A 144179-nucleotide genomic window follows, 5' to 3' on the forward strand; every position below is an offset into this window, starting at 1 on the left:
ACAGTCAGTCCATATGTCTTCATGCCGGACAAGATCTCCCACAACAAAAGGGAGAGAACCAAGGCCAGTGGGGGTGGGCACTGTCCCCCTATGAGAAACAAACCGCAGAGCTGGCTGGAGAGGATAGGGATTGTTCTTGCATGAAAGGTGAGATCAGCCTATCCCAATAATCCAGTGAGGGTGTATCCAGTATACACCAGCCACTTGTGGACAATGACTAGAAGTGACCTACAATATAGGAGCCTGCCTAATTAATCTCTAATTATGTCCTTTCTCTATTCCAACTACTAGTGAGAAAAGGTGCACCACATCTTGCAGCAAGTGCCTCAGCCCCAGCCCCAGCCCCAGACCAGCTCAGGTGAGGAGACAGAACAACACTCCGATGAAGAACTGTCACTGTGTTCACCTGCACCCTCCACCAACACAGATACAAGCACCTCAGTGGGATCTAGTTCTAGAGTAGGCTTGGGTTTACAATCTGGTGATCACCTCACAGACACAGGTCCACAGCAGGTGGATGCAATGACAGCAAAGGTCCTCGACACTTGAAGGTCCCGGTGAATCCAAATACAAGTCTCTGGAATCGGCCCTGAGAGAAATTTTGGAGATGCAGAGACAGGCAGGGGAACATCAGGCAGAATTATTAGAAGCCATCAGCAGACTGGAACGAAGGATGGAAGAGTCCATTCATGTTCTGTGTGATTTCATGGCTCTGCCATGTGAGTGCATCGAAGTCTCTGTGGGTAAGGTGGCTGCCGCCTAGGAGATCCAGGTCCAGCAGTTTCTGCTGGATTTGCACACAGACTTGCACACCATCGCTCTAGCTGTGAGTGCATTCTAGCAGTGGCTAGGTGAGGAGGGGTGCGGGGCACCTCAATCTCTCTCGAGGTGCCTCTTCTCCTCAAGGAGCCAGGAAGGGGACCATGGGCACACAAAGGGTGGAGGAACGTCAGCCAGACACCATGGGAACACCCACCCAGGATATTCCAAGGGTATCCTGCTGCTCCAAATCCCCTCTGCCAGTGACCCCATTCACTCCAGCAGGTGAGGCTGAGAATGAAACAGGGGACCCTTAGCAGGCTGGGGCTCTCCAGGCCTCAAGCCACCAGAGGAAATCCACCAGAGTCATCTCAGACAACAGGGCAAAGCAGTCAGCTGGCTGCATCGACCTCTGCTGCGGATGTCAGGGCTGCACCTAGACATAACGGTAGGGTAAGAAAAATTAAGATATTTTGAATGCACAATGATGGCACAGGTGTTCAATCACTGTATGTACCCTTCACTATTGTAAATATATTTTACATTTATCTGTCTCCAAGCATCAGGTTTTCAGTGGCTAATCGATGTGATTCAAGGTCCTGCATTCATTCAAGGGTCAAAAGTGAATCCCCCTGCCTCCCAATGAGTTCCTATCTGGATCTTCATTTGCATTAGTTCCCACACAATCTCACCACAGTGAGTCGCCTTTATGTCCACATCTGCTGCATCAACAAAGGCACATCATATGTGACAATGATGGCTGGACAATAAACCTGTATATTTAGATCTCAGGCAGGCATTATTTGGCCTCAGGAGAATTGCGCATCAAGGTTAATGATTATCCTGATGATGTTGCCAAGAATTTGTTGTGACGAACATTATAATCGTTTCCCCAAAATGTACTTTATTTATTTATTTTATGACGGTGAGTTTTTGGGAAAAGTAGCATTTATCATCAAGCACTATGGGCTTTTATGCCTCCATACAGCTTGTTATCATTTCCATGTTTACAGCTGAAAGTCATTCCATTCTTAATTCACACTCTCCACATGCATAATGCTGAATGATGGAAGTTGGTTCTGCTCGGTGACATTAGAAATATCTACAAGAGGGGAATGAGTATGTGATGTCAGAGAGCGTGCTCATTCTGATGAAGATGTCTCTTTACTTGTCTTGATCTTCCTTTACTCCTGAATGGCTGCATGGTAATGCTTTACATGGTCAAGGAACATTACGCAACTCGATATGAAATTCATTGCATGATAGCGCATTCATTGACCAATAGAACAGATTGGCCTTTTTGAGCTGGACAATATTGATGACTGTCATGCTATCAAATCAATGCTCCAGCACATCTCCTGAGTGCTCAGCAGGATCTATGAAGGAAAGAAGTTGTCATCGACTGCTGTATCAATACTGGCTGGCCCATGTCTCTCCCAAATGCCAAGGCAATTCAGGATGTAGACTTGGCAGGCATCTAAAGATTGCAGGTTCATGAGTGTTTGTAAATATTTGAGCAATGGTCCTGCTGAGCCACGCTTTGGGTGCATGCTGTTGAGTAACAAATCACTGCATCCTGATGTCCAAAGGCATATTGCAGCTCAGCAACAAGTTGAAACCTCTGTATTATCCATTCATGAGAGCTGGTGATTGGAGGGATGGTGCAACCCAGATGCTGCTCCCTCTTGAGACAATCGTTTTTTTTTTCCTGTTCACGCCGCCTTGCTAAGCCACTGTCATGCAGACATAGTACATCCATGTGTGCAATGGTATTTCAGCCGCTAGAAAGCTGCCATGCCCAAGGACGCTATGGTTGCAAGGACTGCCCTACGTATAGTAGCTTAAGGACCTCTGCTAATGGAGTGCTAATCACATTCCACAGCAGCCACATGTTCCCAAGGCTACTGTGCCTTCCAAGGATGGCCCCATCAGTAGGGCATAAGGTGACTTATGCTGTTTCCATGATCATTGTGAGATTGATGACCTTCACTGATATGTTGACATTGAGAATGAAGGTTTTGTTGTGTCCCCTGAATCGAAGTCTGAAGAGAATGGATTCTGAAAACTTGTCTTCACTTTATTCCTCATGAAATCTTGCAGCTATGAGGTTGCCACGATCATGTTTGTTGTGTCGCGCCCATGTAATGGCATCCTCATGTGGCTCGTTTGAATCCTCACCCTCCCCAGGTTCACCCCTTCCAAGTCCTCCCCATCCAAGCAGACATCCACCTCCTCAATGTCTCCCTCTGGCAACACATTCCCCCTTTGCAGCATAATGTTGTGCAGAGTACAGCAAACAATGATAATGCTGGACTGTCTCTGTGATGAGTATTGGAGAGCCCCACCTGACCTGTCCAAACATCAGAAATGCATCTTTAAGAAGCCAAGAGTTTGTTCTATTATGGACCTTTAGCAAAATGTATAGCATTGTATCCTTCCTCAGATGCACTCTGTGGACGAAAGGCATCGTTAGCCATGTCTTCTGAGGTTACCTGTTATCATCAAGGAGCCAAACCTCTAAACATTGAACTCCCTCAAATATCTCTAGCACCTGGGGGTGACTCGAAATGTACAAGTCATGTGAGCTCCCTGGGTACTTAACACAAACATGCTGGATTTGCTTTCTGTGATCACAAATGAGCTGGACATTCAGAGAATGAAATCGTTTTCTATTAGTGAATCTCAGAGGCTACTGACAGGGAGCTCTCAAGACCACATGTGTGCAGTCGATGGCACGCTGCACTTGCCAAAAACCTGAGGTTGCTGCAAATCCCACAAACCTGGCATCCTGTCTTTATCCATGTGGAACTGCACATGATGTTGATCTTCACTGAAAAGGGTATCTGTCACCTCCCTTATGTATTTGTGTGTCATCAATTGTGAGACTCCGCAAAGGTCCCCAGTAGAGGCCTGGAAGGATAAACTGAAAAAAATTTCAGAGCAAAGATCACCTTCAGAACAACCAGCATTGAATGCCCTCCAAGTCTGTGCAGCATGAGTTCCTTGTGGAGAATGTGGCAAATATGAGCTACCACATCCCTGGACAAGTGAAGGCGCCTGAAGCACTGTCTTTCGCTCATCTCCATGTATGAGCTGCACGTTCTGTAGACCCTTGATCGCGCCAAACATCTTTGCAGATTTGGCCCCACCTCAGCAGCATCTGGGACCTCCTGGGGGCCCTATTGGCTCTTGTTCCTCAGCACAATGATATCCTCTGAGCTTTGCTACTTGGCAATGGGCTCGTTTTCTCCTTGTCTGAATCGTAGCTATCAACAAGGCAGCATTGCCTACAGCCTTCATTCCCCACTCCTTCTTTTACCTGTGAGCGGATACAATTGGCAATCAATGGTAGATCCCCTTGAATGGCCTCCCTCCATATTCAAGGCTAACCCTTGACTTGCCCTCAGTCTGTATATACCATTCCAAGATCAGCCATTACAGAATGCTATCATCCTGGAGGGCAACAGGTGGCTGAGCATTCCCTTCAGATGTGACTGCACATCCATAACGAGGTTCTTATTTAACTCAAAAGACCCATGTCCTATAACCCACAGTCACTCTTCTGGTGGATATCCTCCCATGGCCTTGACTGTAACTATTGATACCCAATCCTTGCACTTATGTCATGACTGCAAGCGTGGTGTCTTGAATGCCATGACCAGTACATTGGGACCATTGAGTCTTGTTGGGTCCATGTTGCTTCTGCACATCAGCTGTGGCCCTTGATTGTTTGACCCTATATCCATTCTCACTCAGCTCTGTAAGGATCAGATGCCAATTAAGACCAAATGCACCACAGCACCTAGATTTAATGAATCTTTGCCTGAATGTGTGCCATTTGTAAAGGAGCCAAGCTCGTTCAATGTGCGTTAGACCCTTGAGTCCAGCACTCAGCTGAGCCATTCTCTCCATGGTTAAAATAGGAAATTTATAAGGTTCCTCTTCAATTGGTCAAAAATAGTTGCATGAAACTCCTCCCATATGCCCTGAGACCCTTGCCTGATTTATTCTTTTCTAGCTTGTTTTTCAAACTGTGTCATTCTTAGGTGATTGTGAAAATGATGCTGTTTACTTTTGTGAGTGAGACCAGCTTCCAACCTTCCCCCATCACCCAGCAACTTCCTCCCATCCTCCTCTATATTCACCACTTCCTAATTCCCCTTCCTCCTATCACTATCCAGCCTCCACCTGTTACCCTTGATCCCATCATTGTTCATGTGGATATTCCTGTTCTCCCTCCTAAACCCATTAATGTTGATATCCTCATGCCATTTGTCCACTTGAACCCTCCCCTTCTTGAAGCCACTTGCACCCTTACTTTTCGGGAAACGCCAACCCACACCTCGCTACCCTGAGACCATCCAATACCACTACCACCCCTACAGTGACTTCAGCTACTGACATACAGGATCCAGATGCCTCCCATGAACATTACTGTGACCTCTGCCTCACAATACCAGGACCAAATGCCTTAGGTGACTGACTCCACCTTGCACAGCATTCTGTGCACAACCTTCACTGCCCAAGGACGCCTTCCCCCGCCCAAGAACGGGACCAAGACATGATGTGCCATGCAGATTGCTCTAACATGGCCCATACAGCTCCAGGACAGCCTTTTCAATATGCCCCCAACAATGTGGCCTCAGCCCAGGACAATCTCTGACTCTCCCATGGACAATCTTATAACTGTTGTCCTTGGACAGTCTTTCAGTACTCCACCCTGTTACTTGTCCACCTGCTGATCCTGTCACAATCTCACCCGTCCCTCCTCATGCTCTCCCCCCTCAGGCCTTCCTCTGCACACCCAGCCCCTCTCATGTTTCCCCCCCAGTCCTGCCTCTGTCTCCCCTCCCCATCGTGTTAACCCCCCAGCCCTCCCTCTGTCTGCACCCTCTGCCTCGTGTTTCCCCCACCACAGTCCTGCCCCTGTCTCCCCCTCCCCTCTTGTGTGCACCCCCAGTGCTCCCTGTCTCCCCCTTCCCTCTCTTGTTCCCCACCAGTCCTGTCTCTGTCTCCCCACCCCGTCTTGTGTCCCCCACCAAGAACTGCCTCTGTCTTCCCCTCCCTCTCGTGTTTCCTGCCCCACTTCCCCAGGCCCCACCTCCATCTCACCCTGCCCCATTGGTCTTGCCTCCTGTGCCCAGCCTTAACACAGCTTGTGCTACAGGCACCCAATGTTTTGTGGCTATGGTGTTAAAGGAAAGTGAAAGCAGCATCTACTGACCTCCAAGTCATGGATGAAATAAAGCTTGCCAGGTGTGCGCCACTTACATAGAGTCATAAAACATACCATTCTAATTGCCTACCTGGGGGCACTTAATTTGGAGGGGGAATGTAATTCCAGCAAGTTGCCTTTTAATGAGAATTCATGAAACATAGAAAATAGAAGCAGGAGTAGGTCATTCAGCCCTTCGAATGCTCCACCATTCAATATGAGCATGGCTGATTCTCCATCTCAACACCATACTCCCGCTCTCTCCCCACTTGCAAATCAATGCAAATATTGTTCCCGACGTTGATCAGCAGGAAAATCAACCTACCTTTAACCTGCCATCAAAGTCCGGAGAACAAAATTCCAAACGAATTTTCCCCTGACTGCGAACAGACTTCTTCAATCACATCAAATTTAGTGACCCCCACCCTGCATGATTTCTGCCGCCGGCGGGAGTGTAAAATTACGCCCTTAGAGTTTATGTTGGATTTAAATCCAAATCCTAATGTTGTTCTACCCAGTATGAATCACACAGGTTTATATTTTCCTCCTTTTACCAACTTTAACAAGAAATAGAAGTGAAAAATATGTGTTGTAATGTTGATAAAAATTAACATGCATCTTGTTTATGTTTAGCATCAGAAATCCCTTCCCTCTAAAAGCAGATGAGTGAACAAGGTGAAAAGATTTAATTTCCAAGTTCTTGTCAAGGTCATTAATGAGAAATTCTTCTGCAGAGCCAAATTTAAAAATATATATATTTAATTTAATCTCCTCATGATATAGCTTAATATAGAAATATTATCATAGAAATTACAGGAGTGATTAGTACTGGCCAGTGTAGGAGGGTGTTTAACATGATTTGAATGAAACCCTGAACAGGCAAGACTTTGGATTCCAAAAGCCAGCAGTTATCAGTGCTAGCTCAGTTTCTACATGTTTGAGTTTGCACAACAATATCTTATTGTGACACCATCTATTGTCTGCTTCAGTACTTAGCGCATTTTAAGAAGTTTGCATAGAAACCAATGTACAATTCTGGAAAATAACTGTTAGGTTGGTTTGATGATTCAGTAAAAAAAAATCCAGAACATGTGCACAATGCAAATTTCAATTCAAGTATTGTTCTCTGTTTTCCAGTTCCACCCTCAGTAACTTTCAGTATTGAAAACAGATTAAATGACACAATGGCCTTATGCACCGCCTCAAATGGGAAACCAGCTGCAGAAATTACTTGGCACCCGGATAATTTAGGAAACTTCTCAATCAATATAACCCATCACAGCAACAAGACCGTGACTGTACAAAGCCACTATATCATTAGCAACCATCACCTTTTCAGTGAGGAGGTAATCTGCATTGTAAGCCACCCAACATTTGATGAGGCACAAAACTATACCATTTCAATGCATGGTCCACATGGTAAGCATATCCAAAATGTATGTCTTAAAGTTCATGAATGAAGAGGATTCATGGTGCTGGTGTTTATAGTAAAGCACAATCAGCTTCAGCAATACAAGTAAGATACCTGAATTTGAACTCTGTAAACTGAGGATTTTAGGGGAGATTTAGCTGAAGCATTTAAGAATGAAGGATTCATGGAGGTGAAATTGTTAGTGCCTGGACAATGCATTCTTTGGCAATAAATTATTTGTCTTTCTTAATGTACTGTGACGAATGCACAACTTTATGCGGTTTTTGAAAGTTTGGGCATGTTCATGTGCACCAAGGTTAATTCATAACTGAGTAGCCAATTTGAAAACATCTGAAAGGATCCTACTTAATTATCTAAACAGCCACTTAAGTGGTAAAATAGGAATTTAGAGTAATTCAGCCACAGAACATGCTTCTCCTGGGCCACATAAGGTGACTGTATAGATGGGCATTACAAAGTGTTCTCTACAATGCAAGAGGGAAATGCACCATTAATTAGACAGCACAGCAAGATTTATCAAACCTTAAATGTGGAGTCATGCACCCACTAAATTTGGAGGGATAGTCACAAATTACATTCAACCTAAAGCTGTTTTTGTTTATCAATTTCAAAGTATAAATTCCCAGATTTCACTGGTGAGTTGTGTCAGCCCAATCATAAGTGTAGGTTGCTGAACATATGTTCATGGGGCTGAATCTGTAAAATGGGCTGCACCTCTTGTTAGCCTAAATTGCACTCCTCAGTACCTCTTCCTGAACACTGATACCAGAATTTGGCAAAGCAGTGAGAATTACACCTCAGTTTTTGGTAGTGAAACAAAATATCAAGGGAATAGAATGGGAGAAAACAACTGACAAACTAGCATAACTAAATGTTGTTAAAATCACAAGTCTGAATGGTATGCATCCAGGTTAGCAAAATTGAAGCTCTTAGGATAAAAAGGGCAACAGCAGCATGGCAACTAAATTGATGAGGGGATAAAACGTGGAGTTGCAGTGAATGTTTTTCAGAATGAAGGGACTATACAGCAGAGTTCACTAAGGTTCAGTACTGGAGATTACTGCTGTTTTTAAAACACATTGATAATTTGGACTTAGGGGTACAGAGCACAATGTTAAAATTGGCAGATGATCCAAAACTTGCCAGTGTAGAAATCAGTGAGAAAAATATTAAGAGACTTCAAAAACACATAGGTAGGCTGGTAGAATGGGGAGACACATGGCTGATGAAATTCACACAGGAAGTACGTGGTAGTACATTTTGGGATGAAGAATGGGGAGAGACAGTACAAGTAAGCTAAACGGTACAATTTTAAAGGGATACAAGAGATAAAATTTTGAGTGTTTGGACACAAATCATTGAAGGTGACAAGAGAGATTAACAAAGCAGTTAACAAAGCATATGAGATCCTGGGCTTTATAAATAGTATCTTGGGTAAAATTTTTAGCTCGGCAGGTGGGCGCATCCCAGCGTCAACACGCAATTGCAAGATATTTCATTCAGGGGGCGCATGCCAAAGTCGGCAGCACACCCACCGACAATTAAAACACCTGTTAAGGTCATTAAATTATCAATTAACTTGAACTTTTCGCTGCCTGTCCAACCTTATGGTTGGCGGGCAGGCGAACAGGTGACACGGCCTTTGCACTTTTTAGGAAACCTCATCACACAGGTGGGATGACGTTTCCTAAAGCAAATAAAAATGTTAAAACTTAGTTAATAACATCTCCCCTCTCAAGGGATGTGTTTCATTACATGTTTGTTTTCTTCATTTTTTTTATAACACTTCACCTCCCTGAGGTAGCTCTGTGCCTCAGGGAGATTATGAAGCATGTACTTGTGCGCATGCGTGAAGGTCGTGCTCACTCAGCTCGCATTCCACGCACCCCCACCCCCGCCCACACAGGCAGCGCTGCCTCTCGCGTTTCACACCTTTATTGGCCAACCAGCATGAAATCGCTCTCCGGCCCCAATCACGGGCGGCAGTCAGCTTCCCGACTGCCCCTGCCAAGCCCGCTCGACATCGGTGAAATTCTGCCCATAGAGTACAAAAACATAGAATAGGCACATAGAATGGTTACAGCACAGGAGGCCATTCAGCCTCTTGTGTCCATGCCAGCTCGCTGCAAATCAGCTGGTTCCACTTCCCAACCCTTTCCTTCTAGCCCAGCATTTTTTTTTGTCTTCAGGCATTTATCTAGTTCCCTTTTGAAAGCCCTGGTTGTATCTGCCTCCACCACACTCTCAGGTAGTGCATTCCAGCTTTGAATCACTTGATGCTTAAGAAAGTTTTTCCTCATGTCAGTATTGGTACTTTACCCAATGAGCTTATGTTGGTCTACTTTGATTCTTGATCCTTCCATCATGTGAACAGTTTCTCTCTATCTCCCCTGTCTAGAGCCCTCCTGATTTTGAACACTTCTATCAAATCTCCTCTCAACCTTCTCTTCTCTAAGGAGAACATACCCCAGCTTCTGCAGTCTCTCATCCCTGCAATCATTCTCAAAAAACTTTTCTGCACCCTCTCTACAGCCTTCCGAAGGTGTGGTATCCATGAATTTTACACAATACTCCAATTGAGGCTGAACCAAAGTTTTATAAAGATTTATCATAGCTTCCTTGCTTTTGTACTCTGTGCCTCTATTTATAAAGCCCAGGATCTTGTATGCTTTTTTAAACCACTTTCTCAACCTGCCCTTTCACCTTCAATGATTTGTGCACATATACCCCTAGGTCCCTGTACCTCTTTTAGAATTTATCCTTTAATTTATATTGCATCTCCTTGTTCTTCCTCCCAAAAAATACTATTTCATACATCTTAGCGTTAAATTTCATCTGCCATATGTCCACCCATTCTGCCAGGCTGTCTATGTCCTCTTGAAGTCTACCATTATCCTCCTCACTGTTCACAATGAGATTTGTGTCATCTGCAAATTTTGAAATTGTGTCATGCACAGCCAAGTTTAGGTTATTAATATATATCAAGAAAAGCAGCAGTTCTGATGGCAATCCCTGGGGAATCCCAAGTATACATTCTTCCAGGCTGAAAAACAAATGTTCACCAAACTCTCTGTTTCCTGTAAATGAATTTTGGCACCAGCCCTCTACCTAAAGAGGATTGGAAGATTATAGACAGTAACTTTACAATTTCCACCCCTACTTCCCATAGCATCCTCCCTGGTAACTTATCAGCTTTAACTAGAGCCAGCTATTCTAATAACTTTTCTTTATCAATTTCTAGGCCATCCAGTCTCTCAACTACCTCCTCTTTCACTATGACTTCTTCTTTTGTAAAGACAGATGTAAAATACTAATTAAGTGCCTTGACCATGCTCTCTCTTACCATCTGTAGACCCCCTTTTTGGTCCCTATATGCACACCCCTATCTCACTACCCTTTTACTATTTATATACTTATAGAAGACTGTTAGACTCCTTTTTATATTAGCTGACAGTCTTCGCTCATACTGCCTCTTTGGCTCCTTTATTTCTTTTTTCACTTCTCCTTTGAACTCTCTATATTTGGTCCAGTTCTCTCTTGTATTATCAGCCTGAGCTCAGTCAAATGCCTCCTTTTTCAGCTTCATTTTACTCCATACTTCTCTTGTCATCCAAGGAGCTCTGGATTTGTTTGTCCTATCTTTCCCCCATGTGATAATGTATCTCAACTGCACCTGAACCACCTCCTCTCTAAATTCAGCCTACACAGATGACTTAGATGAATGACCTATTTCAGTGTGCTACATTCTATGTAATTCTATTTAACATAGTTACTTAAAAGGAAAAAGGAACAATGCTTGTTGTTTTGCAAATATATTTCTGCCTCATGAAATTTTCCAATGAATCTACAAGATTTTACAAATCTTTGAGAAAGGATATACAACATTTTAGCATTTTATTCAGTGCTTAAATTATACAGGTTATGGTGTGAGTAAATGAAGTAATGAATCCTGTACTCAAAATGATTCTGTTGTATTTCCTTTCCTATTAGAAGTCTTGGGTTTCAGACCCAAAGATTTTAAAGAAACATTCCCAACAACTAACTTCCAGTAAAATAATTAATTAGTGCTTATGTTTTTGCAGATTCACAATCGACTCCAAAGAAATTATTCCATTTATATCTCATTGCTGGCGTCCTAGCTGCTTGCTTGTGTCTCCTTGCAGTATCACTTTTTATACTTAGGTACTTCAACCTCCAAAATGAAACTGCATTCAGGTGAGCTTGCCAATTGTATGAAGTATCTTTATGATCATGTCAAGGGGAAATGGAAATAATTCTTTCCAGCAATTGAAATTCTGACTTTACTCTTCTAATTAATGTAGACTTTTAGAATATTGTCCCATTGCTGGTAGTGCTTGTCCAGTCTGCCGTTACTTCACTGTTTGACAGTCAATAGTCTCAGCCATATGCTATTATCACATTCACTATTATATACAATTTTTTTTCTATTTAACTTATGTCAAAGATATCATGAAGTCAAATAGAAATAAAAACCGAGAGAGTAAAGCTGGCTGCTGTTTCACTGTAGCCTGTTATTGCACAAAATTACCCCCTCATTTCTGAACTGATTTTATCTTCTTTTTTGTTTTTATTCCTGACAACATCTTCACCATCCACCTTTGTGCCTTCTGCTGTGGGGCTGCTATCCTCTCCCCACAAGCTCATTCTAAAGAGAAAACTACATGTTTCCCACTAGGAATGTCTTGGTATTTACTTTTTGGAGAAAGAAAAAGAGTAATAATGCCGGGAATATATTCTGGCTAGAAACAGAGAGGGCACATTGCACCCACTTGAGAAAATACAAACCAAGATGCTCCCAGCTCCAGCTGATTCAGGAGCAGTGTGTGCCAAGGCTGCACTTCACAGGAGAAGTGGTCAACATGTTATTCCACTTGCCAACCTAATTGGACTGGCATCATAGGAACCACAATAGTTGCAACAGTCATTGCCTTTCTGAACTTTTCGGCTATAGAGTTATCCCAGGCCCCCACTAGCCATAACAGTAACATCAGTTAACCAGCTGCACACGCATGCATTAAGTACATCTGGCAAAAGCAAACTCATCCACCGCTGTCTGGACAATCATCAGTAGCATGACAATTCTGAAAACTAGCTAGATTCCCAATGTTGTAAGAGGCAAAAAACATACACAATCTCTTGATCAATCCCATAAATCTAGAGTGCTCTATAATATAGTCTGGCTATGTTCTCAAATTGTGCAAAATGTTTCCTTCTAATGCGGCCTCATCCTGGAGGTTCAGAGGAAGAAGGCACCCAAGAGCAGCAGGTGATTAACAATCAGAGAGGCAGTAATCTAAAGAAGATGTGGTAATTTGTTACTGGTGTCAAATGATGCAAATAGCTTCTCAGTAATACCACATCTAACCATTGAAGAGACGTTTTATTTCTTTATCCCTCCAATCTACCACAAAGATATCATTACATTCAGGTCCTCCTTTCTGTGCATTGACTACACAGTGCCCATTTATCAAAGCTATCTTCAATTCTAATCAAAAACAAATTCACACAGATATAGAGTACAGTGGTGGGCTTGTCAGTGGCAACATCACTTTAGCCATCTCCAGGAGGCCCATCAGGATCAAATCCTAATCAGGCAGTTTACTGGCATTAAGATAAAAAGCAAAATACTGCAGATGCTGGAAATCTGAAATAAAAACAGAAAATGCTGGAAAAACTCAGCAGGCCTGACAGCATCTGTGGAGAGAAACAGAGTTAATGTTTTGAGTCTGTTGACCCTTCTCCAGAACAACACCTGTGGAGAGAGAAACAGAGTTAATGTTTTGAGTCTGTGTGATCCTTCTTCAGAACAGCATCTGTGGAGAGAGAAACATAGTTGATGTTTCGAGTCTGCATGACCCTTCATCAGAGATGCTTCTTCAGAGATGCTCTGAAGAAGGGTCATACAGACTTGAAATGTTAACTTTCTTTCTCTCTCCACAGGTGCTGTCAGACCTGCTGAGTTTTCCCCACATTTTCAGTTTTTATGTCAGTTTACTGGAATTACTTTGTTGGAAGTGCAGTGAAAACTTTGTTTATGCACGTAAGCAAAATTCCTGTCACACTTCTGATAAAGTGATGCCTGTGGTGCAGCAAAAAGGAATTTCCCAACTCTAATCTAGTGCTCCTTCCAAGTCTTTTCTATTAGTTAGTCCCTCGGGGTCAAGAATGACTTGCCTCCACTCTGGTTCAATGGGTTCTGGGAAGGCTGATAAGTCCATTGCATGATCTGCAGACTCTGCCACATGTGGGACAGTTGATGCTTGAAGGTCTGGGTAGATGGGTTGTTGGAGGTTTGTGCTTTCCCACTGATGCGTTGACTACACCTCTACATGTCCCCGATGAAGCCTCTCAATGTGTTCGCTGCCTTCCTGAATGACCCTTAGTGGCTGGCAACATGTGGCACTGTCTGTGCTACAAACCTGCCTGCTTAAGCTATTACAGGGCATTTCAATCCTGCAGTCATGTGCCATTCCCCATTCCCAAAACAGATGCATTGACATCCCTAGGAGCTTGAGATCATGTGTAACTCAGCCCAGAAACTTTAGTGGCTTCAGCGCTGAGTCAGTTTGATGAGCAGAAGTTCTGCCCTTCCACACTTCTAATAGTGATTATGCCAAAGAAAAAAACCCAGGCTCAAGTCTGAAATGCTGTCTCCATAAAAAGTGGTTGGCAAATGTGAAGTTGCTCATTGCTCTCCAGTATCTACAAGTCAGAGATTCTGTTTACACCCTTCAATTCTGTGATACAAGAATGAAACAGCTTAACAGTATTTGAAGAATATGATGGTAGTGATGGAAATGATTGCAAGTAAGCCACTGCATTTCTTACCACACGCATTTTTCTGCAGTAGTTTCTTTAGTCATTTGCAATGATGGAAACAATTGCAAGTAAGCCACTGCATTTCTTACCACACGCATTTTTGTGCAGTAATTTCTTTAGTCATTTGCAAACTTTCTTGTAAAAGTGGAAACATGAAAGAACAGAATGATTCAATGCAAAACTGAAGAAGTCCAATGCTGCCAAAAAGACTGTATCATAACAGAAGAAATGAAACTATGAAAAATCTGAAGCTTTCAGGAAAAAATTGCTGAAAAAGAGAAACCAAGCCAAAAATGCTAAAAATAAAAATGATTTTATGCAAATAGTTAAATAATCCAGTGAAAATATTTTTTGGGGAAAATATTCTATGGGCATATCTATTTGCATATTTTTGCCAATGGTGAACTATTCATTCTTATTCTTACCCACATGAGCATGCGTGTTGTGCTATCTTTTTATGTTGAAGTTTTATAATGCTGAAATCCTCTCTCAATGCATTTACACTTCATAATGGAAAAAAAAACATAAATTGCCTTTGTGCTGCTCCTGCTCCAGGACCATAACTTTGTCGAAATGCAGCTAAAAACCTACAGGTGCCTGTAAGTGGGATTTCAGCCTCACTTATGGCCAAGTTATAATAGCAGATCAGGTACAGCTCCAGGGAAATTTGTGGCCTAAGTCAGCATTTCTATAATGGGAAAAGCCTATCTACCTGTTACATTGTACTTCTCGGCTTATCACCATTGGCAGTGCTGTGGGAAAAAAATTGCCCAAGACCATCTATCGTTTTGGTTATTACCCAATTTTTGAATAATGATTGTTTTTTTACTCATGAACCAGGCACCCAGCATCACTCTACCTGCTATTAGCTTCTTTCTTACTCACATATGCAATGTGTCCACACAATATTGGGTTTTCTGGCATGGCTTATCAGCGCTGCCCACCCTGTTTCTTTTCTGACTGCTAGTTTTTAGATTTGGTCTACCCATTCTCCCTTTATTTTTCTTGTTGGTTCGAGCTTACCACTTGGGGCCACGTGCCACCCAAACGTGTGAACTATGATTTCTGACCATGTGACCCTTGGAACTCCATGATACCCCTGGTCTATGATAGCTTCTCTCTGTCCCAAACCCTGACCGCCGTGACTTTTGTGCCCCATTCCCTACCTCCAATATCTCCTTATTTACTTTCTCCATGGAAGCTTTTGTTTGTGACTGAATTTCTAAACAACAGGAACCCTTTCCTATCATATAAATAGCAATAAACTATATAAATATATAATATTAATGAATTCAATGCTTCAGCAAGCTAAAAGCCACTTTTTAGCCAAATATTAGAAGCTTTTAGTTTTTTAAAATTTAATTTTATAGTCAACAGATATCCTATAATGACAATAAACACTTTGAAAAGTAAACAAACACAAAAAAGTCTAAAATCTTAAAATATATATTTCCCACTTTAATTTACAATTATGTCTTTCACCACAGAAATTGCTGTGTCTCCAGGCCCAGTCAGGTAAGAGTCTGTTCCAGCAGTTTTGCAGTTTAAAAATATTTAGCAATAATGATCATTTTCTTCCATTTTACTCCTGTATTCTCATATTTTGATAGAAGTTTGTGAATGGCTTTTTAAGACATGGTGAGGGATCCTTATTTTCAATGCTCATCGCCAATTCAGTTCAAGTTAAACTTTTTAAGAGAAGCCAAGGAGGATATCAAAGTTAAATTAGTTTCCGCAGCACAAGGAAGATAGGAGGCAAGTAGGAACCCTAAACATCTTGCTGAGGTAGAAGACATAGTTGATGTACGAAATGAGCACTTTGATTTAGTGTTCACTAAAGATGATGGCAATGTCACTGTAAAGGGAGAGGCAGTAGAGAAATTAGATTGAATTAAAATAAATAAAGAGGAGGCATTAAAAGGGTTAGCAGCACTCAAAGCAGAAATGTCACCTGATCTGGAAGGAATGCATCCTAAATTACTGACTAAGTGTGGAAATAGTGGAGGTTCTGGTCAAAATCTTACAATTCTCCTTTGATTTGGGTGTAGTAACAGAAGATTAGAGTATTGGACATGTTACATACTGCTTCAAAAAGGGAAGAGGGATACCACCTGCAACTACAGGTCATTCAGCCTAACATTGGTGGTGGGGAATTGTCTGCAATAATCTGGGACAAAATGAATTAGCACTTGAAAAGATAAAGGGCTGAATCTTTGGCTCAGCCAGCAGGGGCAGGGCCCCGTCGCTGAGGCGTAAAATGGCAGGTGGTGATGTCGAGTGTGCGTCCCAATATCACGGCGTGTCATTCAGACTTTCAGTTTGACGGGCGCGCACCCGAGTTGGCTGTGCGCCCGCTGAACTGTCAAAGGCCTATTAAGGCCATTTAACCCTCAATTAAAATAATTAATGGAGCTGCCCGCCAACCTTAATGTTAATAGGTGAAGAGCCCAGGCGGCCTTTGCATTTTGCATGGAACCTCATCCATGGGCGGGATGAGGTTTCATGAATGATTTTAAATTTTGACAAAAATTTTTATTCAATTTAATGAACATGTCCCAGCTCATGTGACAGTTTCAAATGAGGGGACAAGTCATAAAAATTTTCTCGCCACTTTATTAAACTTTTTGGACCTAAAACTAATCTCCCTTAGGCACAGAGGTGCCTCAGGGAGAATTCTGCGCTCTTTAGTGCACATGCGCCAAATAGCACACTCTTGCCTCAGGCAATCCCCACTGCCCGCACAGGGAGCGCACAGCACTTCTGGGTGCATATAATTCTGGGCGGGCCTTAATTGGCCTACCCACGTAAAATGGCAGCGCGGATCCTATCGGGGGCGCTGATCGAGTCCACACCTGCCTGCACCCACTCCTGTTCCCGCCCGCCTGACAAGCAGAAAATTCTGCCCATAGGAAAATAAATGAACATCAACATGGATTTGTTAAAGGCAAATTGTGTTTGACCAATTTGATTGAGCTCTTTGATGAAGTACAGATCCGATGTCAAAAATCTGGCACTCAGAACTGAAACCATGCCGGATTTCAGATTTTCATGATTTTGGATTTGCTAGCAGTGGAACAGACAGCTTTGTGTCCGAAGAATAGGGAGGGCTGGGGGGAGGCAGATCTTAAGGCACTGCAATAGACTCAGGTCTTGTGTGTGCACAACACTCACTAATTCTGTCCTCTGGGATCAGCCTGAGAATAGCTTCTTTGTTCCCACACTTTCTCTGTTCTGGGACCAGTGCCTGGATTCCCAAAGAGAAATGTACGGTTTTTGGACAACTCCAGTTTTCAGATAGCTGGATTTTGAATAATGTACCTTTAGTGGAGAAAATAAAAGAGGTAGGGAGGTTGATGGTGTGTACATGTTGTTTGGTAACATAGCACATAACAGACTTGTTAGCAAAATTGAAACTTGAAGGTCAGGATTTTCCGTGCCCACTGGCATCGAGAATGTTCGGTGGCATGAGTGAACAATATAGTGAACGGCATGAAACCAGTTTGTGATCGTCCACTCAGCCCATGAATGGTGGGCCACATTCCCCACCATCGGACATCAGGAACCTCATTGTAATACATCAGCATATTATAAGGCCAGCCCGCCAGACTCAGCCCCCCCACTGGATCATCCGCCCACATCAGCAGGAAAACATGCCAACATGTCTCACAGCAACATACATAAGGCATGCACTTGGTGGGCTGGATTTTGCCAAGACTTCCAAGTTTGTTTGCCTACCTTGCTTCAGTTTGCACTTGCAGTCATCAGTGCCAGGCTTCACAGGCAAAACCACATCACTTTTAGGGGGGCTCACAGGAAGGTGTCTACTACCAGGTCAGCTTCTTTGGGTGGCTTTTCAATGGCTGCAGGGCCAGGGCTTGCTTGGGGAAGGGGGAGAAGTGGCCTCAGGCAACAGAAGAGGTTGCAGGACAAGAGCTGTACTCGGGAAGGCTGGTATCTCAGGGTGTGTTTGGAGCACATGTTGATCTGTGCAAGTGGCCTCAAGATGCTGAGGGCTGAGGAGGCAGTCTCCAGAGGAGATGAGGCCAGTTGGAGATGTGAGGGTGTGTGTGTGAGAATGGGTGGTGATGTCCATTGAGCTGGCAGAGAGCGAGATGCCAGTGAGTGTGTGATGGGCTCGAGTGTGTGAGTTTAGAGTGATGAGATGTTTGCCTTACCTTGGCTGCATGGATGAAATCATTCATCCTCGATCTGCATGGGATGGCCGACCTCTTCTGTGTAGCATTGACACTGATCACCACTACTATCGCCTACCAAGCCAGAGTGGTAATGTTGCTGCTCCTCCTGTGGCCAGAGTGAGGGTAGAGGACATCACAGTGGGTCTCCACAGTGTCCAAAAGGCGCTCAAGGACTGCAGTCTTCTTGCCTTTTGGGGCCATGTCTTCTTGCTGCCGTCCTGGGCTGGAAGCACTGAGCGCGGCTGTACTTTAAACGTGATGTCTGGAGTGATGAAGTGACGATGTGGTGGCTTGGCGGGTGAACGAGAGCCCGCCTGCCATCGAAATGGTGTATATCCCAGGAATGCATAATTAATATAGCAGGTTTCAACGATATGGTGTGAATAGTCGCCATTGCGGCCGGCAGGAAAAATGCCATTTTTCCCACCTGCTACCACTTAGTGCAATTCTGGGATGATTCCACCCATACAGTTCAAGGGGCATTGACTGCATGGATATGAAATTGAAGAAATCAAGAAAATTGAGGGTGTCCAAAGTAACTAGTGACATGGGCCAGAATTTTTTGCTCGTCGGGCAGGCACACACCCAACCCAAACAAACGCAGAATGACGCGCAATGACATCAGGCGCACGTCCCGACGTCATCACGCACTCGCACGATATTTTGCTTCGTGGGCACGCACAGGTGTTGACGGTGCGGCCACCAACAATTAAAAGGCCTGTTAAGGCCATTAAAGTAATTATTAAGTTCAATTTTTTGCTCCCGTCCAACTATCAAGCAGCCTTTGGATTTTTCAGGAAACCTTATCCACAGGCCGGTTGAGGTTTCCAACAGTAAATAAAAATTTTAACATTTAATTAATAACATGCCCCTGCTCATGTGACAGAGTCACATGAGGGGACATACTTTTTTAACATTTTAAAATTCTTTATTTTCGATTTTTTAAATCTTCATCTCTCTGGGGCAGCTCTGTGCTTCAGGGAGCTTTTACTGTGCACCCGTGTGCATGCGCGAATCTCCCTGCTTGCCCTCCCCCACCCCATACGCAGGCAGTGCTGAGCACTGCAGAGCACATTTCATGCTGGGAGGGCCTTAATTGGCCCACCAGCGTGAAATCGCGGTCGGCTTCCCAGCCGCTCCCGCTTGCCCCCGCCAAGCCCACCCGACGGGGCAAAACCCTGGCCATTGGTGTGGAATTAACAATATTATTTTCATAAGTGATTAGTAATAAATTCATCCTGAACAAATGTGAGCATTTCTTTCATTTGTTCATGGAATGTGAGCATCGTTAGCAAAGCCCATCACTAATTGTAGGATGATGTGTGACTTGGAGGGGAACTTATAGGTGGGTAGTGTTCACATATATCCATTGTCCTTGTCCTTCTAGATGGTAGAGGGTGCATATTCCAATGAATGATAGCTGGTACTTTAAAAATACCTGTTTATATCAGGTTTATATTGAACTAAATATTTTCCATAAATCGGAGTTGCATTCTATGCAAGTAAAATGTCTGTTCAACATCAGACATTAAAAAGAATTTCCAGCTGTATAGATTGGAATCACATCCTCAAGCAAACAATGGATTACTTTTGAAGTGGGATCTCTGTTGCTATCCAAATAGATTTTTCTTTTGTTCATTCATGGAATATGGGTGTTGCTGGCAAGAGCAGCATTTATTGTCAATCTCTAATTGCCCTTGAGAGGGTGTTTTCTTGAGCCTATGAAGTCCACGTGATGTAGGTACAGCCACAGTGCTGTTAGGGAGGGAGTTGCAAGATTTTGACCCAATGACAGTGAAGGAACAGTGATATAATTCCAAATCTGGGTGTTGTGTAACTTGGGGGTAACTTGCAGGTGGTGGTGTTCCCATGTATCTGTTGCCCTTGTCCTTCTAGGTGGTAGAGGTCAAGGGTTTGGATGGTGCTGTCGAAGGAGCCTCAGTGAGTTGCTGCAGTGCATCTCCTAGATGGTACACACTGCTGCCACTATGCATCAGAGGTGGATGTTATGCTAATCAAGCGGACTGCTTTGTCCTGGATGGTGTTGAACTTCTTGTGTGTTGTTGGAGCTGCAATCATGCAGGCAAATGGAGAGTATTCCCTCACACTCCTGACTTGTGCCTTACAGGTGGTGGATAGGCTTTGGGGAAAATGCCGTTGAATATCAAGTGCAGATAGATGGTCAAGTTTTCCCTTACTGGAATTAGTCATTGCATGGCAATTGTGTGGCACTTATGTTACTTGCCACTTACCAGCCCAAGTCTGAATTTTGTCCAGGTCTTGCTGTACACAGTCACAACAATGTCTTCATTATCTGAGGGATTACGAATGGTATTGAACACTGTGCTATCATCTGTGAATATCCCCACTTCTTATGATGCGCAGCTGAAAATGATTGGGCTTCACACACAGTTCTGAGGCACTCCTGTAGTGATGTCTTGGGACTGAAATGATTGGCCCCCCAACAACCACAACCATCTTCCCTTGTGCTGGGTTGACTCCATCCATTGGAACGTTCACCCCAATTCCCATTTGTAAGTTTTTGGGGTTTTGAGGTATAAAACCCTTTCACTTGAAATATCTAAGTTTCGAATTCTTAGTTTCTAACAATGGCTCCTCAGTTGTGCCTGACCTAACAATTAGTATTTATGAATCAAGAATAATATATTAAGCATGATGTTACAAATACTTAACAAAATTAGTGAAGACAACATGGATGGTTCTTATACCTCAAGGCCCTAGGATTCCTCACGTACTGCCAGTACAGGCAATGCCTTTCTTCTGCTGCCTCAGAAGTGGTATTATGTTGAACTATGGCTCAGAATAATCATACCACATAAGCCATGATAAAACTGTGCCAACAAGGACTCTGATTTTCCAATGTTTATCCCTGATTCTCATTGTCCCGCTTCCTTATTTGGAAAGAGTCCAAATTAGCCTCTTTCGTTAGCTTAGGGTGAGGGTCATCTGGTGTCACCCCACCTCTGTAACCAGAGCCATGTAGACTGATGACAAATGTCCTTATTCCCTAGGCCCCTGGAGCTACATTCCATTGTGAACAAATGACACACCCTTGTAAATAAAAAGCAGTTGTACAAAAATTGCCACATCCTCTTTTCAATAATAAAACCTGTTGTAAACATTCACATCAACATATTTAACCCATTCCCATGGATACTAAATTCATTAAGAACAAACGTTAATAATAATTCCTACCACATTTTCAGGAAAAGAATGCTTTTCTTATAATAGTTATTCTGCCCTACAGAAATGGTGAATCAATTAAGGTATTTAGTAAACCAAAACCTAATAAAACACATGGCTCTTGTTAAAGACAAGATGTCATACTAAGATCAAACTGCTGAGCTCAAATCTTTTGTTTCTTCCTTTAAGTCTGACAAAGAAGCCCTCAATTACAGTGTAATTAAAACAAATACAATTCCTTGAACCCAGACTTTTCAGTACATTTCAAGTAGTTATGTCATCAATACCAGTTCCTCACAAACAGCTGTTCAATGAAGAGTGCAGGAGGGTGTGCAAGGAGCAGCACCAGGCATACCTAAAAATGAGGTGTCAAACTGGTGAAGCTACACACAGGACTACTTGCATACCAAACAGCATAAGCAGCAAGTGATAGACAGAGCAAAGCAATTCCACAACCAACGGATCAGATCTAAGCTCTGCAGTCCTGCCTCATTTAGTCATGAACGGTGGTGGACAATTAAACACTGGAGGAGGAGGCTCCACAAATATCCCCATCCTCAATGATGGGGAAGCCCAGCACATCAGTGCAAAAGATAAAGCTAAAGCATTCACAACAACCTTCAGCCAGAAGTGCCGAGTGGAAGACCCATCTTGGCCTCCACTGAAAGCCCTCAGCATCACAGATGCCAGTCTTCTGTCAATTCAATTCACTCCTCCTGATATCAAGAAATGACTGAAGGCACTGGCGGCTGCAAAAGCTGTAGGCCCTGACAACATTCCAGCAATAGTACTGGAGGCTTGTGCTCCAGTCTTTGTCACTAGCCAAGCTGTTCCAGTACAGCTACAACACTGGCATCTACCCAGCAATGTGGAAAATTACCCAGGTCTGTCCTGAACACAAAAAGTAGGACAATTCCAACCTGGCCAATTACCGCACCATCAGTCTACTTTTGGTCATCAGTAAAGTGATGGAAGGAGTCATCAACAGTGCTATCAAGCGGCACCTGCTTAGCAATGACCTGCTCAATGACGCTCAGTTTGGGTCCCAACAGGGTCACTCAGCTCCTGGCCTCATTACAGCCTTGGCTCAAACATGGACAAAAGAGCTGAACTCCTGAGGTGAGGTGAGAGTGACTGTCCCTGACATTAAGACAGCATTTGACCGAATATGGCATCAAGGAGCCCTAGCAAAACTGGAGTCAATGAGAATCAGAGGAAAACTCTCTGCTGGTTGGAGTCATACCTAGCACAAAAGAAAATAGTTGTAGTTGCTGTAGGTCAATCATCTCAGCTCCAGGACATCACCACAGGAGTTCCTCAGGGTAGTGCCCTAGGCCCAACCATCTTCTGCTGTTTCATTATTGATCTTCCTTTCATCATAAGGTCAGAAGTGGGGATGTTCACTGATGATTGCACAATGTTCAGCACTATTCGCGACTCCTCAGATACTGAAGCAGTCCATGTCCAAATGCAGCAAGACCTGGACAATATCCAGGCTGGGGCTGACAAGTGGAAAGTAACATTCATGCCACACAAGTGCCAGGCAATGAATACCTCCAACAATATCTCTAACCAATGCCCCTTGACATTCAATGGCATTACCATCGCTGATCAACTATCAACATCCTGTGGGTTACCATTAACCAGAAACTGAACTGGACTAGCCATATAAATATTGTTGTTACAAGAGCAGGTCAGAGGCTAGGAATCTTGCAGTGAGTAACTCACCTCCTGACTCCCCAACGCCTGTCCACCATCTACAAAACACAAGAGCGTGATGGAATGCTCTCCACTTGCCTTGGATGAGTGCTTGACACCGTCCAGAACAAAGCAGCCTGCTTGAGTGGCACCCCATCCATAAACATTCACTCCCTCCACCACAAATGCACAGTAGTAGCAGTGTGTACCATCTACAAGATGCACTGCAAGAGCTCACCATGCTTCCTTTGACAGCACCTTCCAAAACCATGACCACCACCATCTAGAAGGACAAGGGCAGCAGACACATGGAAACACCACCACCACCTGAAAGTTCCCCTCCAAGCCACTCACCATCCTGACTTGGAAATATATTGCTGTTCCTTCACTGTCGCTGTGTCAAAATCCCAGAACTCCCTCGCTTACAACACTATGAGTGTACCTATACCACATGGTTCAAGAAAGCAGCTCACCACCACCTTCTCAAGGGCAATTAGGGATGGGCATTAAATGCTGGCCTAGCCAGCGATGCCCACATCCCATGAATGAAGGAATAAAAAAAAGGCCTGTCCCTAGCTTGCCTTAACTGTTAATTGTCCCACTAACAGAAATTCAGTCTGAAATGTTCAAAATGTGGTCAAGATAAAATCCATAGATATTACTTAAAACCAACATAGAACCCTAAAAATTAGTTATATTGTCAAAATATTACACATTGACTTCAATTATACTTGATTCCACACTCAGTAAAGGGCAGCTAATCTTATTTCACCTCTGGAGTTCAGCTCTTTTGTCCATGTTTGGACCAAGGCTGTAATGAGGTCAGGAGTTGAATGGTCTTGGTGGAATCCAAACTAACCATCAGTGAGCAGATTCTTGTTGATTAAGTGCCACTTGATAGCACTGTCAACTGCAACTTCCATCATTTTGCTTATTGTGGTTGATGGAGCAGTAATTGGTCAGATTAGATTAGTCCTGCCTTTTGTGGGCAGGATATACCCAGGGAATTTTCCACATTGTTGGTTAGATGCCAGTATCGTAGCAGTATTGGAACAATAATGCACAGTTAGGGACGGAGGAGAAGTATTCAGCACTACAGCTGGCAAGTTGTTTGGATCCGTAACCTTTGCCATATCCAGTGCATGTAGCCATTTCTTGATATCATGTGGAGTGAATCGGATTGACTGAAGACTGGTTTCTATCGTGGTGCTGCCTCAGGAGAAATCCGAAATGGAACATCCACTCAGCACATCTGGTTGAAGATGTTTGCATAACCTTCTACCTTGTCTTTGTCAATCGCATGCTGAGTTCTGCTAGCATCGAGGATGGGGACATTCATGGAGCAGCCTCCTCCCATTAGTTATTTAATTGTCTACCATCATTCTTGACTGAATGTGACAGGACTGCAGAGCTTTAATCTAATCTGTTGGATGTGGAATAATTTAGCTCTGTCTGTTGCATACTGCTTCCACTATTTAGCATGCATGTAGCCCTCTGTTGGAGGTTCATTAGGTAGGCACCACATTTTTAGCTATGCCTGGTGCTATTCCTGGCATAGCTCTAGGGTTTTATTTTTATTAGTCTTGCTCAGCTATTTCAGAAGGCAGTTAAGCATCATTGCAGTTGACACACATTAACTAGGTAAAGAACTGCAGGTTTCCTTCTCTTAAGAACTTTATTGACTCAGTTGGGTTTTTACAACAATCTAGTAGTTTCCTGGTAACCATTACTGATGCTAGCTTATTTTTCCAGACATATTGAATGAATTGAACTTAAATTCCCCAGCTGCCTTGGTGTGATTTGAACTCATGTCTCTCTATTATTCATCCAGACCTCTGAATTACTATTCCAGTAACACAACCGCTTTGCTCCTGATTGGAACAACCTTTGGAATTCTATATTCCAGAGAGCTGTGTGAGCTCAGGTGTTGAGAATATTCAAAAGGAAAAAAAAAAAGACTTGCATTTTACATAACACAACCTCAGAACCTCCCAAAGAGCTTTACAATAGGAAACACGGCAGCCACCTTGCACACAGCAAGCGCTCACAAATAGCAATATGATGATGACCAAATAATCTGTTTTCTGTGTTATTTGCGAAGATACCAGGGTAAGTAACTCCCATGCCCTTCTTCAAATTAGTCACAAGGGATCGTTTATGTCCACCTGAGATGGCAGTTGGGGATTTGCTTTCACATCTCAATGTATTTAACTGCACCTCCAATTGTGCAGCACTCCCTTACTATTGCACTGGCATGTTAGCCTAGAATTTTGTGTTCAGTTCTTGGAGTGGCACCTGAACCCACAATTTTCTAACTTAGAGCTGGGAGTACTGCCAACTGACACTAACTGAGTCTCAAGGCTGCAATGACTAGATTTTTGGACACTAAGAGAATTAAGAAATATGGAGAAAGGGTCGAAAAATAGAATTGTGGTAGAAGATGAGCCATGATCTTATTAATGGTGGAGTAGGCTCAAGGGGTTGTGAGGCCTATCCCTGTCCTGATTTCTTATGTTCTTCTGGTCTTATGTTCAAACTCATAATTATTACCAAACTGGTAGGAGTAGAGAGATCAGAGGAGGCAATTCAGAAATTACAGAATGGGTTGATCAATATAATATCAGTCAGATCAATGGTACATAGAATTCATTGTGAAAAAGGAAGGAAAGATAAACAACAGATTTAAACAGTACTAAAAGATCTAAGGGTGGATTTGACAAAGATATAGGAGCCTAAGCAGATTTGGTGCTAACCATCTTCAACCAAGGCAACACAGCAATAAACAAGTTAATAAAATGTCGATTACATAATCAAACATTTGAATATAAGCTAGAAGAGATCATAATTAAACTACATGCTCCCAACATAGCCATTGACACCCTGTGTACTGTGGCCAATTCTGGTTGCTATGACACAAGGGGAAACATTCAAGCAGAGAAACCAGAAGGCTGACCTCTCAAGTGCTAGTGGTCTAAGTATGATAAAGGACAAGAAACGTGGGTGCTTAAGCCTGGGAAGGAGGCATCTGAGAGATGATTTTATAGAGATATGTTCTGGGAATACTGAAAAATCTCCAAACCACTATTTTTGCCTTCATTTCAACATGCCTGCTTAGATTCATGTCCAGGTGCACTATTCTTTTCAGTTTCAGATTCTCTTCCGGCATTACAGGATTTAATTATTGGTATCTAAAATAGAGCTTATTCATATGTTCCATCATCAAAGAAAGTGTTTTATATCTACTGTATGAGTGGGTAGGATTTGGAATAGGTTACCTGGTAGGACAAGAGGTATAAGGATTCCATAGTAGCCTTCAAAAAGGAATTGGATGAACACTTGAAGGAAAACATTTCAGAGCTGGCACAGACTCATTGGGCTGAATGGTCTCCTTTTGCCCTGAACTGTATTATTCTTTTGGTTAAGTGGAAGCTGCCTCCCTGCAGCAGCCCAAGGGGAAGGTTTTATGTAGCAAAGTGGAGGCTACATGCAGGGAAGGCAACACTGTGGCCTCAACTATATCCGCAGAGGGAATTCCCCTCCAGCACTTCTAACTTTTAAAACTTTGTTTTCTTTTTGTCCTACTTGTTGTAGGCCCATGATTTCCTGTCTGCCTCAGCAGCGGCCACTGCTCCAAGTGGTGATGCTGAGGCTGCTGAGCTTCCGGTCCTTTGATTGGCCCAGCAGGTCATGGTGTGGTATGCTGCCCTGAACAGGATGGCAGCCCGGCAGCAGCCACTTAATTGGCTGCCACCCATAGAATTCAGTTGGAAGTCCCGATGACCGCCTGTGCCATGCCAGCAACACACATTTCCTTCCGACACTGGGACCTTTGCACAAATGGTAAAATGGTCTATGATTCGATATGTACTATGGGGCTATTGTTTTTTTTTTAAATCCAGTATAAATACATTGCTATATGTTTGGTTACAGGATGTATCCCAATCAAATGGACCTTATATACAGATGGAGAATTCCATTTATGATTCATTTCAACCACAAAAAGTGAGGCAGCCATGAAAACATCCTACTCAAGCATGTTACAATGTTTTTGGCATTAGTTGACATTAAAATTATTTTGTTTTCTCATATTGTTATGGCTAATATGGTTTTGAAGCTCTTAGAGATAAAGGTGTTAAGAAAGGTTTCAGAAGTAATCAAAAATGTGCAAAAATGGCAACTCTGAGTTGTTCTATTGCATTGTGTCATATCCATCAGAGTAGCTTATATGTTTTTTAATCATTCATTCATGGGATGTAGGCGTCACCAACTAGGCCAGCATTTATTGCCCGTCCCTAATTGCCCTTGAGAAGGTGGTAGTGTGCTGCCTTCTTGAACCATTGCAGTCCATGTATCTCTACTGACAATACACAGTAGTCAAAGACTGATCAGGAAAATTATCCAACTTACCAGTATATAGCCAACCAGCTGTCACCAGCAACAAAGAAATTGACTGCCAGAAACCAAAATCACACTCACTATCGCCATTCACTATAAGCCAGCCATAGCCAGTTGCAACCAGCTACCCATAATCAGTGATAAAAACAAAAAAACTGCGGATGCTGGAAATCCAAAACAAAAACAGAATTACCTGGAAAAACGCAGCAGGTCTGGCAGCATCGGCGGAGAAGAAAAGAGTTGACGTTTCGAGTCCTCATGACCCTTCGACAGAACTTGTCACCCATAATCAGTGATCACCTGCCTACCAGCAAAAAAATCAAAACAGTCACCAGCAGAACAGCAACAAGCAGCAAATAGCTAACAAATAGTAGACGACAAATCCCATATGCAAGAAACCTGCTATGCATAGCAGCTCACAATCGTCAGCAGCCAATTCCTAGAAGCAATCAGCTAGCCAACATGAGCAAATGTCAGTGAGGCTTCTAGCTGAGCAGGTTCCAGGACCAGGTCCAGCAGGTTCATAAAGACATTCAACAAAGGAAAATTGACGGTATGTTGCGCACCTCTCCAATACCCAACCTTTGCTTCTTTCTCAGTCCTAGTGCATCTCTAGATGTAAAGTCTGCTGCCTCCATAGCAGGGGAGAAGTTGTGCCTTGTAGGTGAGTAAAGGAGCCTAAAGGTTAAGTTCTGACATTCAGAAAAACTGAAAATTTACCCTAACCATACCTCCAGAATGTATATCTTATGCACACAAAAATCATTAACTACTCTTTCAATTAATATAGCTTGCAATGACCTCTAGAATATACATAAGCTGAATATGTCAATTGCAAAAACATCAGTAGATAATGAATAAGCCCACTGTCTCTTTCAACTAGCAGAGCTTTTTATGCCATTGCTCACATTGAGTTGAGAACATGCGAAGCAGGCAGGAAAGATAGTGGACTGAGGCAGGTGATATGACAGTGACATTGGCTTGGGAGAGTGTCGGAGGTGAGTGCCTGTTCCCGCAGGTAATAATCATGTGGGGACATAGGGAAAGGGTGGTTAGGTAAGAGTCATATGTGTTGAACGTATCCTTTCTAGCTCCTAAAAGGTGAATACACTCTTGTCAACAGAAATTAAAACAGGATGTACTCCATGCACATAATCTCCGTTGCACAAGTGTTCATTACCATGCTGATGGTAAAACTGCATTTATATCAATCACTCAGTAAGTACACTCAATGCTGTTCATTACACTTCCATTTGCTGATTAACTTTCTATGAGCTTTTGCAGTGGAACCATAGTGATTAGAAATCCATTTCAGTGCAGTGCACTCAACAGAGGATTTGGGACCTGTATGGACAGGACAAACAAACTCGTATCACCATTAAAAAATCCTCACTAAGACACAGAGTCTACCTTCACGAGGTGTAAACTAGATTATTTAATTCAATTTAAAATCACATCTAGAAAGCAAAATAAAGTGAGGAAAAGAAAGATGAGATTCAGAGAGCAATGAAAGAGACAGAAAAAAATAAGTTTTTAAAATATTATTTATTTTTATTTTGTTAAATCTCCAATAATTTAAAACTGGAAGTATCAGACTACACTTTTGTAAAAGTTATTCTTCAGTGCCAGAACTTTTTGGCAGTAACTAAGATTTACCACAGCATGAAAATCCAACTGCACTACAATGTTCAAGCTGAAACTTTATCCAACAAAGTTAGTGGGTATCCAATCGATAAGTACCCTAACTTCACATGTTCCATCTGTTTTAATGGTGAGGTATTGGTGTAGCAAAGCTCCTGGGAAAGCAAAGAAATTCAGACAGCATCTTTCTAATTTCTGTGTTTAATTTCACCTATTCTCTTTGATTTACTCTTTAATAAAGGTGAGAAATGATAGCCTTATTGTTGTTTCTATTGCAAGACCAAGGCCATTGTATAGACCAGGTACATGACTTCGGGCGCTGTTTTATCAAGAAAACCGGCTATGATTTTAGGTAACATAATTCTCCAGCGTGTGCCAATTTACTGTGCTGCCCTCTGTTGTATTTTATGCATTCTGCAGGTAAGGTTGAGAAAGAACCACAATTTTTATATTGTCATTTTATTGTATTGATAAAAGAGCAAAAACAAGCAATAGGGTTGTTTTTAAACAGCTAAAATTAGTTATTACAAATATATTTCATTTCAGTTTGAAAGTGGAACTCATGATGCTGTTAAATGACAAATCAGGATTTCTACTGGATGCAAACAACTTGAGTGTTCTGTTCCATACAAACTAACTGTGATCTGACTAACTTTATGCTGGATGTTATTCAGCCTTCTTTTTTGATAGATGCTTGAAAAGGAGTATAAAGAATAGAAAATAATAGAAAAATAAAATAAAAGAATAGGAAAAGAATAGATTCTTGCAAAATAAGCAAAAACAATATGAGAAAAAAACTTCTTCACACAGCGAGTGGTTAAGACCTGGAATGCACAGCCTGAAATTGTGTGGTGGAAGCAGGTTCAATCAAGGCATTCAAAATGGAATTAGATTGTTATTTGAAAAGGAAGAATATGCAAAGTTACAGGGAGAAGGCAGGAGAATGGCACTAAGTGAATTGCTCATTTGATGGGCTGAATGGCCTCCTTCTGCACCATAGCAATTTTGTGAAAATGTAAATTAATTTTGAAAGTTTTGAATTTTTTTTAATTGCATCAAAGCCTTAAGGAGAGTGAAGGGAATGAGCAATGGTCTATGAATGTGCAGTAACTAAATTCATAGCTCATGGAAATAAACTCTTATCATTGCTTGATTACAAATTAATGATTATGATTGCACATAAGTAATAATCTTTTCATGGAAAAATCCATTGAAAAGTGCTAAGCTCCCTATTTAGTGTCATTTACTGTGTTGTCTTTTTGCTGTTCCACCATTGAATTAGCCCTCAATAAATATTGTTCATGATACTTTTGTCGAAGTATTTGTTTAAACATAACGATGCAATAAATAAAAACTACTTGCCTCTTTCATTGTATACAGTCAAAATCCGTAGCGGTGATTCCCTCTCCTTGTACACAGAGATAGTAGGGTTTTGCCCTTAATAATATTTTGTTAATACTTCTTCAAACAAGTTCTTCAAGGAAAAACTGGTATAATTTTATTCTAGTGCCAATGACAATGTTTTAACCAACAGATGTTTTGCCTGATTAATATTTAATAAAGAGACACAAATTTCCTATCTGTCTATTTGCAAGGCTGCTTTTGGTCAAGAACCAACCAATTATAGACAAAACCTAAAAGAGAGACCAGCCTTAACAATTGTGATAACCAGTGACATGGTACATGGTAAAGTTGGGAGACAATAGACAATAACTGTTGGATTTTAGGAGGTGGGCTTCCATTCAACACATTAGAAATTATGCTGCATGAACCACAAGAGGCCAGCAACCCAAGATTGGTCCTTGGCTCCCATTTTAATAATTTGTATGTGTTCTGGTGCCCATTGTGCCAACAGAAGAAGCTTGCCTATATGGTGTTCTATATTAGGGCTAGACCCTATGTGCAGATCAGCCCTAAATTTAATCTTATGCTGTGGGGATGTGAGTGGGGGTGGGGTGGGTGGGGGGCAGTGGTGAGAATGGTGGGGATGGTAGAGAATTAATGTGCAAGGAAAGTGGGAGCCTCTCAACTTACATTAAGGTAATTATTAAAAAACATACCTGTTTGGTGGTGTCCTTTAGCAATCGATTTATGAATCATTGGTTAGACCACATGTAGACCAAGTAATCCTTCACGGTGAAAACCTATGGCTACAAGGAGTTCAAATTTCCTAAATGGGACCCAAAACGTGTTAGTTCCTTCATTAACATCAGGAAAATTCACAAGAATGCCAAATGCAAAGGCAACAACATTTATACTACATGAGAAGAGAGTGCAGTTTGGCTGGCAAGTTGACCGATTAGTAGAGGCGTTGCCATGGAGAATGGTCCAGTTGATGGTGACTGACAGTTAACTGCCAAGAATTGTTTGAAATTTAGACCAGGCAGCTTAATTCTGATTAGTCAAGGCATAGCCCTGAGGAATGAACCAGGGAATGGCTGTCACTTATTTTGTTTAGCTAAAACAGGCACAATGTGTGTATATGTTCTTTCTGCCTGTAAAGAAAAGTGACCTGTGTATTAATATATGTAGCTTCCAGTACACACAAATGCACCATACTGTGAGCCTGGCTGACAATCTTAAATTGGTTGTCTGTGTAATTCTTAGCACACTGAGGATGTTTTAGCAAATATTGTCCAATCGCGGAATCAAATCTAATGTTGGACACTGTGTTTTGGTTTTTGCAAGCATGGGCTGGTTGGGTACGGAATGTACCTTGCCCATTGCAAACAGTGGAAAGGACATGCTGTTTGATACGATACACCAGTCTTTGGGACGTACAGCCTACATACCTAGCATAAATTCCTACACCACATTACTCATTCGTGTGATAGCCAGAACATCTTTTTGGCTTGACGGCAGCATCCTGTTAGTGGCGAATACCACTCGTATTTCTCCTGCATAGTAGCAGCGTGAAACAGCTAACTTCACCTGTTGCTCACATTTTTGTGATTCCTTGCTCTTCTAGGGTAATCTGAGGTAGAGTGGGCACTTTTCAGGGCCGAAAGTGACGACCTTAGGCCTGTTCATGAGTTTGCATGATATACAGCGTGAAATGATCTGATCAAGGTAGTCATTAACCTGCAGAATGCCTTTGGTGCGCTGTATTTTGGCATCAAGCTTGCATGGTGAGCAAATGGCCCGAACTCTATTTATGAGGTTATGATAAAGCCAAACTTATAGCATGTGGAACTGTAAGAAGCCCAACGCATGCATTGACCAGTGAAGGTAGGTTTGCGGTAGACCGTGGTAGAGAAGATGCTGGCAAATTTCTCAACTAGTATGTTAAGGAAAGGGACTTCATTTGACTGCTCCATTTCAAAGGTGAATTTGAGTGCAGATGGAGCCCATTAAGACATGTAAGGAAATTACTATATACAGATTCAAATATAATAAATGTATCATCCGCATATTGGAAATATGTGAGGGGTAGGGGGTTAGGTGTCATTCCATCGAAGATCTCATGTGGTATAAGTTGTAATTCTCTTCACATTTGGTATTGTTGAAAATTGTCCTGATGAATGCAAGATGAAAAGCTTCAACAAAAACCAAGTATTCTTTTCACCAATACTCAAGTTCTGCACTGCCAAACGGCAATCTTCCAGTGACTGTCACTGGTTCGCCATGCCGTTTATGTTACCCCAAGATTCCCAGGACTTCCCTTATGGAAGAGCAATTGCATGTGCTTATAATGTGCTCAGGGCAAGAATATCATTCAAATGAAATAGGAGGGGGGTATTCTTGGCCTTTCCACCTCATTTCCCTGTTCCTCAGAAGTTGGTTGCCCTTTTGAAAGCACACCTAGATGAATCAGGCCTCTCTTGTCATAGGATTAAAGATGGACAAGCAGGGTACTTGCATGCACTTTTTGATCTTTACAAGATCTTTAGACAAGGGATCAGATGGTTGCTGGTTTTGAACACCAGGCAATAGGTCCCAAAGTTTGGCAGATTTCTGGTCTGTAATAGTAGCTGATTTTCACCAATATTTCTAGGCACTAGTGAAGAGCTAGAGATCTTGTGCACAATCGTTGCAATGCAGACATCATGTTGCCAGCTAATTTAAATGACAGTAACATATAGCTCAGAGCTAAACACACTGCTGAATGTCCCAAGAATGTGTGCAAGCCTAGCATCATTTAAAGATAGCCTGCACTTCTTAAGGCCAGCTTGCATTGCTTAAAGAAATGGTGCATTCTGGGTGCAACAGGTGCTGGAACGGTTTATGGAAGAATCACTGAGCAGGTAAAAGAGTACAAATGGCACAATAGAGCAGAGAGCTTGCACTAAGGTTCTCCAATGCTGTCTTGCGGAGGCCATGGTGCAGGGGCTCAACAAAATGAGAGAGGCATTTTTCCCTCATGGGGCAGGAGATGCTCCAGACAGACATGAGATGGCAATGGGACCAGATAGCCATCATAGCTAATGCAAGCAGTGTAGCCTCAAAGACTTGAATGTAGTGTCAAAAGAGTTTAATGATCTCACACAAGTGGTCAAAGTCAGTGAATGCCTTATACACTGCTCCACACCCCTTCACTCACCTATCAACATTCTCAAACAGGCACGACTCAGACCAAACATTCATAGCCTTACCTACCGTCACAAAAGTAGCACTGCTACAAGTCTTACATGCACATCTCTCATATTGGTCACACTGCCATCTATTCAGCCACATCACCCAAACACATGGCACCACACTCACTGACACACTTCCCTCTCTCTTGCAGAACCAAGAGGCAAGTGAGTGCAGGCAGCAGCACCTAACCAGTGGCGATAGGCATGGCTGCACCTCCATGAAGGAGGTTGTGCTGGAGAAGCCATAATTGTGGTCCTGGCTAGCAGCAGGTCTGAAACCATATTAGATGATAGTATGTTCCTACTAATTCACCTTCTCACACCCCACCCCATCCTGAATTGCAAGCTACAGAAGGTGTAAGCATGTACCTTGTCATGACAGTAAATCACCAAATTACTTATGGACATATTGAACTTTTTAAGTGTGGCATGTGCTTTTTAAAAAGGTACACAAGCAAAAGCTGGCTAAGAATGTACAGTAACCATTGTCTACAAAATTCCTATGTGGATAATGCTTGACCGGCTAGTCTAGAGAGACCCTGGAATGTTGTACATAAAAAGGTGTCAAAGCGTACTTCAGGCAGAGGCACTTGAAAAGAAGTGATGCAATGCAAAAGACTGAACTTTAATCCCCTATTGTTGCAGAGTCAATGGAGACTGATTATCATGTCGCAGCAGAAACCACCTCATGTTGAGTTATCCCTCAGAATATGGAAATGGTCTGAGTTGAAAGGAGGCAGATTTTAGGCAAAAGACATGTTTGTTTTTTCCTTCCAAGAATGCACAAGGAAATGGGTTAAAGAGCCAGCTGCCAACCTGATCTGGGTGTGCTAGTTCTGGTGTTCTAGTGTGTACTGTGAAGGTCACAGCAGGACATCAGCTAGGCATCCCTTCAGCTTACAGATAAAAGTCTCTATCTCTCTTTCCCTGCAGCTTGAAGCAAGTCAGCAAAGCCACAATCAAAAAGGAAATAGGACAAACCATGCAGAACCAAGGCCAGGATTTTCCCCCTATCAGGGGTGAAGTTGAAGGGCAGGCACCCACAGGCACGCTCCTGATCGGCGCCCCCAATCGGGGGCACAGCACCATTTTACGTGGGCAGGCCAATTAAGGCCAGCCCAGCGTGACATCCACATGGAATGGGTATGTGCTTCCCGTGCAGCCGGGGCGGGGGGTGGTGGGGGAGGGGAATCCCAAAACGAGAGTGCACACAAAAGTGTGCACTCATCTCTCTGAAGCTAAGTGCAGCCTCAGGGAGATCAGCTCTAAATGTAAAAAAGCTAAAAATAGAAAAATAAAATTTCCCTAACATGTCCCCTCATGTGACAATGACACATGAGTTTGGACATGTCCATAATTTTTACAAAAAACTTTATTAAAATTTTTTAAAACCTACATAAAAGCTCATCCCGCCCGTGGATGAGGTTTCATGATTTTTCTAATTCGCGCCGGAGCTCCTGGCCTGCCCACCAATGTTAAGGATGGACAGGTAGGTCCACTAATTCATTTAATTACTCTGTCAATGGCCTCAATTGGCCATTGACAGGTCGGCAGGCGGACAGCTGATTTTGTTGCACCCCTGCCTACTGGAAAATTTAAATGGGGCACAGTGACATCGGGAGTTCCCCCCGACGTCACCACATATCATTTTACACATCGGCGAGCCGGCCCCACCCCAAGTGTCTCCAAACCAATTGTTAACTGCCAAAGTCAACTCTACCAGAATCACCCAACTTAACATTTCACCATCTACTCTCCACACATAAGCCAAAGACTGAGTCGTATATCTCTTTAACTTTTATTTTTGGACTCAACTTCTCATTTCTGATATGTATGTATGTATGTTATGTCTTTTTTCTCAGATTGGTAGTAACTGGTAAACATACCCTTTCTTTGGTTCAAGAAAACCTGGTTAAATTGGCTCCGTCTAAAACATTTGGACTGGGAAAAGGTATCCATGAGGGAAGGGATTCTTTTTGAAGTAACCTTGTTGCAACCAACTGAGGGGTTGAATAAAGAAGGGGAGCCAGTCCACGCCTCCTCACCCGGGAGCATAACAAAATTGGGGTCCGAATCGGGAAGTTAACAATTTGGAGTATCTCTCCTGGGATCTTAACAAATTGTGGGATCTCACCTGAGGGCCGGTCGTAACAACCCACGGCTTCCCCCCACCCATCCCTCTGCTTTCCTCCCTGGAGCCCTACCCTAAAATCTTTCTTCTTTCAAATATCCAAGAACTGCCAACTAGTCAAGTAATGGTGCAGGAGCAAGAAGTGCAAGAGGAGCAAGATACTGATGATGAAGAAACATGGTCACTTGATCTCACAGCTACCAGCTCAGATACTGGAGCTGTATGAATGTTAAAGATTATATAGAGGTGGGGTCTGCAAGTAATGCCGTCGCGCATTAGTTCTGCTGCAGAGGACTCAGCTGAGGGCCTTGATGAAGCAATATACAGAAAAAGCTGATGGCTATGCACAATGAAATGTTTGGTGCATTGACAGGCCTGCCAGAAAGCCTATTGCCGATGCCAATGAGCATGGAGGAGTCCAACGCAAACTTGACACAGGGCTTTGCACAGAGTTTGAGCCCATCCTTTCCAGCCTGGAAGTGGTAGCCAGTACCATGACAACACTCGCAAACTGACTTTGGTGAAGCTCCTGATGGCCAAGGCCTCAGCTCCCATTGCAGAAGTCACCCACTGTCTGACTGTCACAGCAAAGTAAAGTTATATGCTTACATCTTCTGTAGCTTCCTAATCAGGAGAGATGTGAATGTGGGGGAAGTGGGATGTGAGAAGGTGAGTAAGTGGGAACGTATTGAAATCTACTATGGCTTCAGACCTGCTTCTAGCCAGTGGGACAGTTATGGGGTGCTCTAATGGTGGCCAGCACCATCTCCTTCATGGTGGTGGGGACCCTGGATACCAATGTTTAAAGAGGTTTGCATGATCTCACAGCAATCTAACAATCTGTACTCCAATAGATTACTAGGATTGCTGATGCTTCACCCCAGGACTGGCAGAAGCTCCATGGAGCAGGAACTTTCTCAGGATGACATCATTCATGCTCCCACTACTGCCATACCATCAATGCCCTTGCTGTTATCTGTCAACCAGCCCAGTGTGCTGCACCTCAGTCTGAGATGGTGCAGTCAGAAGCTGGGCTTTCAAGGACCAGAACTACTCAAAGGCATCCTGCAAGGTCATCTGCAGTCCATCCCAGTGAATGTAGCCTTTTATCTGCCATGCTGCAGTCACTGGAATAGCACCACATAGGAGTTCCAAGGCACGCAAAAGCACCCTCAAGACAGGCACTGAGGGAATGTACAAGTTGACTGTATGGAATGCAAGATGGCTTGCTAGGTAAAGTTGGTCTGGAATGTTTGTTTTGTGGCAGTTTTTATTTCAGCATTGTGACCCTGATGGTCAGTGTCTGAGGGATGTTAAGCTGTTTAATTCCTGTAGACCGAGGATTTTGGATGGTTCTCAATGGAACCATAGTCAGATGAGGCAGTCATGGTAGCCAACTAGAAGTGGGGTGTATTGGTTGCTTGCTTCCTTCCGTATCCACCTCCTATTCTCCTTCTCCTCCTCAGCTGCTCGCCATATTCCTAGTGGCAAGGTAGTGCAAGACATATCAGAAAACAATGAATCAGGACACACTGTCTAGTGAGTATTGCAGGGCTCACCCAGAGAGAGCCAGGCAGTTGAACTATTGTCTGAGCACCTCAGAAACCCTTTACAGTTGCATCTCTGCATCTCTAGGTTTAGATACAGCACCCAAAAAGCCATGTGTGTGCACCCTATACCATAGCTGTCCTGGCAAGATCACCTGCACGCTCCACCTGCTTCTCTCTGGTCAAAGTTTAAACAGAAGGGGACAGTGAACTGGGAGATGTTACAGACATTGCCCATTCAAATCTGGAAGGAACCTGACATGAAGAAATTCTGGGCTACTGTCACCATCACTGACAGCACCATCCTCACCCTGCCCTGAGGCTGCAAGTCTGCCTACAAGATGTAGCAGACTTATGTGAGCAGCTCCTTCAGAAAATGGAGACAATGCACACACTGCCCTTGGCTTAGGTTGAGGTTAGAGAAATATTCCCAGAAGACCCTGGGTATTAAGACCTTGTGCTGAAAGCACTGCTTCCCCTGCTTCCCTCCGTGAGCAGCTTATCCCCTTCCATGCTGCCTCAGCCCTATCCCCCTTTCAAGTGTCGGGGGATGGTAGCTATTGCACCCATGACTGGGAGGAAGTGGTCTGGCCTGAACCCTAAGAAATAGGAAATAGGAACAAGATTTGACCATTCAGACCCTTGAGCCTGCTCCACCATTCAATAAGGTCGTGGCTGATCTTCTTGTGTTTCGATTTTCAAGTTCCCATCTAACCCCGATAACCTTTGATTCCCTTGCCTAACAAGAATCTACCTCAACAACAGAAGCAAAAATACCTGGAAAAACTCAGCAGGTCTCACAGCATCTGCGGAGAGAGATACAGTGGACGTTTCGAGTCCCTATGACCCTTCATCAGAACTATGACATATAGAAATGAGATGAAATATAAGCTGGTAGAAGGGGGTGGGACAGGAGAGCTCAATAGGGGGCCAGTGATAGGTGGAGGCCAAGAAGAGGCTGCCAAAGATGTCATAGACAAAAGGACAAAGGGGTGTTGAGCTTCACTGTAACATTGCAGAGGCCAAGGATGAACATGTGGGCATGGGAGCAGGGAGGTGTGTTGAAATGGCAAGTGACAGGGAGGTCTGGGTCATGCTTGCGGACAGACCAAAGGTGTTCCCCAAAGAGGTCACCCAGTCTGAGTTTGGTCTCTCCAATGTAGAGGAGACCGCATTGGGAGCAGTGAATGCAGTAGACTAAATTGAGGAAAGTGCAAGTGAAGCGCTGCTTCACTTGAAAGGAGTGTTTGGGCCCTTGGACGGTGAGGAGGGGGGAAGTAAAGGGGCAGGTGTTTTTTACATTTTTACATTTCTAGCTAGCTTCCTCTTATACTCCAATTTCTTTCACCTGATTAACATTTTAGCCATTCTCCGCAATTCTTAATATTCTGTCCAATCATTTGTCCTGTCATTCATCTTTGCAGAGTTGCATGTTTTTCCTTAAGTTTGATACTTTCCTTAACTTCTTTAGTAAACCATGGATTTTGGGTCCTCCCCTTAGAATTTTTCTTAATGGTAGGAATGTACTTATTCTGAATACTTTGAAATATCCCCTTAAATGTCTGCCACTGCTTCTCTATTGATTTATCCTCTAGCCTAATTTCCAAGTACACTTCACCCAACTCAGTTTTCATCCCTAAATAGTTGCCCTTATTCAAATTTAAGATATTAGTCTTAGATCCACTCTTCTCCCTTTCAAATTAGATGTAAAATTCAATCATATTGTGGCCACTGCTACCTAGTGCTGCCTTTACTCTGAGGTCATTAATTAATCCTGTCACGTTACACAATACCAAGTCTAATACAACCTGCTCTCTGGTTAGTTCCAGAATAAGCTGCTCTAAGAAACTATGCCAATAGCATTCTAAGAACTCCTCATCCAGTTTACTACTGCCAATCTAATTTTTGCAGTTTATGTGTAGATTATAATCACCCTTGATTATTGCCGTCCCTTTATCACAATCACACAGTATTTTCTCTTCAATACTTGTCCTACATTGTGGCTACTGTTAGGGGGCCTGTAGACCACTCCCACTAATGACTCTTATCCCCTACTATTCCTCATCTCCACCCAAACTGATTCCACCCCCTGATCTCCTGAATCAAGTTCATCTCTAACTATTGCACCAATGCCTCTTTGATTAACAGTGCTGCCCCTCCACCTTTACCTAGCTTCCTATTCTTCTTGAATGTCATGTACCCCTCAATATTAAGGACCCAATCTTTGTGGCTTTGCAGCCACATCTCCATAATTGCTATCAGATCACATTTATTTACTTCACTGTGGGCCATCAATTCATTTACTTTGTTATAAATGCTACATGCATTCAGATGGAGAGTTTGTCTTTTTGTTACCTTTGTGACATCTAGTCTTGGCTGTTGATATATTCTTAGGTTTTTTTCTCTCTGTCCCTCTCTGCCATTCTTTGATCCTCATTTCTTATATCACTATTTTGCTTTCCTGTCTTGGCCCTAAACTTTGAATTATTAGCTCTACCCAAGCTTGACCCCTAACCCCTCTTGTTTAGTTTAAAGCTGTCTCTACTTCCCTAATTATGTGATTAGTGATGACACTCGCTCCAGCACGGTTCAGGTGTAAACCGTGCCAACAGTACAGCCCCCACTTTCCCCAGTCCTGACGCCAGTTCCCCACAAACTGGAACCCACTTCTCCCACACCAGCCTTTGACCCACACATTTGTCTCTCTAATCTTATTTGTCCTGTGCCAATTTGTATGTGACTCAGGTAATAATCCAGAGATTATTACCTTTGAGGTTCTGCTTCTAAATTTGGTACCTAGCTCGTCATACTGATTTTCCAAAACCTCTTTCCTAGTTCTACCTATGTCATTGGTACCTACATGGACCACAATAGCTGGATCCTCATCCTCCCACTACAAGTTCCTCTCCAGCCCTGAGCAGATGTCCCAAATCATAACACTGGGCATGCAACATAGCTGTCTGGTCTCTTGCTCTTTGCTGCAGAGAACAGTGTCAATCCCCTTCACTATACTATCCCCTACAACCACTACATCCCTTTTTGCTCCCCCACTCAAGTGGCTTCCTGTACCACAGTGCCATGGCCAGCCAACTCATCCACCTTGCAGACTTCACTTTCATCCACACAGGTTGTGAGCACCTCAAACCTGTTTGACAATTGCAAACCCTAAGGCTCCTCCCCTACTGTCTGCCCGGTCCCATTATCTGCCTCACTGACAATCATATCCTCCTGTCCCTCACTGCCGACCAAAACAGATTACCCTCTTCTAAGGGGTGTGACTGTCTTCTAGAACAAAGTATCTAGGTATTTCTCCCCCTCCCTTATGTTGTGCAGTGTCTGCACATCAATAATCCTGATCTGGAATTCTTCAAGCTGCTTCCACTTCCTGCATACGTGTTTCTCATGGATCACCTTGGCATCCAAAAGCCCCCACATACCATGCGGCAACATAGCACCTGTCCTAACTTACATTTAGTTAATTTACTTTAATTACTTTCTTCCTATGTATGCTACAATTTACTGTATTTATTGAATGCTAGTACCACTGACAACCAAAGGCTATATGCTTCTTAACTACAATGTATGTGTTTTAGATGTTTGTTTAAATTGCTTTATTTTTATTACTTTTTTATCTTTATTGCTTGACTTTAATTTTAAAGTTTTCAAATTTTGGCTTCTTATTTTAAAGTTTTAGTGAGCAAGTGTGTGATACTGTTCCGGCACACAGGGGCCACTTAGTCCTTAATGTTAGAGGGAAACCTAAACCTATCCCCACCCACCCCCCCCACCCCCCCAACCCCCCACCACTCCCCATCCCTGCATCCCCACCCCCCCCCACCCCCATGCCCCCCGTCCCCCCACCCCCCTGCCCCCGAGTCCTCCTGAAGGCCAAAGCACTGATTAGTGGGGTAGGAGGAGGATCTCCATGAGGTCTACCTATTATTTGACCTTGTTTCAGGCTCTGTTACAGTAGGAATTTTCCTTAAGCTACCAGTAGCAGGAACTGATTTCTTCCTTGGGAATGAGGTGCCTGACAGCCAGGTGCTAGCCAGCGAAAGAAAAGAGACCAAGAGCAAGCAGCAGAAATCTGCAGATGGGTAAAAAACTGGAGAAGGCCAAGGGGCCCAAAAGGATGGGATAGACCTCAAGCAAGAGCTCTCCAAGATAGCAAGGCCAGTAAAATTCAACAGGGTCCAGAGAAGGTCCCTAGAATCTAAAAGAGATCCCCAACTATTCCTAAATTTAATAAGGACCAGGGAAGTTCTAAAGCAGGGAAAGCAATAATGAGGGCAATGCCCAATGTAGTCGAAAAGTTGACCATTCCCCAGAGGGCAGTGGAGTCCCAAAAGATACAACCCATCATGCAACTTACCAGCAGAGAGACCCCAAACAGATTGGACCTCATGCTCACCCAACATCATGCAGAACTGCAGGAGGAACGGACGGACTCACTTTAAAATTATACATAACCACCACACCAGCACCCCCCGCACCCCCCCCCCACCCCCCACCCCCCACCCCACCCCCCCACCACCAGGCTATAGCCCTGTAGCCATATCTGATATGGATGCGGGAGAGGCCCCTGCCAGAAGGTCACCTTCCTGTCATCTTGGCCCAGAAAGGTTGGTCCAAGTTCAAGGGGCAACTGTCCACCTGTTGCTGTGCCAACCAAAAGCACATAGCTCCAGAAGCTGGTACTCTCCAGTAGTGTTAGCATCTGAGCCGGAATCCCCTAAAAAGGCCAAGGTCTTTTTAAAACACCTCACTCTACTGACCCTCAGCTGAACCGCTGTCTCTAGGTCCAAACGCCTGGGCCCACAAGTTATCAAAACGGGCAGGCAGGATCTAGGCTGGACAAGAGTAGCTCAGCCTTATGATCCCAGGCCTGGCACCCATAGAGTGAGATGTCCAGCACTTCCCAATGGATCACCCAGAGCAGCTTGACCACCACTCACCCCCTGAGTGCTAACAACCCTGTAAACCCTCAAACCCTTTTGAAGATAATTAATCAAGAGGTTGGAATGCCTGACCCCCCAATAGAGGGAAGTCAGAATTCTAGCACTGACAGACTTCCCCAAACAGATGAATTTCAAATCCTCCCAAGTCACCTAAACATTCCCAATTTCCAGGAGTGGACCATGTTCTTGTGGACACCTTGTCCCAGGTTTAAACCACTAATCAAAAATGTAGCAGAGCATCACTATTTCCTTGCTAGCTGTGTGTCTGATGTGCCAGTATGAATGAGAGAGTGCCTGTATACTTCCTCACTTCCTATCCTTCCTTCCCTAAGGCCACATCAAGCAAAAGGAAGTGCAATGGAATTCAAGCGTGTCCTGGCCAGAAGGCAGGAAGGAATGATTATATATATACATATAAATATTATATATATGTGTATAACTCTATCAACCTGGCTACTCTATAAAATTATTATTTTTATTTAAAAAATGGACCAGGCTTTATCCTGACTAGCCATGATTCATTAGAGGAATTTCTAACCTTCAGAAACCAGCAGGGACTTTGTTACCTTTAAAGAGGTGCTAATGCCCTCTGTGACTCCCGATAATCAAATTCCAAAGGAATGAACCAACGCCCTTTGCATTACCAAGGCAGAGCTCTGGCCAGCAAAGACACTGTTTCTGCAAAGGTCAAAATGGACTCTGACTCCCCTATTAAACATCTCAAGATTTCAGACCTGAGAAAATATATCATTTGTCTAACACCGAGGAGAAAAAGTGGGAGGTGTGTCACATGTCCTTTCCCATGCTGCTAGAACCAGTGATAGTTCCGTGTAGAACTGAACCCAGACAATCTACCATTTTATCATCTGAGAGGCAGTAGCAGAAAGAGCTCTGTCCAGGTGAAGTGCTTGGCCCTCATCTACGCTGTGAACTACTGGAACATTGGCACTTCTGTATCTGTGCCTTCAAGACTAATTCATCTCTAAATGCCTTCTCCCATCATGGCTGTCCTTGCATACAAAAAGTCAGACTATCCTGCAGCAGCTTCAGTCTGCTAACCTCTGAAGGAATACGCTACTGGACTTTTGATTCTGGACTCTGCACTCACGTGAAACCATAACTCTTATTTTTATCATGGTCTTGCCCTGTACCCCTTTCTTTCCTTTATCCCTCTTTTATTGTATGGGTGCAAAAAGGAGCGGACATTGCAAAACACCTTTCCTGTGTGTTGTGTGTGTAAAATAACTATCTCTCTTATTTCAGCTTATCTTGAATTTGCTGTGGGGTTATTAATAAAGGATTGGATAACTCCAAAAACTGAAGGGTTGGGGAAAATACACCACCGCTTATAAAGGGGGAAATCAAAAATCAAAAGTACCTTTCTGTTTACGGACGGCTAGTGAGAGAAGAAATTAGGGCTGTTTAAATTGACCCCCTCTGGTCTGTAACACTAGTGACTACAGGCAAGATGTTCTAACATGAGATCACTGCAGCTAAGCCCAATCATGAACTTTCTAGCTAGTTCCATTAAAATGTGCTTAGAATCAGGAATTTAATGATCACCATTGCTGGGTTATAAATTTGGAACTCTCTACTAACACCATCATGAGAGCACCATGAACACAAGGATCACAGCAGCTCAAGGCCCATCACTTTCTCAGGCAAATAGAAATGAGCAATAAATGAGGATTTGTCAGCATCGGCCATGTCCTGAGAACAAATATATAAAACAATCAATAACTTTGTGCCACTGAAGTCAATTGTTGTACTCCTACCAGTCTAGCTGAGATAAGCAGAACATGAAGTACACAGAACATGAATTAAACTTAGCCATTATAGCCAAGTACCGCACTACACGGCACATGTATTCAATGAGCTTTCAGCTAAGTCTGACAAGTATAATATCAGCTTCATTAAAACTTATTTAGCTAACGGGTATCTGCCTGAGTATTAGTAAACCATATTCAAAAGCCTTTCCAGAAGCATATTATCTATGTCTTATCATGTTTGTGTTTTAGGTGAATTTTTTGGTGATCCAGGCTCAAAAACAGCATTGGTCAGGAATTGCAGCTATTTGGTTGCACTCCAATCCCTGCTGGAAGGGCAGAATGGGTGAATTTAATCTGTAGCATCTGCTGCCCTGTTGAATGCGCAGGCATATTTGCTGTAATAGATGGAGCTCTTCAGCCCAAGATGATCCATTCCTCACACCTGATTGTACATGAAATCTACTGGTTACTGATGTAAATTTAAAGCAATACAGAACAATTTGAAAGCCTGCTCTGGACAAATAGGGCACTTTTTAAAGGCATTTCCTTTGTCTGGTTTTCAAAACAAGAGTCAGATTTATCAGCAGTCAAATTGTCCACCCAGACAGGGAGATTATTTTGGATATCTAACTACATGGCTTAATCAAATTCCTTCTATTCCAATTGTTGCCTGCACAACAGTTACTTTTAATTTTCATTTAATGACTTATTATTGCCCCTCATCTGTCCATAAGTAAATACTCCTTACATGGTAAGCAATTAATCATACCTACCTCTGAAGATTAAAAAGAATGGTTTTCAAGTACTGCCTGCCCATTTTGTGCCTTTTCATTTTGTGAAAAACTGATGAGTGGCAGGGGGAGGGACTTTGACTGCCCCTTAGACTCCCAAGGCACACTTAGTGCAATTTTCAGATGGTCTCATAAATAGGAGGACAACACGTCCACTTAAAGCAGGAGGTTGCTTATACATAAATCAGAGTCCTACTCTCATTGGAACCTGTCTATAATGTTAAGGCACAAATGGATAGAGTGGGCACTACGCAGGCTCTAGCCATTTATGCAAGGCAACAGGCAGTCTAACTAGAGGTCCAGAAAAGCCATGAAACTTTTCCAGAGGAATTTTTCTGGGGGCCAGGAATGCTCATTTCTGTTGTCCGTTGTCAGCTGCTGGGCATCCCTAATGCAACCTTTAATTCGCTTATGAAGTCACTAGATTTTTGGTCTCCGAGTGTGCCTTGAATGAAGTGTGCAGGGAATGGAAAATGTAGTTTGTTGTCACATATATGAAAGAACACCACGGTAGATAGGTTGCATTGGTATTATCCATTTGCTTCAAAATACAAATATTATTTCAGATATTGGAACACAAGAAGTCTAGGATTTAAAATAACATAAATCTTCATATTTTCAATTTTTACTCAACCGCACACAAAATGCAGAAAAACTGTTACTAGTTTACAAAATAGTTTTGTTAACAGCCTCGCTTCTGTGTGAAGAGACCAGACTATCACTAGGAATCTGTGCTACAATCATTTTAGAAAACCGTCCATATTTTTTAAAATTCAAATTTGAATGAAGGGTAACAGATGCTTTCTTCCTTAAAATACACACTCAAATCCCAATAAATCTATAGAAGGTAAAATCAACCTTGGGTAGTGGGCGATAGCAAACCATCGGCTCGCTTTTAAAACTTGCTTCAATAACTGAAATGGAAAAGAAAATCAGCCGGGTGTATAATGGACTGCATTTTGTCATTGCCCATTTTGTTCTACTCCCTAAGGACAATTTCATTTCCATAATTCCCTTGCTAAGAACTAATATGCTTGGGCGTGGATTTCTATAAACTACAGGCAAAAGAGAAAACACTTTACAAATCATGTCTTATCCCATTTGAACCAAAACAAAAATAGAAAATATTGAGGTGCAAAAAGGTTTCACTCTAAATTACACTAGTGTCTCTAGGTGAAATGCAGGCAGGGTTGACTGCATTGAGCACATTGAGCATTAAAAAAGCAGATGATTAAATACATTTTATACTTGAGACAGGAATTATATACAAAGTGAATGAATAGAAAGTGAATACGTCACCAAATCTATCAGTGAATCACTTGCGTATCCATCTGAAGGACACTGTAAAAATTAAGTTAGTTTTCACGATCTTAGATTCCTCTGTAGTTTGGTCCAATTACATATCATCTGGAATCAAATAGCATCTCATTGTAGAGGGCTAATTGGCCTGGGTTATGCGGTTGTAATGATGGCAAAACTATCAGCCATCATTGCAACTGTGAAATTCACAGCAACTTTTGGTGTCTGTGCATGCGCAGTTCAACGTGAAAAATCAGAAGTTGCTGTCAGTGATTCCTTGCTCCTCCATTGGGTGAGCTGTTTATAGATGGCAATCTTTAAAAGTCACTTTATCAAACCAAACTTCCCCTTTTACGCTGTAAGATTGCTGTTTAAAAACCCAAAAAGTTATGCCCAGTTAGTACAATGCAACTGGGTTTTAAATCATGTATTAAGCCACAATTATCGCTGAAGAACTTTACTGTCCCTGGAAAACTAATTTTATATTGTGTAATGTCAATTTTTTCCATTATGATACAAATTCAATATATATTTTTTTAAAGTTAATGATATTTCAGCTTTGAAGTCCCACGCTTTTGGCAAAATTTTTCTCTTGTTGGGCGGGCGCACACCCGGCCCGAGGGAACGTAAAATGACGTTGGGCAACATCATCGCGCACTCGAGCAATATATCGGTAGGCAGGCGCCTGCGGGAGTCGGCAGTCTGCCCACTGTCAATTAAGAGGCCTACTAAGGGCTTTAATCAATCACTCAATTGACTCAATTTTTTCGCTGTCTGTCCAAATGTCCTGTTGGCAGGTGAGCAAAAAGGGCTGGTGGCCTTTGCATTTTTGGCGAGACCTCATCCACGGATAGAGAGGTTTCGACCAGTGACTGAAAAAAAACATTTAAAACATTTAACACTCACATTTAACATGTCCTTGCTCATGTGACAGAGTCACATGAGGGGACATGTTTTCATTATTTTTAATATCTTTATTTTTATTGTTAAAAATCTTCAGCTCCCTGAGGCAGCTCTGTGCCTTTATTGCACGCACCCCCACACATGCATGCACTTCCGTGCTCGGCCTTCTCCTGCTCCCACCCTGACGACGCTGAACGCTGCAGTGCATGATTCACATTGGCTGGCCGGTAATTGGCCAGTCAGCGTGAAATCGTAGTTGGAGCCCGATTGTGGGCAGCGGTCGGCTTTGTGACCACTCCCAGGCACGCCCGCCAGACCCACTTGACAAGGGCAAAATTCTGCCTTTTATTTTGCTCCATGTGAAATTTATAACGAGTGAAGGATAATCAGTGCATTTTACTGCCAGGTTTGTAGTCTGTGAGAATTCCCTTGACATGGCTCTAGGGTCAAACTAACCTCAGGAAAGGGGAAATCAGTTTACAGGAATCACTAGATCTTTGTCGGTAGCTCTCTTCAAGGTCAACAGTGATTGTTGTTGCATTGCAACTGACCCCAAAACCTGGGCTATTGTGTTAATTGATGTCTGGTTGTCAGCAGGAATGAAAGATAAAGATGAGGCAGGAGAATGGGGAGATCTACTCCTTCCCTAAAAAACATTACAGTCCAATCCCACAAAGAAAACATAAAAACAATTCTCATTTTTAACTCGTCCTCTGCCAAAACAACTTAGCAATGAAATAATTCTCTGGCCTCAGTGATAAAGTCACTAAACAGCATTTGTTGCTTCTATAATCACCAGCAAAGCTGAGCAAACTGCACTATTACAATGCAGCTGATAAACTGTATCCATATGAAACTGTTTTTCTTTTACAATCCATTAGTTGGGTATCACTTCCTCATACTCTTGAGTGTCTTGTTCTGAAGTGATGGTTTCTTGCTTACAATTGTAGTTAATCACTGCATATTCACAAGTGTTGTCACTCCTTGCATTCTGTTCATTAGAAGCACTTGGGTTACTGTGTTCTATTGTGGCATACAAGATTTCTTCATTTTTCTGCAATATGAAATAAACAAAAATGTATACTGTATGCAGTACACCATAACATGAAAGCTGGTAATCATGCAGTGAACATAAGAACATAAGGGCATAAGAAATAGGAGCAGGAGTGACGGTATGGCCCCTCATGCCTGGCCCGCTATTCAATAAAAAATGGCTGATCTTCGGCCTAAACTCTACTTTCCTGCCCTCTTCCCATATCCCTTGATTCCCTGAGAGAACAAAAATCTGTCGATCCCAAACTTAAATATATCTAATGATGGAACATCCATAACTCTCTGGGGTAGGAAATTCCAAAGATTCACAAACCTTTGAGTAAAGAAATTTCTCCACACATCACCGCACCCGATTTAAATTTTCAGGTAGGCGTGGGCTCAGCAAAATCAGCTGCGCACTCGCCGACCTGTCAATGGCCAACTGAGGATCTTCCTGAGGCTGCACTTAGCCTCAGGGAGATGAGTGCACTCTTTCGTGCACATGCACGAAAGAGCGTACTCTCAACTGTGGGGTTCCACCCCTCCCGTCTGCACAGGGAATGTATAGTGCATCTGTGCAGACGCCATGCTGGGCAGGCCTTAATTGGCCTGCTCACATAAAATGGTGGCACGCCTCTGATCGGGGGCACCAATCGGAAGCGCACCCATAAGCGTCCACCCATCAACCTCCCCCCTGACGGGGGGAGAATTCAGCCCATAATGTGCAAGAAATGCAATGGCATGTTATGATGGAGCATACTTCATTAAATCAAACAATCACCAGCAAATGAAAGGGTACATCCCAGCACTTTCATAAAGATATCATCCCTTTAATTACAGCAATTGCTTAAAAGAGAGAAGGGCAAAATAATTGAATATTGTAAATATCATTTAACAAAAACTTTATAAATCTGCGAAAACGTACAATAATATGCTGATACTTACTGTTGCTTTGGTATCCTTCTGTTCATCTAGAATTGAAAATATATTTTATTAAACCATGAACATTCAGTTGCTTAGATTAAAAAAAATTCAAAAATACTGTACTGATAAAAATCAAAAACTTGCAGGCTGATAAAACACAAAGCCAATGCATGAAAGCTACAATATTTCATCAAAATCACACTACCTCTATTTAAGTAAAAATCGTGTTTATAAACAAAAGAAATATACCATGCTACATAGAATTAGAATAATTTTTATACTTTAAAGAGATTGTGCTGGGTCATGAGTGTCAAATTCAAGAAATTGGGCTAGAAATTGGATAGCCCCCATTTTTGGGCTTGGGGGTCATGATTCACAATGTGCCTGCACCATTCAGACCAAGGTGAGTAACACATAACCCTCGTGTACCCACATCTTCTAAATGATTGCAATGTTGATCTGAGTTGTTCCTACACTGCTCTTTTCTCCTAGACACTGTCTGTGGCCTCTGAACTCAGCAGGGGGAACAGGCAGCTTTGTCAGCAAACCCAGTGGTCCATCAGCCTGGTCTTCGTAATGGCAGATGCCCCCCCTTAAAGGGCATCTGCACTTAACAATATTACTTGAATTTAAATTATGTCAAACTGATCAGCAGGCATAGAAAGGCTTTGTATGGATACAGATTTGGCATAACATGGCCGAATTTAAATACTTGAGCAAATTTCATGCTGGAATGCGTTGTAAAGCCAGGAGTAAAGCAAAACCTACTAAAAGCTGCAGGCTCTCCTACAAAAAACATTGGTCTGTGAAGAAGATCACAGTTTCGAAGCCATAGAATGTTTAGCCAGAATCCCAGGGTGAAAGAATTAGAGCTAAACACAACAGGCAACCACATTTCAAAGCTGTGTTAACCTCAGTCAAACTTTACGTTTCACTGAGTATCTTAAGAAATAAAATTGGATACAAAGAACCTGATGAGAAAAGTCTGTTTCAAAGGGTTGTAAGACCCAACCACCAACGAAAAGAATGTCAATTCAGCTGCCTTAAGTGGTGTGAAGTTTGCTTGAAAGCTGTAAGAAACTGACACAAGCTGACATTGATGATAAAATCAAAATACTGCAGATGCTGGAAATCTGAAACAAAAACAGAAAATGCTGGGAAAACTCAGCAGGTCTAACAATATCTCTGGAAAGAAAAAAAACAAAATTAACATTTGAGTCTGTATGACTCTTCTTCAGAGTGAAGAAGAGTCATACGGACTCGAAACGTTAACTGTTTTTTTTCTCTCCACAGGTGCTGTTAGAACTGCTGACATTGATGATGTTGAGATTTGTGTTTTTTTGAAATGCAAAATAATTCAGGGCAGAATATTGCCGTCAGAGTGTGGGGACGGGCCTGATGTGCCGACGTGTAAAATGACGCCCGGTGATGTCGGGCAAGCGTCCCGGCTTCATCGCCCATCATTTTGATATTTTGTTCGGCGGGCACGCACCATAGAGGTGGCTGCGCACCCGCCGAATTGTCAACGGCCTATTAAGGCCATTAAAAAAGTAATTAAAATTGTTAACAATGTTGCCCGTCCAACCTTAAGGTAGGCGGACTTGTGAGGAGCCCAAGAGTATTTTTCAGAAAACCTCATCCATGAGATTTCCTGAAGGTTTTACACAATAATTACATAAATTTTGCAAAATGCCCAAACGTGTCCCAGCTCATGTGACACTGTCACATAACAGGGACGTGTTTAAATAATTTTTTACTTCACTTATTGAAAAGTTTTATTATCAACTTATCTTCCTGAGGCAGCTCCATGCCTCAGGGAGATTGCTGCGCTCTTTCATGCGCATGCTTTAATTGGCCCGCCTGCGGAAAATGACAGGGCGTAGCCGATCGCGGGCTCCACGCCCACCCCGCCTGCTCCTGCCCAGCTCACCCGCCAAAGGAAAGGATCTACCCTCAGTTACGTATGTTTTTCTGCGCTTTCTACTATCAGATAAACTGTTTTTTGTTAATTTGCTGAGCAACATAGGAACATAGGACTTAGGTTCAAGAGTAGGCCACATAGCCTTTTGGGCCTGTTCCATCATTCAATAAGATCATGGCTGATCTGGTTTTGGTCTCAACTCCACTTTGCCTTCGAGCCCCAATAACACTTGACTTGTCTATAAACATCTGTCTAACTCTATCTTGAATACATTCACTAACCCAGCCTCCACTGCTTTCTGGGGAAGAGAAAAAATTCTCCTCATCTTAAACCTCTTATTCTTAAACTGTGTCCCTGGTTCTCATCTCTCCCCCAAGTGGAAACATCCTCCCGGTATCAACCCTATCAAATCCCCTCAGGGTCTTATATGTTTCAATAAGATAACCTCTCATTCTCATAAACTCCAGTGGGTATAGGCCCAACCTGTTCAATCTTTCTTCATAAGATAAACTCCTCATCTTTATCCCAGGGATGATTTGAGTGAACCTTCTCTGTACTGTTTCCAATGCAATTATATCTTTTTTAAATAAGGAGACCAAAACTGTACACAGTATTCCAGATGCGGTCTCACCAATCCTTGTACAGCTGCAGTAAAACTTAACTACATTTATATTCCATTCTCCTTGCAGTAAGTGCCAACATTCCATTTGCCTTCCTAACCACTTGCTGTACTTGCATACTAACTTTATGTATTCATGTACCAGGTGACCTAAATGCGGCTGTAGCACCAAGTTCTGCAATCTCTCTCCATTTAAATAGCATATTGCTTTTCTATTCTTACTGCCAAAGTGGAGAAGCTCACATTTTCCCACACTTTACTCCATCTGCCAATTTTTTGCCAACTCAGTTAACCTATCTACATCACTTTGCAGACTTTATACCTCCTCTTAACATCTTATTTTCCTACCTATCTTGGTGTCATCGGCAAATTTAGCTACCAGATATCCAAAGGTCCCTTGATCCAAATCATTGATATAGATTGTAAATAGTTGAGGCCCTAGCACTAATCTCTGTGGCAATCTACTTGTTACAGCTTGCCAACCCAAAGAAGACCCATTTAATCCTACTCTCTGCTTCCTGTTAGCTAACCAATCCATTATGCATGTTAATAGGTTACCCCTACATCATAAAATCTTATTCTGTGTAGTGTTGGCCAGGGGCTGCAGCCGAACTGCTGACACAGGCAAAAGCAAATTTTGGCCTGAAGTAACCTGAGTCCAATCACTGGCCTGAGCTGGCTGGCACCGGTTTGAAGTAGCTGAATTTCTTGGAAAACAAAGGGAATGTGATAAGACACAAGTCCTTAGTTAGGAAAGGAGTAACGAGGTAATACTAACTAAGTCCTTGGGACAGAGCCAATGAGGAGGTGCCACAGTCTAGGCAAGCAAGCCTAAACCAATGGGAGAGAGACAGCACAGCTTGAAGAGATAAGATTCAGTATAAGAATGGAAAATTTCGGGTGTGGAAGCAGTGAGAATTTCAGAGACCAACCATTGCAGAAGTGGAAGAACCTACGTTAGCAATGTAGAGACACAAGAGAGAGAGAGAGAATGGAATGCCTGGCCAGCGTCAGCTCTCCTTTTTGAGTATTAGCTTTTATATTCTGTGACCACTCAGGGAGTGTGAGAGAAACCAAGTGCATGTGCATTTAGATCCTAGGATATAAAACTGTATAACCTGCTGTAAACTGCATGTCTATATTTAACCAGATGTATAAGCTATATATAGATGATCTAATGACGTGAAGAAAATGAATTTAGAGTTAAGAGAGAAATGACTCTTCTCCTCTTTGTACTAAGCCAACAACCATTACTGGTAACCTCCGGCAGCAGTAGTAATCTTTGATGTGGCACCTTATAAAATGCCTTCTGGAAATCCAAGTACACCACATCCGCAGGTTCCCCTTCATCCACTGTGTTTGTTGCTTCTTCAAGAAACTCCAGTAAATTAGTTAAATGTAATTTCCCTTTCACAAAGCCATGTTGATGCCACCTGATCAAATTGATTTTTGAAATATCCTGCTGTAACCTCCCTTGATAATTGATTCTAGTAATTTCCAGATGACAGATGTTAGGCTAATCAGCTGCAGTTTCCTGTTTTCTGTCTCCCTCCCTTCTTGAATAAAGGTGTTACATTAACAATTTTCTAATCCACTGGAACCCTTCCAGAATCTAAGTAATTTTGGAAAATTATAACCAATGCATCCACTATCTCTGCAGCCACTTCCTTTCAGATTCTAGGATACAGTCCATCTAGTCTGGGGGACTTGTCAACCTTAAGGTCTAATAGTTTTCTCATCACCTTTTCCCTAATGATCATGATTGTTTAAAGTTCCTCCCTCCTGTTCACCTCTTGATTTTTAAGTATCTTTGGGAAGTTTTCTACTTCATTTACAGTGAAGACAGACACAAAATATCTGTTCACTGCCATTGCCAGTTCTTTGTTTTCCATTATCAATCCCCCCAGACTCACTCTCTAGAGGACCAACACTAGTGTCAGTTACTCTTTTCCTATTTAAATACTTGTAGAACTTCTTACCACCTGTTTTTATATTACTAGATAGCTTTCTCTTATATGCTTCTTTCCCCCACTTTTTATTATTCATTCTTTGCTGGTTCTTAAAATTTGACCAATCTTCTGACCTATAGTGATAGATCATTGTAGATATGTACAGTGTTTCTTTCAATTTGCTCCCATCCTTTACATCCTTATTCAGCCATTGATGATGTATCCTTCTCAAAATGTCCTCCTTTCTCACTGGGGTAAATCTTTGCTGAGAGTTATTAAATATCTCTTTAAATGTCTATCACTACATCTCTAATGTCTTACCTTTTAAGTTAGTTTCTCAATCCACTTTAACTAGATCTGCTTTCCTACTCTTATCATTACCTTCATTCAGGTTTAAAATACTATTTTTAGACTCACACTTCTCTCCTTAAAACTGTACATGAAATTTTATCGTGTTATGATCACTGATGCCCAGAGTCTCCTTTACTATGAGGTTATTGATTAATCCTGTCTCATTACTCACATTACCAGATCCAGAATAGCCTGCTCCAAGGTTGGTTCTAGAATGTGCTGCTCATGTTCCAGGCTATCTTAGAGAGACCAAACGCAGTCTGGGAACACCTTCGGTCTGTCCGTAAGCATAACCCAGACCTCACTGTCGCCTGTAATTTCAACACTCCACCCTGCTCCCATGCCCACATGTCCATCCTTGGCCTGCTGCATTGTTCCAGTGAAGCTCAAAGCAAACTGGAGGAACAGCACCTCATCTTCCAGACTGAATATTAAGTTTAACAATTTTAGATCATGAACTCTCTCCTCCACCCCCACCCCCTTTCCGATCCCCCCTTTTTCCAATAATTTATATAGATTTTTCTTCTCCCACCCATTTCCATTATTTTTAAATGTATTTCCATCCAATGTTTTATCTCTACCTTTTAGCCTATATCGATCCCTTCCCCCTACCCCACCCCCACTAGGGCTATCTGTACCTTGCTCATCCTGCTTTCTACCCTCTCATACTGTTTTACGTCCTCGCTGCTCTCTAGCTTTCTTTCCCCTCTCTCGCGGTGTTAAGTCCTTGCTGCTCTCTCATTCTCTCTCTTCTCTCTTGCAGTATTTTAAGTCCTCGCTGTTCTCTCATTCTCTCTCTTCCCTCTTGCAGTATTTTAAGTCCTCGCTGCTCTCTCTCTCTACTCTTGCACTATTTTAAGCCCTCACTGCTCTCTCACTCTCTCTCCCCATCATGCTGTTTTAAGTCCTCACTGCACTCTTGCTCTCTCTCCCCCCACTCATGCTGTTTTAAGTACTCGTTATTCTCTCGGTCTCTCTCGCTATCGTCTCTCATGCTGTTTTAAGAGCTCGTTGTTCTCTTGCTCTCTCCCCCCCCCCTCTAATGCTGCTGTCTGTCCTCACTGCTCTCTTAATCTCTCTCTCCTCTCTCATGCTGTGTTAAGTCCTCGCTGCTCTCCCACTCTCTCTCTTCCCTCTTGCACTGTCTTAAGGCCTCACTGCTCTCTCACTCTCTCTCTTCATTTTCACTCTGTTTTAAGTGCTTGCTGCTCTCTCCCCTCCCATGCTGCTTTCAGTCCTCGCTGCTCTCTCTCTCTACCCCCCACTCACGCTGCTTTAAGTACTCACTGCTCTCTCGCTCTTTCTCTCTCCCCCTCACATTGTTTAAGTCCTTGCTGCTCTCTCACTCCCTCTCTTCCCTCTTGCACTGTTTAAGTCCTCGCTGCTCTCTTGCTCTCCCTCTCTCATCTCATGCTGTGTTATGTCCTCGCTGCTCTCTTGTTCTCTCTCTCCCCTCACATGCTGTTTTATGTCCTTGCTGCTCTCTTGCTCTATCTCTCCCTTCTCACACAGTCTTCAGTCCTCACTCTCTCTCCCCTCTCTTGCCATTTAAGTCCTCGTTGTTCTTTCACTCTCTCTCTCCCATCTCACGCTGTTTTAAGTCCTCGCTATTCTCTCGCTCTCTCTCCCCTCTCATGCTGTTTTAAGTCCTCGCTGCTCTCTCATTCTCCCTCTCCACTCTTGCACTATTTTAAGCCTTCGCTGCTCTCTCATTCTCTCTCTTCCCTCTTGCACTATTTTAGGCCTTCGCTGGTCTCTCGCTCACTCTCTTCCCTCTTGCACTATTATAAGTCCTCGCTGCTCTCTCCCCATCACGCTGTTTTAAGTCCTCACCACTCTCATTCTCTCTCTGCCCTCCCATGAGGCCTTCAGTCCTTGCTGCTCTCTCGCGCTGTCACTCCAATCTCACGCTGTTCTAAGCCCTCGCTTTCTCTCCCCTCTCATGCTGTTTTAAGTCCTCACTGCTCTCTTGCTCTCTCCCCCCATTCATGCTGTTTTAAGTTATTCTCTCGCTCTCTCTCTCTATCGCCTCTCACACTGTTTTAAGAGCTCGCTGTTCTCTCGCTCTCTTCCTCCCCTCTTATGCTGCTTTCCGTCCTCGCTGCTCTCTCAGTCTCTCTCTCCCATCTCACGCTGTTTAAGTCCTCGCTGCTCTTTCGCTCTCTCTCTTTCCCCTCTCATGCTGGTTTAAGTCCTCTCTGCTCTCTCAATCTCTCTCTCCCATCTCATGTTGTTTTAAGCCCTTACTGCTTCTCAGTCACTCTCTTCGCTCTCACTCTGTTTAGGTCCTCGCTGCTCTCTTGCTCTGTCTTTTCCATCTCACACTGTTTTATGTTCTTGCTGCTCTATTGCTCTCTCTCTCCCCTCTCACATTGCCTTAAGTCTTTGCTGCTCTCTCACGCCCTTTGCCCTCTCAACTGTTTTAAGCCCTCGCTGCTCTCTCGCTCTCTCTCTCCCCTCTAATGCTGATTTCCATTCTCGCTGCTCTCTCGCTTTCTCTCTCTCTGCCCTCACATGCTGTTTTAAATCCTCGCTGCTCTCTCACTCTATTTTCCCTCTTTCGCTGTTTAAGTCCTTGCTGCTCACTCGCTCTCTCTTTCTCCTCTCAGGCGGTCTCCTGTTCTCGCTGATTTCTGTCTTCCCTCTTGCACTATTTGAAGTCCTCGCTGCTCTCTCTCTCTACCCTCTCACGCTGTTTTCAGTCCTTGCTGCTCTCTCGCTCTCTCCTCCATCTCACACTGTTTTAAGTCTTCGCTGCTCTCTCGCTCTCTCTACCCCATCTCACGCTGTTTTAAGTCCTCGCTGCTCTCTCGCTCTATCTCCCCCATCTCACGCTGTTTTAAGTCCTCACTGCTCTCACTCTCTCTCTCCCCTCTCACGCGGTCTTCAGTCCTCGCTGCTCTCTCGTTCTCTCTCCCCTCTCACACTGTTTTAAGTCTTCATTGCTCTTTCACTCTCTCTCTCCCCTCTCACACTGTTTTAAGACCTCGCTGCTCTCACTCTCTCGCTCCCCACTCAAGCTGTTTTATGTCCTCACTGCTCTATTGCTCTCTCTTTCTCATTTTAAGTCCTTGCTGCTCTCTCTCTTCCATCTTGCACTACTTGAAGTCCTCGCTGCTCTCTCGCTCTCTCTCTCCGATCTCACGCTGTTTTAAGATTTCACCGCTCTCTCGCTCTCTTTTCCCTCTCTTGCTGTTCAAGTCCTCGCTGATCTCTTGCTCTCTCTCCCCTTCTCACACTGTTTTCAGTCCTCGCTGCTCTCTCGCTCTCTCTCTCCCATCTCACGCTATTTTTAGTCCTCATTACTCTCGCCCTCTCTCTCCATCTCATGCTGTTTTAAGTCCTCACTGCTCTCTCGCTCTCTTTTCCCTCTCTTGCTGTTCAAGTCCTCGTTGAGCTCTCTCTCCCCCCTCTCACACTGTTTTCAGTCCTCGCTGCTCTCTCGCCCTCTCTCTCCCATCTCACGCTGTTTTTAGTCCTCATTATTCTCTCGCCCTCTCTCCCATCTCATGCTGTTTTTAGTCCTTGTTACTCTCTCGCTCTTTCTCTTCCATCTCACTCTGTTTTTAGACCTCATTACTCTCTCGCTCTCTCTCTCCCATCTCACTCTGTTTTAAATCCTCGCTGCTCTCTCGCTCCCTCTTTCTGCTCTCACACTGTTTTCAGTCCTCGCTGCTCTCCTGCTCTCTCTCTCCCATCTCACGTTGTTTTAAGTCCCCGATGCTCTCTCTTTCATGAATTCAGTATTTTGAGATGCTCTGATTGTTAAACTATCTTGCTGCTCCAGAAACAGGAAAATAAAGGTGTACAACATTGAGGCAGGCCAAGGTTTGACTAAAGAATTAGATGTGCCATTAAATAATGTAGCTTAAGGAAGACTTCCATTGGATATTATGACTCTGGCAACGGAACATCAATGCCCATCTTGAAAAGAAAACTATAAAGATTATTGTAAAGAATGATTTGGTGCTGCAGTCAAGCAACTTGGTCAGTTGCAGAAGAGTTCAAACAATGGATGATTTTACAGGACAGTGATGGCTCTGTCAGCTGACAGGAAAGTCGAGGCAATCCCACCTCAGCCTATCAGACTGATTTTACATTCAGCAGTCAATTAATTGCCTGGAATTTTGGCTCCTGTCCCTTTTTTGGGCTGAGGTCTGGCCACCAACAACTGCTGGCCAATCAGAGAGCAGGAGCTCTTCAATCCCAGCAGCACCACAGGGAATGGTGGCCACCGCAGGGACTGCAACTGGACAGGACTAGCAACAGTAGAGGAGGCCCAGGAACCCAGGTAAGTGGGACTGGGCTCATGAGGGCTGTTCAGGCAGGCCCCAGTCGGCAGTGGGGTGGGGGGAGCAAGTGCCCACCTGGTCTTAATTGGCCACTTAAGGGCCTCACTTTGGATAAGGGCAGTAGGGTCATCCACCACCTTCCCAGCCACTAGTAAAATGCCAGGAGGGGGCAGGAAGGCAACGGACATGCCACCCCACACTATTTTTCACCCCTCCACCCCATCCCCAAGCATGATTCTTGGGGCCCTGTAAAATCCTGGCCCATGGAATTCAACATGGAAAAAATTGTTGCAGCCTTTACAGTAGTTTTAAGCACTTTATAAGCATGGAGCCTTTAGAAAGGTTGCAAGAGATAAAACAGTAACTTTGGAGGCAAGAACTGAAGCCTATAAGCAAATGATGGAACACTGGAGCACGGAGTTTGATATCTAAGTGGAAGTGTTGCTGTGTAAGGTAGAGGCAAGGATTGCTCCCCTGTTTGACGTTCCAGGTCACTTTTCCCAGGATTCAGCAGGATTTCCCAGGGTTTCCCAGGTTGAAGCATATCTGGCAGAAAGTGACAACATATGAAGCACACTCACGTTTTCAACACTTCACAGATAAAGCAATCATAGCAAAATTTGTCTGCATAGGCACTTATACGCAGGATGTGTTGCAAGGTAAAACCACGAGATTATCATCAATGACCCCTCTACTTTTGGAAATGCAGCAGTGCGGCTGCATTGAACAGCCATATCATGCTGTTATTGTTGTTCATTGGAGCGATACTGACCAATATAAAAGTGTGCAAAAAACATCAGCAACACTAGAATTTGGGTGGGGGGTGGGGGCTGGTGTGACCAACATCCTAGCCTGGAGAGGAGGGAGACAAAACGTTGAAGGAGTTGAAGAGGTGGCTGTTTCTATAATGCAGGTTGGTTGAAGGTGCTCTTACAAAATGTGGCAACTGGCATTATGCTGAATCAAAGCTTGTAAAGCCAGTTTCTCATGCTCACTACCAAGTAGTCGTGACATGACAGTTTGTGACAGAATGGCATGTACAATCACTGCTGACCTACCTATCACATCTCATTCATTTGTAGAGTTTCAATCTTTATATGGTGGAAATCTTAGGCTTCAAAACCAAACCAACCCCAATATTAATTTAATCTTGACTTGCTGACAGACAAATGACTCTATACTTGGATGTTTTCTTGTCCCCTGAGCTCAAATATAGATTGCACTTTAAAAATTCCTGAACATGATCCCTTTTCTTCAGCTCTTATTCTCCTGCTTACACCCTCCCACTGAATTAGCAGATGATACATGACACTTTCAGAATCTACGTAAGCATTAAAGAATATGAGAAAGAAGCCATAATCTCCAATATTATGCTTAGAAAAAATGAAAAAAATTAAAAATCCCAGAAATGAACTTAGGCAAGTCCCGAAATATACTTTAAAACTGGAAAGCAAATAAAGACCCTGGGCCATTTAAATGCTTTAATACCTCAAGAGAGTTGCCATAATATTCCAGGATCATCCTGGAATTTAAGGATAACTCCTAGCTTCTTTTCTCCCCTGCAAACAGTCTTCTTAAACTCCTCTCTCATGTTATCCTCACCTCCAAGAATAAGTGCAAGGAGCACATGGACTTCTTGTCACTAATGTCGGAACCATCTAACAGTTGCCTCTGCCAATTCCCTCCCTTCCTCTAGACCACTGGGCCAAACTTCTAAAGTTAATCCCACCTACTTAACCCTGAAATCTCATTTTTCACTAGTTTCTCTGCTATCTCCCCTCATGCTCTCTCCAAGTTCATCTTGTCCATAAGACCCACCTCCTGCTCCCTCAATCCTCACCACCCAGCTTCTCCTCCTAGGCTCCATGCTAGCCAATATTGCAAATAGTTTTTACTCTTCAAATGCTGTCCCTTCTCTCCTTTAAAGCTGCTGTCAACACCCCCTCCTCAAAAACAACCCCTGACCCCACCACCCATGCAAACTACCATCCCATGTTCAATCTCCCTTTCCTCTCCAAACTCCTTGAACGTGTTCTCCCCTCCCAAATCCCTGCCCACCTTTACCAGAACTATTTGAATTCCTCCAATCAGGCTTCTGTCCCTGAAACAGTCCAGAAACCGTTCTTACCAAAGTCATAAATTTTATCCTATGTGATTGTGCCAATGAAAAACTATCCCTCCTGTCCTTCTCAACCTGTTTGCTAACTTTGACATGGCTGATCACACCATCCTGCTCTGCCTATCTACTGTCAACCAGCTGGATGGGGTTGCTATTGCCAGGTTTGATTCTTATCTGTCTAATTGTAGCCAGAGACTCACTTCCAATAGTTTCTCTTCTCACTCCCACACCATTATCTCTGGTGTTCTCCAGGAATCTTTCCTTGGCCCCCTCCTTTTCTTCATCCACATGCTGCCTCTTGGCGCCATTATCCAAAAACATAGCATTGATTTCACATGTACGCGATGACACCCAGCTCTACCTCACCACCACTTCTCTCAACTTCTCCACTGTTGCTAAGTTATCAAGCTGCTTATCTGACATCCAGTGCTGACTGTCTGATTGTGCTAGGGAGACTGAAGCCATTGATTTTGGTTTCCACTCTAAACTCCATTCCCTAGCTACTGACTATATGGAAACTGTCTGAGACTCAGCCAGGCTCTTTGCAACATTGATGTCATGCTTGACCCTAAGATAAGATACCGACTACATATTCACACCATCCCTAAAACTGCCTATTTTCCGTAACATCACCCAACTCTGTCCTTGCTTCAGCTCATCTGCTGGTGAAATCCTCACCCAAGCCTTCATTATCTCTAAATTTGACTATTCCAACTCACTTCTGGCTTGCTTCCCATGTTCTACCTTTTGTAAACTTGGGGTCATCCAAAGAACTGTTGCCAGTGTCCTCACACCAAGTCCCATTAACCTATCATCCCTCTGCTCACTGACATACATTGGCTCCTGCTCAAGCAACATTTCAATTTTAAAATTATCATTCTTGCTTTCAAATTTCTTCATGGCTTTGCACCAACCACCTCTATAATCTTCTCCAACCCTGCAGCCCTCCGAGAAATCTGTGCTCAACTAATTCTGGCCTCTGCAGAATCCCTGGTTTTTAATCACCTTCCTATTAGTAGCTGTGCCTTCAGCTGCGTAGGCCCCTAGCTCTGGAATTCCCTCCCTATGCCTCTCCATCTCTCTATTCCACATTCCTCCTTTAAGACACTCCTTACAACCTACTTATTAGACCAAACTTTTGGTTATCTGATCTAATATGTCCTTATGTGTCTCAGATCAGATTTTGTTTTATAATGCTTCTGTGAAGTGCCTTGGGAAGTTTTATTATTTTAAAGGCATTATATAAATATAAATTGTTGTAGTTGTAGTACACCTCAGAAAGGCAAGCGAGACCACAAAGCCCAACTTTAACCCACGTAAATGGAATATCACATTTGGGGCAGAATATCACACTCGGTGTGCGTGCACAAACATGGTTTTAGGGATGGCGTGAATATGTAGTCGGTATCTTATCTCAGGATCAAGCATGACATCAATGTTGCAAACAGTCTGGCTTAGTCTCAGGCAGTTTCCATAGAGTTGGTAGCTAGGGAATGGAGTTTAGATTGGAAACACCGAGCGTAAAATGATTTGCAATGACGCCGGACATGCATCCCGACATCATTGCGCTGTCACGCAATATTTCATTCGGCGAACACGTGCCAGAGTCAGCTGTGTGCCCGCCAATAATTAAAAGGCCTGTTAAGGCCATTAACAATCTAATTAAATTCAAATTTTCACTGCCCATCCAGTCTAACAGTTGGCGGGCAGGCGAAAAGGCCAAGCAGCCTTTACATTTTTTAGGAAACCTCAACCATGAGTGGGATGAGGTTTTCTAAAGCAAATAAATAATAAATAAAAACTTTATTTTTGAATTAAAACATGCCCCAGCTCATGTGACAGAGTCTCTGTGCCTCAGCGAGATTGAAGTGCTCTTTCTCGCGCATGCGTGAACTGCGCAATAGACCCGGCTCTCTCTCCTGCCCCCACCCACACAGGCAGAGCTCAGCACTGCCGCTGGCGATCCATGCTGGGTGGGCCTTAATTGGCCCGCCAATGTGAAATCACGGTGCGGAGCCGATCACAGGTGGCGGTCGGCTTCCCAAGCACCCCCGCCCACTCCCGCTGAGCACCCCCGCCAAGGGCTAAATCCTGCCCTTGGTTTCATTTCAATGCATTATAATATTCAGAAGGAGCTATGTCTGCTTTACAGCTGTCCCAAAGATCCATCAGAAACTTACACATGTTATTAAGGTTTATCTATATGAATTTAAGACCGGTTTCCTGTGCACAGGTTTGTTTGAAGACTTGTGCACAACAGACAAACATGCAAGTATATAAGCCAGTTCTTACACACACTTGACCAGCCTCAACTTCCCTTTGTGAATTAATGTTGACATTTTCTCCAAATAGAAGTAGAGATGTTAGTGTATGGTGAAACAAAGAGTTGGTGAGCTGTCCAAAATGTTACTGACCAGAAAGGTATATTGGGGGTTGGAGGCAGGGGGATAGCTGAGTACGGATCTGTGTGAATTTTTTTGAAAGTTTAAGTGGATCACCTTAGTGGGATTTCCAACACTGTCTCCAAACTTTCATTTTTAGTCTGCTATCTGCTTTGCTTACATTGTTTGGTCTGCATCTCTACGTTTTGTATAATGTTTCTGAATAAAATGTGAGAAATTTCCAAAAAGTCCCCAGTTGGAAATAAAAAGAGGAAATGCTGGAAATGCTCAGCAGGTCAGGAAGCTTCAGTGGAGAAAAAGGGTTAGGGGAGGATTTTTCAGTCAGCGTACGGGGGCGGGCCTGACATGCCAACGCATAAAATGACACGCAATGACATCAGGCGTGTGTCCCGACATCATCACACTGAGTTGTGATGTTTTGTTTGGTGTGCTGGCCCCGACTCTTGCTTCCCCCCCACCCCCGCCCGCTACCACTCAAATCTTATGCTGAGCAGGCCTTATTTGGCCCACCCGCATAAAATGGTGACGCGGAGCCAATCGTGGGCGGCGATCAGTTCTGCAACCACCCCTGAGCCTGCCAGTTGCCTGAAAAATTCAGGCCTTAATATTTTAGGGCAATGACCATTTATCAGAATCAGACTCACGATAACTACACATCCAGTATTTCCACTAGATCTGATAAAAGTTCATTGACCTGAAACATAAGGTTGAATTCTCCTGTTCCAGCAGACGGGTTAGGAGATGAGAGCAGGAAAAGTGTGTGTTGGCTAGGCCATCTGACACGTTTCCACCTTTGAGCATTCTGAATGTGGCAGGGGCAATCGCTGTATCCAATTAGGCCCATTATTGGGTCAACTGGAGAGGGTACCACCACCGCTGGGATCTTTCCAACAGCCGAGGAGCAAAATCCAACCCCTAGAGTAGTAACTGTACAATGAGCACAAGGCTTACTAAGTTTGAACAGGATTAGTTCTTGGGAATTTCTTGCGGTGCCTCCAATTACACATTCTTGATGAGCTTCCTGATGAAGAGATGAGAGGAAATGGAAAGCTACAGCAGCTCTTAAAGGCTGCTGGAAAAATTAAAGGTAAGAGAACACTTAAGGGTTAATAGCCACATCAGGGAACATTTCTTTGTTTAGCATTTAAAATGGCTATAAACGTTTGGGTCATTTGTTTCAGGTGTTTCAAAAGCTGCTTAGGGCACATAAAGTGCCTGTCAAAATAAATCAGATTGGCAGTCAATGAAGAACATGAGCAAGTGACACTGCCTCCTAACTCTCTGGCTGGGATGATAAAGTGTAGAGACTTCAGCAGTTGTTTTTTTCACCTTTTTACTTTACTTTTTTACTTCTAAATTTTAAGTCACATTTCCATGAAGTAGATACTCAGGAGGGTTGTTCTGCATTATTGTCACCTTAGAGGATAGGATATGGAGGAGATCATCTTGACTGTTACTGTGTGATCTCCAAAACTACAGATTAATTACAGGGTTCTTTCAGCAATACCACAAAATGTGCAAATGACAGCATACTATGGAGGACGTTGTCCATAATCATTGCCAGGTAGGTGTGTCAAGATCTTTTTATATTCATTCATGGGATGTGGGCTTCGCTGGCTAGGCCAGCATTTATTGCCCATCCCTAATTGCCCTTGAGAAGGTGGTGATGAGCTGCCTTCTTGAACCGCTGCATTCCATGCAGTACAATGACTAGCCCTCTGATTCTGGAGCCTGGTGATTTATTTAGCATGTCTTGTGACACTTAGCCATAAACTTCAAAAGGATATTCCATCACTAATTTGAACTTGACTTGCTGGCTGATGGGAAGTCCTCACTTGGATGTTTTATAAGTCTTGGAGCTTTGAAATTTGCCTTTGCCATGTCTCCTTTTCATTGAGCTCTTCCCATCATGCAAAAGTCCTGCAATTGCTTCTTTCTGGTGAATTAGCCAACACCATTTGGCTGAATTAGGTTCCACATCAACACGCGTGTAGGAATTCTGATTGACAAAATTAGTTGCAAATAGGTGAAAGTCTAAGCTAAAATAGTGCATACAGGAATGGAGTGTGAGCTTATTAAATATTTGCATGTAAACTTCCCTAATTGGAAAATTGGAATTTCTGTCCTATTCTGTTTTGCAAGAGGGAAAAATAATCTCCAAAATAATCTAGAACAATTGATGAAACATTTTGCACAGTCTTGTGAATAGTTGACCCAATTTTAACCATGAGCTGTAGACCTTCTGCTTCAGAAGTAACGATCAAGGTAATTTAACTCACAGGTCTCATTTAGATCTAGCCAACTGGCTTTCAACCTGTCCCAGGCTGGAAGCAATGTAATACCATGCATTCAGATTGAAATTGTCCCCAGTACCTAGAAACAGTACTTCATGATACAAAATTTCTGCATCATGAGGCCTGACATTCCACAGGGCTTCTATCCATCTCCCACCATAACTACAGCAGCAGACCAGCTAAACTCCAAGGAAAACATGGAAATGTAGGCTCAAAAAGTCAAGACCATTCCACAGTGATGCTTGGTGACCAGAGCTGGCAACTGCATAAACTTCAACCAGATATTTTGGTTAGCTGTCAGTAGGCTAGGTAGCTGCTTTTGTTTTAGTGTTAAATGTTAAAAACCCAACATATTACCACCTAAGGTCTAACCGTTGCTGCAGTTAAATCATGACAGTTTATAGTGAATTTACCTAATTGATGTACAAAGTCTTGTATTTCTTTAGTGGCTTTAAGGTAACAAAATGTTCCAAGATACTACATTAACATTATCAAGCAAAATTTGACACCGAGCCATGTAAGACATTAGGACAAGTAGCCAAAAGCATGGGCAAAGAGTTAAGTTTTAGGGAGTGTCCAAAAGGAAAAGGAAGAGATTGAGAGGTAAATGTTTAGGGATGGAATTGCAGAATTGAGGAGTGAGGCAGTTAAAAGCCAATGGTGGAGCGATTAAAATTGGGGATGTGCAGGAGGCCATAGGCTGCATTTTTTGTGCCGCCGGCTGTGATTCGGTGGGGCAGGCATATATAAAAGGGTAGGTGCCCACCCCACTGCCTTCCCACCCATCATTGAGCCCATCCCCCATAATACAAGGGAGGGGTGGGGGGTGCCATGTTTAATTGGTATTCAAGGGTCAATTAAGCTTGTTACCCAGCCAATAGACCCTGTTAATATGCTATCCAGCTCAAAAAACATTTGGTGTGGGCAGTTGGGTGGCAGCAGGCAGCCTGATTTCTTAACTACATTCATCAAAGGGCAGGAGGGAAGGAGGGGAGCATCCAATCTTCAGGGGCTGCCCTTTATGGATCAGGATGGCACCCCACCTAAGATGGAAACCCCTCTTTCTTCCTAACACCCACAGCCTTATTGAAAGGATGGGAATTTTAAAGTCAAGGTACTGCCAAACTGGGAGCCAATGTAGTTCAACAAGCACATGGGTGATGGATGAACAGGACTTGATGGGTGATTTTAGAAGGTGGAAGTGCACAGTCTTATTTATGGAGCTGATGCACTCATCTCGGGGTGAAACAGGGTGCCATGGTTGACGGTTGCCAGGGAGAGAGATGAAGTCATTGACTAGAGAATGGAGTTTGTGGCAGACACTTACGGCAATGATTGGCATTGTATCAACACACTGCAAGTCCTAACATCGGGAGCAAGTGTGGATCCCAAGCCCTCGATGGCCACAATGGGACTGCAGCAGCTTTTTTACCTGCAGCAGCCAATTAAAAGGCCCCATGGGAAGCCACTAGGAGGTTGCCTAATTGAAACTGGCAGACTCTTCACATGGTGGAGGGCCATTCTGGCGCTGGTAAAATGTCAACGGCTCATAAAATGGCTGTTGCTGTCCCAGCTTTGGGCATAATCCATGGTGGCAGGAACACACAGGACCTCCCTCACTGTGCTTTCCATTGCCATGTTACCAGCCCTCCTGCTTCCCAGCCTGTCTCCAATGACTTTGGTCTTCTCAATATTTAACTGGAGCAAGTTTCTATTCATCCAATAGTGTATGTTGAGCTAGCAGCATGACAAATTAGCAAGAGTTCAGGGTTTGAAAAAGGTGGTGATAAGGCAGAACTAGGTGTCATCAGTGTACATGTTGAAACTGGCATTGTATCTTATGAGGAAATGCTGAGCATGTTGGACCTATGGTCATTAGAGTTTAGAACAATGAGAGGCGATCTTATTGAAACATATAAGATTCTGAGAGGGTTGGACAGGGTAGATGCTGAGAGGATGTTTCCCCAAATGGGGACACCTGGAACAAGGGGACAGTTTCAAAATAAGGGGAAGAATTATCAGGTTGGCGAGTGGGGACGGGGCCCACTTGCTGTCGTGTAAAATGATGCACGATGACATCGGGCGAGTGTCATTTAGATTTTCAGTTCGGCTGCATGCCCGCCAAACTGTCAAAGGCCTATTAAGGCCTGTTTAAAAACTAACTGAATTAATAAAATGAGCTGCCTGTCCAACCTTAAGGCTTTTGCATTTTTCATGGAACCTCATCCACGGGTGGGATGAGGTTTCATGAAGTGTTTAAAAATTCAATAAAAAACTTTTTTTAATTCCTTGACATGTCGCAGTTCATGTGACACTGTCACATGAGGGGACATGTTTTAAAAGTTTTTAATTTCTTTATTTAAATGTTTAAACCATAAACTAATCTGGGAGATTTCTGCGCTCTTTTGCGCGCATGCACGAAAGAACGCAGGCCCCGGTTCAGGGAATCCCCCCCCCCCCCCCCCCCACCCCGCCCACCCTTCACACTGGGCGGCCCTTAATTGCGCCCGCTCCTGCCCACCCCTGCACAACCCACCCCCCCCCCCCCCAACCTACGGGCGAAAAATTGTGCCCAAGGGGGTCACCCATTTATGATGGAGGTGATGAGGGATTTTTTCTCTCAGAGGGTCATTTACTCTCTACACCAGAGAGCATGATAGCTGGGTCATTGAATATATTCTAGGCTGGGTTAGACAGATTTTTAACCTACAAGGGTGTCAAGGGTTATTGGGGACAGGCAAAGAAGTGGAGCTGAGGCTGTAATCAGATCAGTCAAGAGTTTATTGAATGGCAGAGCAGGTTCAAAGGGCCAAATGGCCTACTCCTGCTCCTATTCCTTATCTTCTTTGATGTTGTTGCCCAGGCAGCATGTAGATGAGATATAGGAGTAGGCAAAGGATGATCCTTAGGGGACACCAGAGTTATTGGTGTGAGAGCAGGAAGAGAAGTCATTGCAGATTACGCTCTGGCTACGCATGTGAGGGCAGTCCACCCTGCTGGATGATGGAACTGAGGCATTAAAGGAGATAGTGTGGTCAGCAGTATCAAAGGCACAGACAAGTTGAGAGGAATGAGGAGGGAAAGTTTATCTCGGTCACAATCACTTTGGATGTCACTTGTGACTTTGGTAAGAGTTATTTCAGTGCTAATTGGGATTTTCAATGCATTTTGAATGGAATATTGCAATCCATTAGCAATTTTAATATATATTAGATGTTGTCACAATAGCGCTGGCAGTAATTATGAAATTACTGCAAGCAAGGCAGCATTTTCCTGAATTATGATAAGGAGAAATTTCTATACCATTGTAAACACAATACTAAGAATAATCTTTCCTAGAAAGTACAATTCCTGAATTAATTTCCTGCAGACTAGTTTTACTGATTTTTTTTCAATTGCACATAGCTTGTCCTGACAACCCTATGTCAAATTTCAAGAAATTGTACCACAAAAATGTCGTGATTTTATTTTTAGATTATTTAGATTAGATCAAGTTACACTCATTGGGCAGAATTTTTCCGTCAGCAAGTTGGAGGTGGGGCCCACTCACCAACGCGAAAATTACGCTGGATGATGTCAGGCAGAACCCCTGACATCACCCCGCCCCATTTAAATATTCAGGAAGACGGGGAGGACAGTGCGATCAGCTGTCCGCCCACTGACCTGCCAATGGCCTTAAGTTTGGCGGGCAGGCCAGGAGCCCCGGCGGGCTTCTGAATAAACATGAAACCTAACCCACCAGCGGGATGAGGTTTCATGTCGGTTTTAAAAAACTTTAATAAAGCTTCTGTGATATTTATTAACATGTCCCATCTCATGTGAAATTGTCACATGAGGGAGGACATGTTAATAATTTTTTTATTTTTCTATTAAACTTTCATAAACTTTCAGTGCTCTCCCTAATGCAGCACTTAGTCTCAGGGAGATGTGCGCTCTTTCATGCACATGCGTAAAAGAAAGCACTCTGGCAGTTGGGGAATCCCCCCCTGCATAGGAAGTGCATAGCGCTTCCCGTCGGGCGTCACACTGGGCGGGCCTTAATTGGCCCACCCACTTAAAATGGCGGCGGGCCCCATTTCAGCGGCAGGGATCAGCTGCCCACCTGCCACCGAACCGGTGGTGCCTGCCCACCCATCAAGGGCAAAATTCTGCCCATTATGTCCATTACTTTGATAGTGATTGCACTGTACATCTGAACTGGTACAATAATCTGCAGATTTTCAAGAAGGTATTTTGAAAACAATGCTAATGGTTGAAGGTAGAATTTTTGAGTTCTCCCATATGATGAGCAACATTAAAATTCCCTTTATTTGGTCAAAGGTTTGTGGGCAGCTAGAATCACAGAATCATAAAATAGAATCTTCAGCTCGGCGAACAGAGGCGGGGCCTGCTTGCCAAGGTGCAAAACGACGCGTGGTTATGTTGGGCGTGCATCCCAATGTCCCCGCGTGTCATTTAGATTTTCAGTTCAGCGGGCACTTCAACTAATCATGGCCCAGAAGGCTTGGTCCTTCTCCAGTTACAACAATTATTGGCAGCTTTTTTTAAAAAATTCATTCACAGGATGTGGGCTTCACTGGCTGGGCCAGAATTTATTGCCCATCCCTAGTTGCCTTTGAGAAGGTGGTGGAGAGCTGCCTCCTTGAACCGTTGCAGCTTATGTGGTGTAGGTACACCCACAGTGCTGTTAGGAAGGGAATTCCAGGATTTTGGCCCAGCAACAGCGAAGGAACAGCAATGTATTTCCGACTCAGGATGATGAGAGACTTGGAGGGGAGCTTCCAGGTGGTGGTATTCCTATCTATCTGCTGCCCTTGTTCTTTTAGATGTAGTGGTTGTGAGTTTGGAAGGTGCTGTCCAAGCAGCCTTGGTAAATTCTTGCAGTGCATCTTGTAGAAGGTACACACTGCTGCTACTGTGCGTCACTGGGTGGAGGGAGTGAATGTTTGTGAACGGGGTTCCAATCAAGCAGGCTGCTGGACGGTATCAAGCTTCTTGAGTGTTGTGGGAGCTGCATTCATCCAGGCAAATGGAGATTATCTCATCATACTCCTGACTTGTGCCTTGTAGGGCACTAGAACATTACCCCCCACCCCCATTCCCCAGATATTCCCCCCGTCTTTCCCGGACACTCTCCCCATCCTTCCCCATAAGCCTGCCTCCCCAGTCCAGTCTTCGCTCCACCCTTGCACCCAACTCCTCCTCTTCCAGCCTTCACCTGCCTCCCTTGTCCAGCCTTGGTGAAGCATTTGCTAATGGCACTTGAGTGAAGTTATTTGATGTTCCCAAGAAAGAGAAAGCAACACCTGCTGACCTCAAAGCAATGGAAGAGATGAAGCTTGACAGGTGCATGGCACTTATATACGTAAAACTGGACATTCTAGATTCTTGCTGGGGAACTTATTTTGGAGACCAAACTTAATTCTGGCAGGGTGGTCTTTTAATGAGCATGCATGGGATGCTAATGCATGCAAGTGGACTTCCTGACATTGTTCGTCAGGAAGCACAAGCTGCCTTTAACCTGCTTTGAAAGTTGGGAGAACAAAATTCCAACAGTTTACTCTGCCGTCAGGAAACAGATTGTTTCCCTCCCAGCTAATTAAGTGCCCCTGTCCACCATGATTTCCACTGTTGGCGGGAGCTGAGAAAATTTCCCCAACACCAACATTAGGCCGACTGGCACATTGTACTGGACTTATCCCTCTCCCTTTTTTTAGAGTTGTAACATAGCAATTCTTCCGTCTTCTGTCACTACCCCCATGCTGAAGGGGGTTTGGAAGATTGTGGTCACAGCCTCTGCAATTTCCCCCTTACTTCATTCAGTTAACTGGGGTGCAGCCCATCAGGACTGGGTGACTTTTCTACTTTGAGAAATGCTAACCTTTTAAGTTTCTCCCCTTGATCTTTTTTAAGGCATATTCAATATTGCCACCATCTCCTCCTTTACTGCTACATTGGCAGCTCCTCTTCTCCAGTGAAGACAGATACAAAGTACTAATTTAGTACTCAGCCATGTCTCTAAACGAATCTCTCCTTTTTGGTCCCTAATCCATCCCACCCTTCCTTTAACTACCCATTTATCAGTTATATATTTTTAAAAGACCTTTGGGTTCCTTTTCTTTTTAGCTGCTAATTTACCCTCAAACTGTCTCTTTGACCTTCTTATTTTAGATCTCTGCAGCTCCTGCATTCAGTGTGGTTCTCAACTATATCATTAACCTCACAAGTATACACTTTCTTTTTCTGTCTAATTGTAACCTTTACACTTCTAGTCATCCAGGGTGCTTCACCTTTAAATGCCCTTCCCTTGTGGGAATGAGTCTTCTCTGTTACCAAATTATCTCCTCTTTGAAGGTCTGCCATTGTTCAATTCCCCCTTTACCTACCAAGTTTTGATTCCAATCCAGCTAGGCCAGATTTATTTTGAACTCACTGAGTTCCTCTAAATATTTTTACTCTTGATTGTAAGTTGTCCTTTTCCATAACAGTTCTAAATCTAATGATACAAAAATAATCATTGTTCCCCTTTGCTCTCCCACTGAAATATGCTACATTTGCCCCACTTCATTCTCCAGAACTGGATCCTTCACTGTTTCCTTCTTTCTTTGGCTGGATACACAATGATTAAGAAAGTTCCCATAATTTCCCAATTCATGCTTGCTGTGTGATCTGTGTGGGGACTTCGGAAATCAACCTTTAAATCATTATTTTCTACACTTGCCTCCCCTTTTTACTTTAAGGTATAGGCTTATCTTATATTACAGTTTCATAGGAAATAGCAACCTTCCAGTCCCTTACTTTGATGGCCATTCTTCATCTGTGAGCCTCAACAATCAGAGTGTAAGTAATTTATTTGACTGAAAAGAATCATAACCAAGCTTTACTGCCCTCACCTGCATTTTCCAGCAGAGTCTATTATTCAGGAGTTGGACCATAGTCAACTTTTTCTTCTCATTAACTAAATGATGTTTTAGGCCATTTTTACCACCCAAGCACTGAGATCAGCTAAAGACAGACACAATCCAGATGTCTAACTTGTCACCTTCCTGGTCTGTACAGCTTACTATCACATCTTTTGTGTTTATCCAGTGAGCTATTAGGAGAATCCAATGTGATTTAACATGGCATTTTTTTTCTTCAGTATAAATTGGTATCATTCTTAGAAAACTATGGCTCAGTATTTCTATGCTGTAATTCAACTGCCATATTAAATCAAACTTACTCAATTCTTGGTTATCTTCCTTTCTGAAAAAAAGAAAAAAAGAATTAACTTTCATTTCAATCTTCTTGTTCAAGGCACTATTTTAAACTTAAATTACATTAACTATATTTGAGAGGCTGATTAAAAAAAAACTAAATGGTTCAGTATGTGGTTTTGGACCAACCACACAAACACTAATACTACTAACAACAACAATAATTTTAATTGTATAGCTTTTTAACATAACAAGAGGAACCAAGGTACTTCCTGTTTGGGTATCAGAACAGAGCAAGCATAGAAGTTGGAGGGGAGGTGATCAAAAGTCCAGTGGGAGTAATTGATTTTAAAGAGAATTTTGGTGGTGGGGAAAGATGGAGCAAAATGGAAAGTTTTATGAAGCGAGTTCCAAAGTGTGGAAGCTTGTTACCTGAAGGCTTTGCCACTGCTAGTGGATTGGTGAGAGGAGTAATGTGATGTGAGCAGAGTTAGAAGTGCAGAGGTATGTATGGAAATGTAGGAAGAGATTGTAAAGGCCAGAATGGGCAAAACATAGAAGCACTTGAAGCCAAAAATCAAGGTTTTGAAATTGATGAGCTGAGGGTGCAGAGGTACAGGGAAAAGGCAGGGCAATGGCACAAGGTCATAATACTCATTGGAGAACCGGTGCAGGCACGATGGGCTGAATGGCCTCCTTCTGTGCTGTTAAGATTCTGTGATTCTGGGTCAAGGAACCAATGGAAATCATCAATGATTGGAGAGATAAATATGTGGAACTTAGTGTGGGGTAGGAGGCCGGCTGAGGTGGAGTTTATGCAGGGTGGAGCATTAGAGACCAGCGAGAAGGGTTTTCTAAATGTAACAAAGACATGAATGAGGGTTTCAGTGGTTAGACAGATGAGCTTGCGGCATGGGTGGGATTATTTTGATGATAGAAGTAGGCAGACTGCAAACTACTTGTGGAGTTTGAACCTTGGTATTCAGCTCAATGCTGAGCTGAGCTTCAAATTCCATAAACAGTTTGTAGTGTACCTGCTTCCACCATCAAAACAACCCCACTCATGCCAGTAGCTCATCCCTCTACCCACTGAAGCCTTCATTCATGCCTTTATCACCTTCCTTAATACCCTTCTCGCTGGTTTCCACTGAACTCCATGGCAAAGTCCTGCACCACTCACTTCTGAATCTAATGACTTCTGAGAGCTCCTCCAATGACACAATATACAGTACATCCACTAACTCTGCAGTAGCAAAAGAAAATCAAAAATACATCATCTGAAAATCCCACACTAACGCCTTTAAATAGCACAAATGGGAGCCCTGTGTACAGCTCAACACATGCTCAGCTGTGCATAATCAAGAGAGGGTGTTAACAGAATCTACAAGATCCAAAATGATAGTTGGGTGCCAGTATTAGAAGCTGTTTATCATTAGGATCTACCTATTCGGCATAATTCTGGTACACCCACGCACAGCGTGCCTGTGCTACCAAATTTACAAGCATGGTACACCACACCAGAAATAGATAGAAGCATTTTGGCTACCTTTTTTAGATGTCTGGACTTTGGTAGTGCTGGTACCAGTGGCACTAAAGAGCCGAAAGTTGCGACCATGTTCTCTTGTCTCTGCTCACCATGATTTTTCAACTCAGAGGCAGGGACGCTACCAGACATCAAAATTTGCATTTATATGTTGGAGTAACTGAGTCAAAGTTCACTGCTTTTTGTCTCAATTAATGCTATAATAAATTATAATTGTATAATTAGAAAAAGCATATTGGGGATATATTTTCATCCTTTTCTAAAGTTGTATCAATAAAACCAAATTATTAGTCGTGTCTAATGCTGCTGGTTTGCCCTCACCATGGACAACAGATATTGTCAGTCAGGGCACACCTGCCAAGAACCTGACTGTCACATTTCGAAAGCAGTTAATGATTGTTCCACTCATAAAAATAGCAACCGTACTAAATCCAGCTGTGAAAAGCGTAAATCCAATCGTTTTCTAAATGATTATATAAATGTTTCCAAGCCCTGGTCAATGCCACCCCTGACATAACTTCATCATGAGCGAAAGTCAAGTTAATAAAGGGGAAGTGTTTATTGCAGAGCCATCTCAAAATCCCCAAGCTCTGCAACAATAATTATCAGTTATTGACTTAATTATACTTTAAATTGCAATTTGTAGTGAAGATTGCAGAAGCTGTTCAACCCTGAAGGGGAGGTGGAAGCATCAACAGATAAACAAAGTTAATGGTAAAACACTTGCAAGAGTGTTTAGTAAAAGAGGCAAAAGTTGTAAAATTGAGTTGAAAACAATAAACAGACATTCTTTAAAGCAGAGGCTGAGCGTCAACTCGCAGACACTTCCTCCTACCTCCCCCTGGACCATGACCCCACCACTGAACATCAAGCCATTGTTTCCAGGACTGTTACTGACCTCATCTCCTCTGGAGATCTTCCTTCCACAGCTTCCAACCTGATAGTCTCCCAACCTCGGATGGCCCGCTTCTACCTCCTACCTAAAATCCACAAACAGGACTGTCCCGGCAGACCGATCATGTCAGCCTGTTCCTGCCCCACGGAACTCATTTCTTGCTATCTTGACTCCATTCTCTCTCCCCTTGTACAGTCCCTTCCCACATACATCTGTGGTTCCTCTGACACCCTACATCATATCAACAATTTCCTGTTCCCTAGCCCCAACCGCCTCCTCTTCACCATGGATGTCCAATCCCTCTACACCTCCATCCCCCACTGGGATGGTCTGATGGCCCTTAGCTTCTTCCTCGAACAGAGGCCCGAACAATCCCCATCCACCACTACTCTCCTCCGTTTGGCTGAACTTGTTCTCACGCTGAACAATTTCGCCTTAAACTCCGATCACTTCCTCCAAATAAAAGGTGTGGCTATGGGTACCCGCATGGGCCCCAGCTATGCCTGTTTCTTTATGGGGTATGTGGAACATTCCTTGTTCCAGTCCTACTCAGGCCCCCTCCCATAACTCTTTCTCTGGTACATCAACGATTACTTCGGTGCTGCTTCATGCTCTTGTCTGGACCTGGAAAAATTTATTAATTTTGCTTCCAATTTCCACCCCTCCATCATTTTCACATGGTTCACCTCTGACACTTCCCTTCCCTTCCTTGACCTCTCTGTCTCAATTTCGGTGATAGACTGTCCACCAATATCCATTACAAGCCTACTGACTCCCACAGCTCCCTCGACTACAGCTCCTCACACCCCACTTCCTGTAAGGACTCCATCCCATTCTCTCAGATCCTTCACCTCCGTCGCATCTGTTCTGATGATGCCACTTTCAAAAACAGTTCCTCTGACATCTCCTCCTTCTTCCTTAACCGTGGTTTTCCACCCACAGTGGTTGACAGGGCCCTCAACCGTGTCCGGCCCATCTCCCGCACATCCGCCCTCATACCTTCTTCTCCCTCCCAGAACCTTGATAGGGTCCCCCTTGTCCTCACTTATCACCCCACCAGCCTCCGCATTCAAAGGATCATCCTCCGCCATTTCCGCCAACTCCAGCATGATGCCCCCCACCAAATACATCTTCCCTTCACCCCCCTAGGCGGCATTCCACAGGGATCATTCCCTCTGGGACACCCTGGTCCACTCCTCCATCACCCCCTACACCTCAACCCCCTCCCACGGCACCTTCCCATGCAACCGCAGAAGGGGCAACACCTGCCCCTTTAGTTCTCCTCTCCTCACCCAAGGGCCCAAACACTCCTTTCAAGTGAAGCAGCATTTCACTTGCACTTCCCTCAATTTAGTTTACTGCATTCGTTGCTTCCAATGCGGTTTCCACTACACTGGAGGGACCAAACGCAGACTGGGTGACCGCTTTGTGGAACACCTTCGGTCTGTCCTCCCTGTCGCTTGCCATTTCAACACTCCACCCTGCTCTCATGCCCAAATGTCCATCCTTGGCTTGCTGCATTGTTCCAGTGAAGCTCAACGCAAACTGGAGGAACAGCACCTCATCTTCCGACTACACATTTTACAGCCTTCCAGACTGAATATTGAGTTCAACAATTTTAGATCATAAACTCTCTCCTCCGTCCCCACCCCCTTTCCGATCCCCTCCCCCCCTTTTTTCCAATAATTTATATAGATTTTTCTCTTCCTACCTACTTCCATTATTTTTAAATGTATTTCCATCCATTATTTTATCTCTACCTTTTAGCCTTTTTTGATTCATTCACCCCACTCCACCCCATTAGGGCTATCTGTACCTTGCTTGTCCTGCTTTCTACCCTTAATTAGCACATTCCTTAGAAAATATCACCACCTCAACACCTCTTTGTCCTTTTGTCTGTGACATCTTTTGGTTATCTCCACCTATCACTGGCCCTCTATTCAGCTCTACTTGTCCCACCACCTCCCCTTAAACCAGCTTATATTTCACCTCTCTTCTATTTTTACTTAGTTCTGTTGAAGGGTCATTCGGACTCGAAACATTAACTGTGCTCCTCTCCGCAGATGCTGCCAGACCTGCTGAGTTTTTCCAGGTATTTTTGTTTTTGTTTTGGATTTCCAGTATCTGCAGTATTTTGCTTTTATTCTTTAAAGCTATACTTGGCTTTGATGCCAAGTTAGAACTTTGGAAAAGCTTTACATACACAAAAACCTGGAGCCATTATGTCTAGAACACTAGGATAAGGAGTTGATGTGTTTTTTTTTAATATGCTAATTTTGTTGGTCGAAATGGTCTTAAGTGTTTTTGAAAGCTGTGTGAGAGAGACACACAAAGTGACTTTGGTTGATAATGTCAGAGTTTTTGAAATGCAGAGAAACTAGGAGACATGTTTAGTTTATATTCTTTTCTCCAAGCAACCGTTTGTGAGAAATCAGTAACTTAAGAGACTTGAATTATTTAATTGTCCTTGGTCATAAAATGTGTGTGAGATCAGGAAAGAAGGCTGCTGTTATATTTACTGATAATATTCTTGAAAGTATATGCAACATTTATGTGGAGTGGGAAATTACTGAATGGGTTTAAATATATGCTCATTGTCAAAGGAATCTCTACTATCATAGTTTGAACAAATAATTGGGTGCCTCATTAGGCAATTGTAGCTTACGGTGGATTTTGATCAGATGGTATGATCTTGTCAATGAAACATCCTGTCCACCTTGAAAAGAGGGTGTAAAGATTATAAAAATTGGTTCAATGCTTAAGTTGGGCAGCTTAGTCAGCTGCCAGAAGGTACAAGTGGCAGGAGGTTGAGTTCTCTCTGGGTGATTGTATGTATGATTTCTTGTAATGTATTTGTGATTAGCGGATTTTGTCAATGTGTATTGTAATGGGGTATTATATCATACTGTTCAAACCTAGTAAAGATACTGATGTTTAATTTGAGTTTTCAGCGTTGTCTCATTATTTCTTATAATTCTCATGTCCGAATAGTAGGGGTGGAAGATGATGTCTTATAATTATAGCTTACTCCAACTTTAAAGGAAAATAAATGACACTTTTCTTTAACGTAACATAAGAACGTAAGAAATAGGAGCAGGAGTAGGCCATTCAGCCTTCAAGGCTGCCCCGCCATTCAATAAGATAATGGCTGATCTGCCCCAGGCCTCAACACCTCTTTCATGCCAGCTCTTCATAGCCCTCAACTCCCCGATATTTCAAAAATCTATCTACCTCCTCTTTAAATACTTTCAGTGACCTTGCCTCCACAACTCATTGAGGTAAAGAATTCCAGACATTCACTACCCCCAGAGAAGAAATTCCTTTGCATCTCAGTTTTAAACACGTGTCCCCTTATTCTGTAACTATGTCCCCTAGTTCAAGATTCCCCCACTAGTGGAAACATCTTCTCAACATCTAACCTGTTAAGCTCCCTCAGAATCTTGTACGTTTCAATAAGATCACCCGTCATTCTCCTAAATCCTAATGAATAAAGGCCTAACCTGTTTAGCTGTTCTTGATAAGTCAATCCCTTCATCCCAGGAATCAGCCTAGTGAATCTCTTTTGAACTGCCTCCAATGCCAGTATATCATTTCTTAAATACGGGGACCAAAATTGAACACAGTGCTCCAGGTGTCACCTCACCAACAGCCTGTACAGTTGTAACAAGACTTCCCTATTTTTAAACTCCAACCAATTAGCAATACAAGCCAAAATTCCATTTGCCTTCTTAATTACTTGCTGCACCTGCATGCTAACCTTTTGTGTTTCATGCACAAGAACAGCCAGATCCCTCTGTGCTGCACCTTTTTGGAGTCTCTCTCTATTTAAATAATAGTCTGCCCTTTGATTTTTCCTACCAAAGTGCATGACCTCACACTTTCCTACATTAAACTCCATCTGCCAAGTTTTTTGCCCACTCATTCAACCTGTCTACATTGCATTGCAGAATCCTTTTGTCCTCATTACAACATGCCCTCCCACCTATTTTTGTATCATCAGCAAATTTAGATATATTACACTCTGCCCCCTCCACCAAGTCATTAATATAGATAGTAAATAATTGAGGCCCTAGGACTGATCCTTGTGGCACTCCACTAGTTACGTCTTTCCGACCTGAAAAAGATCCATTAACCCCGACTCCCTGCCTTCTGTGTGTTAACCAATCCTCAATCCACGCTAATACATTACCCCCATACCGTGAGCTCTTATCTTATGCAATAACCTTATATGTGGCATGTAATCGACTGCCTTCTGGAAATCCAAATACATTACATCTACCGGTTCCCCTTTATCAACACTGTTTGTTATATCCTCAAAGAACTCTAGAAAATTTGTCAAACATGATTTCCCTTTCACAAAACCATGTTGACTCTGTTTGATTGTGTTAAGCTTTTTTAAATGTCCTGCTATTTCCTCCTTAATAATGGACTCTAGCATTTTCCAAGTGACAGATGTTAGGTTGACTGGCCTATAGTTTCCTGCTTTTTGTCTCCCTCCCTTTCCAATCCACTAGGACCCTCCCAGAATCCAGTGAGTTCTGGAATATTTTGACCAATACCTCCACTATATCTGCAGCCACTTCCTTTAAGTCCTGGTGACTTGTCCGCCTTTAGTCCCATTAGGTTCTCAAATACTTTGTCCCTCGTGATAGAGACTGTTACAAGAACTTTCCTCCCATTAGCTCCTTGCTTATTTGATATCTTTGGAATGTTTATAGTGTCCTCCACCATGAAGACCGATGAAAAATATTGGTTTAAATTATCTGCCATTTTCCTGTTCCTCGTTATCAATTCTCCAGCCGCATCGTCCAAGGGTCCCACAGTCACTTTAGCTACTCTCTTTATTTTTATATACCTGAAGAAACTCTTGCTGTTTGTTTTTAAATTTCTTGCCAATTTACTTTCCAAATCAATTTTCTTCCTCTTTATTAGCTTTTTAGTCATCCGCTGCTCATTCCTAAAAAATTCCCGATCCTCTGGCCCATCACTAGTTCTCGCCGTTTTGTATGCCTTAGCTTTTGATAGGATACTCTCCTTGACTGCCTTTGTTAACCACAGATGATTCAACCTTCTCATCGAGTCCTTCTTCTTGACCGGGATAAATTTTTGCTGAGCATTATGAAATACCTGCTTAATATCTGCCATTGCTCATCCACTGACCTTCCCTTAGTCTATTTTCCCAGTCTGCTTTAGACAACTTTCTTCATACATCTGTAATTGCCCTTATTTAAGTTGAGGACAGTGGTTTGAGATCTGAGTTGCTCCCCCTCAAACTGAATTTGAAATTCTACCACGTTGCGATTGCTACCCCCTACAGCATCCTCAACTACAAGATCTCTTCTTAATCCTACCTCAATACAAATTACTAGATTTAAAATAGCCTGTTCCTGGATAGGCTCTGCAATGTATTACACTAAGAAACAATCCCTGATGCACTCTACAAATTTGTCTTCCATGTTACCCCATCAATCTGATTTGTCCAGTCAATATGCAGATTAAAATCACCCATGACAATTGTAGCGCCCTTCTTACACGCCTCTATTATTCCCAATTTATCCTTTGTCCTACAGTGAGGCAACTCTTCGGGGGTCTATACATGACTTCCACCCGTGACTTCTTCCCCTTGCTATTCCTTATTTCCACCCAACTGATTCCACATCACAAACTTTTGCACCTATATCACTACCCACCATCACACTGATATCTTCCTCTATTAACAAAGCTACCTCACCTCCTTTTCCTTTTTGCCTATTTCTCCAGAATGTCAAATACAGTTCAATATTGAGTTCGCAGTCTTGGTTATCCTGCAACCATATCTCTGTAATAGCTATCAAGTCATGTTAATTTATTTCTAATTGTGCCACCAACTCATCGGCTCATCTATCTTGTTACAAATGTTGCGTGCATTCTGATAAAAAGCCTTAAGCTTTGATTTTTTACCATTATTACTCATTCTGATTCTAAATTTTGCTGCACTCTTCTGCTTATATTTTTTGCCCCTTCCTGTCACACTTTGATTATCGTTCACCCTGCACCTCTGCTTTCTCATTTATTTTTGGTTTTCTAAACTTCCCTTCAATTGAACCTTCCCCCCCAACTAATTAGTTTAAATCCCTATCTACAACCCTAGGTATATGTTTCGCCAGGGCACTGGTCCCAGCATGGTTCAAATGAAGCCCGTCCCAATGGAACAGCTCTTTCCTTCCCTAGTACTGGTGCCAGGGCCCCATGAATCATAACCCATTTCTCCCACACCTGCTGCAACAGAAGACATGGCCCTGAAAGGCAAAAAGACTGCAGCCCCCAGGTTCAATGATGTGTCCCTTGAGTGCCTTTTGGATGCAGTGGAAGCCTGCCATGACTTCCTCTGCCCCTGCTCTGGCTGCAGAATGGGCAGCAACATCACTAATCCGGCTTAGGAGGCGGTGGCAGTGGTGGTCAGCGCCAACGGTCTGCAAAAAAGGACAGCCACCTGTTGTCGCAAGAGAATGAATGATCTCCTTCTTTCTGCCAGGGTAAGACACTCTTCTCAGCCCTCAACTCTCACACTCACAAACCCATCACACATCCACAGGGATCTCACACCTCAAGTGACAACACCACTAACTCTCACACACAACCTCACACCTCTATCAGGCTCATATCCTCGTGAGCTCAAGTCTTCACGCTGTCCATGGCTCCACTCACCACAGCCATTCCACACAGAGTCATGTGACCTACTGATACTCTCTCCATCTAATTTCATGCAGGAGAAACCTACTCACATCAACAGGGAGAGGTCCCAGATTGGGGGTGAAGTGGCTCACATTAGGCCCCTCACTCACTTTCAGGAATGTGTCATTGTGCTGACTGGTGAGGGCAGGGACCATGCCTGCAGCAATGGTGATGTCAATGGTGAACACCCACATGAGGATCCTGCACTACATCATCCCTCTCTCAACGCAACTGTGAGAGCTCTCTCTGCTGCTTTTGACTCTGCTGCCAGGCACTGCTTATCTCTAACACAAAAAAAAATAAAAATACCTGGAAAAACTCAGCAGGTCTGACAGCATCTGACTGCTTATCTCTACTTTGATTCACAGGGAGCTCTGTCAAGTGATCGGCACCCTCAGCCAGCCAGTTTCTCAGCTCTATTCCCATCTTCACCTCCAGCCAAGGGAACACCTCCACCATTGAAGAACTGGAAATAAGCAGCCTGGACGACCATCACAGCACTTACCCATACTCTGCACCAGCGCAGAGACACACACCTCGGTGGGACCTAGATCTAGAGCAGGCTCCAGTTCACAATTTGGTTGGCATCGCATGGACACACGTCCACAGCAGGAAGAGGCAGGTTCAGCCAAGCTCCCCGGCACTGGGAGGACTGCTGGGGAAGAGGCATCTTTCAGGTCCGAGTCAGATGATGAACCTCTAGATTAGGCCTTCCAACTCATCCTGGAGAGTCAGCAGAAGGCGGGGGAACATCACGCAGAGCTGTTGGAAGCCCTCAACAAAGTGACAAGTGAGTCAGCGGAGTGCGTCTACCTGCTCCCTGACGAAGTGATGCCTACATGTGCGCGTTTGGAGGTCTCATGGGGAGGATGGCGGATGCCATGGAGACCCTGGTCAAACAGAATGTGGAGATGCGCACAGACCTGCACTCCATCGCAGGAGCCATGGATGAGTTCCTGCAGTGGAAACGGGAGAGGGAAACAGAGCATCTCAATGTCCTTGTAGGTGCTCCTTCCTCTCAACTAGCCAGGCCAGGACCCTCGGGCACCTGAAGAGAGGAGGAGCATCAGCTGGTCACCCCTGGGCCATCCACTCAGGAATCTCGGAGGCTGTCCCCTTTGCCTGTGAACTCCTCAACCTCGTCCTTTGTCACCGCAGAGGGAGCAGTTGGCCAATGAGTATTCTGGAGGAAAAAATGTATGTTTGGCAAGGCCTATCGGAGCCTCGTGCAAGCACTCTCCCATGCTCGTGGATCCTTCCCGTATTACACTCATCTCAAAGTCCTGAGTATTTTCAATGCTGTCTCATGGGGTTCACTTTCAGTTGTCCATCTGAACTGACCTGCATCTCTGTCCACCCACTGATCACATTCCCATGCAACACCTGATCTCGCCCACCATGACACACATTTCACCTTTGATTTGGACAGCATGGTGCTAATGCGGGGTGGGTGGGGAAGAGCCCCGTGGGCTGGCCTTATAATGATATGCTGATGTATTACAATGAGGTTCCCAATGTCCGAAGATGGGGAATGCAAGCTGCCATCAACTGGCTGAGCGGACGATCGCAAACTAGTTTCATCGTGAAACCGATTTTCAGCCTTATCACTAAATTGTCCGCTCGTGCCACTGAACATGCCCGATGTCAGCAGGCACGGAAAATTCTGCCCAGAACGTTAGTTGGAGGTTGAGATCAAAAAGGGCACAACTGGGATCAACTCAATGTTACAGACTAACTGATGTCACAATCTGCCTATTCTGCATACTTCTAGCTCTTGCTCTCGGTGCCCATGCTAATGACCTGCCCAAAGTGGAGCCTGCCACATGTAGGATTGAAATCCCCTCCAACTGGGAAATTTATGGAGATATAAATTTTTAAAAGAGATAAGCTGGAGTCAGCAGTACAGGGCTGGGCAACATTGGTTAATTCGAGCATTTAGTGAAAACATAGTGGCTCATCAAAAGGGTTTGAACATTGACTGACTGCTATTAGGGAACAATGGTACCAGGTAAATGCCATTACCTGCCATCAACTAATACAATCAAGCCTTGTTACCCAATATCATGGCACAAAGGACATATCATCAGTACAATGCACTTAAGGAATTATTCAACTACCACAGACAATAGCACTGGAACAGGATCATTCAAAGCCTCATTAACTTTGGGGCCAGGTGCTGTTACTGTGCTATTACTGTGTCACCTCAAACAGCAGGAGAATTGCTCAAACAATGAGAACTCATAATATTTATCTGGATACAACTACCAAGAAAACCCTGAATTGTTTCAACCAGCAGGAACTGATGACATTTGTCAGGACATTGTGTGGAATCAACTAATGGACATGGGAACAGCAGAAAATATGTTTTGACATGTCCGAGTTAAGTTATTATAAAAGCAGAGCAGATCTGAGCATCTGGGCTGCAGTCAAGAAGGGGAGTCAGGAAGGGTCAACCTGGCTTGCGGACCTACAGTTTTCACCAGAAGGACCAGCCATGTTGGGGATTGAAAGTGTTTTCAGTCATATTGTGGTGATACTGGCCTAAATGTTTTGGGCTGCAGTCGGAAGAAGGGTCAGGTTTGGTCACTTTGACTCAGGCCTACAGTGAACATCGGACAGACCAGCCGTGTTGAGGATTGTAAGTTTCAGCCAAATCGTAATGATACTGGTCTGAGCATTTTGTGAGGGTTCGGGGCGAAAACTTGCTGGTATCTTGCAACTTGTTTCAGCCATATCTTGGTGACATTGTTCTGAGGGTTTTTTTTTTCTTAAGGTTTCAGGACAGGATATGGCATTTTGCCCATGTTTTTGTAAGTTTTAACTGAGTTGTGGTGACTTTGTGTCAGTTACTGGGAAATGGTTGTTTTAAATTTTGAGTTTTGTACTGTGGGGTTATGGGCGATTCAATAAAGCAATTGTGAGTTATCGGAAGAAACTAGTCTCGGTCATTTTGTTCAAGCCATACACTTGTGATTCTGGTGTCATGAACTTGAGTGTGAGGAGGGACTCGGAGGGAAAAGGGGAACCTCTACATGTAACCCCTACCAAAAAGTGTATGCATGTGATGCAGAATACATTTTGGTACTGAAAATGCACCCATAGTGCCAAAAATGCAAATGCACCTGAAATTTTCAGCCCTAGCCCAATTCCTGAGTCATAAGTCCCGCTCTTTCTTTCCTTTCACAGTCCAGACTGATTCTGAGCCACTGACCTGGACTGCAGCCAGTACCCAAACTCTCTGCCTCCACACACAGCTATGCCAGTCCCAAAGCACAGCTTCAGTCTAAACCTTTACCCATACCTGCTGCCCTCACACTGGCTTCAAAAGTCTTACACCCACAGCCTACCATAAATCCCCAGACATGGAATGTAACCCAGACTGCAGCTACATTCAGATGTGGCTTTTCCTCGTCCCACCAGGTCCATAGTCTGGTCTTAGTCCTGCCCCTTAAATAGTGACAGAGCTGACACACTAGCAGTTTATCTTTTACCTATCGAACACCAGAATTAGGAACAGGAGTAGTCTATCCAGCCCCTCAAGTCTGTTCTGTCATTCGATTAAAATCATTGCTGGTCTGATTATGGCCTCAACTCCACTTTCCTGTCTGTCCCCTATAACCCTTGACTCTTTTGTCAATGAAAATATTCAAAGCTGAATTAGATTTTTGAATGACCCAGCCTCCACTACTCTCTGGGATAGAGAATTCCACAGCCCAACTATCTTCTGAGAGAAAAAAATCTCTCCTCATCTTAGTCTAAGACGGTGGCGGGTCTATAGGTATGCAGGGCTCTTAGTGATATTCGCAAGTTCTGCAAGCTTTTAAAAAGTAGCGTAAATTATCCAAAGGAGAACAATGATAACATTGCAATAAAAATATTGAGAATAGAGTCAATAAGTCAAAATTACAGATAAAAACAGAAATCTATTAACAACAGAATTAAATCTATTGATGGTTAGGAATATATTTAGTTCTTAATCCTGATAAATATCCTGTCTCCTTTGCTGGCTTCAGTAAACTGACAACAAATGGTTTTGCAAAATTCAACTGCCAGTCCTAGGTGCGTAAGGGACTCTTAACTTAAACTGCTCAGAACTGCCAGATTTGGAAGGCCCAAAAATGGATGATGTGAGAAACAGACAATTCACATTCTGGTAAGACACTCTCTTCTGGCTTTAGGTTCAACGCACAACGTTAGTGCTCAAAGAATAGAAGTTTAAGAAGAAAAAGAAAGTCTTGCATTTATACAGCAATCTTTACGCCCACTGGACATCTGAAAGCTCTTCACAGCCAATTAAATGCTTTTTAAAGTAAAGTCACCATTGTAATGTAGGAAACACAGCAGCCAATTTGTGCTCAGCACAAACAGAAATATGATCATTTCCAGATTATCTGTTTTTTTGTGACATTGAGTTATAAATATCGGCCAGAACACGGGAATAACTCCCCTGCTCTTTGAAATAATGCTAATTAAAGGGATCTTTTACATTCATCTGAGCAGGCAGATGGTACCTCAGTTTAACGTCTCATCCAAAAGACAGCACCTCTGACAGTGCAATGCTCCCTCAGTGCTGCACTGGAGTGTCATCCCTGATTTCTGTGCTCAAGCCCTGGAGTGGAACTTGAACCTTATAGTTCAGACCATATCAGTCACAGCTGACACGCATTGCTGAATGCACTTTTTGATACTGAGATACTTCAGAGTACATCAAAATGTGTGCAATTAATAGCTAACTGACAGGGGGCTTGGCCTAAATAGCCAAGTGGTTATGGTACTGGGTTTGTAACCCCAAGATTCAAGAGTTCAAATCCCACAATGGCAAACTATGAAACAACTTAACTTCATCTGAAACAGATGGAAATGGGTTTTTGCTTGGCCTAAATAGCCAAGTGGTTATGGTACTGGGTTTATAACCCCAAGATCAAGAGTTCAAATCTCACAATGGCAAAACTATGAAACAATGTAACTTCATCTGAAACAGATGGAAACAGGTTTACTCAAAAAGAGTATCAAGAGTTCAAATCTCACAATGGCAAACAATGTAACTTCATCTGAATAGGAACAGATGGAAATGTGTTTGTGCTCAAAAGAGTTACAATTTAGCTTGGCCTAAATAGCCAAGTGGTTATGGTTCTGGGTTTGTAACCCCAAGATCAAGAGTTCAAATCTCACAATGACAAAACTATGAAACAAAGTAACTTCAACTGAATTGGAACAGATGGAAACATGTTTGTACTCGAAAGAGTTACATGGCAGAACATAGTTTCAGGCCAAACCATTGGCCAATTGAAAAGGAGGTTCTTAACCCCTGGAGCCCAGTGATGTGAAAAATCTGTGATGATATCAAAAGTTCAAATCTCACAATGGCAAACTATGAAACAATGTAAAAGATAACAGACAAAAATGAGCTATGTCAAAATAATTTTTATAACACTTAAGTGAAGATTGCAATTACTTTATTGCACTTACTCCTATCAAATTGGACAGCGCATATCCTACATACAGCATCCCGGAACAGCACTAAAAGTAAGCAGAAATACTAAACTGAAAAACCTCTCAGACTTACAAAAATGTTCTTTTTCCACAATGCCCAATTCAGTCTAGCAAATTTTGCAGTTAGAGTATCCCCCATTAAGACAGCAAACGTTTCTGAATAAACATGAATATGTTGCACCTGATAACATCAGCTGCACATGCAATTGCAAGAGTATTATTTGTGCAGAATCCCCTCTTAGTCAATTATTTAGGCTAAGCTGCAAGCAAACGAAAACCACAGCCTGAACCAGATGCCATTGTGAGTACTTAGCAATGTTTTGCACCAGCAACATTTTAGCTACATTCTTTCCTTGTTTAAAAAATGCTTTAAGGGGTTTTCCCTTCTTCCACTACTCCCCGACTCTAATCATTCTATTTTTCAAACTTTGAAATTATTGGAATAATTTTGAAATCAGTCTAATCTCCACATTAAGAACATTCAAAATACTTAATTCAATATCAAAAATACAGCCAAATGTTGCAACGTAAGAAACTCTTTGCCATACTAATGTAACCTTAATTCCCTCTGTGTCCACTCGCACACTTGCTTTGGCTGCTGCTATGGACAGCACTTCTATATCCTTTTCTGACCTTGTCGCCCCCTTCCCTCCTGCCTCTATCCTTTTCATGTAACCCAGTCATGTCACCTTTCATTTACTTTGCTCCCTTAATCCTACCCTTTCCTATTCCTCTGCTTTCCAGTTTTCAGTCCCAGGCTGGATATGCCTACTGTTTCTATATGTGTTTGACTCAGTATTCTCCAAAGAGCCCATGAAGTCATCCATCACTGTCTCCTTATGAGCAGCGTTCCCAAATGCCCCAACCACCTCTCTGACTGCCGTTCCCACACAGGTCAACAACCTCCTTTGCATTCTGCTCATCCCATTCAATATTTCCCCCTTGTAGTCTGACAATGATCATTGCACGTCTCTGCATTTCCTTCTAGAATGTCAATTCAATTACAAACAGGGCTCTTGCTATTCATGATCTTACTGTGGATAATTATTACATTGGCATAATGCTTTTGATGGAAGCTTAGCTCCTGGATGACAACACCCTGCCTTACTGAAGCCTTCACATCTGGCTATAAATTCTGCCAACTGCTCTGCCGAAATTGCTGTGGTGATGGTGTAGACCTTGTCATCAAATCACACCTTAGTCTTTTGCCCCTACTCTTCTGGCATATCTTGTTTCACACCTCTTGTCTCTCCAAAATGTCTTTATTCTCTATCATCTTCTCAAACCCGTTTGCCACAGTACACCTGCAACTGTCCATCAATCACTTCCTCAGCTTCACTTTTTATGCCCTTGTTCTCAATAAATCCGATACACCCTCCCAACTCCATCTCTCACCTGGCAAGATCTTTGCTCCTAATAACCAAAATTTGCAAATGAACCTATTTGGTGTACAACTGGTTTAACCATCCATCATAAGATTTAGCTGGACCACAACAAGCACTGTTGGGCCTTGGTCCTTCTGCTAAAACTGCTCACTACTCCAAAACCATCCTGAAATGTAAAGATAATCCCTGGCTCATCTTCACTATCAACCACATCCTTTCAATCCCTCTCCCCTACCCATCCTCCATCACCCCAAACTGTGAGCACCTCATGGACTTTCTTGTCAATAAAATTGAGAGCATCCAGTCTGTTGGCTTTCCTCCCGGACCCCACAGCTCTTTCTCCATCAAGCTATACTGCCTTCATGGTTACTGCTTGTCCTCACCTGACCGCCATCTTTCAATAATTTCTCGCCCATCACCTGTCATGCCCTCCCTGGGATAATCTCATCCATGGAACCCAATTAATGCTTTGTTTTTTTATTCATTATCGGGAATTGAGCACCACAGGCAATGACAGCACTTAGCACCCATTCTTAATTGTCCTTGATCCCATTGCTGCTTAACTGCTGACCACAAAGGTTCCCTCCCTGGTCAGGAACACAGGCTCCTTAGCATTTAAAAGCTAAACAGGCAGCCCTTATGGCAGATGATCATGGATTAACCCATAGACCCTTGATTCAAAGTAAACTGAGATCTGGGAAGATAGAGAAAGCTGAAACAGGCTGGAAAGAAAAGGAATAATGAAGGGAAGGCAGAACAGAAGTGAAAGCAGAACAGTACTGAACTTTTAAAAGAAGAAACACCAACAGGAGACCAGTGGAAAATAGCCTTGTGTGTTTCCAATGTGAGAAACCAGGCCACTTAAAAGAAAGTTGTTGGCATACAAAGAAGCCCACTGGCAGTCCCAGTGCCAAACCAGTATCAGTGACCATGAAAGTGTCACCTTGTGTTTAGGCATGGATGCTGCCAGAGTAACTACCTGGAGTCTGTATTTAAGAGAAAGATGATCCCTAATTGGTTAAATGAGCAGGAAAAGGAGATCAGCATTCTCCAAGACAGTGGCTGTTTACAAAGTTGCTAGTGGGGGAGATAAAAGAATTCCCACCCAGAAGCAGAGTAAGTTCTAGTGTATTAATCAAGGGACTCACAGGACAGAGTGTAGAGGTGCCACTGGTAAAAACTTACTTGCAGATTGACCTCATTATGGGATTAGTAACAGTGGGTATAATCTCAGGGCCGAATTTTCCCAAATTTGCACTAAGTGCAGTAGCATGCGGGCAAAATGGCGATCCACCCGCCGACAGCGATGGCAGGTTTTCACACCGTATTGTCCCAAGCCTGCCACCTTACTTACACATTCCCAGGAACCACGCAGTTTCCATGGTGGGCGGGGCCTCATTCTCCCGTCATCACCCTGACATTGCATCATGCCAGCCACCATGTTTAAAAGGCAGCCACCAGCATAGCGCTCATCGCCACCAGCTCACCACCGCTGCTGGGAGACACAGCCAGGAAAAGAAAAAAGACCGCAGGCCCTGCTTCAACCACAGGTCCCTCAAGCAACTGCCGGATGCCATGGAAGCCCACCACGGCATCCTGTACCCCTGCTCCGGCCGCAGGATGGACAGCAACGTGACCAATCAAGCTTGGGAGGCGGTGGCAGTAGCAGCCAGCACCAATGCCCTTTAGAAGACGACAGCCACCCAGTGCCTCAAGAGGATGAAGATCTCTTCCGTTCCGCCAGGGTAAGCCACTCCTCATCACTCTCAACTCACACACTCACAAACCCATCACAAATCCACAGGGCCCTCACTCACTGCCAGTTCAAGGGACATCACCATTCACTCTCTCACACTCTTTGTCATTGTCCTCATTCTGTCCATGGGACCACTCACCATCCACACAGGCCAGGCATAGTTATCATCTGACCTGGCAGGCGTCCTGCTTACACTTTCTCCATCTCTATCCATGCAGGACAAGTTGGCACACAACAAGAGTGTGAGGTTGCAGACAGTGGCAGAATACCCGAAATCAAAGCCCTCACAGACTTTGAAAATAGAGCCATCCAGCTGGCCGGCCACAATCTGGATTGTCCTGTGCTGAGGGTGAGGTCAGCGCTGCCCTGCCAAGTGAGGATCCAGCAGTGCAACATCCATCAGACAACCATGCTGTGAGTGATGTGTCCTCTTTCACAGGCCACTGCCATGCACTAATTATCTCTCCTTGGTTTCGCAGGCAAATCTGCCGAACAGCTGGCAAGAGTCCATGACCCAGAGCCTCCAATCAAGGCCCAAAGAAACCTCTGGAGAGGAATCTGGAAGCACCCTCCCTGAAGTCCCGTCACAGCGCTCACCCACACCCTCCACCAGCGCAGAGACACACACCTCGGTGGGACCTGGCTTTAGAGTAGCCCCGGGATCACAATCTGGTGAGCATATCGCACTGTCTGATCCACAACTGGTGGAGGCCAGAGGACTGCTGGAGGCCAGAATGTTGCTGACAAGCCTCTGGACTCAGTTATGTCACAGTTACTGGAGCTTCAAAGGCAAGCTCGAGAACATCAGGATGGGATGTCTCCTACGCTCCTCAGATTGCAGAGGTGATAGAGCCGGCATGCCAATGCACCAAGGTCAACATTGGTAGGATATCGGGCACCATGGAGACCTTGGTCCAGGACGTCAGTCCTGCACTGCTGCATGGGCTCAACTCCATCGCTGATGCCATAGTTGGCCTCCAACAGCGAGTATGCGAGAGGGGTGCTGGGCAGCTCAATTTCACTCCAGCTTCCCCTGTTCCTCAAGGAGTCAGCCTGGGGCCCCCAGGCACCCATAGGGAGAAGGATCAGCAGGTGCACACTCCGGGCCCAAATTTCCAAGTGACTCCGACAGTGTCCAGCCAATCGAACCCCCCCTCCAACTGTGACCTCAGCAGCTCCAGCTCCACAGGCCAAGTGGGGGGTGCCCCTGCCACACAGCAGGACCCTGAAAGCAGGCCAGGGCCCTCCAAGTCTCAGCCCTCCAAAGGACACCCACCAAAGTCATCACAGTCAGTGTGTCACAGTCAGCAGACTGCCTCCACCTCCGCTGTGGATGCCCGGGGAGCAATAAGATGTAGTGGCAGGGTTAGGACAGTTAAGGAGAATTAGTTGCAAAGCCTGGACATGGGTTTTAATCACTTGTACATAATGTTCACTATTGTCAATAAACTCCCAATAATGTCTCCCTGCCTATGGCTCCTTGTTCTGATGAGCAGTGTTCTTGTCACTCAGATGTGAAACCTTTCTGCACAAGATAAAGGCAGGTGTCTCAGTCCAGGCCCTCTTCCCTGTGCTTTGTGCAGCCTTCAGACCACAGTGATGGTCCAGCCTCACACTCCCTGGAAACATTACTGATGCCTGCAGCTTGGCGGTGCTTGTCATTGCTGCCAGAATGTTGTGAGCAGTGCCACAGAGTTCTCTCATTCTCTCTGTGTGCTCTCAGCACCTTTAAGGAGGGGGTGGCCCCCATCTCTTCAGCATCTGTGGCCACTGACGCTGTGCTCGAGCTCCTGAAGGGCTGAGGTGCTGAAGGCAGACAAAGCATCAGATGCTTCTGAAGTTTCATGGCTGCGACTCTGTGATATGACCCTGATCACGGAGCGCAAGCAAGCTACCCTCAGCCAGACAGGAGTTAGACCTTCTCAGAGGATATGTGAAGATTTATGGAGTGTCCTCACTGTATGTTGTCATCATTCTCCTGCAATCAAGTGACTATTAGAACCTCCACTGCATCTCTATGACAGAAGCATTCTCACAGAGGGTATTCACACTGCCATAAGCCAGACTGGAGTCAAACATTCACACGTGCGATGTGAAGATCTGTGAGGACACCTCACTGCAAGCCGTCATCATCCTTCAAAGATCTAGCAGCTTTGAGATCCTCCCAAGCACGCCAGCCTCGTCTAGCTAGTGAAAGGTCTTCATCAATCATTGTCACCTCCGAGGACCTCTTTACCCTCATCCCCGTCGGCATCCTCTTCATCAGAGGAAATGTGCAGCTCCTCCGTCTCCTCCTCAGCCAGCTCATCTCCCCATTGGATCACCTGGTTATAAAGGGCACAGCAGACCACGATGATGGATCTCACCCTCTGCGGACTGTATTGCAGGGCTCCACCAGAATGGTCCAGGCACTGGAACCCCATGTTCAGCATCCTGATGAGTTGCTCCACCAAGTTACGAGTTGCAGCATGAGCCCCTTTATACCGTCGATCTGCTGCAGTTAGAGGCCACCGTAAGGGTGCCATCAGCCACGGCCTCAGTGGGTAGTCTTGTCCCTGAGGAGTCATCCCTGCAGCTCCTGTGGACACTGGAAGACTCCAGGGATCTGTGACTGACTGAGGATGTAGGCGTTGTGCGCACTCCCTAGAAACTGCGTGCACACCTGCAGGATATGTTTCTTGTGGTCACATACCAGCTGCACATTCAGTGAGTGGAATCCTTTGAGGTTGATGTAGTTCACCGATTGTAGCAGTTGAAACCTGAGTGTCATATGGGTGTAGTCAATCGGACCCTGCGCCTGTGGGAATCCCGAGATCCAGGAGAATCCAATCACTCTTGCATCTTGGCTCTCCTGGTCAGGGGCGAAATGTATAAAGTTGTGTGCCATGGGGAAGATGGCATCTGTGACCTCATGGGTGCATTTGTGGGTGGCGGATTGTGAAATCCCACAGAGGTCACCTGTGGAGCTCTAAAAGGAGCCACTGGAATAGAAATTGAGCGCCGCGATCACTTTCACAGCCATTGGCAGTGGATGCCATCCATATCCCCTTGCCGCCAAGTCCTGCAGTAAGTGGCAGATGTGAGTGAGCAGTTCCCTAGACATGTGCAGTCATCGGCGACACTAGTTCTCGGTCATCTGCAGGAATGACAGGCAGCGTCTAAAGACCCTGGGTGTCACTAGGCGCCGACCAGCCACGGCTCGCTGTTGCCCCGGGCAGTGTGTGCGGGAGCCCGAGCAGCCCCTTCTCCCTGAGATTGCTGCTCTTGCCTTTGCACAGCCAGATGCCTCAGTCACTCTCTCCTCCATCTTCTTTATTCTCTTAGGCCATCAGGCATACAGCGAGGTCACCAGGAGCCATGATCCTGACATGGTCCTCCCACAGCATGAAAGAGAGAGGGAGACATGGTTATCATGGCTATACTTAGCACCTTTCCTGGCCCTGTGTGACCGCCCTTTAATGACTCCTGGAGAGTGCTGGTCACTGTTCAGATGGTCAGAGATGAGTGCGCTGCATGACTGCCCTGTCAACCTGCAACATGCGGGAGACTGCTCCTAAGCAGGATGCTAAGATTGCAAGGGGCTGTGAGCGCCTCCAGCATTGACTGCTACATGACCAGCATTGGCGAGGAGATTGTACAACGTGTGCAATCCAACTACTCCGCAGTCCAGTAAGGTGGTCGCAGACTCGCAGTCTGTGCCAGGGGGCATGGGGGGTTGGGGGGGGTGTGGGTAAGGTCTGGAATGCTTTGCGGCACTTTGGTGCCTTCACGTTGGTTGCGTGGGCAGGCAGTCTAGGAGCCCGAACCCAATCATATCACTGTGGCTGCACCAGATTTGTCTTAGCTGCAGAGGAATAGCCAGTTTATACAGGTGTCCCTACTGAGTGGCCACTTCCCTCACCTACCCTGACCCCCACCTCAATTTCTTGTGAGTGGGATCCAATGCCAGGGCAGCAGTTGCCCCCCACCGACAACAGTCGCCTCTGCGGTAGGGCGGCACATCACCCCGGCGCCCTTGAAGCCTGCAAAGCAACAAGTGGCCCTGGCGAGCTCTGCAGAACGATGCTGTTCACTCACCTCCAGTTCCCCCAAAGTGCAGATCACCAAGTGCACGTCGCTTGTGTGCTGTTGTGAAACACGTCGATGTGCTTTCCCGCCAATGTGGACGGATGGTCTGGCGGTGGTCCAAGAGCCTGGCGGGATACGCGGATGTATTACAATGAGCTCCCCGATGACCATAGGCGGGAAACACAGTCTGCCATTGGCAGGCTGAGCCTTCCCACCGTCATGAAATAGATTGCGCCACAATGTCCACGCACAGCACCTATCATGCCTGCTGCCAGTGGGCACGGAAAATTCTGCCCTCAAGCTTACCCTTGCAAGGATTTGACATTTTGCTTGAAAATGTACTGGCAGGCTAGAGGGTAATATCCCCAAAAAGGTCAAGGACAGTCCAGTGAGGCTTGTTACCAAGATTTTTTTTAAAAAAGATACATTTACTAATTCTTCTTTTTCTGGCTAGCTTTTAAAAAGCTATGTAGTCATTTTAAGATAATTGAGGGTTGCCAGCCAGCTACAATATTCAAATTTGCTTCTCACCAATTGGGATGAAAAGTAACAGATACCCAAATCCTTTGGGGAATGAGAATGACCTCATTTCCTGTTAGCTTATACACCACCCTGAAACTTTTCAAAATTTTCTGAGATGAGACGTTAAAATGCAATTACCTAGCTGCAGATATGGAATAATCAAATTCCTCTGGAATAGTCAGCCTGCAAGATTTAAGAACTGTTTACCAAGCCAGAGGGCAGAATTTTCAGGTCAGCAAGCAGGGGCAGGGCCCGCTCACCAACATGTAAAATGATGTGCGGTGACATTGGGCGTGTGTCCCGACATCACCGCGCATCATTCAGATTTTTAGTTTGGCAAGCACGCACCCGAATCGGCTGCTGTCAAAGGCCTATTATGGCCACTTAAATATCAATTCAAACAATAAACTGAGCTGCCCGTCCATCCTTAAGGCTGACGGGCAGGCGAAGAGCCCAGGCGGCCTTCGTATTTATCATGGAACCTCATCCATGCGTGGAATGAGGTTCCATGAAGGTATTTGAAGCTTTACAAAACATTTTGATAACGATCATAGACATGTCCCAGCTCGTGTGACATTTTCACATAAGGGGACATGTCTTAAATTTTTTTCTTTATTAAAATTTTCAGAAATTAAACTAATCTCCCTGAGGCAGCTCTGTGCCTCCAGGGAGATTTCTGCACTCCTTCATGCGCATGTGCGAACGAGCACACTCCCCGACTCAGGCAACCCCACCGTGCCCCCGCCCGCACAGGTAGCGCTCAGCGCTTCTGGACACGCATCATGCTGGGCAGGCCTTAATTGGCCACACCCTCTCCCGCCCACCCCACCCCCCGACAGGGAGAAAATTCACCCCAGAGAGATGAGAGATCAGAGATCAGAATGCTGTACTGAAAGGCTGCAAAGAAATCTTCTCCAAGCAATTACACTGAGGAAGATAACTGAACAAAACAGCCATAATGTGGAATCACCACATCAGGACCAGCCAAAAGACAGCTAACCATATATTCCTTTGTTTTATCTTCTTCATGCACTGTATAAAATCTTTAATCTCTTATTCTATTATCTGTATTGGTGTGTGTGTGTGTGTGGGCCCAGGGAATGTGTGTGACCTATGAATGATTGTTGTGATTTATCTAGTTTTTTTATTTAATTCAGGAAGTAGTTTCAATAAACTTATCTTGTTCTTTGTTTAGACTCGGAAGACCTGTCTGACTAATTTTTTATAATCTGAAAGTTTACGTATTGGGATTCCTGCAGTATTGGCAATGCACATCCCCATTAAATTCACAAAAAACCCTGTTACGGTCAGACCTGGAATAGTAGAATAGGGGAGGCATTTTTACAGCTCCTCACGTGGTTCTAAAAGGCTGAAAAAGCCAGAAGAAGCCAGAGGAGTTCTGCAGGAGTACAGAAAGCTGAACAAGGTTTTGAGGCCCTGCAAGAGGCAATAGAACCTGTGAGGGTTGAAGAGGCTAAGGGAAAGCCACTTGAGTCAACAGAGATCAGGACTAGGCCAGCAGTATTAGAAAGAAATAGAAGTGAACCTGTTAAGCTAAAGGAGACAGCAATCAGGCCAACAGTGTTAGGAAAGATAAAGATAGAAACCAAGGAAGTTAAAAGGTCGAAGCTAGGCTACTAGTGTTAAAAGAGGTCAAGGAGGGACACATGGAGTTTAAAAAAAAGGGAATGACCTAGACATTGGGTTGGCAGACACTTTCATTTCAGATTTAAATGAGGACCAGAGAAGTTCCCAAGCAGGCAAGGAGACCTTGAGGGAGACGCCCCATTTAGTTGATGAGCCATGGGTACAGCAGGAGCTGAATAGACACCTGTGGGCAGTAAAGTTGCAGAGGACATGGAGCAGGTTAAGAGGAAACCCTTTCCCAAGAAGAAAGAGAGGCGAACATACCCCAAAATGGACACAACTTGCGGAAACCACAAGAGGTATAACAGGGAAATCCAAGAGGAGATAAAAACAAAAAAACTGCGGATGCTGGAAATCCAAAACAAAAACAGAATTACCTGGAAAAACTCAGCAGGTCTGGCAGCATCGGCGGAGAAGAAAAGCGTTGACGTTTCGAGTTCTCATGACCCTTCGACAGAACTTGAGTTCGAGTCCAAGAAAGAGTTGAAATATAAGCTGGTTTAAGGTGTGTGTGTGGGGGGCGGAGAGATAGAGAGACAGAGAGGTGGAGGGGAGGGTGTGGTTGTAGGGACAAACAAGCAGTGGTAGAAGCAGATCATCAAAAGATGTCAACGACAATAGTACAATAGAACACATAGGTGTTAAAGGTAAAGTTGAAGTCCCTAGTCGGAAGATGAGGTGTTGTTCCTCATCTGGAGGAACAACACCTCATCTTCCGACTAGGGACTTTACAGCTTTCCGGACTGAATATTGAATTCAACAACTTTAGGTCGTGAGCTCCTTCCCCCATCCCCACCCCCTTTCTGTTTCCCCCTTCCTTTTTTTTCCAATAAATTATAAAGATTTTCCTTTTCCCATCTATTTCCATTATATTAAAAAAAAACCCCACTAGAGCTATACCTTGAGTGTCCTACCATCCATTCTTAATTAGCACATTCGTTTAGATAATATCACCAACTTTAACTTTAACACCTATGTGTTCTATTGTACTATTGTCATTGACATCTTTTGATGATCTGCTTCTATCACTGCTTGTTTGTCCCTACAACCACACCACCCCCCCCCCCCCACCTCTCTCTCTCTCTATCTCTCCGCCCCCCACACACACACCTTAAACCAGCTTATATTTCAACTCTTTCTTGGACTCGAACTCAAGTTCTGTCGAAGGGTCATGAGGACTCGAAACGTCAACTCTTTTCTTCAAATCCAAGAGGAGTTACCCACTGGTAAATCAAGTGAACGAACTCAAATTTTAAACCCCAACAAACCCAGCAATGCAGATGCTAAGTCCAGTCCGAGTGAGGTGCAGGAAGCAAGTCCAGACAGTGTACCGGGGCTTAAAATCAAATTACAACCTACTGACTTCCAAGAAATCAGATTTGTAAAAATGCCAGATTTGAGCAATTAAATCCATGGATTATAGAGGCAGTCCGGGGAGAGCTAAAGCAGATCAGAGCAGACCAGGCTAGCAGAATTTGCATAGTAAGAGCAATTTTGTTAAGCAGCCTCTGGGCAGAATCAACTGGAGATACAGAATCTCCCTGCCCCCACGAGTGACCAGCAACCTGCGAGTTAATAGCAATATATAAAAAAAAAGACCCTTTAGATAATACCTACTCCGAATTTAAAGAAGGGAACAGGCACAGGGGTTCTGACATAATATTATCCTTTATGTCTGGCTCCAACTGAACAAAGAAAGCTCAGAATCCTGATGCAGAACTAATCTTTTCCAATCAATATATGTTTTGATTGTAAATACCACGAAAAGGTAAAAAGCTACGTGATAGCATGTTCTCCAGATTCTAACCCCAGTTTACAATTATCTGGGTACCAAACCTAAAACAGAGTATAGCCATAACAATAAGGTTAAAAGTGAGATGGGTGTGCATGTTTTTCCTTTTTTTGGTGAATGTCGCACCTGTTTTTGTCAGAACTTACCCCTAAACAGCAAGGGCAATAAGGCCTCAGATTTCCTGACTCCAGTTTACAAAGTAACAAGTAACAAAAGAGAAGTCAAAAAACTGATTATGCACAAGGAAAGCGCTAGGAACCCTTTTCTGCCTCTGTTGTATGTTGATGGTTTTAACCATAGGAGGTAAAAACTCATTCAAAAATATCAACAGAATATCAATTGTTTTCCATCATGTATCAATGGCCAGTCATTGCATCACTGAAACTATTTGATTTTGGAAAGTCTTTTATTACAAAACCCTGCCAGCTTTGGGGCAGTCTGGAGAACACTGAAAGGCTGCAAAAAGGCTGCTTGTCTCTCTCTCTCAACTAAAGTGAACCCTGCCTGCTTATAGCGTGCTGTGGACAGCACACAGAGAAATTCTAAAGAAGACTTCAAATTCAATATAGAGTTTCCAGAAAAAAACAAGGACTACAGCTTTAAGAGCTGCCTCAGCTACAAACAACAGAGGGACTCATAATCAGTAAACTCTATATATATTTTCATTTTATCGTTAATTTGGCCAAAAGTTAACCTCTGCTACTTTGTAACTTGTATTTTGCATGTGTTTGTGTGTTTGTTGCGATGGTCAGGACACTTTTACCTTTTTCTAATATTTTAATATCTTTGGGTGAGTTTTTAACAACAAAAAATTATCTCTTACTCGTTTAAACTCATGAAAGCCTGTCGGACTGAGTTCTTTGCAAACAGCACATAACTAGTTAAGTACATATACTGAATTTACACATTCATCCTTATAAATTTCAAAATACCCTGTTACAATCAACCGAGGAATGGGAAAAAAGGAGGAGTCCTTGCACTCGTCCTCCTATGGTCGTAACATGATACACTTATTAGTCAATTGGGAGTCAATGCATTTGCACGATATTTGTGTGTTGCACTTGAGTTCTAACGGCAACTATGTATTTCCATGTAAGATCTGGACTTTCTTTAAAATGGTTTTAGACACAGTGGAAATCTTTGACCACTGTGATTCCTTTTGCGAGAGGGTGGAAAGGAAACAAAATATTTTCAACATTGGCATGAAACACGATCATGTGTTCCAATGCAGTTGTATTATTTATATCAACATATCTTGTTTTTGCATGCAAATAACATCCAAATTGCCAAATGATTATTTCCATGTTGACAGCATGCCTCTGAAGCCAATGTTACTGTCAGTGGATCAGCCCAACGCAAAGCAGTCGAATTCAAGATGTGGGTGAAGAAAGAAGCAGTTTTCAAAGAGATTCAAAACCTACCATTTTAATGGAAAATGCAGATCTCACTGTGTTACATTTGGATATGTAACTCAGCCTTTTTTTCCCCAATACATAAGTGAATGCAGCTGTGAAACTAAAATCTCCGGCGATAGTGTATGAACACTGAATCCAGAACCTTAAAAGTAGTGACAACGGAAAGTAACTGTGAAGAACATAGATAGCTTTTAAGTTAATATTGGGATATTTGATGACATTATTACTTAGGCTTACAACATTGGCTAGAATCTTGATTCACCTTATTGTGGAACTTCCCTCTTAGTGGTACATACGATCTTATAGAAAGACCTCAAAGGACTGAATGGCCTAATCCTGCTCCTATTTCTTGTGTTCTTATGTTCTCATTTAATATGTTTCTATCAACTAAAGCAGACTTTCATGATGATGTAGTACGATTAAGAATCAATAAAGTCAGCATTCACTACCAATTTTAAAAACTGTGATTTTTTTTTTGGTCCCATTTGTGGCATCAGAAACAGGGAAACATTAAGGTGGGAGAAACTGAGCACAGAAATCAAGGTAAATCTGGAGAAAATCGATATACATTTGAACATCCTTAAAACACCATGGGAATAAAAAGAAAGAGACTAAAAAGGTATTCATCGCTATCATATAATGCAAATCTACTGCAGCATATCTTAGACATTGTTAGCCTCAAACTTATCGCTATTGCCCAATCCAAAAACAATGTTGTTGCTGAAAATAGCAGAAATTGCTTACAATTATATCAAAGCTGAGTTCTGTCCTGTAATTTAATTCATAACCTCCCAGTTCACACACACAGCTGGTATTTCCTAACAAAATTGTGTTCAGAGATGCTCATGCATTATATGCGTATTGGTAACATGGCACATACAACATATAATGCATGTGTTGATATCGCAATGCACCCTAAATATACATAGCATTTCTAAATCTGCGGACATGCCTGCATTCAATTGGAATGCTATTGTAAGTATGGCCCCCTCCATTAAAACGGCAAACCTTGATAATCTATAGGATTTTAAGCTATAAATTTTACCAACTGATTTATAAGTGGCCACTGAAACCTTCTAATAGCTTCATACCTGATCACCCAATACTGACAAAGCTTTTAGTCACTCATCCTAATATTTCCTTCTTTGGTTCAATGTTAATTTTTACCTTATTGTGCTTCTGTGAAGTGTCTCAGGACAGTTTCCTATGTTAAAGATGCTATATAAATGCAAGTTGTTACTGTAGTGCAAAAGCACCACAAGAAAATATTCTTAAAGATTTTCAGCAACCATTTTAAAAGTTAGGATGTGTAGATGAAGTCAGTGGAATCAGAAGAACAGATAGCCAGAGCAGAGCCTAATTAGACAGTAATACAAACAAGATCATTTGTTTGTAGGGTTGGCTTTGTTTAGTACCATCTTATAGCACAGTACTACTGAGATTTTATTCTCTTGTGCTTCATTTTTCTAGTTTCTGACAGCATTAGACACCAAAGATTAATTGCAGAACCTGGCATATTACAGATGAAAGCAATCAAACTGTATCCATGCAAAATTCTGTTGCAGTACTGAAGAGTAATCTAATGTTCAGCTTCTCACAGCACACCAATATATTAATATAATTATGTTAGCTTGAGGGAGCAAGGCAGAGAGGCATACTGGATACAAAGACTAAACAAGAAAAACAGAGCGCCAGAAAAACAAAGGCAGAAAAAGAAAAATAAATAAGAGTAAAACAGAAGTTATTATTTCTAAATACTAAGTTTGGATCACAATATTTGACCAGTTTTATTACTTCTTCATGTGTTTCCTGGTATACTGCTATCCATCTAGGTACACAGGAAAAGCATCAAGAAAATACAGAGGAAGTATGACAATGACTTTGGGTCACTGAATCCACCTGCTTAATCCGGTTAGAACTGTATGTCAACCACTTATCGCCGCTAACATCTTAAGCTCCAAAAGATTTCTTTCAGCTTTCAAGATATACAATTTAATTTTGTCTGACGAATATTTTCTTCTGGTAACATATGGAAAAACAATTAGCTTTGCATTTTCTATATCAAATGCTGTAAGCAAAATTAGAAAAATGCACAAAATTAAAGGACATTTTGACATTGTACTCTTCAAATCAGTTTCAAAAATGTAATTTAGTTATATTGTTATTGGAACGCAACATTAGTTCTGAACAAATTTGTCAAACATAGCACATCTTGTGCATCAGTTTCCCCTAGAATTAATTTCATATTCTTAAATTCACACTAGATATAATATGGGTCTATAATTTATTCTCTTTGCTATTCTCCCAAGTCATCAGATGCTTCTTGATGATCAAGCTAATTTTAATTTTATGAACTAATTTAAAATAAGGTAAGCAGGCTGGAGAATACAGTGTGTGCCATACAACACTTTCATCAAACTTGGTGGTTTGGGGCTAAAAGAATTGGTGTGCTTTCATGAGACACTCACTTCATTAGCCTGAAATTTGCATAGTTGCTCATTGTCTAAAATAAGTGTGCGTTTTTCCTTCTATTGCCTTAAAGAAGAGGAGGATATGGAGGTTAAATATATGAAACAAACTTTCAGACATTATTCCCTGAATGTTCCTAAAACTTATATTTATCCGTACCAAACAAATTGTTAGACTACTTTAAATGACTGGCCCTGAAGTTACTCGGTAGTTATGCTGACATGCTCCCACTGTAACTCTGGCAGGAGACTAGCAGAACCAGGGAAATGTCTAAGACCATTCTGCCATAGTGCACCAAGAGGCTGGAAAAGATATAGATCCCTCGGGCTGTATGACTCACAATAAATGTATGTAATGAATACTAAATATATCCTAACTGTTTGAAGCACCGCAGAGTGCAACATGATGTATGTCGATAACTCCAATCCCATTGCACTGTCTGACTGTCTGTAAAGACCATGCTGAAATGACTGTAATATTCATTGATTATATCAAAGCACCTTGTGATCCATGTGTAAAAGTTGAAAATGACCGTACTTTTTATGATGGCCATTTAGAAATGTTTTGTAATGTTCTTCCAGATATTTTATGAATTAAGTATATTTTTCAAAAAAAAAGCAGAACCAGGGAAATGCCAAGGGCCCAGGTTTCCCCCTTGTCTAGGGGCTTTCTTTTAGACATGAAAGGTCCAGAACTTCTGACCTTACAAGGAAAATGACAGGCTGGGGGCAGAGTGTTGGCACAGTAAAGACAGCTGGTAAGCTTAGCTAGGTCAGATATACCAGCCCCCGCAGGGCCCAAGACAGACATGCAACCTGGAGCCTTACAGGACCCTGCATGCTCAGTGGACAAATCATACCAGTGACACAAGAGAGTTGCCCTTGGCAGCCTAGAATCCAAGGGCATGGAGTAAGCAGGTGTCAGAGATGTGTCTAAAATGGTGCTGGTGCTCACCTGCCCCAACCATATACTGCACCCTCCTACTGACTGTGCAAGTTTGGGTATAAGCCTGGTGTAACCCTCAATATTGCACTCCAAAGAAATTTTGGGCATCCATTAAATTTTTTATTGCATTTTTTCTGCCATTCATAATTGGAAGATGATCAATAAAAATGATAAGGCTGTGCTAACCAATCTGTGTAAAAATAGGTAAAGTTTAAAACGCATTTATACTGAGGAGTGTAATTGAAGCCAGATGTACAGTACTCCTGACAATGACAATCTAAGGAATCCAGCCTAACGCCCAATGGTATCTGAGATTCATATTTACATATATTACTCGAAATGCCTGTTTTCACTTACAACTAAATGCAGAGAGCCACATCCCCTCACTTTGAGGTGCATGAATCACATGTTTTCAACCTCCAACAGCCTTTAGTTGGAGCGGCATCAACAAACATGATAAATAGGGGAATAGTGTTGGCAGGATGCTAGCTGGAGTCCCAACTGTCTCCCTCTCTGTCAGTAAAGGCCCCACCTTTTCAAAGCAACTCCTAACTTTTCAGCGTATTAATTTTGCCCGTATTTTATGGGTCGGTTATGCGCCGTTCAAAGAGACTTTCTTTCTAAAACCAAGTAAACTGCATGGTATCTACTGTGGTGCCGCACTGTCGTTTCCCACACTGGGTTCAAGTCTAACAAAAAAAACGGTCTCGATCAAAATTTCATTTTAAAGATATAAATAAGACATCTGACCAAAGCTGTAGTCTATTGAGTTGTGAGTCTTTTACTCTTTGTTGGCTAACATTGCACTTCTTGTACTCACTTCTCTGTTTTCTTGCAACAATTTCCCATATCGCTTGGATCTGTCACAGGGGCTGCTGTTGAGCACTGACCCTCACAAACTGAACCAGCAGCAGCTAGAAACACAGCACTAGCATTCGTTAGACGGAAGTCATAGACGTGTCTGGAGTGGAGTTATATGTTGAATTAAGATAAGAGCGTCATTTCCTCTCATCTGTCAGTTCTGAACAACAGTAAATGGTAGATAATGTTACTTGAGACGGTTTGATGTATGCTCCGATGCGTCTACGCAAAGCAACTTGTCTAATACCAGAACACGCTATTAAAAAAAACTTTTTTCAAGAGGCAACATGGTTTTGAAGATCAGTAAACGGTGGAAATACATATGCAAGGGAAAAGAAATGTGCTAGTGTAGAAAGCATTCCTCAGTGTTAGAGTTCTCTTTTCTCCTTACAAGGCCGGGTGAATTTCTGTGAACTATTACTAACACAACTCCGCAAATTAGAAGGAATAAATAATGTATTGTTGTAAATATTATAAAGTGGGATTTCTCCCAATTCTAAATTCCTGAGTATTTTTAATCTGATGAACTCAAATATTTTCGCCGGTTAAAAGGATATTGCCAGCAAGTGAAGCATTTCGGAATGACTATTAAGCAAATTAATTCCTCGCTCCCACACTGCAGAAATAGTCTAGTTTCATTTCTGAAATAGCTATTTATAATTTATTTAGGGTTTCCTGTTGCGAGATTAAATAAATCTTTTAAGGAGAAATGGCAATATTAGAGAGATCCTTGCTGAGATATTCAATCGTGAGCCATTAACTTGAAGCGCCCACTCAAGTAAAAAAAAATAAGCACAATATAAGCTGTTGCCACATGTGCCACGGGAGATAGTCGACATATACTAATGAATTCGTGTCTCCAGGATAGAAACATTCAGCCAAAGTGATCTATGTCAGCATCTATGTTCCACACAAGTATCCTCCTGCTCTAACTCCACCCTTCCTCCGTATAACTCTATTCGCTACTCCCTCAAGTCTTAAATCTATAAAACCATCAGCTTCAACCTACCACACCCTCAACAGTCTATGTGTAAAGAAATTCTCCTAAATTATTTACATTAGTAATGATCTTATATTCATGCCCCTTTATCATGGACTCACCCACAAGTGGAAGTAATCTCCACATCCTCTCTATCATATTTTATTTTACAATTTGAGGTCCCTCTAGTCCTCTCTTTTCCAAAGGAAAGAACTCCAGTTTACTCAATCTTCAGTGAGAGTTACAACCTTCCAATTCTGATAACATATATCCTTGTAAATCTTTTCTGCACTTTCTCCAGTGCTTCAATATCCTGGGGAATCCAGAACTACATACAATACTCTAGGTATGCTCAAATCGAGTTCTATATACATTTAACATTTAAATCCCTGTGTTTGTAATCTTACGAAAGCCCTTTTGAAAGTCAATGCATACTACATCCATTGCATTGCTGTCTCTTATTTCTCTTACCTCTTCAAAGAATTCAATAAGGTTGGTTAAATTTAACCATCCTTTTGAAATCCATGCTTTTTATTACATTCTCTGTCTCCTGTGTTTTTTCACCACCTTCCTTTTATTTATTTTGTGTTGTCTCTTTACATCTCACCTGTCTGTAAATGTTTTATTTTCTTGTTTTCCACAGTGGAAAACAAAGTATTACAATTCCAGCATGTGGAACACTATTGAAGTCGCCATTAAAATAAAGAGGCCTTTCATTTTAATCTAGTGTTTACAGCATTGCTATGAATGCTAGGATAGCTCCACCTACAACAATTTCTTCAGCAAAGGAAATACTGTCCAGATATAAAGGCAATGGAAATGTTTGGGTAGAATACTTCTGCTGAATATGGGAAAGTTGGTTGATTTACTATATAAATACAACCATAACACAACACTGTACCTATAAGAAAGAACTTACATTTTTATAGAACCTCATCACAACTCTCAAAATTAACACAAATGGCTTCACTTAGGATGAATTAATCTTAAAAATTAAGAGTTTGTATGTGGATATTTTGTAACCTTAGAGCGTAGTTGCATGTAATTTGGGATTCTTAAAAAGGCAAAGGATACAAAACTCAGTAAGAAGATGGATGCAGGGATCATGTTGCATGATTAGCCCACGCCCATTGCATCTGATGCAGGAGGCATGCAAACTTCATGCTGCCTGCTCATTTACATGATTGCAGCATGCAGCCAATACCAAGCACATTGTGGAGTGGCTGCACACCTGAGCAAAGGGATGCAAAATTATGAGAGATGAGTATGGGTTAAAGCTAGCAGCCCAACTTAAAACCAGCTTGCACCACTTAAAGGGACGTGCATTTTGATTGGAGCACATGCTGCAAGTGGTTGGGGAAGTCTGAAAGAAGAGTGAATATTGTGCAACATGAGAGAGAGTGCGCTCCACGGTTTGCTGATACAGCACTCTGTGCCTTCATGCAGGAGTTGGGCAGGAGGAGAGAAGTTTTCCATCCACCAGGGACCAGAGACCCTCCAGACAGACACTCCCAAGGCTATGGGAACAGATAGCCATTGCAGTCAACAGCATCAAGCCATGAGGACCTGGATGTCATTCCACAAGAAATTCAATGACATCGCATGAATGGTCAAGGTCAGTGAATTCATCTTCAAATGCTATGTCCCACCAACTGCACCATTAGCCTCACAGCCCGCTCAATTTACCACACTCCCTTCACTTGCATCTTCTTTCTCTCATCCTACCTCCTTTGCATTCCACAACCTCTCCTTCTTTACAAGCTATAGATGGTGTAAGCATGTACCCCTTTATTTCACCCCTCTGCTCACCACAACTCTACCCTTGCCACTTTCTCCTTTCAGATACCCAAGAGTTACCATCTGTCCTAGTGCTTCTTACACATTGCTACCAGAACAGTTTTGTCAAGGCTTGTGGAAAATTGCTGATGTTCAGTGGGGGAGACTGAAGACCTTCATGTAGGACAACCTCAAGTAGCTCTTGTCCTAGAAGACCCAGTTTTGGACTGCATCACCTTAGCACAGGCAGCAGCAGTCCAGCTGGCTAACAGGCAATAGCAAGCTCATTGGCAGAGTAGCAGTGGCAGCAGGACCAATGCTATCATCCTGAGAAAGAATATCAGGTTTATGCTCTATATGCCACTGCCACGCCCCTAAGGCAGCAGCTCCACAATCCTTGTCAGGAAGTACAGGAATTAGGTGGAAAAGCAGGAAGACAGTGGCAGGGATGAAGCACCAGTGCTCACTCTCACACTCCTAGGCAATGGTTACCAGCATTGAAAGTGAGAAACAGGATCTCACAGCAGTCCAGCAATTTCTCCTCCAACATATTTCTAGGATTGCTGAGGTGTTGCTATGATGGTCAGTATCAGAGGGAAGATAAGGTGTGGGACTGTTGCTGAATGGGGAATTGAAGTTGTGCTCACTGCTACCATATTCAGATGAGTCCATCACAGACAGGCCAGTTGAAAAGGGACTATGCTGGTTCCTCCACCTTCCCTCCTCTTCCTCCTCTTCAGCTGCTCATTGTATACTTGGTGGCAAGGGCTGAGCCCTCAGGATGGGGAGGTTGTGCAGGATGCAGCAGACCACCCATAAATTGTGGTACATGCCCTGGAGCGTGCTAGAGACTCCTCCAGAGCAGACCAAGCAGTGGAAACATTGTTTAAGCATCCCAGTGGTCTGTTCGATTACATTTCATGTATCAGCATGGCTCTTGTTATTTGAATTCTGCCCATGTGTGCACGGGTTAATCACTAGAGTTATGAGCCAGGCAATCAGTTGCCCTGTAGCCACCTTCTAGTATCTTGTGGTGGCTCAAATGTTGATACTACAGCAAACAGGCACAGAATATAGGCATTTTGATTGATGCCAAGATAATGGGCATTGACCTGCATGATATGCTGAGCAGTGTCATACAACAGTTGGACATTAAGTGAATGGAATCCTTTTTGGTTATGGTGCATCATAACTTTACAAGCAGTACCTACAGACCGTGATGTGAGTAGTCAGCGGCAGCCTGCACCATGGGAAGCCGCATGCTAGCTGCATTTGCTTCGGTCGGGAAAGAATGAATACAATGTGTTCCCCTCCTTTTGTATTCAAGAGCAAAAGTGACCTGGCTTAAACAACCTGTGAGATGTTGGAGGCTTGCTCCAGCCTGGAAGGAGCTTGTCATGAAGAAGTTCAACTCCACAGTCATATCTATAGCTATCGGCAATCCTTGAAGGCTGCAGGTCTGCATGCAAGTACCTATTTAGAGAAATGGAGATGCCCCACATCTTGGGTTGAATATTTTTAGCCCATCGGAGTGCGCTTGGAGGTGGGATAGGTCAGAATATTGCATCAGAAGGCACCGGAATGGAAGCTCAAAGTCTTCACGGCGGTTCGGGTATTGCGAAGGGTGGATGGCACAGAAGGGCATTGAACTTGCACGTAGAGGGCATATTTAAAAGCCAAGTCACTAGGGATTTCAGATATTTCCAGACCTGCATTGAAACATGTGGCTTCACAGCCTCACCAAGTGTAAGAAGCCAGTGAGCAGGCAGGACCAGTTCTGGCTGCAAATAGCAGCCAAGGAGACTACTGGTGAGCATTGGCAGGGAGAGTGGAACAGCACAGGTTGTGGCTTAGACAATGGGAGAAGGCAGAAAGATGTCAAAGTTGCAGGGATATGTTGCCAGAGTGGCATATCAATGCCAGCACTTGTGTGGATGGAAGAAAGGGTGGAAAGAGGCCCCAAACACTAAGTGAATCTACAGGCCATAGGCCTCATTCAGTCAGGCTGAAGTTTTGGCTTCTCCAGTGAGAAGGATCATTATACAGGGAGAGAGCTGCAGCCACTGGTAGCAGGGCAGCAGCAACAGAGGTGCAACAGGAGCACCAGCCATGGCTGAGGATGGTAGTGAGAGGAATGGGGGAGAAGGATACAGAGGGGAATACAACCAGCCTCCTGTGTGAAGAAGTGGTTACCCACCAGAGAGGATCTACAGACCATGGCTCAGATGTGACAGCAGCAGTGTCGGTGAAGTCTGCGCCTCTCCAGGGAATCCATCATAGAGCTTTGTACCATGCTGGAGCACAAGCTGAGCCCTATGGGAAGTGGTAGCCACCAGTGAAGGTCACCCTGGCATTGTATCATCTCTGCTCATGCTCAATGCCATGCTGCTGGCAAAAGAGATTAGAAATCACCGGACCCATGACTGGTAACAATTGCTGTGAGCAGAACATTTGCAGTCCAAACCATTGCCTTCACCATGTGTCACACCAACGCTCTAGGCTTCAGCAATTTTAAATAACAGTTCAAACCCACCAAACATTTCAACTAACTCTGCAACAACCAGAAATCAATCAGCAGCTAACCTGAAAGTATTTGATGATGCCTTCAATAACACAAGTGCAGCATCCCTCCTGCGGCTGAATGCAAGTTCAGCTGTGTGAGGTTAAGGGGGAGCATTAATTAGAGTGTTGATGTCAAAAATGCTTTCTCTAGAATCAAATCAGCGTTACACGCTGACATGATCTGCTTCATATGAATGCCTTTGGGACACGCTCCACTAACAACCTCACCAAAATGACATCCAGTGTGGCCTGTACCAGAAGAGTGCTCACTTGGCTGTTGAACTCCTGAAATACTGAAAATACAGATGCCAATGCAACCTCAGTTTGCAGCCAAGATGTCTGATATTTTTCAGTGCGGTTCTGCAAAAAGTCCTAAAACAGTGAAAGTCATCAACAACTAGTGAAACCTGCCAACAGTGCTTCTTTGGAACAATTCATAACTTTCCCCATTTGTTAACTTTTTTATACCCTAACTAATTTCTTGTGATGATATTCATGGTAGCTCAGAATATATGTTGCTATAAACTGGCTGGAGCATTATATGATGTATGGCACAATGTATTCTTCTGTTCCTGAGGTGGAATTGTACCTTATATAATAGACGCATAAATGTTTACAGCACAGAAGGAGGTCATTCGGCCCATTGTGTCCATGCTGGTCAACAAAGATCTGACTACACTACTCTCATTTTTCAGCGCTTGGCCCATAGCCCTGGAGGCTATGGCAATGCAAGTGAATATCTAAATACTTCTTAAATGTTACGTGAGTTTCTAACTCAACCACCCTTTCAGGTAGTGACTTCCAGACTCCCACTTCCCTTTGGGTGAAAAAATTCTCAATTCCCCTCTTCGCCTTCTACCTCTTACCTAAACCTATCCCCTCCGGTTATTGACCCCTCTACTAATGGAAAAAAGTGTCTTCCTGTCCATCCTAACTATACCCCTCATAATCTTATATACCTCTATCATGTCCCCTCTCAGCCTTCGTTGCTCCAAGAAAACAACCCCAGCCTATCCAATCTTTCCTCATAGCTCAGACCCTCCAGCCCAGGCAGCATCCTGGTAAATCTTCTCTGCACCTTCTCCAGTGCAATCACACCCTCCCTATAATGTGGTGACCAGAACTGCACGCAGTACTCCAGCTGTGAGCTAACCAGCATTTTATACAGTTCCAACATAACCTCACTGCCCTTGTATTCTGTGCCTCGGCTAATAAAGGCAAGTATCCCATATGCCTTCTTAACCACCCTATCTACCTTCAGGGATCTATGGATATGCACACTAAGGTCCCTCTGATCTTCAGTACTTTCCAGGGTCCTACCATTCATAGTGTAACTTGCCTTGTTAGCCCTCCACAAATGCATTACCTCACACTTTTCCAGGTTGAACTCCATTTGCCACTGCTCTGCCCACCTGACCAGTCCATTGATATCGTCTTGCATTTTACAGCTATCCTCCTCACTATTCACCACCCTACCAATTTTCATGTCATCTGCAAACTTCTTGATCATATCCCCTACATTTAAGTCCAAATCATTTATGTGCACCACAAACAGCAAGGGCCCCATCACCGAGCCTTACAGAACCCCACTGAAAACAGACTTCCAGTCACAGAAACATCCCTCTACCACCACCTTCTGTTTCCTGCCTCTCAGGCAATTTTGGATCCAATGTGCCACTTTGCCTTGAATCCCATGAGCTCTTACTTTCTTGACCAGTCTGCCATGAAGGAACTTATCAAAAGCCTTGCTAAAGTCCTTGCATCAAATGCATTACTCTCATCAACACTCCTGGTTACCTCCTCAAAAATTTCCATCAAATTTGTCAAACACGACCTTCCCTTAACAAATCCATGCTGACTATCCCTGATTAACCCGTGTCTCTCCGAGTGCAGATATATTCTGTCCCTCAGAATTCTTTTTAGTAAGTTCCCCACCACCGAGGTTAGACTGACTGGTTGGTAAATTCATGGTCTATCCCTTTCTTTTTTAATAATGGGACAATGTTAGCTGTTCTCTGGCACCTCACCTGTAGCCAAAGAAGATTTAAAAACTGCTGCCATGGCCCTTGATATCTCTTCCCTTGCCTCCCTTATCAGCCTGGAATACATCTCATCTGGGCCTGTGGATTTATCCACTTTTAAGGCCACTAAACCTGTTAGTACCTCTTCTCTCTCTATGTTAATTTCCTCTAATATTTCACCCTGATGTCTATACTTGCGTCGTCCTTTTCCACTGTGAAGACCGGCACAGAGTATTCATTGAGGACTGCACCCACGTCTTCCAGGTCCACACACAGATTACCTCTACTGTCCCTAATTGGCCCTACGCTTTCCCTAGTTATTCTCTGCTCTTTATATATTTACAAAACTCCTTTGGGTTTTCCTTTATTCTACCCACCAACGCCTTCTCATGCACTCTCTCAGCTTTCCTAATTTCCTTTTTAAGTTCCCCTCTGCACTTTTTATACTCCTCCAAGAACTCTGCCACATTGAGCCCTCGGTATCTGCCTTAAGCTTCTCTTTTTTCCCTTAATCCTAACCTTTATGTCTTTTGATATCCAGGATTCTCCAGACTTGGTCACCCACTTTGTCTTTATGGGAGCATATTTGCCCTGTACTCTCACTATTTCCTCCTTGAATGCCTCCTACTGCTCTGACACTGTTTTATCTACAAGTAGCTGCTCCCAGTCCATTTGGGCGAAATCACATCCCATTTTAGTAAAAATAGCCTTTCTCCAGTTTAGAATTTTTATTCCCAGCTCAACCTTATCCTTTTCCATAACTATCCTAAATCTAACTGAGTTATGGTTACTATCTCCAAAATGCTCCCCTATTGAGATACCTTCCACATGCCCGGGCTCATTTCCGAATATTAGGTCCAGAACTGCCCCCTCCCTTGTTGGGCTTTCTACATACTAGCTAAAAGAAATTCTCCTGGATGCAACTTAAGAATTTTGCTCCCTCCCCACCTTGCACACTAAAACTATCCCAGTTAATCTACGGATAGTTAAAATCCCCTACTATTACTGCCTTATTATTCTTACACTTCTCTGAAATGTGATTACATATTTGATCCTCTATCTCTCCCTGACTGTTTAGGGGTCTATAGTACACACCCAACAGCGTGTTTTCCCCTTTTGTGTTTTTTATTTCTACTCATATGGCTTCAGTTGATGATCCTTCCAAGATATGATCCCTCCTCACTGCTATAATTGATTCCTTGATCAATATTGCAACCCCGCCCCCAACTCTTTTTCTTCTAACCCCCTCTCTAACTCGTCTGAATACCCTATAACCAGGAATGTTGAGCTGCTATTCCTGCCCTTCTTTTCCCTAAGCCTAGGTCATAGCTATGTCATACTCCCACATGCCTAGCTGTGTCATCAGCTCATCTTGCTTATTCCTCAGGCTCCTTACATTAAAACATATTTCATTTAGCCTTGCTAAACTCACTTCTTTCTTAACTAGCCTATATTTCCTCTGCCTTCCAGACTCACTAGCGTTTTAACTTTTAATTCCATCTCAGCTTCTCTCCTCTCTGAACTATTTTTCAGGATCCCATCCCCCTGCCAATTTAGTATAAATCCACCCCAACAGCATTAGCAAACCTCCCCATGAGGATGTTGGGCTTATTCCTGTTCAGATGTAACCCATACAATTTGTACAGCTCCCACCTCCCCCAGAAACAATCCCAATGCCCTCGGAATCTAAAGCCTCCCTCCTGCATTATTTCTTTAGCCACGCATTCATCTATTCTATCCTTCTGTTCCTATACTCACTACTATGTGGCACCAGGAGTAATCCTGGGTTTACTACCTTTGAAGTCCTGCTTTCCAATTTCCCACCTAACTTCCTAAAGTCTGTTTGTGGGACATCATTTCTCTTTCTTCCTATGTCACTGGTCCCAACATGGACCACCACCTCTGGCTGTTCACCCTCCCCCTTCAGAATGTCCTGCAGCCGTTCCATTATATCCTTGACCCTGGCACCCTGAAGGAAACATACCATCCTGGAGTCATATCTATGGCTGCAAAAGTGCCTGTCTACTTCCCTCACTAAAGAATCCCATACCACTATTGCCCTTCCATGCTTCTTCCTCCCGCCCTGAGCAGCTGGACTACTCACAGTGCTATGGCCTTTCCTCTGGTTGTTCTCCACAGAGGAACTGTCACTCTCACCATTTTCCAAGGCTGATAAACGGTTTGCAAGCAAGATGTACTTGGGGGATTCCCTCACTACCTGCCTGGTACCCTTCATCTGTCTGGCGGTCACCCATTCCCTCTCTGCTTACACTTCCCTACGCTGCAGGGTCACCATGTCCTGAAACGTGCTGTCCACGAACCTCTCAGCCTCATGAATGCACCGTAATGCCCTCAGCTGCCTCTCAAGCTCCAAAACCCAGAGCTCGAGTTGCTCCAGTCGAAGGCACCAAGTGCGCACATGGTCATCCAGACCGCCAGAAGCTAGGATTTCCCACATACTGCAGGATTTGCAAGTCACGGGACTGAGCTCCCTTGACATATCTTAACAGAATAGGATATGGATCCTTACTTTTATTTTATCCTTACTCCTACTTGAGTATAGACTAGAAGCTAAATCTTCTATATATACTAGACCCTCTAGGTGCTGCTGAATTTTTTTGAGAAAAATATACTTTATTCATAAAATTTCTTAAAGAATATTACAAAATATTTCTAAATGGCCATCACAAAAAGTGCAATCAGATTCAATTTTTCCACATGGATCACGAGGTGCTTCAATACAATCAATGAAAATTACAGACATTTCAATATGGCCATTACAGACAGTCAGACAATGCAATGATATTGGAGTTATCGACTTACACCATGTTGCATTCTGAGGTGTTTCAATAGAATTATAATACAATTAGTATTCACTACATACATTCATTGTGAGTCGTATAGCCTGAGGGGTCTATACAATTCCCAGCCTCTCGGTGCACTATGGCAGAAAGGTCTTAGACAGCGACCTTTCCCCATTGCGCCTTTGCAGTGGCTTCCCCAAGCTTTAGTGCATCCCTCAGCATGTAGTCCTGGACCTTGGAATGTGCCAGTCTGCAATACTCAGTCGGGGACAATTCTTTGCACTGGAAGACCTACAAGTTTCAGGCAGACCAAAGAGCGTCTTTCACCAAGTTGATGATCCTCCAGCTGCAGTTGATGTTTGTCTCAACGTGTGTCCCTGGGAACAGCCCTTGGAGCACAGAGACCTGTGTTACATTTCTGCTCAGGATGAACTTTGACAAAAACCACTACATCTCTCTCCAGATCTTCTTTGCAAAGGCACATTCCACAAGGAGGTGAACAACAGTCTCTTCCCCACCACAGCCACCTCGAGGGCAACGTGCAGAGGGGGTAAGACTCCTGGTGTGTAGGAAGGATCTGACGGGGAGGTCCTTTCTCACCACCACCAACTACATCATGGTACTTGTAGGAAAGCTCTGGTGATGAGGCATTCTGCCAAACTTTGACAGTCTGCTCGGTGAACCATCCGACAGGATCCACCATCTCCTTCTCCCGCAGGGCCTCTAGAATGTTACGTGCTGACCACTGCCTGATGGACTTGTGGTCAAAGGTGCTTCTTTGCATAAATTTTTCCACAAGGGACAGGTGGTACGGCACTTGGAGTGTTCCATGGCAGCGTGGCCAGACCCCCATCTTGGAAGAAGAAACATGAGCACGTCTCATCCTGCTCCATGGAGCGAACTCTGGACTGGAAGATGATCTTGGAGGCCTCTGAGGCAAACAGCAAGACTTGCTGGCTCTTCACCGCTTGGAGATCCTCCTTGACATTGACCCCCATCAACTGCAGCTGAAGCACGTTCTGCATGTTTTTCTGAATGTTCTTTTCTAGCTTTCTGGATGCCTTTGAAGATGAAAAACCTCTTGATGTTTTCCTTGATCACTTCCCATCAGTGTGTCAGGTTCTCAAAGAGAGGTTTCACAGTTCTCCAACCTTTGTAATCCCTCTTGAGTTCCTCAATGTTCTCTGGGGTCAGCAGTTTCAGGTTCAGTTTCCATGTCCCCCTGCCCACCCTCTGGTCTTCCTGTAATTGACAGTCAGCCAATTGGAGGCAGCAGTCAGAGAAGAACACTGGCTTGACATCGGTGGATCTGACAGTGCATGCATGAGACACAAACAGGAAACCTATCCTGGAACAGACGGACCCATCTGGCCATGACCAGGTGCATCTTAGCTGCGCTCCATCAAAGGGTTGCTGAAGATGTCGGGCAGCTTGGCATCCTTTACTCTTTCCATCGGGAGCCTGGACATGGCGTCCAATCTGCTGTCAACCCTGCCGGATCATCCAGCCGCATCGCTGATGCAGTTGAAGCCACCACCCAGAAAGACCGGCCTGGAGGTCGCCAGCAGCAGTGGGAGCTGATGGAAGACTGCCAGCTGCACGCTGTTTTGAGCCGGGACATATACGTCAATTAACCGGAATGGAGCATTCTTGTACATTACGTCTGCTATGAGGAGGTGCCTGCCCACCACATCCTTAACCTCCTGAGACGGTGAAATTACCTCCCCGCAGCAGAATCCCCAGGCCGGAGGATCGAGAGTTGTTTCCTCCCAACCAGATCGATGGCCCATGGGACCACCATCGTGACCATTGCCTGTCAGAGCTGAGGTGCGGTATTGCACATTCCTGCAGAAACAGCAGGTCAGCTTTGACTTTGGCGTAGTAATCCAAGGTCGCAACACATTGCGTAGTAGATTTAATGCTACGCACATCTATGGATACAATCTTAATCCCATTTTTGAAGCATTCTGCTGCTTACCAAACCTGTTGCACTGCTCCCAGATTCCTGGGGCTGGGGTGTGCTGGCCTCTTCAAGTTGTGGCAGAGTTGGGGTGTGCTGGTCTCCTCATTGTCTCCAATGTTCTGGAGTTCAGGCATCTCATCCTCCAAATCACTAGAGTTTGCCGCTTCTCCTGTTGGTGCTGCTCTTGCCCTTCTTCATCCGAGGGGCAGCCGTCCTTGTCGGATGAGAGACACCTCTTGTCTTTCATTTGGGAAGTGATTTGGTCCCTTCTTAGCCCCTTCTTTTTGGCCCTTTTCACCAGCTGCCACTCCCCCTGATGGTTTTCTACTGGTTCCTCCTCCAATGATTCGATCTGCTGAGGAGACGGATGTTCAGGGGCAGTGCAGTTGTTTGGCTGTCTGCTGCCTCAATCCTATCCTTCATCTTGTCTCTCTTCATGTTCTCCTTTGTCCCATTGTGCTCACTGGAGGCCTTGGTGGCTGAAGGGTTGCAAGTGTCCTCGGTAGTAGTAACGCTAAGCATTTCATGTGCTTCCCCCTCAATGGCTATGGCTGCCTGTGCATAAGTGAGGCAGTGTTTGGGGCAGGCCTTGTAGAGGTGGCCTGCCTCACCACACAGTTTGCAGCCCTTTGTCTAGTGCCCTTCCTGCTTGCAATTCTTGCAGAGGATGGCGCTGCAGTTGGCCGCCATATGATCAGACTTGCCGCATGAGCGACGAAGTTTGGGCTGCCCAGTGTAGACAAGATAGCCATGACTTCCCCCGATAGCGAAGCTGGAAGGATGGTGGAGGATGGCTCCCTTACCATCCGCCTTGAGCGTGACCTTGACCTGGCATTTGCCCGAAGGCATCTTTAACCTTGGTGCAGCTCCCAACCTTGTCGAGGAAAGTGAGCATATCGGCGACAGGGACGTCGGGGTTGTAGAGGTGCATAGTCACCACACAGTCCTGCTGCAATGGCAGAGCGAAGAGTGACTCCACCATCAGGATCCTCAGCTGTGCTTGGTCTCTCTTCTCCCCAAACACCTTCAGGAACTTGATGCAAGCAGCCACACTCCTTAAGGTCACGTCAAAGTATCCAGCACTGCGGATGTCCTGCAGACAGTAGATCTCCGCAGCTTCAAATCCACAATGTTCCAAAAGGATCCATTTAATGAAGAAGGCACGATCTGTGGATGTTCCTCCTTCGCTGTCCTTCACCGCCACCCTAACAGTATTACATACACCATGGTTTGAGGCTCAACTGGTTATAGCCATCGCTTCATGACACTTGATCTTAGCCAAAAGGCCGAGATCCTCTAGGGGCTGCTGACTGCCTGTCTTAGGCTACTTTGCTTGCACTCTACTCTAGGTGCTGTTGACTGCCTGTCCCAAAGTCCTCTGCTCATACTCTCCTGTAGGTGCTGCATTATTTTTAGAAAAATATACTTTATTCATAAAATATCTGAAAGAATATTACAAAACATTTCCAAATAGCCATCACAAAAAATGCAATCGTGTTCAACCTTTACATATGGGTCACGAGGTGCTTCAATATAATCAATGAACTTTAACATGGTCATTACAGACAATCAGACAGTGCAATCTAGGTGCTGCTGACTGCCTGTCCCAGGGTCCTCCTCTTGCACTCTCCTCTAGGTGATGCTGACTGCTTCTCCCGATCCCTTTAAGGCCACAAAGTCCAATTGACGTAGATATGCATATCCTGAGATAATTTCACTGAAAGAAACTTATAGGCTGGCAGCTGCTTTTAAAAAAGCAGTAATTCCCAAACAGTGGGTTGCAACCTTAATTGGAGTTGTAGAGACAGCAAATGGGGTCACAAGCTCCCTGTCCACCGAGGCAGTGCCCCACACCAGCACCACAGCTCAGGTAACACCCAGCCCTGCTCATCTCTCATTCTCTGTCTCTGAGTTGGTGAGGGGAGTTTCACTGGTTGCCAACACTATGAACAAGTTTAATGTGTGAGTCATTGATTTTCCCTTCCTCCCCTTCATTCTTCTTCCATTGAATCTTTCTACTTGATCTGATCTGGGCGCTGGTGACCTGGTACCTGTAATTTGTATTCTCCTCTCACAAGACCATTTAAAAATGTCACCTGCATGACCATAGCCACCCATGGGCTGGGGCTCATCCTGTGACTTGTGCTGTCTGAACTGCCATGCCTCCCTGCTGGCCACCACCAGCTACCCAACACACACACACTGTAATCAGCCCCTCTACCCACCCACACACACTGTAATCAGCCCCTCTACCCAACCCACACACACTGTAATCAGCCCCTCTACCCACCCACACACACTGTAATCAGCCCCTCTACCCAACCCACACACACTGTAATCAGTCCCTCTAATCAGTGTGTGTGGGTTGGGTAGAAGGGCTGATTACAGTGTGTGTGGGTTGAGTAGAGGGGCTGATTACAGTGTGTGTGTGTTGGGTAGAGGGGCTGATTACAATGTGTGTGGGTTGGGTAGAGGGGCTGATTACAGTGTGTGCGGGTTGGGTAGAGGGGCTGATTACAGTATGAGGGTGGTAAAGGGGCTGATTATATTGTGTGTGTTTGAGGGGAGCAGCACTGATTACTTTGTGTGTATGTGTGTGTGTGTGTTGGGGGGTTGGGTAGAGGGGCAGATTATATTGTGCGGGGGTTGGGGAGAGGGGCTGATTACAGTGTGTGTATGTCGGGGGGAGAGGTACTGATTATTGTGTATTTGTGCGTATATGCCTGCGTTTGTGTGTGTGTGTGTGGGGGGGTGGGGGGGTGTGGTGGGGCTGGGGGAACTGGAAAGGAACTTGAAAGTAATGGGTCTGATTTATATGGGGCATCTGGATTCCCTGACCTCAGGGCTCACATGTCGGTTGTGGGGGAGTGACGGAGAGCCCACTGAAGGGAACACCAGCTACCACACAGCCATTTAATGACCAATTGGCTGTTTAATGTAGGCTGGAGGAGGACTTCTGCCCTTCTGGATCAGAAGTGCCACCTTGGAGAGTTGCTGGCCAATCAGAAGTTCCAGCTCTTCATTACCAGCAGTGCCACTCAGAGCAGTGGTTAATGCTGATTGTGCATTTGGGGTTGGAGGAAGCATTCAGCATTGGAGGGTCAAGGGCCTTCTCAGGTTCCAACTGGCAGGCCCTGGTGAGAGAGGTGGTGGGGAGGGGGGTTGTGTGCAGTGTTTAAGAGACCATGGGAGGAGAGAAAACTGGGTGGAATAAGACCTTGGTGGGGCGGGGTAACACCTGATGGGCCCAGAGGGACTGTTAGGGAGGGACTGTCACCTGCCTGCCATCAGCCACACAGGAAAATCTGCCAGGCTTGTTGTTTGGCGTAGACCTCTCCCACTGACAGCAAAATCCAGGTGGTGACAGGATGAGGCCCCTTAGTGGGCATTAATTGTTCGCTTAAGGGCCTCAATTGGCCCAGTGGTGGTTGGGCTGTCTAATACCACACCTGCCGCTGCTAAAATTGCAGTGGAGTAGAGTCATGCAGGTAGGTGGCATGTAGTCCACCTGCTGGATTTTGGTTGGCTCCTCCATATTCAAATCCACTGGCCAGGGAGCGTATAATCGAGCCCATGGTGTTCTCATGTCTTTCCTGGTGGTAGAGTTTATGGGCCTGGGAAATGCCATTAAATCAAGCTTGATGAGATGCTGTGATGCAACTTGCAGGTAGTGAACTTGTGGTGGAGAGTGTGGATATTGAATCTCACGGCAGAGATGATCAGTGTTAGTTTCATTTTCTAAAACAGGAAAAAGAGGAATTTGTAGCCAGCTGACTAGACATAAACAGTTCACTTTTTTCCCTAGAAGCGCGGTACCTAAAGGTATCACTGGAAGCAGAATTACCACCAATGGTTTGTGAAATCACAAGGCTCACATAACTTCATATTGTTATCTAATTTTGCAGAACCTGCTCACTTCTATTAATGCTCTTTTATCAAAGAGGGAAGGATGTAGTCATCCATTTCTCCACAACATTGTCAGTTGAAACTGATGACAAATGGTCATGAGTTCCTCTGAAATCCATATGACCTATGTCAATCACTCTGTTTCTTCCCTCAAAATTAGATTTGTCATTACGAAGTAGCAGTGACACCTCAGCAGCTATGGTTATGTCTCAGCGGTAAGAGAAACATGCATGCAACTAGTTCAAAACCTATTTCCTGTTTCAATTATGGCTTTAATAATCGACAGCTCTGGGATGCCACACAACAGTGTGGTTAGACAGGTGTTTTACCAGGTGTAACCCTTGGCCACTCAAAGTGACCTCTAAATTTATATATCTTTTCTACATCTATTATGCACCATATAGTGAAAAACTTACTCAATTTCAACTCTACCATTTTCCCTCTCCCACCATGCCCCCACCACCACCCCACAACCCTCCCACCACCGGTAGTACTGAACTTTATAACACCTCTTTGCTGTTGAATGAGAATTACTTATTTCTGTTTATTTTGAATTTCACATTCACAGTGCCAGGTGGCAATCAATTGCAAACTGTGCGCAGCTCCAGATCTGAAGCAATAGTTACCTAAGTTACATTTACTTATTGTTTCCTTAGTAATATAATCCTTTTATTTCATTCTTTTCTACATCTACACCCTTTCATCATTTTTAAAACTTAGCTCTAGCATTTAAAGTGAAAATTATCTCCGGGGAGGCAAAGAGTTTTATGGTTTTATAAAACAAAGAAGAGAGAATTGCTAAAAGTGTTCAAAGTCATGAAGGGTTTTGGAAGAGTAAAAGGGAGAAACTGGTTCCAGTAATAATAGGTTCAGTAACCAGGAGGCACAGGTTTAAGGAAATTGGCATAAGAACCAGAGGTGGGATAAGGAGAACTTTTTTTTTACACAGAGAGTTCCTATAATCTGGAACCCACTGGCTGTTAGAATGGTGGAGCAAATTCAATAATAACTTTCAAAAGGGAATTTGATAAACACTTAGATGGGAAACATTTGCAAAGCTATGCTGAAAGGGCAAGGGAAAAACATAACAGATAGTTATTTCACATTGGTACAAATGTGATGGGCAAATGGCCTCCTTCTATGCTGTATTATTCTATGATTCTATGACCTTGGGAAAGAATGAGTTGGAGCAAGAGATGCTGCAATAAATCTGAGCATCTGTGTTGCCTGAAAATTTCAGAACAAGGTAAAGCATGACATTTTGAATTTAATGTGAGGTAGGTTTTTGTACGAAATTATTTTCAAGCAGTGGATTATTAATGTAACTAAAAACAGAGGGGCACAGATAGTGCGACATAGAAGGGCTAAGTGAGACAGACGGTGAAAAAGATGGAGCCACAAAGATATGGAGAGGGGGGACAGAGACACCATGGACCTGATTTTAATGGGTGGGCTCAGGTCGAACACCCTTTAACAACTGATCTGATTTTACATGAAAGCCAAACCCCTACTCCCACCAGGTGAGAAAGACTAAAATCAGGACTCATTAGCAAAAAAGAGAGACATTCAAAGAGATGGAGAGACAGAATGAGAGATGGAAAGAGCAAAACAGGCAGACTGAAAGCCAGACATATTAAGAAACACAGGAAGACAGACAGAAGGAAGGAGAGAGATAAATAAGGAAAATTAGGAAGTCTGATATTTATTATGTAACTGCAGTAAATGATGGGAACAAATTTATCTATTTATTTACCTGCTGTGGGTAAGAAAGACACTATTGGTTAAGGCTGCCTGAGAGAGAATGATATTGAATTATACAAGGTATCAAATAGTACAGATCACAGCAACAAATTACACTTATAGGGCAGAATTTTACAGCCCTGTCATGGCGGAGGGGAGGCAGTAAAATGTGGCGAGCCGTTCAAAGGTCCATTGACTTCGGCAGGATTGGAAATTCCTGCCAATGGGAGCGGTCGTAAAATTCAGCCCATAAAGTGCCTTAAACATCGTGAAGTGTTCCTTGGCAGTACACAAAGGAAGGCAGGAGTGGACACCAAACCTTTGCTAAAGAGTTAAAAGAAGTGATGAAAGCCGACTTGCAGGAGAGAGAAGCAGCAAGGCAGGGGAGCATAGGAAATGAGTTCTACAAAGTAGAGGCAAACCGGCTGGAGATGGAGCGTCAGACAAAAGGGCTGCTAGAAGTCCACAAACATACCAACTGGAGGGCAATGGAGCTTTCCGAAATAGGGCGTTAGAGACCATGGAGAACTTTGAAAACGAGAATGAGGACTTTAATTTCCATATAGGGGACAGGAGGCCAAATTGATTCAATAAAGTCAGGTGTAGGGAGCGAGTGAGATTTACTGAGGGGTAGCAGATAGGCAGCAGAGGTGGAGTAAGTCAGAGTAGGTGGAGGTTTGGAAGCCAGTGACAGTGGTGAAGCTGAATTTAAACTTGATTACAACATGTTTGAAATTCAGCTTTGGTCAAAAGGGAATCTGAGCTTTTGCACAGTCCAGTTCAGCCAGAGTGAGCAGCCAAGGAAAGGGGTGAGGTCACTGGTAAGGGAGTAGAGGCTTTGATAAAGAAACAAAAAGAAGAGATTCAGTTTTTCTGATGTTGAAAGAACATAGGAATTGCTAGATGGAAAAAAGACCACAGTCCATCTAGTCCACCTTCTACCACACCGGTAGGCATGCCAGTAACAATGGAGGCGATGATGAATAATCAGACCTAATGCCCTTCTGATTTGTAACTGCCTTATGAACTGGTACTAACAGGACTGATACAGGAAGAGTATGGTTCTTCCACCATCTTGTGGTCATTTTGTACGATTACATCTTCACAATTTATTTTATTGTGCTGCTGAATTAGTTTTGCTGTCTGTCATCAACTCGGAACTGAATTCTCTGTAAAACACAGGGTCAGTTTATTTGCATGCCTAATGGAATTGGCTGAGCAATACTCCATTTAGTACAGGAATATGCTGCTGGTAAGCCAGATAAAAAATTAAAGTGCAACCTTTAAAAAACTAGAATGGCTGAAGGATTCAACAGCAAACTGGGGGAGGAGCAGGTAAGTAATAAACTTTTTAAAAAGTTGAGTTGACTGTCCGGTAGCTACATTAGCTTACTGATGTGAGATTTTATGGTACTTTTACAAATTGTCTTCAGGTAGAGCAACAGGCAGATGTTTTCAAAGAAGTGAGAAGAGCACAGAAAAGAGTGTAAACTTGAAATATTCTTAGAGAAATTTCAGGAAAAGAGAGAAACACTGCTGGGTGCCCATGACAGAGAACTTCAGAAAAGTATCTTGTGTGGCATATCGAAGTTGGTGGCAGGGATACTGAGATCCAGCCCTCTCACCTGCAATACTGTGGCCAATGTGGAAAAAGTCCAATGATCTGAGGAGGGCAGACAAGGTGAGAACCATGGAGACCAACACATATTTTTACACTTTAATGCAACATGTTTTGATAGAGTAAAGAAGGAGGCATTGTTTTCAGTGGTAATTTAATTTTAAAAAAGACAGGTGACATGAAGAAAAACAACACTGTGCAGCAAGTTGTTATGATCTGGGATGGATTGCCTGAAAGGGTGGTGGAAGCAGATTCAATATTTTTTTTCTAAAGATATTGGATTAATATTCAAATGGAAAATACTTGCAGGGCAATAGGCATGGAGCAGGAGAATAGGACCTATTGCATCGTTCTTTCGAAGAGTCAGTACAATCACAATGGACTGAATGGCCTCCTCCTGGGCTGTATTATTCTATGATTCTACATATTATTATAAAAAGCCAGCTTGTACTGATTAGGGATGGAGATGAACTTGCAGTGGGAGGGGGAGGATCGAGTCCTCGTGGTCCATGTAGGTACCAATGACATAGGCAGACAAGGAAGGAGGTTCTGCATAATCAGTATGAGAAGCTAGGTACCAAATTAAAAAGCAGAATCTCAAAGGTAATAATGTCTGGATTATTACCTAAAACACTTGCAAATTGGCATAGGGCAAGTAAGATTAGAGAAATGAATGCATGACTCAAAGACTGGTGTGGGAGAAATGGGTTCTGGTTCATGGGGCACTGGCACCAATATTGGGGAAAGTAGGGGATGTACCGTTGGGACGGTCTACACCCAAACCATGCTCAGATGGGTGTTCTTGTGCATTGCATAAGTAGGGAACAAGAGAGAACTTTAAAGTAAACAAGGTGGAGGGGGGGTGGGGGTGGTGGGGTGAGGGATCAAGCTTGGGTAGATGTGGCAAATCAAGGGGTTGATTCAAGGCAGGAGACCATAATAGTAATATGGAAAATGAGGGTCATAGAATAGGAGGAAGGAACAGAGAGATAAAACCTAAGGATACACCAATAGTCAAGACTAGATATTACAAAGATAACAAAAAGACAAACCTAAAGGCTCTGTATGTGAATGTGCGTAGCATTCATAACAAAATAAACGAATTGATAGCGCATATTGAAGTAAATAAATATGATCTGAAAGCCATTACAGAGACATGACTGCAGGATGACAAGGATTAGGTCCTGAATATTGAGGGGTGTATGACATTCAAGAAGAATAGAAAACTAGGTAAAGGTGGAGGTGTTGATCAAGGATGGCATTGGTGCAATAGCTGGAGATGACCTTGGTTCAGGAGATCAGGAGATAGAATTGATTTTGGAGAAGGTGAGGAATAGTAGGGGAAAGAAGTCACGAGTGGGAGTGGTCTACAGGCCTTCCAACAGTAACCACAATGTAGGACAAAGTATAGAAGAAGAAATATTGGGTGCTTGTGGTAAAGGGACAGCAATAATCATGGAATATTTCAATCTACATATAAACTAGAAAAATCAGATTGGAAAAGGAGTTCATAGAACATTTTTGTGATTGTTTTTTAGAGCAGCATGTTCTGGAACCAACCAGAGAGCAGGTTATATGAGACTTGGTATTGTGTAATGTGACAGGATTAATTAATGACCTGAGAGTGAAGGCACCCCCTAGGTATCAGAGACAATAATATGATTGAATTTTACAAGCACTTTGAATGGGAGAAGAGTGGGTCTAAGACTAGCATTTTAAACTTAAGTAAGGACAACTATGTGGGCACGAAAGCTGAATTGGCTAAAGTGAACTGGGATACTAGGCTAGGGGATAGATCAATAGAGAAGCAGTGGGACAGACATTTAAGGGGACATTTTAGGAAACTCAGAATAAGTATATTCTACTATAAAGAAAAATTCTTATGGGAGGACTCACCATCCGTGGTTAACTGAAGAAGTTAAGGAAAGCTATTGCTGAAATGCTTTTTGTATCTTCTATATTGAAGGCAGAAGCAAAATATTTGTTCATTTTATCTGCTCATTGTTCATTGTTTATTTTAAGGAAAGCATCAAACTTAAGGAAAAAGAATATGACTGTGCAAAGATGAGTGGCAGGTTAGATGATTGGTCAGAGTATAAAGAACGGCAGAGAATGACTAAAAGGTTAGTCAGGAGAAAGAGTTTAAAGAATGAGAAGACGCTGGCTAAAAATGTAAAAACGGATAGCAAGAGTTTCTACAGGCATTTAAAAAGAAAAAGAGTAAGTAAAGTGAGTATTGGTCCTCTGAGGGTGACAGTGGGAAGTTAATAGTAGATAATAAGAAAATGGCAGATAAAATGAACAAATACTTTACTTCTGCCTTCACTATAGAAGATACAAAAAACATTTCAGCAATAACTGTAAATCAGGAGGTGAAAGGGAGAGAGGAACTTGGTGAAATTAGAATTACTAGGGAAGCAGTACTAAGCAAACTGATGGAGCTGCAAACTGACAAGTCTTTGGGTCCTAATGGACTTCATCCTCGGGTCTTAAAAGAGGTGGCTAATGAGCTAATAGATGCATTGGTGTTATTTTTATAAAATTTGCTAGATTCTAGGAAGATTCCATCAGACTGGAAAACAACGAATATAACCCCTTTATTCAAGAAGGGAGGGAGGCAGAAAACAGGAAACTATAGGCCAGTTAGCTTGACATCTGTCATGGGGAAGAATCAATCATTAAAGAGGTTGTAGTTGGGCAGTTGGAGAAACTCAAGGTAATTGGGAAGAGTCAGCATGGTTTTGTGAAAGGGATATCATATTTAACCAATTTATTGGAGTTCTTTGAAGGAATAACATGTACCGTGGATAAAGGGGAGACTATAGACGTGCTGTACTTGGATTTCCAGAAGGCATTTGATAAGGTGCCACATCAAAGGTTATTGCAGAAAATAAAAGCTCATGGTGTAGGAGGTAACAAATTAGCATGGATAGAAGAATGGCTGACTGGCAGAAAACAGAGTATGCATAAATGGGGCTTTTTCTGATTAGCAGAATGTGACGAGTGGAGTCCTGCAGGGGTCTGTGCTGGGGCCTCAGCTTTTTACTATTTTATCAATGACTTTGATGAGGGGAGTGAAGGCATGGTAGCTAAATTTGCAAATGACACAAAAATAGGTAGGAAAGTATGTTGTGAAGAGGACATAAGAAGGTTGCAGATGGATATAGATAGGTTGGGTGAGTGGGCAAAAATCTGTCAAATAGAGTATAACGTAGGAAAATGTGAAGTTGTTCAGTTCGGCAGGAAGAATAAAGAAGTAGAGTATCACTTAAATGGAGAATGGATGCAGAATTTTGAGATGCAGGGGGATCTAGGTGTTCTAGTGCATGAGTCACAAAAAGTTAATATGCAGGTACAGCAAGTAATTAAGGAGGCTAATAGATGCTATCCTTTATTACGAGAGGAAATGAATATAAAGGTAAGCATGTTTTGCTTCAGTTATACAGGGCAATGGTGAGACCATGGGCAGGATCTTCCGGTCGGTGAGCGGGGGCGGGGCCCACTCACCAACATGTAAAATGATGCGGGATGACGTCAGGTGGAACTCCCAATGTCACCCCGCATCATTTCCATTTTCAGGTCAGCGGGGGCGCAGCCGAATCAACTGTGCGCCCACCAACCTGTCAACAGCCAATTGAAGCCATTGAAAAAATAGTTAACATCATTAATGGACCTGATCATCCAACCTTAAGGTTGGCGAGTAGGCTGGGTGCCCTGGCGGGCTTAATAAAAAGCATGAAACCTCATCCAAGGGCAGGATGAGGTTTCATGAGGGTTTTTAAATATTTAATAAAGGTTTCAATAAAAGTTATGGACATGTCCCAACTCATGTGGCAGTGTCACATGAGGGGACATGTCAGGGAAATCTTACTGTAATTCGTTTAACAATTTTTAATCTCCCTGAGGCAGCACTTAGCATGTGCAAAAGAGCACACTCTCGGCTGACAGAATCCCCCCTTTGCCCGCACAGGGAGTGCATAGCACTTCCTGGCGGATAGCACTCTGGGTGGGCCTTATTTGGCCTGCCCACGTAACATGGCGGCACACCCCCGATTGGGGACACTGATCGGAGTTGCGCCTGCCCACACCCGCTCCCACACTTCCCCTGTGATGGGGGGAGGAGAATTTTTCCCCATATCTTGAATATTGTGTGCAGTTCTGGTCTCCTTATTTAAGGAAGGATGTAAATGCATTGGAGGTGGTTCAAAGGAGACTTACTAGAATGAGCAGGCTGTCTTATGAGGAAAGGTTAGACAGACTGGGCTTGTTTCCACTGGAGTTTAAAAGAATGAGGGGTGACTTGTTTGAAGTATGTAAGATCCTGAATGGTCTTGACAAGGTGGACATAGAAAGGATGTTTCCTCTTGTGGGTGAGTCCAGGACTAGGGGCCACTGCTTTAAAGTTAGGGGCTGCCCTTTTAGGACAGAGATGAGGAGAATTTTTTTTCTCTAAGAGGGTTGTTCAACTTTGAAGGTGGTGGAGATGGGGTCGTTGAATATTTGTAAGGCGGAGGTAGATAGATTCTTGTTAGGCAAGGGAATCAAATGTTATCGGGGGGTAGTTGGGAATGTGAAATTCAAAATACAAACAAATCAACTATGATCTTATTGAATGGTGGAGCAGGCTCAAGGGGCTGAGTGGCCTACTTCTGCTCCTATTTTGTATGTTCACATGGAACAGTTTTAATCTATGTTTTCTTCCAGTCAGTGAAATAAAACAGTTTAACAACTTGCAGTTGACCATGCCTTCACAAGTGTTATTGTAGTCTACCTTAAAAATATTGAAAAAATGAATATGGTTATGCACATGAAAGACATGACATTCATGTTCAGATTACAAGGGAGCCCTATTGTTATGCTATTGTATAGTTTGATATTGGGCTGGGTGGGCACTCCCTTTCACATAAGTTGCTAGTCTACTTACAACAGTGACTTGCACTGCTGCAACAGAGAATATCGAAAGCAAGACCCAGCTGGCAACACTGTCAGAAAAGTAGCATATGCCAAACATTGACCTATCCCCACAGATCACCCTGCATGTGGAATGTTCAATGGGCAGAAGCTTGAAAGATGCAATTCTCTCCAAGGACCAAGTAGCCTTGACAGGTATAGTGTGACTGATATAGAATAAGGAGAATCAAGGTCCACCTCAATCCCATGAGCTTTTTGTACTACAAGCGCTCTAATGGCCTCTTGTCAGTCTAGCCCTCTGGTTGCAACTTAGAGAGGTATGAAAATAGGATTTTAGGTTTAAACTCCAAGGGAAAGCACGGTATGAGGAAACAGTAGAAAGGCTAGTGAATATATGAGCGCAAGGTCTGCATTGAGATAAAATTATATGAAACAGGGGACACTTACTTCATCCTGTGAAGATGTATGTTATTATTTTAATATTTTTGGGAATATGGTGTATTCTGTAAAGAAGGCTGTAAAGTGCGTGTTTGTGTATCCGTGATTAATTAAACCGGGGAAGATTCATAGAGACAGCTTGTCTATGGGAACTGAGAGATGAAAGGTAAATGAGCTAAATGCATGCATTTGTAATGAGAGGCCATGGTGTAATTGAATGTACTAGTAAATAGAAAACGCTGGAAAAACTCAGCAGGTCTAACAGTATATGTGGAGAATCTCCAGAGATGCTGTTAGACCTGCTGAGTTTTTCCAACATTTTCTGTTTTTGTTTCAGATTTCCTGCATCCATAGTATTTTGCTTTTATCCTATGTACGAGTAAATAGGCTGGGTTTTAAAGTTTGCATTAGGTGATAGTTAAGGACTTGACTTTTCAGCTGCTAAATTTCAAAGGGTGTTTAAGGGACTTTTACAACTTAGAAAGGTTTCATAAGTAAGAAAGAGAAGGTTATTAAGTTTTATTTAAACCGAAAGTGAAGGCAAGAGACATGAAATATTTTAATTTTTTGTTAAGTTAAAGAGGTGCTTAGGGCATTGGGTCTAAGATGAAAGGAAAGAAAAGATGTTGAAGGAAAGATGTTTAGTTGAGTAGTGGTGGCTGTATGGGGGGGGATGTCCTGCGACCAGCTCTGTGCTGAGAAAAGTTATGAATTTGAAGCAGCCATCTAGTTTCAAGCCAGGGAAGTCTTTGTTTTCAGAAAGCAGTCTGTTTCTGAACTTCCTTTGGATATCCACAGCAGTGTGGAAGAGAGTGAGAAATTGTATGGTATATTTTGTTAAAGTAGCATCAGTTTTGCCTTGGGTAATGTAACTGGATTTTATGGTTAAAATTTTATAATGGGAGCTGTTGACAAGAAGTTTACCTGTGTGCTTTGACCAAGTGGGTTTTTTGGGGGAACGTTTTATAAGATTGTTTCAAAAGTGTAATTTTAATCTTGTGTGTTTAAGTATTTTTTGTGTTAATAAATCTTTTAATGTCAAAGTCTGAAGTATTTTGCTTTGATTTACAGTAGAGAAGCTGAAGCTTTGTTCCTCATGTACTTTGAGAGAGCTGACACAGGCTTTGACAGTTTATTAGCTTGTGAGTTCACCTAGAAATTTTCCAACTCATCGTGAGTAAGAGGTTGGAGTTAAATCCATGCGGCTAGAAATTGGTTAGCCCTGTTTTGGGTACGGGCGTCATAATTCACACCTGCTACTGGGATTCTATGCTTCTGGGATCAGTAGTTTCCCTCAGGTGTTCAAAATACAAAAAAATTATGATCAGTAAGACAAGTTTCCCCAGGCATTTGGCTTGCTCAATGAATAATTTCATTTGTGGTTGTAATAATCCACATTTATTCATGAAAGTTATCAATACGGTCTGATAGATGCAAAGCAGTCTAGGACGTATAGAGACTATAGAGACATGGAAGTTAACTGGAAGATTTAAAAAGTGTGAGAGCCTGCAGCAGCAGAGGCAATGGGGAGCAGAGCGGCAGATTTTAAAAGTGCATGAGGACCAGCAGCAAAGGTTACTGGGAGCAGAGAGGGAGGCACCAAACTCAAGAAGTGCCGATGTTGTCACCACAGATTGTAGAGTGTTACGGATAAGTTACAGATAAATGTTTGGTTTATTGGTTTAGTTTTTGGCGCTGAGTGTAAGTAGTTAGTTTATTGGTTAGTGTTTATAGTGTTTACTGTTTTTTGCTTAACATTTGTTTTTGAAGTTAGTAAAATAACTTTAAAAGGTAAAAATAATTTATAAATACATTTTACCTATAAATAAATATAGATTAAGGTATAGCAGAACAGATTGTGTTTCTGGAGCCCATGATGTAAGAGTTTGTGGATAGTGAAATTGTGCCAATACATCTAGATACCTCACTTCAAATCTCTCCAGCTCATTAGGCTGAAGTACAAGGTGTCCCAGCACATACAGGAGAGGGACGGGAAGTATCTGGACCATTTTCTCAAGATCTTAATTATGCCTGATAGGGAGGTTCAGGATTGGAACAAGTATGGTGTGACCAATAGAGAATAAGGAGAAACAAGGTAAGATAGGCTTCTGTCCACCTCTGGTGTCACATCAACCACATTGGAAATGTCTCACCACCTGGTGTTCAACTTTCTGATGCTTTAAATTGCAGCAATTTTCTTCAGTGCAGCTTCCTTTTTAAAAGGGACAGTTTGCCTTTAGGAAGGCTGGCTAGACTGCATGATTTCTAAACAACACTACCAAGTTCCCCTACTGAGTGCAGAGGCTGCAGGCAGGTTTTAGGAGAGGGCCAATCACTCAGATGATTTATGTACACTAAATTTGCATGTTACCCAACTCAATCTGAGTAGACATGAATCATGCACCCCGCATCCAAAAACAGGGCTAACCAATTCCTAGCCTCATGGATTTAACTCTGACCTCTTACTCAGGATGAGTTGGAAAATAACCAGGTGACCTCACAAGCTAAGAAACTGTCAAAGCCTGGGTCAGATCTCGCAAAGTACATGAGGAACAAAGCTTCAACAGCTCTACTGTAAATCAACAATTATTCTTTAAAAGCAAAATACTTCAGATGCTGGAAATCTGAAATAAAAACAGAAAATGCTAGAAATATTCAGCTGAGCAGGCAATATCTGTGGAGAGAAACAGGGTTAATGTTTCAGGTCAATTATATTTTATCAGAATGGATTGGGATTACTCTTCAAAGTTACTCTGGGCTCCAATTAAGTAAAACACTTTCACTGGAACATAAGTTTGAGCCTGCTCTGCCATTTAAGTAATTTATGGCTGATCTTCTACCCCAATGTCATCTTCCTGCTCTATCCCCGGAACACTTGATGTTATTGGTATCTAGAAACCTATCAACCTCTACTCTGAACATACTCAATGACTGAGCTTCCACAGCCCTTTGGGGTAGAGAATTGCGAAGATTCACCACCTTCTAAGTGAAGAAATTCCACCAAATTTCAGTACTAAATGGCCTAGTGCTTATTCTGAGACTGGGAGCAGCTTTTATTTCATTCTGAGTTACCCACTGGTCCATTGGAGACACAAGTCAGGGGTTCTAGTCACTCCTTTGATGGTCATTCTGATTTGCATTTATTGTAGGTTTCAGGAAGCATCCATGAACATGGCTGGCAGGCACAATACTTGGAAAAGGCAGCGCAGCCATTACAGGGCAGAAAACAGGTGTAAAAGGGATGAATAAAGTACTGTAAACAGTGAATAAATTGAAGGCTATTGATTTATATTTCTTTCTAAATTTGAATTGAACCTCTTTCTAGCACCACATTTTGTTCCCAACTCATTATACAGACAGATCCCTTGTCTCCAAATCTTTCTTGAGCTAACTGATTTCTAAAAGTGTTCCAGGAAACTCATTCCCCGTGTTTTTCTACTACAGGTACTGGACCCAGTATCCGAGGAGCTTGGGACCGGGTGTGTGCTGCTGAATCTCTCACAACTATAAATTTTAAATCTATTAGCAGATTTCCTGTTTTTACAGTTGCAAGGAGGCAGGTGTTAGTGCAGCAATGATAACCGCCACATGATTCAGGCAATGTTTTTAAATAAACTTCAATAAACATTGACTAATAACTGTGATGGCTACATACAACTGCTTTACAGTGTTACATTAAATGGTTAATAATTCATATCAGCTGTTTTCTTGATAATGTCTTGTTCAGGTTGATGAGATTTGTATCCTCCGTTAAGGTAAATGGGCTCCCAATTGGCCTGAGAGTGTTCTAACTTTAAGAGGAAAAATCAAATGATTACAGCACAGAAGGAAGCCAATCAGCTTGTTGTAACTCTTTTGAGTACAAACACATTTCCATCTGTTCCTATTCAGATGAAGTTACATTGTTTCATAGTTGCCATTGGGAGATTTGAACTTTTGATCTTGGGGTTACAAACCCAGTACCATAACCACTTGGCTATTTAGGCCAAGCATCAGCTTGTTGTAGCTTTGCTAATTCCTGCATGAGCAACTCACCTCGTCCCACCCCCACCCCCCCCCCACCCCCCCCAAATTTCCCCATAGCCTGGCAACTTTTTTTTCTTCAGATAATTGTCCAAGTCTCTTTTGTAAGTTACAATTGAATCTGCCTCCACCATACTTTGATTCCAGATCCGAACTACTTACTGCCTAAAAAAAAGTTTTCCTTATGTTGCCATTGCTTCTTTTGCTAATAATCTTAAAGTGGTGTCCTCTGATTCTCAATCCTTCTGTTAACAGGGACAGTTTCTCCATGTCTACTCTGTCCAGACCCCCCTCATGATTTTGAAAACCCCAATCAAATCTCCTCTTAATCTTCTATTCTCCAAGGAGAACAGTCCTAGCTTCTTAATCTATCTATGTAACTGACGTTCCTCAACCCTGGAACCATTCTTGTGAATCTTTTCCACTGTCACTGGACACAATACTCCAGTTCAGGCTGAACCAGTGTTTTATATAGGTATAACTCTCTTGCTCTTGCGCTCTGAGCCCCTACTTATAAAGCCCGGGATTAAGTATGCTTCATTAACTTCTTTCTTAATCTGACCTGCCGTCTTCAATTATTTGTGCATATATATCCCTCTGCTCCTGCACACCTTTAGAATTGTGCCCTTTATTTTATATTGTTTCTCCCCATTCTTCCTATCAAAATGAATTACTTCGCACTCCTTTTACATGCCACTTATAGTTTTTTTTTCACTAGCATGTCTATGTCCTACAAGAACATAAGAAATAAGAGTAGGAGTAGGCCATTCTGCCCCTTCAGCCTGCTCCACCATTCAATAAGATCATGGCAGATCTGTTTGTGACCTTAACTCCACTTTCCTGCCTGACCCCCATAACCCTTGAATCACTTGTAGATCAAAAATCTGTCTCAGCCTTGAATATATTCACTACTGTCTGGGGAAGAGAGCTCAATAATAGTCCTCTGAGAGATGAATTCCTCCTCATCTCTGTCTTAAATGGGAGACACCTTACTTTGAAACTGTGCCCCCAGTTCTAAATTCCACCACAGGGATTCCCCCTAGCAGCACCCACACTGTCACTTCCCCTCAGAATCTAATATTTCAATAAGGTCACCTTTCATTCTTCTAAACCCCAATGAGTATAGGGCCAACTGCTCAATCTTTCCTCATACCACAATAGCTTCAACCCAGCAATTAATCTAGTGAACTTTCTCCGAAATGCATCACACTGCAAATATATTCCTCATTAAATAAGTAGGCCAAAACTTTATGCTGGGCTCTAGGCATGGTCTCTCCAATGCCTGCACAGTTGTAGCAAGACTTCCCTACTTTTATATTTCATCTCCCTTGCAATAAATGACAACATTTCATATGGCTTCCTAATTACTTGCTGTACCTGCGTGCTAATTTTTTGTGATTCTTCATGTGATGAGAACATCCAGATCCCTCTGTACTTCAGAATTCTGCAGTCTCTCTCCATTTAAAGAACATTCTTCTCTATTCTTCCCACCAAAGTGGACATCACATTTACCCACAGCAGATTCTATCTGCCAAATTTTTGCCCACCCACATAACCTTTGCAGCTCTATGTGTCCCATCACTTCCTAACTAACTGGCCTGTAATTTCCTGCTTTCTGTCTCGCTCATTTCTTAAATAGAAGTATTACATTTGTGGTTTTCCAATCTGCTCGGGCCTTTCCAGAATCTAAGGAATTTTGGAAGATTGCAACTAATGCATCAATTATCTATACAGACACTTCTTTTAATATCCTTAGATGCAGGCCACCACACCCAGGGAACTTGTCAGCCTTTAGTTTCATTAGTCTTCCTAGTACTTTTTCTCTAGCGATGGTGATTGTTTTAAGTTCCTCCCTCTTTACCCCTTGATTCTTGGAATGCTTTTTGTGTTTTCTACCATGAAGACTGTCCTCTTGAAGTTTATTTCTGTCCTCCTCACAATTCACAATATTTCTCAAGTTTTGTGTCATCCACAAATTTTAAAGTTCTGCTTCGGACACCCAAGTCTACATCATATATGTGTATTCAGAAAAGCAGGGGTCCTAACACTGACCCCTAGGAAACCTCACAGTATACCTTCCTCCAGTCTGAAAAACAATCGTTCACCACTACTTCCTGTTTTCTGTTTTGTATCCATGTTGCTACTCAGCCAATTTTGTATCCATGTTGCTACTGTCCCTTTTATTCCATAGGCTCTAATTTTGCTGACAAACTAGTTTGTGACACTTTATCAAATCCCTTTTGGAGGTCCATGTATACCACATCAATCACATTATCCTTATCAACCCTCTCTGTTAGATCATCAAAAATTTGAAACAAGTTAGTTAAACATTCGTTAAAGATTTCTCCTTAAATAATTTGCCCCTTAGAGAATGAGGCTGGGGAAATAATAATGGGGAACCAGGAAATGGCAGAGGAGTTGAAAAAATGCTTTGTTTCAGACATTATGGTGGAAGGTACTAATAGCATTCCAAAAATGCTAAATAATCAAGAGGAAAAGGGGGGTAGGAAACAAATACAATAACTATCACTAGAAAAAAGTATTCAGGAAACTAATGGGCCTAAAGGCTGATAAGTCCGCTGGGTTGCATCCTAGGATATTAAAAGAAGCAGCTATAGAGATAGTGGGTGCACTGGTAGTATTCTTCCAAGAATCCTTAGATTCTGGAAAAGTCCCAGAGGATTGGAGAACAGCCAATGTCACACTCTTATTCAAAAAGGGACGGAGACAAAAAACTTATCTATTGGCCAATTAACTTAATATCTCTCATTGGGAAAATGTTGGAGTCTATTATAAAGGATGTTAAAGCAGAGCATTAAGAAATACATAATCTAATCAAGAAGCATCAGCATGGCTTCATGAAGGGGACATCATGCCTAACAAATTTATTAGAATTCCTTGAGGAGGTAACAAGCAGGATAGATAAAGGGAAACCAGTAGACATAATATATTTAGATTTCCAAAAGGCATTTGATAAGGTACCACACAAAAGGCTATTTAATAAGATAAGAGCCCATGATATTGGGGGTAGTGTATTAGCATGGATAGAGGGTGGCTAACAAATACAAGATAGAGTTGGGATAAGGCGGGCATTTTCAGCATGGCAACCTGTAACTAGTGGAGTGCCACAGGCATCAGTGCTGGGGCCTTAATTATTTACTATATATATTAATGACTTAGATGAGGGAAGTGAATGTATGATCTCCAAGTTTGTGGATAACACAAAAATAGGTGGGAAGGCAAGTGGTGAGGATGACACAAGGAGTCTACAGAGGGATATAGACAGGTTAAGTGAGTGGGCAAAAACTTGACAGATGGAATAAAATGTGGGAAAATGTGAGGTTATGCACTTTGGCAGGAAAAATAGAGGAGCTGAATATTACTTAGATGATGAAAGACAGCAGAAGGCTGCAGCATAGCGGGATTTGGGAGTCCTTGTGCATGAATCCCAAAAAGCTAACATAAAACTTCAACAGGCAATAGGGAACACAAGTTGAATGTTGGCGTTTATTTTAAAGGGAATGGAATATAAAAATCGGGAAGTTTGCTAAAACTATACAAGGCACTAATTAGACCACACCTAGAATAATGTGAACAATTTTGGTCCCCTTATCTAAGGAAAGATATACTGGCTTTGGGGGCAGTCCAGAGAAGGTTCACTAAGTTGATCCCAGGTAAGGAGGGATTTTCTTATGAGGAGAGGTTGAGTTGTTTGGGCCTGTAGTCATTGGAGTTTAGAAGAATGAAAGACGACCTTATTGAAACATATAAGGTTCTTAGTTGGCTTGACAAGGTAGATGCTGAGAGGTTGTTTCCCCTTGTGGGAGAGCCTAGGAGCAGAGGGCATAATCTCAGAGTAAGGGGGCACCCATTTAAAACTGAGATGAGGAGGAATTTCTTCTCTCAGACAGTAGTCAATCTGCGGAATTCTTTCCCGCAGAGGGCTGTAGAGGCTGGGTTGTTAAGTATGTTCAAGGCGGAGATAGACAGATTTTTGATCAGTAAGGGAATCAAAGGTTATTGGGAAAAGGCAGGAAAATGGAGTTGAGGATTATCAGATCAGCCATGATCTCATTGAATGGCAGGGCAGGCTCGATGGGTCGAATGGCCTACTTCTGCTCCTACATCTTATGGTCTTATAGTCTAAAAAGGCATTGCTGAATCTGCATTTGTCCAAATGAATTTTCATTTTGTCCCGAGTAATTATTTCTTAAAGCTATTCCGCCACCAAGGTTACATTGACTGGCCCATGGTTACTGGGTTTATCCTTATATCTTTTCTTTAATAAGAGTGTAACATTTATAGTTATTCTGTTCTCTGGACTACCTTGTACTGCATCAATGTGTAATAATATACATTGGTGCACGTTGTGAAAGACACATATTGCGGTATTTACCCAGTTACTAATCTTTCAGCCTTCAACTCCATTCTTGTCCATAGAATTTTAAAAGCGTTGGTCAAGAAGACTCACTAGCTTCCATAATCCTGACTGCCTTAGCAGTAACTCAATGCTAGCTCTTACTGCAGCAAATGGTGTCTGAGCAACTGCCTCCTTAACTAGGTGTCTGGTTCTCATTGTTATTCTCATTTTGCTCACAGAGAAATAAAGCTTCCCCTTTTCTCAATATTCAGTCTCTGGAAACATGCTAAAGCACAGCATGCTGGACTACTTTGCACGTTCTAATAAAGTTTTTTACTTTTTCAGAGCTTGTTTAATTGAGACCGACAAGGATATTATCAGCAAAACAATACAAAACCCCAAATTCCAAGGAATAAATCCAAAAATAAATATTTAAAGAGCTATAAAAGTTTTATAGGGCTATATAATAGTTTAGATATTGTGGTCAGTGTTGAAAGGAAGGCAACAAACATTCATTACATTTATAATTATCTACGGATTTTCTATGAGATTTTGCATTGGAATTGGCTGTGATTAGGAATCGACGTCAGCACTGTGCCCTCTATAGGGACTTGAGACCTGTGTGAACAGGATAATAATAATAGATTATTTCCTAAACTAACCAGATGCAGAATTCTTAATGAGACCCATGTAATCTAAACCAGGAATGTGTTATTCAGTAATATTATTCGAATAACTCACCTCCTGACTCCCCAAAGCTTGATTGGTACCACATCCACAAACATTCATTCCCTCCACCATCGACACACAGTGGCAGCAGTGTGTACCAGCTACAAGTTGCACTGCAGGAATTCACCAAGTCTCTTTAGACAGTACCATCCAAACCCACAACCATTATCATCTGGAAGGACAATAGATGGGAACACCGCCACCTGGAAATTCCCTTCCAAGTCACTCATCATCCTGACTTGGAAATCATGTATAGAAAGTGAAATAAAGAAAGGAAAATAAAGATTTGATTAAAGAGAGAGAGGTATAAGTAACAGAAAGACAAAGTTCGTAAGCACTTTTTTAGTTTTTTAAATTTCCAGTGATAATTAAAATGAAAAAGAATGTTACTCCACACTTGTAAAATTTTCAGTACCAGATATGTTGTTTCAAAATATTTAAGACTTATCATACAATTAAAAATTTACCTACACCAGAATGGGCAAACCCTAACTTTTTCTGATGTATTTAGTGGTGACCTGTCACAGGAGGCACAGCAACTTCCTGCCATTCCATGTATATCAATGGTGAGTTGCTGTTTGAGCTATCAAGGTAGCACATCTTTTGGAGGAGCCTGGCAACTCAGATAGTGGCTTCCTGATTTCCGCGTTTAACATTTTTATTCCTTGGAAGTGGATGTCCGAATTATTCCACAATAACAGTGAGCACTGTTAGACTCATTTATTCTTACCACAAAATCTGGTGCCAAAGTTACTTTATAATGGATGCAAGTTGTTGGACGTCAGTCATCTCAGCTCCAGGACATCACTGCAGCAGTTCCTCAGGATAGTGGCCTCGGTGCAACCATCCTCAGCTGCTTCATCAATGACCTTCCTTCCATCAGAAGGTCAGAAGTGGGGATGTTCACTGATGATTGCACAATGTTCAACACCATTTGTGAGTTCTCAGGTACTGAAGCAGTCCATGTCCAAATGCAGCAAGACCTGGACAATATCCAGGCTTGGGCTGGCAAGTGACAAGTAACATTTGTGCCACCCAAGTGTCAGGCAATGACCATTTCCAATAAGAGAGAATCTAAGCATCGCCCCTTGATGTTCAATGGCATTACCATCACTAAATCCCCTATTATCAACATCCTGGGGGATACCTTTGACAAGAAACTGAATTAGAATCGTCATATAAATACAATGGTTACAAGAGCAGGTCAGAGGCTAGGAATCCTGTGATGAGTAACTCACCTCCTGACTCCCCAAAGCTTGATTGGCACCACATCCACAAACATTCACTCCCTCCACCACTGACGCATGGTAGCAGCAGTGTGTATATCTACAAGGTGCACTGCAGGAATTCACCAAGTCTCCTTAGACACCACCTTCCAAACCCACGACCACTACTATCTGGAAAGATAAGGGCAGCAGATAGATGGGAACACCACCACCTGGAAGTTCCCCTCCAAGTCAGTCATCATCCTGACTTGGAAATATATCGCCGTTCCTTCACTCTCCCCAGGTCAAAATCCTGGAGCTCCCTCCCTAACAGCACTATGGGTGTACCTACACGAAATGTACTGCAGCAGTTCAAGAAGGCAGCTCACCATCACCTTCTCAACTGTAGCTTGGGTTGGGCAATTAAGTCTTTGCTGAATTTATGCTGCATTCTGCCAATCCCGACTTCAAACATGAGTTAAGGATATCATTATAGGCTATAATCGGAAGTGGAAGCTCAGGCACTCCAAGGCTTTATGTAAATCTGAATGTGTCGATGCAGACTCAATGGGCCGAAGGGCCTTTTCTGCACTGTGTGATTCTGTGATTCTGTTAATCCACATTTATCAGGAAAACCTCCTCTTGAATTAGATAGAAATGACTATTATATTCTGATTTTTGATAACATAACCAAATGGTCCTTCCATAATAAATTTATCAGAGGCCCAAGCCAGGAATTAATTGCTTCTTGCTAAAGAAATTTCTATTGTTAGTCCTAAATTTGTCTTTTACCAATTCGAACTATGTCCACTTGTCTGACTGTTATGGTTTTTTTAAAGAACACCAACTTCACTTTTTCCTCCATGGGGTTCTCTTTTAATTGCCTCATATTAAAATTATTTTTTCTACAGCTATTATTCTTAACTCAGGTTTCTCTTGGTATGAGCCCGTCTCATGGCTCCTTGTACCACTCTACCATTTGAAGTCTACGATGTGTCGCAGTAACCAGAATAAGATGTAGCAGCTGGGTGCAGTCAGTGCACCATACAATTTTAGCAATGACACCCTCCAGCTTAAACTTGCCTGTTTTGATCGCATGATTCCGCATTTTATTTGCTTTGTTGCTAATGCCCTGTAGTGGCCTGAAACATCCCCAGCCAATTATTTTCATACCATTCACTGAGTATGTAGTTTGCCCATTCTTTTCTCTTATTAACATTTTACACCTATGCTTCACCTGCCACTGGTTCTTTCATTTAAAAGATGAAAAAATCCATTTATACAACATGACCACTGAATGTTTTGCAGCATTTCACAGCCAATGAAGTACTTTTCAAATGTAGCCACAATTGTAATGTAGGAAAATCTGTTATGCAAACTGAATACCATAAGGCAATAAATTTCCTCTGGTCGCTATTTATTTATAGTATTTGTCTGTGCTCTAAGTGGTCAAAAAGCTGATTTAACTAATGTTTATGAATGTAAAATATGTATTATAAATATTGGCTCATTGGAAATTTCAAAGTTAACAAACCAGTAATATCGATATAGGTTCTAATATCATGTCACTGCTATTTACTCTTGTAAAATGGGTTTGACTATGATGTCCAAACAACCGAATGACCTACACCTGCTCCTATTTTTCTGTGTGTCCTTACATTGGACATTGCACTCTGTTTCATGTTTTCACCATGTTTTGAGAAGTTTTCACTTACTCTATGAATGACTTGGAGATAGTCAGTATATAGCTTTTCTTGAAACTATTTATTTGCACTATTTACAAAGACCTCATGGTAAGTATATGGTTCTGTGGACACAGACTGTTCTGTAACATGCTCCCTAGGAGCATCTTGGTCATCTGGCATGATGTCATGTTTACATCATCACTAACACATTGTCTCATTAACATAACCATTAACCCTTTAAATCTACATCTCCCCCAAGTATAATCTCAAAACTGTTACTTTATTTTGTTAAACTATTTACATTATGTTCTCACCATCTTTGACCTCATGTCCTGTTTACAGTTTCCATCCAACTCCCACCTCCCCTTGATCACAACCCCTTGAAAAGGAAGACAATAAACTGAAATTCTCTCTGTAGTTTTCTTCTGCTTTGCACACTGGGGAAGGGTGAAAGCACCGGCTTGAGAAAATGAAGCACATTTGACTCCAATGAAGAACATCAAAGCTGTATCATTCATTGCTGCTGTGAAAATAAGAAAGGCATTTAATACCTGAGGCATGAATGAATCATGTAGATGAAAAGAAGAATGAAGAACATCCTGAAGACATTGCAGGATATGAGGAAAGGAAGACTTCCATACTACTCTTGGGGTAGGAATTTCACTTGCTGTAGATGGTGGTATCATTTCCACATTTGCTTCAGCATGAGACTGCTTCACTGTAGACATTGAGATCACAGTGTCAGCATGAGAAAGTAGGATTGCACCATCAACAAAGGAATAAAACACCGGACCAGGATCTATATGAAAGTCCTTCAGCTTTAAACTGGTTCAAGAAGGCAGCTCACCACCACCTTCAAGGGCAATTAGGGATCAGCAATAACTGCTGGCCTAGCCAGCAATGCCTACATAGCATAAATTATTTTTTTTAAAGCCCTATAGTTTGGGTTTCTGCTTCTTTACTGAAAGAAGATTTGAGTGCATGAAGTCAACTGCAGGTGGGGGTGGGCGGGGGGGAGGGTTGTGGTGGGGGGTACATTTAAAAGGACACCAGGAAGAACACTGGGGAGACTTAGGGGACAAAGTTAAGACTTTATGCAGTGGCAGGACCCTCTTCAGAGGTGGTCAATTTCTGCTATCCTGCAGCACAGGCAGGACTAAATTGTTGAGGGATTTGAGACATGACAACCAGAGGAAAAAACCAGGCTGGTGGCAATGGAAATGTCCACATGCAAACAGCCCCTCGTTTCTCTGATGACTGCTTGCAGGCCCTCCTGCAGCCAGTCAGTGATTGATAGGAGACCCTGCTGCCAGGTGATGGTGAGTGGAAGCCTCCACACCTAACCAAGAAAGCCTGGACAGAGATGGCGGCGATAGTGAGCAGTGCACTGGGTGCAGTGTCAGAAGAGGGTGAATGACCTTCTCCGTTCTGCAAGGGTGAGTAAGGTAGGGAATTCACATCTTGAATGAATGTATATGTGTGGGCATGCATTTGGTGGGGCTGGAAGGTGGGACATGATCAGCCCCAGGTGCAAAGGAGCCCTGTGCCCAGCCAGGCTGTTTAGGACTAAATAGGATGGCAGGCGCGCCTAGAAGGGATAGGTGCTGCGATGTGTTACACACATGGACCAGCAAATTTGAGAAGGAGCATTTACACCTCAACCATATAGAATAGGGACTCTGTAATGTGCTCTTGTCTTCACAGAAGAAGAGGAAACACATTGTGCTGGAATACAACAGTAAAGGTGGTGGAGTACCAAATCTGGCAATGCTGACACTGATGAAGGAAGTCATTCTAGAGTTGGCGTGCAAGCAGGAGGTGAGATCTGCTGGTGGAGGAGAGGCGGGGTTTATGAGGGGGGTGAGAGTGAAGAGGATACACTTTCAATGGAAAGAGGGCTTCAGAAATGGAGGGCTCAGGGGCAAGGGGTTCAAGGGTCTCTCCTCTGTTCCTCTGTGTTCTTGCATTAGTATATGTTGGAATTGCACAATGCTCATGTGCAGAATGTAGCAGCAGCTATTTATTCTGCTTATTTAATGCCCGTATTCTCACTGCTGTTTTCCATCCATCAGATGGATCATCATCCACACTAATTGAAGATCCAGATGGTCCACCATTAACCTCAGGAGGAGAGACCTGCAGATGCTGCTGTGTCACATCCTCACTCCGCACTTCATGCCACCTCAGATACTGGCACCTCAATGGGGTTGAGTGCATCAGTACAGACAGTAGCATATACTGGAGGAAGCATATTACATTCGCCTGAGCAGCTGGCAGAGATTGAAAGTTCCCAGGCCTCTGACAGTCAGAGGAGTGTTGGAGACCAGGAAGATGCTGAGTCTTAGGCAGACTCTGAGCCTCTGAAGTCATCCATCAGGCACCAAATGCTGGATGTCCAGTGGAAGGTATGTGGAGACCTGGCGGAGCTTCCAGATGGTATGCGAGCCCTGGAGCCCACGCAGGGCATGGGTGCTATGGTCACCCCCTCTTCTGAATGCACAGCATCCTCCATTGAAAGATTGGCAACTCTCATGGACAGGCAGCTCCAGCAGCTTAATCAAGGGTTTCTGAGGTTGTGTTCAGGCCTGCAAGCCCACACACTGACAGTGACCCTGCAGTGTGAGGGATGGATGAGGCAGCTGGTGTCTCTGCTACCTTCTTGTCCATCTACGGTGAGCCAGGAGGTCCAAGCAAATCTCATGTTGGTGGATGAGTGGTAGCTCTCTGCATCTGAGGGCTCCTCTCAGGGTGTTTCTAATGATGACAGCAGCTCCTCCGGCCCTCTGCCAGTGACAGTATTGTCTGAAGAGTCCGCGATGACCGAGGAGTGTCCCACCACTGGGCAGACTCTCCTACCCAGTCGAGGCCCTCGCAGCCTCCAGCAACCAGAGGATGCCTGCCAAGGTCATCCAGGCCAATGGGGCATCTGAATCAGCAGCCTGCCTTTAATGCAGCTGCCAGCAATGGGGGAGCATCAAGACAAAACCCTCATAAACGGTTTAAGGCAATCACAGGTGAAATCTTTATCTGTGTGACTTATGTATTGTTGTCCCACATCACTTTGAAATTTGATATTTCATAAAGTTAACTGAAAGCTCCTTTGAATGAGAGCTACCCTCGTGTCCCTTACTCCCAAAAGTTGTTGTCCTGCTGGCTCCTCAACATGCCCCTATGGCTGTGCAGGCTCTTGCTCAGAGTCTGTGTTGGATCCATCCTCAAACATTTGCGGCTCTACATCGCAGTATTCCTCCATCTGATCTCCCCGAAAGAGAGCCAGATTGTGCTGGGCACAACACACAACAAGTGACACACAATCTGCAGCAGATTGAATAGAACCCCCAGACCAGTACAGGCAACAGGACCTTATTTTGAGCAGTCCAATCGTCCTCTCGATTATGGCCCTTGTGGAGTCATGGCTTCAGCTGTACCTCTCTTCAGCGGGGATTTGATGATATCTTTAAGCTGTAATCAGCCATCTTTTTAGAGGGTATCCTTTATCCCCC

The 144179-nt window shown here is 43.3% G+C and overlaps 1 protein-coding gene across 3 annotated transcripts; it reads right to left on the reverse strand.

Annotated features, from left to right (window-relative positions):
* Nucleotides 1–45665: 45665 nt before the first annotated feature.
* On the reverse strand, nt 45666–104038 carry si:ch211-214p13.7. 3 transcript variants are annotated; one of them, XR_005945760.1, is made up of 5 exons: nt 103916–104037; nt 73998–74115; nt 72478–72500; nt 49330–49355; nt 45666–48406 (listed from the first exon to the last, which is right to left on the reverse strand). XR_005945760.1 is itself a non-coding variant. In XM_041210570.1 (4 exons), the coding sequence occupies exons 1-4, from the start codon at nt 103942–103944 to the stop codon at nt 48230–48232; spliced, it is 255 nt and encodes an 84-aa protein (XP_041066504.1). In that variant the 5' UTR covers nt 103945–104038; the 3' UTR covers nt 45666–48229. The 3 variants fall into 3 exon arrangements, 1 of the variants encoding a protein (XP_041066504.1); XR_005945759.1 differs by having other exon boundaries at nt 73998–74191; XM_041210570.1 differs by lacking the exon at nt 73998–74115 and having other exon boundaries at nt 103916–104038.
* Nucleotides 104039–144179: the final 40141 nt, after the last annotated feature.

This window comes from Carcharodon carcharias, chromosome 18 (assembly GCF_017639515.1).
Source record: "Carcharodon carcharias isolate sCarCar2 chromosome 18, sCarCar2.pri, whole genome shotgun sequence".
NCBI lineage: Eukaryota > Metazoa > Chordata > Chondrichthyes > Lamniformes > Lamnidae > Carcharodon > Carcharodon carcharias.

Excerpts from the sequence above, each read along its gene's own strand:
- si:ch211-214p13.7 (XM_041210570.1), bottom strand. The coding sequence starts at position 103,944 with ATGGGAAATTGTTGCAAGAAAACAGAGAA. Across the intron at positions 72,501-103,915 it reads TGTTGCAAGAAAACAGAGAA|AAAGGAAGATAACCAAGAAT; the intron begins GTGAGTACAAGA and ends TCTTTTTTTCAG. Across the intron at positions 48,407-49,329 it reads AGAAGGATACCAAAGCAACA|AAAAATGAAGAAATCTTGTA; the intron begins GTAAGTATCAGC and ends TTCATATTGCAG.